We start from the raw sequence: 101,296 nt of genomic DNA, 5'->3' as shown, positions 1-101,296 counted from the left end.
AGCAGTCCGCTTGGCCTGCCGGTACCTGTCAGCTGCCTCAGGAGTCCCACAAGCCAACCAGGCCCGGTAAGACTCCTTCTTCAGCTTGACGGTTTCCCTTACTTCCGTGTCCAGGGATCGGGCTGTCGAGGCACTCTCCTCCGACTGCCGCCCGATCCACTACGCACCGACCCCCTATGGTCCCTCCCGCACGTGGTGAGCCCACGGGAAGGCGGCCCCACGTCACTCCTTCGGGTTGAGCCCGACCGGACCCCGTGGGGAAAGGCCCGGCCACCTGGCGCTTGCATGCGAGCACCGACCCCGGGCCTGGCTCCAGGGTGGTGCCCCAGTTGCGCCATACCGGGCGACGTCACGGTCTTTGTTATTTTGAACATCATAAGGGGTTTTTGAACAAATAAGAGCCATGTAAGCATTAATATTTGACATTTGACATTTTATATAATTTATTATTTATTGTTCTTATGATTATAACTGCAAAATCCTAAAAACTGTAAGATCAGCCCCCTTGACACAATTACATTTTTGGGGTCATATGCCAAGCAAGTCTGTGTGAAGATATATTCATTTGAAAATGTTGACAAACCTAAAGATCACAAATATCATAATAGTCTTTAATAATTATCAAAAAGATCATAATTTGCTCTCAGAAGTGATCTCAAAGTCGTACTGTATTGTAATTTTTTATTAAAAAAACAGGTACTTACAAATCTTAAACCACCTTCCAGACAGGCAGATGATGTTTATGCTGTCGACTGTAGGTTTTAAAGCAATTAGCCTACTATTTTTGTCCCTTAATAGGTTTACTGATGGCAAATACTTAAACCTACACTGTTACTTTGTGCCTTTCCCTTCCCTTCTCTTCCCTACGTGAGTTTCCACCTCCTCTCAACTTAATAAGCTTTATAAAAAGCAAATGTTTTCTGACTACACCTGAAGTGCAGCACCTGCTCTGCTCTTCTTGTGTTATTAGTTAATTATGTTCATGAAGAAATACTACAACGGTTTCACAGGAAGCCTTATTCCCTCAACTGTCATCTTTTTATTCTACTGTATGACTGATCTCTGAGAACACCTGGACTTTTGACAGCCGGACCAATGTGTTATCGCTGTTGCTGGGCCCAAGTAAGCAATCCTGAGTATGAGGATATGCTCTTTGTTGTTTGGAAATTTATTATTTTGTATTATTTGTATTTTTTTGTTAAATTATTATGCGACTCACGCCATTTGAAATAGTAAATTAACTGCTTTAAGCTTTACATGCTGTCTTCCCCAAGCCTTAAATAAAAACCCTATTGAATATAAATATAAATATATATAATTCCCAACTGATCACATTCTAAAAGCATAGCGATAGTTGCCAAGTTCTTCCTCCAAGAAAGCTTTATAGACAGTTTAATCTTAATTTCATAAACAAATATTACTGCGCACGCACACTTTTGTGACCCCCAATTTAACTTCCGTTATACATTCACAAACAATAGAGTGGCAGATTATTTCTGATAACATTGAATTTAGACTACGGCAGCAACCACAACCGCTGGATGGCAATGTAGTATACGTCTTTTTTAAAGGGAATGTGCAACCGTGTTTTATGCATTCTGACTTCTTTACAATGTTAAAAGTGCTGTCTTCTCATGCTTGACGTTTCTTAACAACTTTTCCTAGTCCCTTATTGGGCTGTTCTCCTTGAAAAGCATGCCCATGGCAAGGCGAAAGAAATATACCGCCCACACGTCAACCAATAGCAATTGGAAGACCTGTTTACCATCAAGATTGCCTGCTTTGGGCCTGCAGCTGGTTACTCTTGCGATAGTGATAGAAGTTGATGTGTGTTTGTTTGTTCAAGTCATTTCAATGTTATATAATCAGTGCATATAAAGCTAAATTTGGAGATCGTTTGAAAAAAATGCCGGACATGAACCGAATGCGTTAAAGCGAAACTGAGTCATATGTCTGTGTTTTGTTGGTAATGTGTGCAAACATGCTTTAGTTCCGTTCGTTATGTGGCCCAAACCTAACTTTCGGTATAACTTAATTGTTTTCTTTGTTTTGTTTTGTTATTATTTATTTATTTATTTACTTACTTACTTACTTACTTACTTACTTTTTATTTTATTTTATTTTATTTTATTTTATTTTATTTTATTTTATTTTATTTTATTTTATTTTATTTTATTTTATTTTATTTTATTTTATTTTATTATTTTATTTTATTTTATTTTATTTTATTAATACAGAATAAAATATTACATATTATGTTATAGAATCTATAGCTGAGGAGTTGTTTAAATTTAATACAATTAAAATATACAAAAATATTAATTATTAGGTTAATATTAATATAATATTGTCAACAAATCACATATTGTAGCCAAACACAGACCGGAAGTTAACTTTGGAGCACAGCACAGGCGTCTGAGGAAACTTTTTATAGGTGAGTTAGCAGTTCTTCTTAAGCAGTAAAAATGTGTGTTTAAAAAAGCATATAATAAATGTTTCCCATGAGTTATTTCCACTGTTTGGTATTTGTTCTAACAGTGTGACATTTGACTAGCATTGTTTCTTGACTAGAAAATGGCTTACATTATTCCAAATATATTTCTTTGTGTTCAGCAGAACTAAGTAATTTATACAGGGTTGGAACAATTTGAGGATGAGTAAATGCTAAAATAATTTCCATTGGGTGAACTATCAATTTATAGGTTGAGCAAATATTTGTGACCTTGGACAACAAAACCGGTCTTGGAGGCGATTGCCATGTAGTGTCTAAAACCGTGCGGCACTCTGTAAACTTGAACTATTTCCATATCGATGTGGTGGCACCCTGCCACAACCGTGTCGCTCTCTATTTGTGCAAGTTTGCTGCGCGTACATAATTTTTTTTTATTTATGCACACAAAAGACGGCAATTGTGAATCGCCCCTAACGTGTCAGTTTTTTAAATAGAAGTTGAGATTTTTACATTATCTGAAAGCTGAATAATTAGGGTTTCTATTGATTTATGGGTTGCTAGGACAGGACAATCGATACAACCGTTTAAAACTCTAGAATCTGAGGGTGCACAAAAATAAAATTATTGAGTCAGAGGCACTGTAGCAGGCCATCCACTAACAAAAATGAAGTTTTTATATATTTGCATTTTGAAATTTACAAAAGATCTTCATGGAACATGATCTTTACTTAATATTTTGGTGATAATCGATCATTTTGACCCATGTATTTTTGGCTTTTACTAAAATGTTCCCGTGCTACTTAAGACATTTGATGGGCAAATGAAGAGTATATCTGCAAAAACTTTATTGTGTTATCATGTTTTTGTTGTGTTTTATTGTGTTAGTTATAATTACTTAATCAAAACAACCCAATTGCAGTTTGACTGATAGTAATTGGAATGCTCAATAAAAAAACGTGATTGATATGTCTTTGTAAATGAAATCTCTTCAAATGTATTCCACATCATTCTGTGTAGTCTATTGCAACATGAGTGATCATTTTTAACTGAAGATGGCAGTGCTCAAGTGGGTCGTGTTGGCCAGACCCTGCTGTCTGGATTAACGTGTCACACTACCGTAGAGAAGGTCACCCAGGCTGAGACGAGGACTAAAAACTCCAGGATAATCCCGGCACGCATCCACACATACACACTGACCCAAATTTAGATTTACTGAGTACTCTGCATGCTCACACAGCTTTTGATGTTACAGAGACATCATACATTATCAATAATATGATGCTGATCCACTTCACAGTTTTTACTGTCCAATTCACTCAACATATTATTATTGAGTCCATTTGTGCAGAATTACTACATCCAGTCTGCCATATTTAACAGTTTTTATTTAAAGTGTACCACTATTGCTTGCAAAGTTTGTGGGCAATGCAAAAGAATGTGGGTTCTGCGTGTACATTCCTCCAAACAGCCCATTCATTTGCCTCTCTACCCTGTTTCTGGGTTATGGCATTAATGACTGGATTACACGCATGGCCTCTTTAAAGTCAGGCCAGTGGGCGGTTCCTAAGGTGCCCCTTAGCCAAAAATGGGGGAATTTAAAAATATTTCTTCCTTGCCAGAGAAATCACAATATCGCAAGTAATTACATTATTTTGCAGTAAACCGATTAGGACCCTAGTGCAATCCTATCGAATATGCAAGGCTGTACGCTCCAGTGGCTTTCACTGGTACAGAAAAGAGAGCGTCTGGGGGAAGGGAGGGACAGATGGGCTAACACATGCAACCTGTCTCCCCTCCCTTCTCCATTGCCTAATCTGCCTGGTTGAGTAGAGGCGACTGTAGGGAGGGCAACTGGGCATCCACCCTCGCTCACACGCTCTGCTGGCACCCTTCAATGGCCTCAGGGAGTACATAGTAAATGGAAAGACAGTTAGAAAGTGTATGGAACATGAGAGTGTGCGGTTGGGGTTGCGTAGGACAAGGCTCACCGTTGGCTTATGGGAGAAACTTGATGAGGATTATTTAATATAAACCTTAGCGACCTCCTACTGTTCTTGCAGCACCCTGACTCACTGCTAACACCATATATTTTGTAAGATAATATAATTTTTGCTGGAGTTCTTTAATGACTAAGCTTACTTGATAATGTAAGCCAAATAAGAAGCTATGTCGACTGCTCAAGCTTCACAGCACAGCGGTGCCTACAACTATTTCCTGAACATGATGGCTTATCAGGTGAGAGCAAATTCATTTTATAGTGATGACAGACGTGAGAATATTATGGCAATCTTTATTTTACATTATACTTATTTGTTTTAGACCCGATTGTCACCTTCACACTATTTCTTTAGATTGTGACATAAATTGCTTCATCAACCTTCTTTTTTATAGAACTTAGTGTTCAGTTTTGTCAGATGGCCATAGACTACTTTATAATGTACATGCAAACATGCTTTTTGGGAGCCCCTTTATTCATTAAACTCCATAATTTCAAGAACTAAGGTCTCATAAAATATTGGCTATTAAATTATGAAAATGACGGTGTTGTTGTTTTGTATGAGAAGGTAAAACAGACATCAAGGAAAATGCGTGCTGTCAAATAGTATTAAGAGGATGAATGACTCAGTCTACCATCATCAGCTTTGGGAGTTGTTTGTCAGTGTAAATTCACTCTGTCCTTCATTAGCTACAAAAATACTTGGATAAATGTAAACTTTTTCGAGGATGATTTATACCAAAGTAACTTTAACTTGTCTCGAGTCCACACAAAGTGAAAGTGATTTTATAAAGATCAACAAATGGTAAAACATTAAAGGAGGTTTTAATGTTATTTAAGACAATTTGTTTTAGCAAATCTTTACAAATTGATCAGGTGTATTTATGTTTTCTTATCAGAGTAAGAAGTCAAAGACATAAATAATTTTATGGTTCATAATTTAAAAAGGTTCATTAAAGATGAGCTAACACACGCTGTTTCTGCCAATTTCATATTTATCTTGAGTACCTATACAGTAGTATTGCATAAGTTCCTGTTGTTTACATTATGCACATACATGCCAATTGCCAACAACACACAGACATATGACTTAGTTTGACATACCGTGTGCGGTTCATGTCCGGCATCTTTTAGCGCTGGGTCGGTGCCATCCTACAGTTTCAAACGATGTCCAGTCCTGTTTATATAACATTGGTCACTGATGTGCAGTGAGCAAACAAACACAGCAAAAGTTCCGTCAGTTGGCTGGTTGACATGTGGGCGTGCTCTTTCTCTCACGCTCGCATGTGCTTTTTCGCTTGCTGGATGACGTGTGGGTGAGCTTTTCCGGGAGATTTGTCCAATAAGGGACTGAGAACCCTTGTTACGAAATGGGAATCCATGCTCGGAAAAAACTTTCCCTAACCTGTACGAACCCTGGCGGATATGTTCAACTAGTTTTTTAACAAGTTACCCATGTTAAGCTTGAGAAGCCAGCACGTTTAACAGTAATGTAAATAATGAGTTTGCTATTTAAATGTTAAGGCATTAAAGGTTTGGACATCTTGCTATTTATGGTGCTCTCATCTTTGGCTATACAGTAAATACTTTGTTTTTTACTTTCTTATTAAAAACATATTTTGTATCTTCCAGATCTATACTTTCATACGATTTGTTAATCTGTGGAACTCAGTGGGAAATTGTTTTATAGCTATATTTCTGGGTTTAGCTAAGGATAAAAGATGCTTGGACCTCATCTAGACCAGGGGTACCAAACTTTTCAGCCCGCTACCGCCAAAGTAACAGTGCCAGTGACAGAGGTGGTTAAAGTATACAAATGGTACAAACCTATTCTACCCAAATGCGCATAATGACAGCACAAAAGAGCACAGTTTAACATATTATTATTTTATATTTATTTACTCATTACTTTACTTGTTATACATAAACTACGAACTAGTACTACAGATGCTCGAATTTCATCAAACCGATTCGAGATCTGATGGATGTGCCTCTTTTCGAACCTGAAGATATGGCCCCTCTGACTGCCCTCCTTCGCTAGCTTCCCTGCGTTGTCTTAGGTCAATATCAACGTTTCATTTCGACAAATAAGAATAAACTTAAAGCCTTAAAAATAATCTGCATGCACCTGGAACTGTTAATGGGCTTGCTGCACCTAACCAAATGCGGTTGCTAATGTCGTTATTGTGACGTAATCACCTCACCTAAGGCTTAAGGCTTTTTATTTGCCTGGTTTTATTTTTAACTTTTTGATTACATATGGTATTTCTCTAATAATAAAAAAAAGATTACTGGAAATCTTCTTGCGACCCCACCCTCACTTTGGGAACCCCTGATCAAGACCACAAGCCCTGATCCATCAGACAAATCCGGATGCTCTAAGTGATCTATATTATTCTCAAACCCTCCTCCACGCTATCCCTGAAACTTAGATGGAGACCTGGTACCCTGTCATTCAATCAACTTGTCTTTATTTTTCGGACAGATATGCTGTTGCTGTGGCCCAGCACCCTGTTCACTGTGCTGTTCCTTCTGTCCACCTATCAAATCATCCTCCAGTACACGGGTCATGTACACTTTATTCCACATCCTGGCCTGTACTGTCTCTTGTCTCATGCTGTCTAAGACTGTATCAGAGGCAGTGAGAGAAAATGTACGTATGATATATCTTTCTGTTTTACATCCTACATTTATTGCTGTAAAACTGTTGATGTAGGCAGCCAAAACCATGCCTCATTTATAGGAAGTCAAATCTTGAGACCACACTTTTCCTCAGGTGCCTTTCTTTAATGTGGTTTGTGATGAGGCTCATGGTGGAGGGGACTGTCAGATGTTGGTGGGGTACTCTGCTGTCTACAGAGTGTGCTTTGGCACCGCTTGTTTCTACTTGACGATGGCCATCTTTCTGATTGATGTCAAATCCAGTCAGGATTTTAGAGCCCTCATCCACAACGGGTCAGTGACTCTCTATCATCATTATCAATCTGTGCATCTTTATGAAGATTAGTGACATTACTATGTGTTCTGCAATACAATGTTTAAGATTTAAAAAAAATATTATTTATTCACCCTCATGACTTATGCAATTGAAGAATTTGAGAAATGTCTCAGTGGTTTTGTGTTCATAGAATGGAAGTCAAAGGGAGCCACGCTCTTAAAAATAAAGGTGCTTAAAAAAGGGTTTACACAGCTATGCCATAGAAGAACTATTTTTGAACCAGAAGAACCGGTAACACTTTACAATAATTTGTTAACAATTAGTTAATGCATAGTTCATTTTTTCATTTATAGCAAAAAATAATTAGGATATTATGTCAAATTAACCTTAATATATCAAAACTTCATTTTTGTGAGTCGATGCAGCATAATCACAAACAAAAATGTCCAGAAACACTCATACAAACGCTCGCTGCTGCCCGCTCTTATGGAATTACCCACTTAATTTCGGTATCTATGTAAAGCTTAGAATTTCTGCATTCGGGTTCCTCTACTCTTCACAACGCCATTACAGGGATAAGCCAATAGAGAGCGTTAAAACAAACCTGTTTCTTCTTAACAACAGCCTGCTACAGTGCCTCTCATGGACAACCTTAATAAGCGATTTTCTCAACATTTAGAAATAGTTGTAACTCGGCCAAATACCTACAAACCATACAACAAATGACAGCTTATTTATTCAGCTTTCACGTGATGAATAAGTCTCAATGTTAAGAAAGTGACCCTTTGTGGTCCAGGGTCACATATTTTGTGTTCTGCAGAAGAAAAAAGTCATAGAGGTTTGAAATGACATGTCAACGAATTAACGGGCGGGTTAACGAATAAACAATGTTATTTTTGGGGTGAATTATCCCTTAATCTCTCTAGATCATACACATACATTTAATGGGTAATTACATTTTTTATAACTTTATATAGAAACATTTACGCTTACATTTTCTCCTGATCCTTACTTAGGTTCTGGTTTCTGAAGTTCATCACCCTGCTTGGAATGATTGCTGCTGCCTTCTTTATTCCCACAGAATCCTTTTTGCATGGTGAGAAAACAGTCTATCTAAAGGGATTATGATAAAATGTTGATGATGGTTCTGGGTCATATGAGCACTTATTATACACGTCCTACAGGGGGCACTATAAACACATCAAACTGCAGTTGCTTTAATTTGATAAGTCAAAAAATAACCCCCAAAATATACAGCTAACTAATAGAACAAAATAAAACATGATAAAATAATAATAAACATTTTGATATTATGGTTCATAATTATGACATTGGAGTTACTCTTCAGATGTACTGTATATCCTTTAAATCTCATCATGGCTGGATTTCACTTGTTTCAAATATGGTGAATCTTGTTCTTGCACTCTGCTTTGAGGTCATTTCATTCTTATATTTTACTAACATAAAATGCAGTTGTTTGACTAAATTTTCTCGCTTTGTAGCCTGGCATTACGTTGGAGTGGTGGGAGGCTTTGCTTTCATTCTCATTCAGCTCATTCTCATCACTGCTTTCGCACACACCTGGAATAAAAACTGGTAAGTGAGAGGACCAGGCTCAAGGGTATGTAATACATAATAACTACTATGAGAAAGAACTCTTTGCTAGACAACGAAACACTAAGACCACATCTGGTTGATGTCTAAATCATATCTCACTCTGGAATGATAAGACTTCACCGAGATTCAGATAATCTTGCCTCTGACTCCCTTCCTGTTTGTCTCTCTGGTATCTCACGTATTCACACACAAACATTGAAACTCATCCTCCTGCTCGCCTTCTGACATCCATCATTCTTCCAGATGTTTTCAGAAACTACTTTGAGCCATTTCATCACTTAATGCACTGAACAAAATAGGATTTCCTGGGCAGCACATAACTAGCTCTTTCAGAGTATGGAAACACACAGTAGTGTGAATGCTTGTTTTAGATTTACACTTGAGGCAACAAATGATCTCACACTGTCTCTCATCCACAGGTTAACCGGTGCAGCTGAGAATAAGAGGTGGTATGTGGCAGTCATGTGTGCTACGCTCTTTTTCTACACAATCGCAACAATGGCCTTCACTTTCATGTACAAATACTACACTCACCCAGCTGGATGCCACCTCAATAAAGGCCTGCTATGGACAAACTTGGCCCTATGCACTATCATGTCTTTCATTGCATTAACACCCTGCGTTCAGCAAAGTTAGTGATGTATTCTTCGTCTGTATATGTTTTTAAAACGAAGTTTGCTTAGACAGACAACAAATTAAGCAAAAATGTTATTATAAGGCAGAAAGTTTATACGTATAATGTATAATAGCAAACTGACAGTCGGTTTTGTTCTGCTTCTTAGAGCAGCCCCGCTCGGGACTTCTGCAAGCATCCATCATTTGCTGTTATGTCATGTACCTGACATTCTCCGCCCTTTCCAGCCGCCCACCTGAGAAAGGTAACTAGGATTCTTTAATGTTATAACGTGATTCTTGCTGTTGTTAAGAGGATTTGTATGAAGATGATTTGTTCACGATAACCCTATTTTAAGGTCCTGTATTATAATAGATAACCAAATGAATGCAATTTTCGTTATAAAGGGTATCTGGGAAGCAAAATCATGGCATAGTCATTTATATATGACTGTGTTTGATCACCCTGTCTTGGAATGACTAGCAATTATTTTTCTTAAGTTAAATTATTTATTATTAGTGTCCATTAAATCTGGGACTTGATTAACAAAGTGCTGTCTTGTCTGTCCCGTCCACTGTTTTTACGTGGCTGGAATGACAAAACTAAACTTAACTTCTTATATAAAGTCATATTTTTTGTCTACTTTGTTAAGCGCTTAGCTGCGGCGCGCATGCGCATGTCTTAAAGTAGTGATTTGGCCAATCACCGTTCACTCGTTTATGTATAACCCACCTCGACTGATAAATCGAGTAACTTTCTCACCAAATAACGAGAGTTCATTTATAATACATACACAACCGGTCGTATAAAATAAGTAGGTTATAGTCCATATACCTATACATGCTTCAAGTGCGATTCTTTCCTCTAACCATAATGGTAAAGCGTTGTGAAACAGGGAGGGTATAAATCCACTCATTGGGCGAAGTAGTATCAGGAGCGGGAGTAAGCTCACTGTAGAGGTCACGTGCAGAGTGCATCGTCACTTAAACCAATCACCTCGGGGAAGGTCTGAGACATGAGCCAATCGCTGTCCTCACAGGACATCATCTGACTAGATGAGCGAGTGCACAGAGAACGTGAGTCATAGCGCGGTGATCTCGCACGAGACGTTGATCGTTGAGAGCTCAACGTCAACTGATGCGATCCACGCTGACTTGGAAACGCTCGCGGCTGGCGCTGTGAGTTCGATGTGTGAGCTAGTGCAGAGTACTAGAACCCAATTCAGACTACTCTCCCTCCGCTCTTTTGCTTTTGCCTATCATAACGTATGCAAGCATATGCATCACCAACTTGCATTTTACGTTAATTCAATATTAACATAAGTACATAAGAATAGGAATCACCAATTTGCATTGCACGTTAATGCAATATTAACATATGGTGGGTTTCTTTCTGTTAAGTATTTTCTTAGTCCATGCCCACTGTATAGAATTTTTCTAATACTGCATTCTGTATTTATGCACACTATATATCCTGCACTTGCTAATTGCACTTCTGGTTAGACCTAAACTACATTTCTTACACTGTACTTGTATATGTGTAATGACAATAAAGTTGAATCTAATCTAATCATCTAATCTAATGTAAGGACATAAGAATATGAATAACCAACTTGCATTGCACGTTAATGCAAAATTAACATAAGGACATAAGAATATGAATCACCAACTTGCATTGCACGTTAATGAAATATTAATATAAGGACATAAGAATATGAATCACCAACTTTTATTTTATATAATATTTTTTCCACCAAATATTAACATTTTTGTCAGCTTTGCTGTTCATTTTTTGGATTTATATCACAAGTTGTTTGTAAATTCATTGTGTAACAAAACACATTCTGTAGTTTGCATGTGTATTGAAGAGACTAAACTAACAATCACATCAGTGTGATAAGATAAATCTGATTTATAACATCCATTTGTCCAGTTTGCAAAACTATTACCCCTGGCAGCATATAAGCTCAGAGTGTCACTGTGGCAAACATGACTAAACACTGAAGTAGTTGAGTTAATCAAACCTGTTGTAATCACAAAGTAATTAACCAAAAAAGACATCAATGAAGCCTGCAAAATCCTCCGAACTGGCTTTCACTGGCGTGGCCTACTATGAAGGTAATGAATGGTACATGCTCAGCATATGACAAAGATGAATGAGATTTCCAGGCAGAAACGCTCTGTTGACTGAGGTCATAGAACAGCTCTCAAGCATGCAACGCAGATGTAGTCGAGAGCGTTTCTTTTGACCATTTGAAATGCAGATGTGATACTGGTGGTACACGCCAGAGAGAGGAAGAATCACAGCCCCTGTTGAGTGTCAAGACTGTAAAAATAATTATTTCAATTTGCCACAGAGTTTTGATTTTAGCGTGGTAATGAAGAGCTTGAAATGTTACATGTGGCGAGACTAATAATGCAGGATTGCTTTTGTGAGACTTTTTATGGGAAGAATTTTTTGCACATTTTTTTAGTATTTGTAGTATCATGTAACGTTCCTTAACTTCATCATAAAAGACTGCAGGGCACTCTGAGGCATGCTGGGAGTTTAATCCCATCTCAGAGAAACTCCTTCAAACGCTCAACACACAATATCCACAGTAATGGGTCACCGGCTCGGTTCAGATGGAATTCCTAAACTGAGTGTGTAAATGTGACACTCTTATCCCGCATAATTAACCATTGTCTTTAAACAGCAGAGCGTTTGCTTTTAATGCAAACCCCTCATTCCAGGAATGTGGAGGAGAACTATAAATCCTGAAGGATGTTTGTGTGTCCTGAGCCTAAGGAAAAAACATGCAAACTTAATCTATATGTGTGTCAAAATGATATCAACTCATTCTGTTTTTCTGTGTGCTTTCAGTGGAGTATCAGGGGGTCAATATTACAGTGTGCTACCCCAAAGTCAGCCGGGATGAAATTCAAAATGAAGGCAATGCTGTGGCCATTATTGGTGCTGCGATCATGTACTGCTGCGTTCTCTTTGCATGGTGGGCATCGTACATCTTTTCAGACAGACAAAGTATTGATTCGGGATGTTAATAATCATACTAAATCCTTTTCTGTTCTAGTAATGAGGCTTCATACTTAGCGGAGGTCTTTGGTCCTTTCTGGATGATAAAGGTCTACCGCTATGAGTTCCAGGTATGCTTCTTTCAGTCTTGAAGTATTTTTAGCAGTGGCGGCTGGTGAAAAATATTCTCGGTGGGGCTGTGCCATACTTTTTTGTTTCCGTAACCATCGCAATAAAATTTAACACAAACTGCAGGACAGCAGTGCTCAGTGAAATAGTCAGTAATTATTTAATGCCAATATTAAAAAGTTGAGGCATTCGTACACAAAAACATAAACATCATGATGCACAAACACAAGCCTTTTATTTGCATTTAAACTGAACTTGTAAACAATTGACTATTTCTACATATAAGTAACATCTTTTGGAAAGGCTGTTGGTGCCATTGGTAGTAAATAGGCAACACAATATGCATGCTGTCAGAACAGAGTGGAAAGTGGACAATAACATTAAATTATTATAAAGTTTATAGGAATTCTTACACTGTATAAAGGATGTATAATATAGAAATGGATATGAAGTGGCTGAACTCAAACCTTTGACTGGAAGAATAGCATAAAGTATTTTATGATCAAACTAAATGTAACTAATTGTTAATGTGCTCCAGAACTGCAACAATTAATTGATACAAAACATATATACAGTAATATTAGCAAACACACTATTAACATTTTTTAGAGTACCATATATAACTGAATAATTTTTATGCTAAGGTCAACTATATACAAAGAAACGTGTGTGTGTGTGTGTGAAGCTACGGGAGAAGCCGCGCATATACTGCTTCCCTTTTTCGCTAGCCTGCTGTTTGATTGAGAGGTCAGGTTGATCTGGGCCCAGCTCTTTCACCCGAACTTTCTCCGACAAAGTTCTCCTCTCAAACGGATCTTGGAGGAGAGATTTCACCGAGTTAGGGTTGGATCTTGGAGGAGTAACGTCCGCGCTCGCCATTGTCGTTTAGTAAAAATGGCGCCCCTAGAGCCCAGTCCTTATTTTATCAGGGCTTGGGGCGATAAAATGATCGCCCTTCTTGGATTCTATTTAAGAACGCTGATTGGCTAAATTTTATGTCATACATTCATATCTTAAATTAGCAATTGGCTTAACTGCTACATAGACCCGCCTCCTTGGGGCGCTTTCTCTATCGCCCCAGAGCTGATGAAGCGGTCAGACAGGCAGAGGAAAGGTTGCAAATATGATTTTGTATCATATTTTACATGTATTACTGGGTGCATTCCATATTTAAAACACACAAATATTGACATACTGATGTTTTTCTCATTATTATTACTATTTTTGTTTTAATTTTTTTTTTTTTGTGGCTTAAGGGGGGCGGCGCCCTAGCGCCCTCTATTGGCCGGCCGCCACTGATTTTTAGTGAGATGAACTTTGAGACCCGAAGAAAACATGAATGAGCTTAAATTCTAGAAACACTGCCAAGATGTACTTAAATATTTTGACATCATCTTTATCTGGCATTCCCTCGCTCTATGTCCCTGAACAGAAAGCCAGCTGTTGGTTCTGCTGCCCAGAGGAAGAAGACGGTAAAACAATCTTGCTTACTTACAATCTTACTTAATCTAAGTTCTGATTGATATGAATTTCACAAACATAAAATAGTATGTCATAAAATTGACCAGACATGTTAGAAACTGCTTCGTTTCTCTTCTGGCAGAGGAGGAGTTTGTCATCGATGAGAACAAAGGCTGTCAGAAGGTCATCCACAATGAGACCCATCGTGTTGCCTACAGCTACTTCTTCTTTCATTTCGTCTTCTTTCTAGCCTCCCTCTACGTAATGATGACCCTCACTAATTGGTTTAGGTGAGTCGTTAAAGAGCTCGCTGGATTAGGGAGGTCACGGTAGAACGCACTGGAATGACAGTAAACAGTACTACATTGTTTTTGTAAGTGTTTTAGCCTATTTAGTGTGGTCAGCAATAATTCCTTACACATACGTACATGTCTACGAATGGCCATCTAAATAGACTTATAGGCTTATTACTTATCATACACGCAACATTTCCTGACAAATAACTCTGACAAATACATTCTATGTCCTCTAGTTACGAGACTGCTGTCCTGGAGACCACCTTCACCCATGGGAGTTACTCCACGTTCTGGGTCAAGCTGTCCTCTTGCTGGGCATGTGTGGTTCTTTATCTGTGGCTTCTGCTGGGTCCCCTGTGCCACTGCCATTCTGATCACAAACGCCCTCGTCGCGCCCGGATCAAGAGACGGACCAACACCCAACGCCACGTTAGCGTTAGCGTGTGAATCGTACTAACTGGACAGTTGAAGTGTCAAAGACAGTGGGTATGGAAGTAGGTAACTGGGATTTTCACCTGGAGGGAATGGGACACTCTGAAGACTCTATTAACTGAGCATCGATGCTCCTGTTAATCCTGTTAGGATTAAAACGACCAGCACAGCAAATGCAATTTCACATGGAAGATGTTAACCATGTTTTGGACGGTATGAGCATACCTTTGGGGATGTTATTAAATTGCCAAAAGGAATATAAAATTAGCAAAAAAGTGAAATGTCATTTACTAAGAATGTAGAAGCGTTAGATAAATCATTTTATAGATTATGTGAGCAATGCTTTATTTCAGTGATCTGTGGTTTATATATGTGCTGTAATAGCCATATGCTCCAAATACGAGCCCCTCCCACCATCTAAGCCAATCAGAGGCCACGGGGAGAAAAAAGCTGTTATCTACGATATAATGACTTTAATAACCCAGCGACAACCAGCCTGTTTAGCTCCAATTGCATGTTTATGTTAGTTTTGTGGTTTATGTCATCGCCATGTAAGTTATTTTTGTAAATATATTTTTAACAAAACACGTTGTATAGTTTATGTGTGTTTTGTAGAGAGGCTGGGCTATAATTTGACAACCACATGAAGGTAATAAGATAATCTTAGTCTGCTAATGGTTGAAGGGAAGAAATGTTCAAAACACCAAAAATAAAGAGCAAAATAAATGTTAATTGGCAAAATTGTACTACTCCACAGACAAGCTTATCATAGATGTGTACATTGTGATGAAGTAGAACTTGTCTCAAACACACTCATTATCATTTAACAGTCAGACTTCATAGCAAATATATTGATGGTAAAACCTTTAAAATGATTATATTAAAACAATATATAAATCAAGGTTTACGTTACAAATATTGTTAATATATAAATACATATATTTATAACACAACAAAATGCACAAAATATATGATAAAGATATACATATACATACTGTATTTCGCGATGAACAAACATGTGTTGCTAAAAGCCTCATAAATTCTGTGTATATTATTTGATTTGGTGTATATGTTTTAAAGAAAGGTAAAATAGTCCTCTTAAAGTGCTTCATTTAGTTATTCGCTGTTCTTTGGTTGCCCTCATGGACATCATTTATTATTTAACTGTTCCCTTTGTCCTTTTCCGGAATGCAAATTGCTTCAGTAAAGTCACATCACTGATTTAATATCAATGTCAGAGAGGGGTTGCTGTCTGTGCTTTGTTTTTTATTGGGAAGAACTTCAAAAAAAGTGTGTTAGGAAAGTGTGTCCGTGTGTTTACCACATGAGCTAAGTTCTGATTCCTCTGTTACCACAGAGCTCCTCTAGGGGGCGAAGCAGGCTGTCCTCACGTGCTCGATAAGGCTGAGCGTAGCTGTCCTCTTCCAAGAGAATGCGATTAAGAGTGTGTTCGTAATTGATATGACGTCGCAACATTAATATGTACTGGTGGCCCACCTCCAGAAATGGACAGTCACATTTGTTGGGTGCCCACAGGAACTCACGGTGCTCCATGCGGTAACGGTTCCGGTACGTGTGGATGATTTGGATATCGTAGCGGGTCTCCTGACCGTAATACACTTTTTCTAGTACCTTTGCTCTAAACACTGTTTCAACAGAACAATACTGTGTGTTAAACCACAATGTTAAAGATAAGAATAAGTGAGAACATGATTGAACTTACCAAAATCTTTTTGGCAATACTGTCTCTGGCGCTCCCCTTTTCCCCGTACCCTTCTGCATTTCCCACAGTGGCCTTCAAAAGAGATAGAAACATGTATGCATTTATAAAATAATGTTTTACATAAAATGTACAATTTAAAAAAGAGGCTTCTTAAGTTTATAGTGGGTGTTAAAATGAGGTATATGGCATTATATGTAAAGATTGATTACATGTGCTGACCTTTACGATGTATCTCAGGCAAGCGGTTCCTGCGGTTTTCTTCTCTTTCCAGCCGAGAAACTGGTTGCTGTTGATATGGATGTTGAAAGGGCCAGCTACCAGCAGGACCTAAGAGCGTGACCTCGTAAATCAAAGTTGTATTTACAAAAGACTTCAAACATTCAAATTTTGATGAAAGAGGCACTTTGAGCAAACATTTACCATCAAATGTACTTTGAATGACCTTTTTCATTGATATTAAATCCTCGCCTTTATCTTAAACATGTTACAGTCATACCACAAATAACACTTTTAAGCAATATAGTATAATAGTATACAGAGCTTTGGAAAACTAAAAGACCATTTCAAAATTTCAATTATCTTTCTGAATTTACTGTTAACTGTTTAAAAGAATCATTTTTGTTTAATTCTGTGACCTACAAAACAATATTTCCCCCAAATACATTTTAATTTTTTATTTTTGCATTTATTTGCATAAAATGAAATCTGGAGAAACAGAATAACAGAAAAGATGCCCTGTATTTTTTCAGACCTTTTCAGACTAGAACAGAAGGTTATAGTCACTTTTAAGCAATAATACAAAAGTAATGTTTATACAGTAATGTTCTTTTTTATGTGTTAACCTCGATTTCTATCACAGTTGTCTTCAACTCTTTCACATTACTTTTGATGACCTTTGAGGTTTGATTTTGTAAGAAATCAACAGACGCTGGATGGCCACATCTAGAAATGCTGATTTAGTTCAAATTTGCAGTGGTATTTTATTTTTCCCATGGCTGTATATGCTTACATAGTAGAGATAATAATGGGGACATAATAGATTTTTGTTTTTACATTTCAGGAAATAAAGCTGCTTACCCCAGAAAGGAGGTTTCACGGCTGGCTGGAGTGTTGTAGTTGTTGTTGTGGTGGTGCTAATGGTTGGAGGTTCAAAGGGCAGATAGTTGTCTGTGTGTTGAGGCTGTCTAAGTTGACTTCTCCCATGATACAATGCATAGCGGTCTGGAGGAAGCCAGTACTCGTATTCAATCCCAGAGTTTTTATCAGTGGACAAGACCTACAAACAGATCAGTATTTAGATTCATAAAAATGAAACAGCTGGTAGACTTATAAACATGCTTGCTTAAACATAAGCTTGAGGGTTTTTATTGTGTCATCTTAAGGCTAACCATAATGTGCACATCCTCCTGAGTAGGACCTGGAACTTCAAAACTCTCCCAGGTATCAGCCGAGCGGCGATAAAGCAGTTTGGTACCTGCCACGCTATATTCTCCTGGAACACTAATCTTCCAATTCCCATTGATCACAAACTGAGAGCGGCCATTTTGAAGCGCTTAAAAAAATGAGCAAAATAAAAAAATTAATCATCAAAACAAATTTATGCTATCTCACACTGTGCACCTTGCCTCTTTTGCGTTGAAAAACACATCCAGCGGAGAGATCACACAGAGCCGTGCACTAACCTAGATAGTTTCTGCTGTTATCAGTTACTCTGATGTGTGTGGCTCCGGCAGGGATCATAGTGACCTCGTTGTACCCAAACAGTCCTGCTGGATAACACAGATGAAAGCATAATGTATCTCAGCCCACAAAAAACACACTCGGCTCCAACAGGTGCACACTCCTGCATGGAAAAAAGTTATATGCGTGTGTTTTAATGATTCATATTCCCACAACTGCCACATGCAGTTGCTTTGCGCTCTGAGCGGCAGAATTTGACTTTTGACCCTTTTTACAGAGCACTGCCCCGGCATTCTCCAATCTGTTCTACTCTCAGAAATCCAGATGCAAGAGAGTGGGAAACCGAGTACTTTTCGCATGGCCAAACAAAGCCAGTTTTATCGCCATGTTGTCCCTGATGTAAATACTCTGTATTTTCAGTTTGGCAGAACGAGGGAAGCTTTTAAAAGAGGTTCTGTTTCGAGCGGAGAAGTTCAAAGTCAGAGGTGTAAGTGTTCTAAGTGTCTAGATTATGTGTTTGCGTGTAAGTGGACAGGGAGATACTGAGAAAGAGTGTGTGTGTCACTGTCCCGCAGAAATCACTTAGGTTAGTTAAGAATTCCATGGCTAAGAGCCAATGTTCTTCATAGAAAGTTTTAAAGACTGTTTCCTTTTGTTCACACCCTCTCACATTAATCTGTAAATAGAACTTTTGATTCCACCGTTGTGGAGTTCTTTGACAGTGTTCAAAAACATTTCAGCCAACAAAAAGTAAGACTAAATAAGTATACTGGAGAATTCAGTAATGATTGAATTGTTGAGAGTGCTGGTAGTTTCTTAGCTGACCATTATTCTGCCCGTTTGACTGGTAGACATTTCGGTGATGAAGGCAGGTTGAGTTGTGGCCTCCGCACACCATGCAGGCATCCTCCCGCTGCTGTGATCCAAAGATCAAATCACATCCTGGCTTCTGCACACACACACACACACACACACAAGGTTTCTATAGACACAATGACTTATATGAAACCAAAATATAATGCAATATTTTCAATAAAAGAAATTCCATAATGGAACCAACTGCTTATATTTTTCAATACATGCGAATTCTTTATGTATAATTAAATGTAATTTTTTATATTTAATGTAATATTTAGCAAAATCGAGAATAGAAATGGCCAGAAACACGCCTATAAACTTCACTCGCTGCTATTGCTCTTTGGGAATAACCCACTCAGTTACCCATGTCATTACAGCAGTAACCCAATAGAGAGCGTTAAAACAAACCTGTAGCAACAGCCTGCTTCAGCGCCTCTGATGGACAACTTTAAAGGCAATTTTCTCAATATTTTGATATTTTTGCACCCTCAAGAGTTTTAAATACTTGTCTCTCTGCAAAATATTGTCCTATCCTTACAAACCATTGAATAGAAAAATAAACCCTTATGACGGGTTTTGGGATCCAGGTTCACAAATATGCTATATTTTAGAAATTCTAGACAAAAATATCTAGATGGTGTATTCAAGCACTCCGGGCACGTAGACGTGTCCGCCAAATGGTCCAGTGACCTCACTCACAGTTGACTAGAATGCCCCAAGACTCCGCTGCCATGGCTGTGAAAACCACGGGAATTGAAATTCCTGACTTTGGTTGCTGTCATGTGTAAGTGTAGCAGATATAATGTTTGAGTTTACACATTAATAAATATCTTCACAATCAGCGTAATTTTGAGTGTTAACAGACCGGCTCGCACCGTTCCAATATGGTGGTCGACCTACGTATAGCGGCCAATAGCTCTCCTGTAGCTCAGTGGTAAGAGCATTGCGTTAACACCGCAAGGTTGTGGGTTCTATCCCAGGGGATTGCAGATACCTATGGATAAATGTATAGGATAATGAAATGTAAGTCGGTTTGGATAAAAGCGACTGCCAAATGCGTAAATGTAAATTAAATAGAAACAGATACCAATGCAGCATCTTGTTATTTATATCTATGATTGAAAATGCTTACAACAAGGCTTTGAAAGCAACATATTAAGTAACATTTAGCTACTTTCTGATCAACAATACAACAATAAATGATTCAAAGTAATTTTTTCTTGACAGCACACAGCTTAGGTAATTCATGAAACCACCTAATTGGTGTACAGTTCCCAGAACAACTGGATGTGGGTTTCATTGGTTTTACAGTACACTGCACCTGTGTTTACATTCTTAAAATATCTTAAAAGAAAAGGGGTCAAATCAGTCTCACACCATCAGTGTGAACAAAACAAGATGTTACAACCCACAATAAAGTAAACTGTAGCATGCAATGAAGTTTATGTTTAGGCTCATGGGTACAAACAGGCAGGTAAAAACAGATGGACAGCCGATCGACAGCGATCCTTCTCTGAACCACCGCAAGATCATGAGGGCCGGCCAGGGATCAGGTTTACTCGGCAGAAGTTTGGCTTAAGCTACAGAGACCAGGAGAAAAAGGGAGGTGTAGAGGAGTAAACTGTGCTAAGCAATTTGTGTAGCATTTAATTAACCCTTTCTCTCAGGTGTGACCCTCCTACTCATTTATTACTTTCTGTTACCTCCCATCCCATTATCGCTGTCTTCTATTGCTCTGCCTCTCACTGGTTAATCTCAGCGGTGTGTGAAATAAAATAATGATCAATGACACAATCCCATGATGCAGGAGGCCACATAAAAGTGCGACCAAAGACATAAAGTGTGCTTCACACTTATGGATTCTTATGGATTCAATCTGTCACATGCTGGTATTGGGTCTTGATATGCATGTGCTTCTTCTTTCCAGTCTGCATGTTATGGAAACCTAATTCACACCCACATGACTGCAGGGCAAGACATAAAAATGCAAACATGCAAATAAAAACTAATAGCAAGAATTTGCCTACAAGTGTTACAACTACTGTTGTGATGATTTTTGATCTGACATTGCCTTTATATTAAGGTAGTAAATAGACACTGTGTATTAAAGAACAACTACTCACCAGACATTTTCCATTCACACAGGCAGTCCCCTGGTCTGATTGGCAAGGAGTGCCATCAAGGACCCGCCCAAAGTTGTAGTAGAAGTTGTGTCCAATGGCCAGGCAGCTGAGCTCACAGGGGTCAGAACCTAAAGTCGGCAGAAGCAGAGGTGAGAGGACATCATTACAGTCAGTAATCATCAAATATTGTCAGAGAAAGGAAACAAACAAGTTACACGGCACGTTTCACTGACCTCCATGAAAGGTCATCCAGTGGTACCTGTTGCCAGCAACCAGCGGTCTGTCATTAAAAGCTTTACACTGTAGTTCTCTAAAGTCCACAGAGCCAATGGCACACTCCTGATGTTATAGATGCAAAACTCAGAAGAGAACACACGCAAAGACAACCTGACTAAACCTGCTAGAGGGTTTCATTAACACTTTTGAGTCATCAGAACAGTCCCAGCGGCATCACTGATACACTTTTCAGATAGGCTCAACACATTAATTCGCCAAATGATACTTGGAGGTAAAGTGGATACAAAACAAGTTGTTAACTGTCAGTGTGAACCCTCGTTTTTCTAGCATTGGCAATGGCACTGGTGATTTGGATGACACTAAAAACACTGTATAATTTAATAACCAAATAACTTAAAACCATGTTCACACCAAATTAAAGAGAGGTAAAAAAAGACTTAAATTACTATTACATTTTTCATAAACTGTTAGAAATTGACTCCACCTTTGTGTTGCAAATCTTGTATTGCCGTGTATCTCCTGGGCACGGCCCTCCAACCAGATTTCTAGAGGGAAAACATAATATATCCATATATCACAGACCAAACCACAAAATAAGTACATTTGTTATCCATTACAATAAGGGGTGTCATGATGATAATAAAGACCATGATTATCAATAACTGTTATTTGATAATAACTGTTATTTGATAACAGCCCTAGTTTTAAGATTGCATCAATATTAGCAATAGTCATATCTGGACCACACAAGATATAAAATATGAATATCAGTTTCAAATAAATCCCACTAGATTTCAAATGTAAGAATCGACGCAACATCTGCATGTGTAATTTATGGAAAAGTAGCAAGTACAACGTGTTCACCTACAAATCCAAATAGACCTTAAACTATTAACCACCACTGAAAATCAGCAGAAACAAAGACAGTCCTGAACAAATGATTGCGTTACCTGGTGATGCAAGTGCGTGTACGGACAGAGGCTCCGCCCCCGCAGGACCGTGAACACACGGACCAGCCGCCCCATGAGGCCCATTCATTTATGAAGTGCAGTTGGCTTTGCATCTGTGTTCCTTCACCTCCCACCTCTGCTTTCCTGGATGACTGGAACTATGTAAACAACAAAGGGCATGAGGGTTACAGAACAGCAACAAAGAGATTGGACCCTGTCAACGAAAGGAGAAAATAGCAAATTCCGAAATTTGTGTACATTTTGTGTGTGATTAAAAACATGTATGTTAAGTAGTGAACTAAACTAGGCATCTCGATTGTATACTTCAGCTCAAAACACATGATATGAGAGACCACCGAAACACTTCCTGCTCATCGGACACGCTAGACTGGACTTGACATTTGTGGAAGTGTAGGACAGAGGATGCCAACATCAGCTCTATTACACGCAGCCTCCGTTACATTAGCAGACCACCACTAATCGTCCTCAAGGATAACATTACTCGCTCATTCCTAGATGTGTTTCTGGCTTTGATCCGAGACAGACAGGCAGTAACAGACAGCGAAGAGACAGCAGGTTCCCTGCTTGATTCCCTCCAGGTGTGTCTGTCAGTGTGTATGTGTGTGTATTCATACAAATGTGAGCCCCCCTCTCTACCTCTATATCATTATACCACCTCGCAGAGAGCAGCTGTTTTTCTTCCTAAAATAATTTTCATCTGTGGTATCACATAAATCTAATTTGAGCAACTCAGAGAGTCACGAGTCGCAAGATTATGAAACAATTTAGGGATACAAATAGAGCAATGAGGTTGCATTCCAACTTTGATCCCTCAAGGTGCGTTTACTGGCACATATCTGACTTTGGTTCTGTGCCGAGCATCCTAAAGATTAACCCTTTAAACAATACAAAGAAAAGGAATTTTGCTCAGTTCGACGGAAGGTTATCATGGCAGGATGAAATGGAATGTCTTCTGACCTTATTTGGCCTGGATTTCTCTGGTGAATAGAGGTCCTGTAATAATTCAGGATGTCTAACTGCGAGAGTTAAAACGAAAGATGACTGCACTTACACTGACACAATAGTTCTTTATGGCTGGCGTCTATCATCTTCAATACTGGAATGACCTGGAACTACCTCATTATGGGAGCAAAGACTCAAATTAGTGTTGATGACAGTCCGCCGTGGGGCCCGTGGGCAAGGCGCATTATTGAAACCGACCTTTCACCTCCAGAACACCAGCTTCCCCCCTAAGGCAACATTTTAAAAAAAATGTTGAGTTTGGAATATATTTCTTGGAAGAAGATTTGGGAACGCTGGGTTAAGCGTTAAGAATTGGGTTTTGATCTTGTGGCGAACTGCATATGAAGGTAAATCAGTAGCAAAACTTGAGAGCATGTGGATTTTAATTTGTAAACTTGTAAAGTAAGTATTTGTAGCTGTGCACTAAAATGTACATTCACAGCCCCAATGTGAAAACTTGTAAAATAAAAAACTGAAGTTGAATGTTTAGATTTGCACTCGTGGACGAAACTCACAAATCTATCTTCTGAATTTAAATTTGCAGAAAAATTTTAACAAATGTGTAAACTAATGCATAGCACACATTTACACGTTGTCCTAGATTCAGATTTGATAAACACGTAACAAAACTACTTTAAATAATGTTCAAATAATAATTTATACATCACACTCATCCAATTCAAGATTTTAGTGCACAGGTAAAAATACTTACTTTACAAGTTCACAAATTATAATCTACATGCTCTCAAGCTTTGCTACTGATTTACCTTCATAACTGAACGTGTTGGTATCCTGTGTGTGTGTGTTGCTGTAATAGAGTGTGAAAGCCATTCCAGTGGAATGACGGTGATAATGACTGCTGGACAAGACCTAGCTTGGATCACACGTGAAAGAAAACTGGGAGAATGACTGGGTGAGGTCCATAGCAATACAAACAAACTTTTACCCAGTTGCCAGTGAAACTTAAAGGTTAAAGAGAGAGCAAGTACCAAACGTCATATTCTTCTTAAGTGCTCATATGTGCAATATGTGTAAAAACTTGGTTTTCTCAACACAAGTTCTGCTTTTTCACCTGAAATGAGGAAAAACCTATGTCCTGATAAAACATCCTCAATGTTGTGCTACACTAACTGTTCTGATTATACAAGCTTGTCCGTACAAATAGTCTTAGCAAAACAGCCAGCATGTAGTGTTGCTAATAGACAGGGACCACCTTACATGATTAGATGACAGGCAACCTGGACACAGAAGCACTGCTATGAAGATGAGGGTCTGGCACAGAGACAGCTTCCTACAAACATATAAACAATAAAACAACACATTTATCAACAAACCCACTGACTAGACAACCTTCAAATAGAAAGGAATATACGTAAAGTATTAACGATACAAAAACTCACTGGCACTGGTAAAACATGTTTACACACATAATTGAAAGTATGAGTTGGAGTCTCTTGGCAGTGAGGTCAAAAAGACAATATTTGATTCATCCGAGGAGTGGTTTATCAGAAACTCTTTCCAGCTTTGCTACCAAACTATCTTCCTTGCATTTTTGTAATAAGTGTGAAATACATGAAATGTAAATAGGGGAAACATTCCAATTGATTCCTACTCCAATCAATTATGTATAAATGCACATTGGCAAGAGATACAGGTTTAGGTTAATGTGTTGCGTTTAACAACATAAACAAACTGTACAACCTGAGCAGTCCAGAACATGGTGCTTAGTTGTTTCACTAAGGGTTACTTTCCGGCGAAGCATGGAGGAAATCTACTACTCGGACACTTTAGAGGAATGGCTTGAAGAGAATGTCAACAAACACATAGGAAAAACTCCATAATATGCTGGTCGACGTAGAGCGGATCATTAAACTCAACATTTCTTGCAAGCCACAAAGTTCTTCATTTTGTTTATGGATCAAGCCAAAAGCACCTCAAGTTTATGTGAACAGTTAACTATTTTGCTCTTGAAAATAAGATTAAAAAGCTGTCTCCTGGATGTGAAACTATAGTCCATACTCGAGAGAGGGACGGAGAGAGAGAGAGAGAGCGAGCGAGCGAGAGAGAGAGAGAGAGAGAGAGAGAGAGCGAGGGAGGGAGGCAGAGGGAGGGAGGGAGAGAGAGAGAGAGAGAGAGAGAGAGAGAGGGAGAGAGAGAGAGAGAGGGAGGAGAAGAGAGAGAGAGGGAGAGAGAGAGAGAGAGAGAGAGAGAGAGGAGAAGAGAGAGAGGAGAAGAGAGAAAGAGAGAGAGAGGGACGGAGGGAGAGAGAGAGAGAGAGAGAGAGAGAGAGAGGGAGAGAGAGAGAGAGAGAGAGAGGGAGGAGAAGAGAGAGGAGAAGAGAGAGAGAGAGAGAGAGAGGGGGAGAGAGAGAGGAGAAGAGAGAGAGAGAGAGAGAGAGAGAGAGAGAGGGGGACGGAGGGAGGGAGAGAGAGAGAGAGAGAGAGAGAGAGAGAGAGAGAGGAGAAGAGAGAGAGGAGAAGAGAGAGAGGAGAAGAGAGAAAGAGAGAGAGAGGGACGGAGGGAGAGAGAGAGAGAGAGAGAGAGAGAGAGAGGGAGGAGAAGAGAGAGGAGAAGAGAGAGAGAGAGAGGGGGAGAGAGAGAGGAGAAGAGAGAGAGAGAGAGAGGGGGACGGAGGGAGGGAGAGAGAGAGAGAGAGAGAGGGGGAGAGGGAGAGAGAGAGAATTACTCCACAACCAAAACAGTCAAGAAAATACAGCAACCTAAAACGCATCTCATAATGGTATTTTAATAAAAGTTTTTATCTGTGCATTTTATGGTATGATTTAAGTAGTTTAAAATATTGTTAGAGCAAGTTGAACATCTGTATGAAGCATTTGGGGAACATTTGATAAGAGCTTCTTTAATAAGCACAACGTTTATACCACTGAAATAAAATGTGGTATTTTCATGACATACCTGTTGTTTGACTTCTGCATTATAGTTCTTCTTCAAGTCTCACAAAACAATAAAAAATGTTAAGGTCTAAAACAGGCCTCTTCTGTTAAAGTAAACACCACGAGACGTGTGATCCCTATGGTTTTCATCATCAAAAAGTCGGGAAACCCAATCGTGTCCATGCTTTATAAGTGTTTCCTCTGTTGACTGTACATCTCAGAATCTTTATCTCAGAAGACAGCAATACTGAGCTGTCCATAGACTTGAGGGCTGATGAAGAGAACCAACAAAAGTTACAACAAATGCCTTTTCTTCCATTTGGACCGTTGGATCATTTCCAGTAAATATATCACTCTTCCAGGATTGCAAGGTGCCATTTTATATCATTCTTCTGGCTTTCAGTTTCAGTGGTCCAGTGTCCGATCTCTCAAAGATATTTAAGGCGTTATACCAGTTTGAGCTCCGATGATTTGTTTTTTGAGATTGCTTTCTGTAAAGTCCACCTGAGGCTCACAGTCACACACATGTAAGAAATCATCGGACCCGTTGCGCTCGAGCGATTATAACGGCCTTTGAAATCGGGCAGGTTTTTCTAATAAGGACCGAAATCCGCAGAGATCACCTGCGAAGAGATGAACACGATATTAAACTTGAGCTTATTCGTGATATAATATATTTACAACGTATATCCAAAATTGATTAATAGTTATGCATACAATAAATGTATTGTCATCTATTCAGGTATGTTGGTCGCGGGGCATCCTCAAAGTAAAAATGAAACGTGACCGTTTTTTAAAAAACAGAGAACTACACACAAAGCACGTCAGACACTTACCCTTCAAGAACCGGTGTCCGGTTGTGTGAATGCAGAAAGCTCCAGTACTGATGTCAAACAGAAATCATCAGACTTCAGCGCAGCAGCATTGCGTGCAGCCGCTTTCACCTGAAGCTCAGACCCGTGTGACTGCATTCTAGTAAACACGCCCCTTAAACGCAATGTTGCCCAATCCACATAGTAAATGCTTCCACTAGCGCGTGAACGCGTTAATGTTTCATTGAATAAAGAGTTTTGAACTACTTTGATAAAAGAGTTGGGAGCACGTGCCATGACAAAAAGCTGGTGTGATAGCTGGAAAAGATAATAAAATAAATAAAACGTTTATAGGATTCTATAATTTATATTTGATAGGGTTTTCAATCACTGCAGTGTGTGTGTGTGGGGGGGGGGGGGTGTAGAAATGTTAAAACAACAGGTTACAGCTTAACAAACAGTTATATTGAGCTCTCCTGCAGACCTCATCCATGATCCATGGAAACAGTGCCTAAAATAACTCCCATCAACTGGACATCATACACAGACATTGTGTCTCTTGTCTCGGCGCACTTTGATTAAGAAAGAAAGCAAAGCTAACTCTACTGCGCACTTTACTGGTGCGTGATGTGTTAAAGTGCCCCAGAGCCTCAAATGACATGTTGCAGCATGCAGAGACATTTAGTTAGCAAGTGTACCACATCTTCATGCTCCTCAATGAACACTGTCAACCTACTTAATCTGTCCCGATGCACAAGAGGTAAAGGGGCCTTCATCATGTTACACTGGGAACTATTCACGGTTTTTAATAATAGAGAATGAAAAAAGTAGACAGAGACGAAGTTTGTGCTATTCCACAATAAAGTACTTTACAAAACCGAATGTAGAGATTTTTTTAATAATATTTATAATGGCCGTAATGATGTGGGATCTGTATAAAAACTAATTAATAGCTTTTTCCTTAAATACCTCACCAACAAGCAATTTATAACATTTATAAACATGCGACGGTGTTTCCGATTATCATGCCTGTGAGTCTAACAGGCAGAAAATGAACATGCATATGCCTTTAATCTCTTTAAACCTGAAACTGACAGCTGTACTTAGTATCTGGGAAACTAAATCCCACCTTGTGCATCAATATCTCTCTCTTTCTATTTCGCACGCTTTGAAGAGGGTGTGTTTGCATGATCAGCCTCAGATAGACATTCACATAGTGGCTATGTTTCACCCAGTTTCCGTAACTGTATACTTAAATTTCTTTCACTCGAGGTCCACATTCTCTGCTACACGAATCCCAATCTACAGCCTCCTACTTATTTCTGACTTTGAGGGCAACCGAGTTTAAAGGTCTAACAAGGAGACATAAACACATACATCACTCCTAAAGAATCATTTGGAAAGATGACGCTGTGCATCATATACAAATGGTCTTCAAGTTTATAAACTTTTTCAGAACGATGTTTGTACACATTCTGCATGCAGTAAGTGAACCGTGTATTAGTTTCCATGGCAATCTGACAACCCTTCAACTCAGACTCTTTTGTACTGTGACTTCACTCTAACACTTGCTGTTTATTAGTGGCAGAAGTGATGTATCCCACAGTGCTGATGAATCTGCTCCCTGTTTGCAGTTACTAGGTATGCAAGAGAGGAATGAGCGCATTGTGAGTGTTCAGGCCCTTCGTGTTAGAAAGCAACAAGTCTGATGAAACACACTAATTTCAGTAAATTATATTCATTTTTGGCTCACATTTTAATACGAATATTCAAACAACTTAAAACTTCATTTGATATAATAGCAAAGATAAAGAATGATGGTCAGAAAGTCTATTTCTGAGTTGGTTGTAACAAACGAAAACAGAATGTTATGCTAGAATACTTTTTGTGCTTACAAGCTGTTTTCTTCACTACTGTCCTTCTGAAAGCATGTTTATATATTTCTGGATTTTCATATTTTTTCCATGAAATATTTTAATGGATCACCCTTTATGTTTGTCACTGGTTTTTGCAAAAATCTAACTGTGACAACTTTGACAACATGGCATTTAATCATTCAAAAAGCGTCTTTATAAATTTCCTGAAAACAGCGAATTTGGACATCTGAGGTTTTGGAAGGGCAGCAGAGCAAAGTAACAAATCCAAATAATGATTTAAAAGAAATTTACCATTTTCAAATGTATATTTTCTATTGGCTCTAGCAATGTTTTTCTATGCAGTTTTTTGTTTTTTGCGAGCCAAATAACACAAATGTTTCAGAAAAGACAAAAACTCCCCAATGGAGCAATTCCCTTCACTTGTCTTATCACAGCTGGACAGTTCTCCACAAAAAAAAATTTGTCATCATTCACTCACCCAGAGTTGTTCCAAATCTGTTAATGTTTTGATTGTTCTGATGAACCTGGATAAATATATTTTGAAGTTCTTGACCACCATTGATACCATACGAAAAATTATAACAGTAGTCAAAAGTGTCCAGAACTGGTTGCTCTCCTACATTCTTAAAAATATATTTTTTTGTGTTCAACAGAACAAAGAAATTAACAAAGATTTTTTTCCTACAATGGTAGTCATAAAGAGGAAAGAAAGAACCAGCAATTTCGTGTTGACAGATGACTATGACCTCCTCATGCTCATAGAGCACCTACCCCAAAATGTCCTTCCTTAAATTGAGTTTAATAAGACGATTAACAAGCACGCCAACTATTTTGACCTGGGAGGCATTTCATACGAGACTCTGCTCATCAAGACATAAAATAACGGATTGATGTGGAATGAAATCTCCGGGGATCGTCAGCTAAAGGTTAAAACGCAGAACAGCTGCCTGGTAGCTGTAATAATCTCACAGTGTGAACGCCCAGAGGGAAGCAGATGTGTGTGAGTTCCCCCTCATCCTGACCAGAAATATTCACATAAACATTGTGATAAAAACAGTGGGGCCGAACAAGGAAAATAAATATTTGAAGAAACAAACAAATTATTTTCAATTATCATTCACAAAAACTACAAAGAGGGGGAATTTCCCTCTCAGTCATACAAAAACGGCAACATTCTCCCAAAAGTACACAGAGACCACGATCTCGGACCATCTGTAAACATCTTAATGTGCAAACCATGAACTTATGTTTCATTTTGTGGGGAATAAATAAACCACGCAGATCCACTCCCTGATTCTATCACTGCTGTGCAGAGATTTACTCATAGTACACTTGAACAAATAAATGTTATTCCCCTGCAGGGCTCTGTGTCCTGGAAGGGAACAAACAGTAGTGTGACATAGGAGATTTGGGTGAATAAACTACTTCCGAGTATAAAAAACAGTCCTTGTAAGATTTTAAACACAGCTGGGCTCTGACTCAACACAAGAGTATGTCCCAGATTATCATTATATAGTGTCAATGTTTGTGTCTATAGACATGTTGGCATCTTAAAGTGATAGTTCACCCAAAAATGAAAATTGTGTTATCATTTACTCACCCTCTTCTCATTTCAAACCTGTATGACTTTCTTTTTTCGGCAGAATTTAAAAAAACAAAACCAATGCAAGTGAATGGGGGCCAGTTAACAACATTCTTCAAAATATCTTCTTTTATGAAAGTCATACAGGTTTGAAATGACAATGGGTGAGTAAATGATGAAAGAACTTACATTTTTGGGTAAATCATCACTAGTAATAAATGTGGACAGGAAAGTGTAAACCAAAATTTTGCAAACAACAACAACTCTAAAAGTCAAGATAACACAGTATCTTGTACAATACAGTTCAATGCTAAACATGTAATTTAGGAACTAAAACAGATGGGAGAAACTACTAGACAAAAATTACATATTGGTATACAAGTGCTAGTGTATTTACGGTGTTATTTTTGTGTTGGTTTGCTGATTCAACGTGTGTGTTAGCTATTTCTCAATATATTGTAATCCAATAACCCAAGAGCACTTAGAGTTTTGATGACTATGTGCTAAATATAGGCCACTGGGCGTCTGAGATAAATCCTGATAGCACTAGTGTGAGTTATTGATGGATTCGTTGTTGTCAATGTTCAGCTAACAGACACAAAACACATCAGGGAGTATGAAAAAGTCCAAAACGTGGCAAATAAATGACAAAATCAAAGGAAACAGACATAAATCAGGTCTTGCCATACCTATCTCCCAGACTTTGAAAGAAGACAACGAAAATATGCAACAGGTTTACAATGAAGCCTATTGGGCTGAATGATTAGAAATGCTCAAACTTCCTGAAGTCGGCAATGCAGTGAAGCCACTTTGAAGCTGGGAAATAAATCCATGCAAAATCAATGTAATACTAAGACTGGAATCTGACAGTGCAAACAAGACAGGTGGACATAAGAAATAAACAGCTTAAAGAAATACAAACAATCCTGACACGCTGTTGGTGGAAGTCATATTCTGAGCGTTTCCTTTGCTGTGGGTATTAATCACTTGACCTTTGACCCAATAGAAGGGTAAGGAGGAAACCATGGCAGCACATAAATACATCACAAATGATCATGCATGTGCACACAGGAAACACAGGGACTTGAGCAGATAGAGGGGCTGTTTGGGGGAAAAGGAGAATGAGTAATTAGGTGGAGAACACAGTCTGCCCTAATGTCTGGTATGCATTAGTGAGAATCAAACAAATAAGCCTGAGGGCAAAAAAGAGGGAAAACCAATTAGCAAGGCTCAAGTAAGTGAAGATACGAAATTTAGAAAGATTTATATAGTGCCGCATTGACTCGAAGGACAAGTGTTTGAAAATGTCCTCACATAGTGACACATTTAGAGAAGCTTTATGGGAAGGGTACAGGAAATAGAAGTATTTTAGCATTAAAACCATAACTACACCAATGCAGCACACAGCACATAGAACTGACAAATCCCAGAGTTCACCTGAGTGGTTTGAAATGTCAAAAAAGGATAGGAACATAAAGCATGATATGTTACCAGGAAAGAAAAGAACCTCATAACTTTGAATTCAAAGCAGTCGCTCTTTACAGATTACAGCATTGAGAACATGACGTCCCCCCACATTAAAGCTCTAAGCCGATGTCTGGGATCATCACGTTCAGCTTCAGGGACAGGTCACAGGTCTCCTCTCCAGGGGGCTGCTGGTGTTCTTCTACATGATAACAAAATAGCTTAATTGAATCCTTTCATTAAACTAAGAAGGTTATTTAGGGTCATTAAAAAAGTCAGTTTGCCTAATTTTGTCATTTGTCAAGGCATTACAGCTTGACATCTTTACAAACACAAGACCACTTACAGACCTCTTACATCAATTAAGGGGTACGTAAAGAAGGGTTACACCCGCACTTTTCCAATAAATACTTTATTTCTGATTCACGATTAATGTAAAAATGGCTCCTTAACATTGGCACAATGCAATTCAACAGAGGACCTCAAGAGCTATTCCTTCAAGGTAAAAAAACAAATGCGTTTGAACATAATTTTCCAGAAAATATTTTGTATTAGATAGGAAAATCTGATAGATGATAGATGTACAAATATCATTACAAAATATATAAAAAAATTATATTGAAAATCTAAATACATATGCAGGCTATTGACCGTGAAAGTTTAAGGACTGTCACATTAAAGGTAAGTTTTAACAAAACATTTCATTGATATGAACATTTATAAAATAAAATAAAAATATAGTATCTGCTTGCATAACTAAAATAAGAAATCTGTTTCTTAAGTAGAACTTTGGTAAAAATGTACTCATCCATGTTGTCCCAAACTCATTGATCTCCCCCCCCCCCAAAGGATTGCAGCAACCATAGGTTGTCAAGGTCCAAAAAGGAAAGCAAAACGGCATACAAATACCATTTAAAGTACTTCTTTCTTTTTGTGTGCTATGTACATTTTTAAAGATATACAACAGTTTTGTATAAAGAACAAACGGAAATTTAAGTTTTTATTCAATTACCTCTTCAGTACCACTCGCCTGTGACATCATCGCTCGAGAACCTGTTAAAGTACAGCTTCAATACCTTAATCTCAGCTCAAAGCCACTTCAGATCTTGAACACAGTACTGAAGTCACATGCTATAACATTCTTGCTAATCCAGTCACACACACACAAAATCACTAGGGAAAATAAATAGTAACCTTGCCAGTGGATTGAAAAAATGTAATAAAATTTACTTCTTTCTGGTTACCGAAACTAAAAAGGAACATTTTTCCAAAATGAATGGGGATCCAATTTACAGTTCTTACAGTAAACACAAATTGTCTTGGCATGCAACCAACAGCCTCATAAACAAAACATAACAAGCCCCTCTGGTAAGCGTTACTTCTTCCTTTTAATTTGGATTAATAGAAAGTTATAGTCTTGGCCGAAGTGCATGGGGTGGAGGAAGAGAAAAGCTGTTTTTAGATGGGCCTTTGAGGGTTTACGGGAATTCCAAAGGTGAAGGAGATTAACACGCTCTTATCATGTTCTTCCTCTCACTGCTATCCAACATGTTATTACTAGGCTACCTGTTTTTTTAAATCCATTATCACAAGTTCTGTATCACACGTGTAATGAAAGGCTTGCCAGGGCATCGCTCCACATATTTGAGGTACATTACATGCTTTGCTGCATTTGAACCAGACGTGTTGTTCACACCTCAGAAAAGCATTTGCATGAACAGCTCACGTTGGTTTGGACTGCACAATATCTAAAGGCGTAATCATTTAGTTTCCACAACACCGGACAGATCAAATATATCAAAGCAGATGTTATCTAAAATGTTACCTTGGAGTACATGACTGTTTTTAAATAAACCAAAACAAGTGGTCTTTTGAATAACTTTTTAACAAATGTTAAAGTGTATTTACTGCCTCCATCTAGTGGTTTAATCTGAAAACAACAGCGTGCACAAGAGAAAATGGCTGACAGGATGCTCAAACAACAGATAAAACTCTCATATCTGATAGACTGTAAATAGTTTTATTTGTTTATATTAAATCAAAGGAAATGCACTATAACATACTTCACAACCAAACGCCTTGTGGTGTATTAAAATCGTAATAGCTGAAAAAGAAAGATTTCTACGACATTATAAAAAAGTAACACTAGTGGACAAGAAAATATTCTTTAAATAATATAACTGTACATTTTTTGTTGTCAAAAAAATTAAAATAAAACTATAAACAGAAGAAAAATAACTAGTATCTGTTATGAAGAGCACAGGGCCTGGAAATGGGAAATTACAAAAACCCAAAATATCACAGTACAGTAAGGGGGAGGAACAGCTAGTGGTCACAGATTAACAGGAATAAGGCAGAGGACAAGAATACCTTCCAAAGGAGGAGGGCAAGTGACTGAGCAATGGGAACACCTAAAACAAATCAACTAAAGATAATTTTACTCGCGCCCTGGACATGTACTGCAACTGTTACTTTCGACAATAAACTACAAAGTTAATTGTGTAGGTGACAGACTAAAAGACACTAACAGTTTGTTAGCAATAAAGAGATGCACACTTCAGCAGGGACCTTATGCAGTGAAACATGCTCTACAACCCAAAGGTGCGTCAGCCTTTAATATGACGTTATTGTTATAATTGATTGCTCATAATACATCTAAAAAACAGCGTTACAAAAGAAAACATAATAAATGCAGATACAGGGGTGAAGGACAAATCTCTTTCTGTAGAGATAATTCAGCAGAATCATCTTTTGTACACTTTTGTACGCAAGATTAACCAAAGCTTAAATCAAGGTTTTTGTAAATCTGGCCTCGTGTCTGCTTCTGTTAATAGTCCCATCTTCTTGCCTCCCAAGACCACATCAAATAACATGCACTCGCAAGAATAAAAAAGAACATTCCTTAAACGTTCATCATTGGTTTATCTATTCATTTTGATGAAACCATCAACAAGCCTGTCATGATGCTTTTGCCCAATATACTATGATAACCTGGATGAATGTACAAAAAAAGGAAAAACAAAACAAAATAACGTGGACATGGCACACAGATAGCGTTGCTATTGCTTTCTACTAAAAACTACTTTGGAAATCAGGAATCAAATATTAACACGGATAAAATCATCAGATCACCACTATAACCGGTTTGGGAATCAGATACAGTCTGGATCTGGTAGACAGGAGGCAGAAGACAGGTACTCAGTCCTGGAAACACAGCATTGAACCACTTATGATATGGCGAAAATATTCCTGAGCTATATTTAAACATCTTTCTTCATCTTAAAATATTTGGTCATTTAAATTCAGCAATTCACAAAATGCACTGCAATTCAAACTCAGGCTTCATTCAAATAACAAAAATGAATTTATTCCTAATGCCAAAGATCCAATTTTGTTCAGTGCAAATCTCAACACGAGCAATAACAATGATACATGTGTTCCACGTCCACATATTAATCATTCTGAACTGCGTTTTTAAAACCCCTAAAACATTTCAGAGCTGCAGAGCGAGGGCCCATGCTGAACATCACCGAAAAACACCAACCACAACAAACGTTCACAAAAGCAGACGTACACCACGAAAGTCCAAAGGTAAAAACAGATTTACAAATACACATATTACAAGCTGCATTAGAAGTATAAAATCTCAAATGAGCACAAAGATATAGTAAATATACAAGTAAAATAGTTCCTTTTTATGATTGTTCCAGCCTTCCTGTGCTTAAGTTCTGCATAGCCAAAGCTTCTATTTGCTTACTATAGACTGGATCAACATCAGCAAGATACAAAGGTTTTCTTTTAGACGTATAGCGAAATCAAAAAAATGTCAGCGCTTACTCACATATGTCATTTGTAGTTTTCAAACGTTATCTTTGTAAACAGTTTGCCCTTTTTCTGTTTCGAAAATACATTCTAGTCAGAGAAAATTGTGAGGCATATATAAGTGGCAAAGTTCTCTTTTTATACAAAAAATATGTAAAGAATTTTCAAAATAATGCTCTGTACACATTTGTTAGATTACTCATCTCCATAATGCACATGACTGTGCTGAAGAGACATTCATTCGATTCTCATCTTTTGAATGAAGGGACTGGCCCCATTCTGAGCATCTGAAGGACGGACTGATTCACAGCTCACTGACAGGCCAGCAAGGTGACCACAGACTGTTCAGAAAACCAGTTACACGCATTTAATGAAATAAGCTTGGCACATGCTATAAACAACATGCACTGCAGGCTGAGAAGCCCGAGCCAGTTCACTGGAGGGGTTGTTCTGATACTGAAACGGGGGTCGTGGGGTGATGATGAGAAGGCTTAACACACCCGCGTCTCGTATCACAGCATTTGGTGCATCAATATGGGCTGGTATTAGGCCGCCTGTTGACTCCTTCTGCCATAACACGTAATATTGTCGTCTTCTCACAGTCTCCACATTCACAGCCTAAACACAGGACTGATCTGGTAGGCGTCCCATCCTTTTGCTTCCGTCAAAAATGCCACAAAGCTGACCTGATGATATCCAAAAAGCGCTGATATATCTTGTAAAACAAGCACATTCATTTTGTTTGGTTACGAGGCTTTAAGTTAGACCAGCCATCTGTGTGTCGTGTTGCTGTTAGAACGGTTTGGCATTTTAATGGCTTAGGTGTCCTGATTGTCACAATAATAAGTAGCTACTCGGCAGGTTCATATATGTGGGTTGCTTGATTCTTTTTCTTTACAGATCGTGGCACACGTCAAGCGTCCAGATTAGTTTCACGCGTACAATGACAAGAGGAAGATGAAGCATGCCGGACGAACACGGCCACTGACAGACACTGTCTGGGCGACACATGCAAGACTGATGATTCACCTAATATCAACACGTAGTGTTTATACATGCGCTTGGGAAAACAGAAGAGACAGAACATCTGAGTGCTGTAGGTTGTGTGCTTTAGTCTTCACGTTCATGTGTGGATGTAGCTCTTTAAAGTCTGTCGCTGCGGAAGCTATCCTCCACTGAGGGGTCAGGGAGGACCATATCCGGGTCACTGAGCATGCTCAGTCCATCCAGGCTGAGTGGCTCGATACGAAGTTCATCCTCCAGTGGGAAAACTCCCTCCGAATCCAAACACTCAGGCACAGCAGACAACACGCTGCTGATGTCCTTAGACAGGTTGGGATTTGAGTCATCTGAGAGAAAGAATGACAAAAGCAGAGCGAGTGAGTGGAAGACATTGCAAAGGCAAGGTGCTCTTCCTTGTTATTGCCCTTTCCTAGTTACTGGTGGTTACGCCACACTAGACGAATAAGACCTATTAAAGGAAAGTAGAGCCGCTCTGTCTGATGGAAACACATTATAAGAGAGAAAGATCTGTACCTGTAAGAATAATGTTGGGCACCCCTCCTCCACAATTAGAGTAGAGCATGTTATGCCTCATCTGAAGGTGGTCTTGCAGGTTGCCATGGCTTCCGCCCAAGCCCATGAGAGCAGCCTGGGAGCAGTAGAGGTTGGAGGAAGGGTCAAATCCACCTGACACCGAACTCATGACGTTCTCTAACATATTATACTGATCCTGCTGTTGAAACACACAGTTTATTTAATACAGCATATACAAGACAGTATATTATAGTTTTAAATATTAAGACTAGAACTGGGCGAATTTATCGATTGTTTCGGATTTACGTTTTGATGAGATTTTCATTTATACCAAGGAAACAAGGTTTTGAATAAAAACACATCAAAGTCATCATCTCTGGCCTATTGCACAAAGTGCAAGTTTCAGGTTGATTAAACCAGAAGAAAACAACCTGGTTTAGATCAGGTTCAGCAGTTGCACAACACTTGGTATAAACTTTCTATCAACTCAGGTTTGATCCAGAGATCCTGAGGCACGTCTTGAAATCACAAAGCATCATCAGTTTGATTGACATTTCGCGAGTATCAGAGCAATTCACTTTTTTGTTTAAGATAAAGAAATCTCTTGAATTAAAACACATTTACCAGGCAGGAATCAACACTGCTGCAGTGGAAGTTTTAGACGACAACTACTGACTATATCCCATCAGCTCTATGTTCACAGATGAAAAAATTTAGTTTTCAAAGAAGTGAACACCATACCATAGGGCTGATTTCCTGCATCTGGGACAGGGTGCCTTGAATATGTGCAGGGCACAATGAAATACTATCAAGGCATTCTGGAGCAAAACGTACTGCCCAGTGTCAGAAAGCTCTGTCCCAGTCGCAGGTCATGGGTCCTCCAAAAGGATAATGACCCAAAACACACAGCTAAAATCACCCAAGAATGGATAAGAACAAAACATTGGACTATTCTGAAGTGGCCTTCTATGAGTCCTGATCTGAATCCTATCGAACATCTATGGAAGGAGCTGAAACTTTCAGACTGGAGAAGGCACACATTCAGGAAGAGTGGGCCAAACTACCTGTTAACAGGTGCAGAAGTCTCATTGGGAGCTACAGAAAACATTTGCATGCCATGATTGCCTCTAAAGGTTATACATATTAGGTAGGAGTCCCATTATTTTTGTCCATGACATTTTCTTTCGTTTTATTATTTACAATATTATGTTGAATAAAAAAAATCCAAAGCAAAGTCGGATTTCAATCATATATGGAATAAACAAATGGCTGCCAATTAATTTTGTCAGTTTCAAGTTATTTTAGAGAAAATTGTGCATTCTTCGTTTTTTGTGGAGGGGTACCAACCAATTTGAGCACGTCTGTATAGGGTTACAAAAAGATCAAATGAAAACACGTTTGCTTCATTAATTTAAAAAGCTTTATATACACTGAAGTTTGTATTTATACGTACAGTATATACGTAGTTATATTAATTTAAATGCTTTGTTTATTATTAATTGATTAATATTTATCAACACATGGAATAATTATGAGTTATATGAATTATACATAATTATAATCAATAAAAAATAAATATAATAAGATTTTCCCTCCAACATGTTATCACTTGTTTATTTGGATTTCCAAATCAAGTTTTCATTATTTTATGAGCTTTTGATCTGTGTATCCTTGGGAAAAGTAACTGCAAGGCTGCTGGCACACTCTCTTGCTGCCACAACCACAATATGTCTCTGTCAACCACGCGCATGCCCTAAGAGGCAGAAAGATGGTCCAAGCACAAGGGATGTAACGATATTATAGATATGGTGTTATCACACATGACTTCATGAAACGATAAGTCTTCCGGGTAATAATATATAATAATAGATGTAACCTTTGGCAAGGTTTTATAAAAGGGATTTTTAGGTCATTTGACCTGTCTCATACTATAAATCATACCTCTAAGCAACAGTTATGATTAGAGGATAAAAACAAGAGGATGCTTATGGCAAGTTTCCAAGTCATCATGTTTCATTTTAAATATAGCAATTAATATCGTACTGTGGACTCTATACAGAGGTATTATCGTGAGATTTTGATATATTTACATCCCTAATAGATTATATACAACAGAATATATAAAAGGTTCGCTATATCCTCGTGGACAAGGTGAACACAAGTGACTAATAAAGTACTATTCGCAAACCAATGACTTTCATAATTCATGCACTTCTGCACAGACATTTTAAAGTCAATTAATTTTACATTTATACCATGTTGATAACTGCGTGCTCCGTTCATGTGCAGTGCACTTCGACTAGAACTGTGATATTATTAGTTATCCAGATGTTCTTGCTCGTTTCAAATAAAGAGAGAATGTTACTTTAAGATGTTGTCACGTTTTAAAGTTGACTGCAGTTTAAAGTTCAATTGAAAATTGTGAATCGTTAACATTTTGGGGCGGAAAGAAATCAAGATTTTGATATCGCCCAGCCCTAATTATGACTTTATAAGATAAAACAGAATCTTAACCTGATAGGATGAACATTTGGTATGGCGTCCAGAGAACTGCGGTTCCATAAACGGATCATTGAAAAAAGCTCCCATGCTGCTGTGCTGTGGGGTGAAAAAAGGGAGTTAAATATGGTTTTATTTAGCATTAATTACATAGCATGTAGAAACCTAAAAGAAAAAAGATATGACACTTCTGGTACTTATGGGTCAAAGGATAATTTAGCCAAAATTGAAAATTCTGTCATGAATTACTCACTCTCCAGTTGTTCCAAATCTAAAGAAATGTATTTGTTAGGTTGAACACAGAGAAAGCTATATGGATGAATGCTTGTAAGGAAACCGTCCTTGGACCCCATTGACTACGATAGTAGGAAAATTTTAACTGGTAATCAAAATTGCCCCAGAACTGTTTATTGTAATACATTCTTCAAAATATCTTCCTTTGTGTTTAACAGTTTACTATGGTAGTCAATGGGGTCCCAGAACTGTTGGGTTATAAGCATTCTTCCAAATATCTTTGTGTTTATCGGAACAAAGTAATGCATAAAGATTTGGACCAATTTGAGTAAATGATGAGAATTTTTTTATTTTTGGGTGAACTATGCTATTAAACGGAACTGAAAATACGTATGGGTACATTTTAGTCTTTTATTAGCCAGTGAGAGCATTTCTGGTGAACTTATAGCTATAAGATGTCACACTACATTAGCTGCCTTCAAAACGTGTGAAATCTGAAGGTTGCTCTGGTAAAACAGATATTGCTGCCCTCCTCATGCTGCTAAAATGTAATGTTCTGTTTAAATAATTACAAATATGTTTAAATGAATAAGTAAAGCAATATCTGACTAGATTTTGATTATAAACTAAGTATTACACTATTGATGCTGTCAGAGCTACTTCCAAAATTTGAAGATTCCCCACACCAATGAGTGACTTTTCACCTGAAGTTTTCCTGCTGGCTTATATCATTGCGGATGTTCTTGAGAACGTTCCGTGCATTTGGTCAATTAGTGTTGCCATGTTCAGCTAAGAATAACCTCCCTCTCAAATAGCCATTTGGCACAAGCTGCTCTCAATGTTATGATGTATCATCAACAGCAAGCAAACATTAGCCTTCCCTCTTTCAGCACCGTCTCCATTAATAGAAAATTATAAGGACTCACAGCACTGGAATTAAAGTCAAGCGGGACGTTCTGAAGAGGGGACATAGGCTGGTGCTGTTGATGGTGCTGCTGGTGGTTGCTCTGGTGCTGTCGCTGCTGCGGATGCTGGGTGCTCTGCTGAATAGATGTATGGGACTGCTGGGATTGCTGGTAAAGGGGATACGGAGGGGGCGGCTCCATTGGCAAGTTGCTGGTGTCCAAGGCAACCCCCTGGAGAGAGCAGAAAAGTTAGAAAATCTCTATAGTGCAAGTCGGAAAACACTCTGTCCCTGGCGTGACTTTCAGAACAATGAAGCAGGTGGTACATTTCAACCGAGCGGTTTTCATGACCTTTCTGAGAAGCAATCGTTTTCAGGCTTCAAGCCTGTGAAAAGAGTAAAGGACAGACTTAAGAGTTTAACAAGCACCTTCCTACCTGTGTAATTGGAGATAGCGAGGGTGACATGGTGGGTGAGAGCTGCTTGCTGAGGCTTCGCCGTTGATCACCCCCCGGAGAGAGCGTCAGAGGGCTGATCGGGGCCGGCCGCCTCCTGGGGGAACTAGCCATGCCCGTCGGAGAAGGGTTGGAGAGCGAGGAGAGACGCAGGGACGTGTGGATGGATGGATTGCTGAGAGACGAGTGCAGTTGAGAGTTGGTGAGGGACGCCTGGATGGAAGGGTTGCTCAGAGAGGATGACAGCCCTGAGAGAAAAACAAACGAGGTGATCAGTGGTTAGATATTCTTATTGGACTGTTCTTATTGCACGACACCAAGATAAAACAACAGTGGTGTTCAGGCCTGATGTCAGCTCCTCAGAAAAGACACTGAGCGATTGTTCGCAGGTTACTGGAAGAGTGACAGTGAGAGAGAAAAGAGCTGTTTATGAGCAGCCAATTCAGGGGTTAAAGATCATCTGTGTCTCCTAGGATCAGCCAATCAGCAAGCAGCACAGCTGAAACGGGCAGCAGAAACATCTCAGCACACACTGTTCCCAGACATGAGAGCGAATGGAAAGAATAAAGCTCAAGAGAATGGAAGCGATCAGATGGCGGATGGATTTAAAAGGAGGGGAAGAGGAGGAGAGCTCTGGTCTTATGCATGGACGTGACCCTTTAGAAAACACATGGCATTCATTCCACAGAAAGCGCCTACAGTGCAAGCCTACAGTTGCCATTAAACAAAGAGGAGAGTGTTCAGCCCAGAGACGCTTTACACAGACCAGAAAACCAGCCTCCTCGACTAATGATTTAGTACCAGGTTTTTTAGCTTAAGATCATACACATTTTCAAAACAGTCCCATTAATGTGTATGATGTATTTGACTGACCTTGCGAGTTTCCGATGCCAAGGTGCATCATGGCTGCGGGCAGGTTGCCCGTGCTGCTGCCTCCACTCAGGTGGGGATATCCAGACTCATCGGGGTCAAGTGGAGTTGGTAGAGGAGATGGGAAGTGTAGGTTACTTAGATCAGGCAGAGAACCGCCGGTGTTTAACGTGCCCTGGTAGTGAGACAGACCCACATTCTGCTCTGGTGAGGGAAATATACTGTAAAGAAAGACAATTTCAGTACACTGAAATATACAGAAATCTTCAAACGTGTCATGACTATTTTTCAGAAGGTAGCCTCTTTATCACATCATCCTCCTAACTCGACTTACTTGATTCCAGGCACTTCACAAGACTTTGGCCGGGAGGACAGAGACTGCACCTGCAACCAAAGAAAATATGAAATATCTGTAATGGCCACAATAACAGAAGATGCATTTTTGATTTACTATAAATAATATATCAGTGAAGTTTTACCTAATCAAATAAAGCCGCATTCTACATAAATCAATTGAAACTTTTCTGCAATGCAAATATACACAAGGACACAAGATTCTGCTACTTCAGTGAATTATATGCAGCTATTTTATGATCATATCTGAAGAATCAGGGCATCGTTTCCCAAAAGCATCGTAACCTTAAGTTGATCTTAGAACCATTTTCACCAATGGGCTTATGATACTTTTGGGAAATGCAGCCCCGACCAGTAGCTAGCAAATGAAAAACTGATGTAAAACAAATAAGTTAAGTGTAAAAAAGTCGTCTCTGTCCTCACCTTTTTGGCCTCCCATAACTGTTTGGGCAGTGGCTTATTCACACCAAGTAGATTCTCCTCATTATGGACAGAAGGAAATGAGAAAACTGCGGAGAAAAACTAACGGTTACCCCTTTATTACAGATATTTTGGATTGGATTGGATTCAATTTATTGTCATTACACACATACAAGTACAGTGCAACAAAATGTATTTTTAGAAGAAGATAAAGCATAACATGGGGGAGGTGAGGAGAAAAACATGTACACAATACACCATAGACAAGACTTGCAACAGGGATAAGTAATCCAGTTCCGACAAGCAGCCATCTGATCCTGCTGCCATGGTGGCGGCGTATACAGACCCGCTTGTCAGGCTGGCGGGTCAAAGCGACGGAGGCAATGGATCTGGGAATGGGTGACCGCCCTCGAGTGCGGCCTATGTTTGCAGGTGTTTCAGTAGAATGGGGGAGGGACGCAAGAGCGTCTCTCCGTACTGCTCCACTCAGGGTTGAATTCCAGCACCAGCCTTGGCCAAGGTTGATACGGGGGAGTCGATCTGATCCATTATTTCAGTTGTAGAGCAGTGCAGAGAGAATCTCTCAATAGATGATACGAGACAAGACACGAGATCAGCAGGAAAAAAAGGGGAGGACGGGAGCAAGAAAAATTCTTCCACACACACCTAGAGGTCATCACAGACAGAACCCATTTGTTTAATGCTATCACTATCTGTGAAAATCACCAGCAGGGGACACCAACTATTAAAAATGTTCATCACCCCACTAAACCCTCACATCATAGAACAGAGGAAGACAAATGTGGGACATTAAACTCTTATAAAGCCCATAGTTGTCAATTACTACACCTTTGGAATGACATGACCTACATATAATTTCATTGTATATCAAGAGTTCGGGATGCTAAAAAAAAACACACACACACACACTTACCATCTCCAGTACCGTCCACCTCTGCCTCGTTCATGATAGCTGGATGAGCCCAAACACAGAAAAAGAAATGACAATTAGATCAAAGATTAATAATATCACATTTACAAAATATATATATTTTTTCAAATTATGTGTTGTTTGCCTTTAAAGAGATATGAAACAATACATATCTGTCAGCATTATTGTAGCATTAAAGGGATAGTTCACCCAAAAATGAAAATTCTGCAAAGTTGTTTCAAACCTGTATACATTTCTTTGTTGTGTTGAACACAAAGAAAGATATTCGGAAGAATGTTAGCAACTGAAATATCTGGAGCACCAGACTTGTCAAAGGTGCCTCAGAACGGTTTGCTTTTCTAAATACTTCAAAATATTTTCTCTTGTGTTCAACATAACAAAAAATATTTGTAGACACAATAATTCTTACAAAAGCTTTCCTGTAGCTCAGTGGTTAGAGCATGGTGCTAGCAATGACAAGGTCATGGGTTCGATCGGGATTGCATGTTCTCCGATACTAATGTATAATATAACGCAACGCAAGTCAAATGCATAAATGTAGATGTAATTCGTTCTTCTACGGTAGTCAATAGTGCAATCTCAGAAAATCTCAGTTGGAACAACTTGAGGGTAAGTAATTCATTACAGAATTGTCATTTAGAATTTTAACCCTTTAATATAGTTTGTGATACTACTGCTCACTCACAAAACAAACAAAATAGTAGCAAAGGTCGACCTCACACTTCAGACAAATCAAATCTTCGGCTATGATTTTGGGAACATTAGCTACATTTTTTTTTTAAAACCAACACACCAATGGTGAGGGATTTATAGAATTTGAGTGATGAACCTTCCATCCTGTAGACCATTGTGAGGCTTTCTGCAGAACTCCATCAGTGCATATTGACTGCAAGCTTTCACATACACCAGAAACTAAATCCGCTTTTCAAATAAATATCAGATTCTCGTTTTTTAACTAATAAATTATTCATTGATCTTGTAGTCAAAGCCTTTAAAGAAGCTTCTCTCTCCTCCAAAAACTGAGAGAAAAAGGCCTCTGGCAGGGTCTCTTTCCTTCTTTATTCATATTTCTCTTCAAGACACTCTTAACGCCTTAAAGCTCCAGAGTTGGCAGTTCAATTGCCTAAACATAAATATTTGATTCATTGAAATGAGTCACTTGAAGCTCACACTTACTCCACCCATCAAAAACTCCTACAGGGGAGTAGAAAATAGATGTGCACTGTCTCTTTAACAAGCCCTCCATGATAGGGGCTGTTTCAGGAATGAAAATAATGGAGAGAAATCTGTGACCACAAGCGCAAAGTGAATCAATAGCGGGCCATTGTTTTGCGCGGACCACAGAGATCCTGTGGAGAACAAACCTCCTTTTCTGCTTCCTTTGGCAATGCTGGCCAAGCACAGATGCAACGTGGGCTCAAAGCCAGATCAACCGGCCCCGGCAGCCAGCACTTTAGCCTGTCTCATACGCCCAACAGCGATGCACAATGACACAAAGAAAAAGTACGGAGACTTTCATTTCCTCTCACAGAGACCAGCTGAGAGAAACGCCACAACAGAGACGTAAAAAGACAACCAGCACAAACAACACATGGTTGGCCCGAGTCCAGTGTAAGTGTAAAAAATAGAAACTCTGCATTGAACTTTACATCTGCATGTCTTTAGCTTACTGGATTTAAAATAGATCATCAGAAATGTTATTATTATACAGTAGCTGTGGTTAAGTCACAAAGCCATGAGGGTCAGAATCAAGCGGTTAAACATTACATGCAGTGTAATTCAGGAGCTTCATGCATGACCGGCACGGTTGCATCACACAGCCAACTTGGCTGGCAGGTTTGGGATGACACAACAATGAAAGTAAAAGCAGGACAACTATCTGTCCCATGCGAGAGGCTGGTTTGTACTTGTTTGAATTACGTGAGCTTGACGGCACACCGACGAATACAGACGAGGTACTAGACGGATATTAAATCCATGATGCCTGTCATGCCCTTCAATGCAGCGGTTTCTTCCCAGTTTGAAATGTCTTTGCTTTTGTGATGTTTACTTCCGTTATCATAGTTTCACTACATCTTTACCTACTATCCTCAGATAAACCTATTGACCAAACAGAGTGATCGGGCACACAACGGAGCTTTAATCTCGACACATGTGGTTGACTATCGAGGCAGTGGTGCTCACTCAGCCTGTCTGAGAATCAATTCACCTGAAAGTCAGTGATAAACAGAAGGAATGTATAACAAGCAAAACAAATGTGACAAAAGATGTGCTGTGCGAACGTGTTTAAAGGAACGTTGCGGCTCTAATAAACATTGTATTAACTGCATTTAACGTCACTGACATGACGTTGACTACCCCTAAAAATAACTTTTTTGAAGCCATGACTCCACCCAAAAGAATTATGCTGGTTATGCATAACCCCAAGCTCATCCACCTGGTATTTCCACCTCACCTTGAGTCATAATTAGAAAAGTGTAATTTTACAGTAGCTGCCTTAAATAGTTAAACTTAAAGGTGCGGTTCGTAAAATTTAGCAGGAACTATTGAAAGTTATGTATATTACACATAGTCCAATTTCTATGTGTTCAGAGGTTTATAAGGGCATTACATAATGAAGCGTTACATAATGAAGCGTTATTACCTTAGAATTATGGGATCAGAATTGTTGCAATATTCTGAAGAAATTAACTGTAATCCGCAAATAAATACAGAGAAATTCACAAACATTTTTTAAATCCTCATATGCTCAAAAAACGAACCATAAATATATGTTAGATGTTCCACAGAAAATATTTATCAATTAATTTTAATGGCATTTATTTGTAGATCACTTTCTTTACATTTGTGGATCGCTTTCTGACCATTTGTGGATCGCTGCACACATTTGGGGATGGCTCTCTGTGCATTTGTGGATTTTGAAACATTTGTAATGTCAAGGCGTGTGCACAATCCACAAATAGGTGGACTCTGTCCACTATCTATGCAAGCCAATCGGGTAACTTCTGCCTTCGTTGACTAAAAGGGCACTAAGATTCAGGGAGCAAACATTGCGGCTAGTGGCGGTCTAAAATGTCTTGGTTAATCCCATTCCGGAATAAGGGCTATGGCATTGCTCTCAGTATAGCGTGTTATAAATCTAAATTTTTCCTGGTGCTAAATAAATCAATATTGTTGGGTTATAATTATGTAGCATATATTCCTGACTTTTTATTGACACACACAACAGCTTTAGAATACTTTATTTCATTTATTTATTTGCAAATAAAAAACAACGGGGGCAATAAACAAAAAGCAAGGGAGGCAACACAACTTTTCTCTTTTATGAAAAAAGTATGAAGCAAAATATAAACGTGCCAAATAAAAATGAATTGAAGATAATTGTACAAATTAATGGATTCTCCATAAAAATGCACAAAAGGCACTGGATATTATAGGGCTTTCCAGTAAAGCCCTTTTCATACAGAGATCCTGGAAAATATGCGAAAGATGTGTCCCATGATGACGAGATTCGAATTTTTCTTGCAGTGATTTTGTCTTTTTTATAGTTTTTAATCACCGAGATTGTACAACCCAGTCCGTGGATGCTTTTATCAAGTCATAAACGCTTCAGTTGTTTGTTACTAACATATGGACAATGCATATAAACACAACCAATCATTACTGAGTAGTATAAAGAAGAGGCAATTCTCATTTCTTAGGTATTCACGCATTGTAGACCGCCACTAGCCGCCATGTTTGCTCCCTGAATCTTAGTGCAGAGCAAAACATGATTGGCTGAAGTTAGAACGTGCCCTATTGGTAAACGAAAGCGGAAGTTACCAGATTGGCTTGCGTAGATAGTGGGCAGAGTCCACCTATTTGTGGATTGTGCACACGCCTTGACGTTAGAAATGTTTCAAAATCCACAAATGCACAGAGAGCCATCCCCAGATGCAGCGTTTCACAAAAGCACAGAAAGCGATCCACAAACGCCTGCTCTGATCCACAAATGCGTGCAGCGATTCACAAATGCACAGAAAGCGATCCATAAATGCGTGCACGGTTCAAAGACATTTAATTGGATTTTTCTTGAGATCATCATTGCATGTCCGTTCGTACCTTCTCCCCACCTCACTAACTTGCCGGATCTGCCACGCCAACTAATTCCGGCACCTTGTCATTTACAAATTAAGCACTGCCGACTGGTAAGCAGTTACTTGAAAAAAAATTACAGTGCTACGAAAAACTCTGTATGTGCCATGGATAATAAGAATATGTGCATTTGTGTTCTGCGTGAATGAGGTGACAGATTAACATACTACACGAGTGATGGTCAAGGATTTGTCTGCATCTGCACTGTATGAGGATCGGCTAAACACATGAACTTCATCTCCAGAGTTGCTCTGTGAGTTTATTTTACGAGTGTTTTACAGTTTGAGGGAAGCTATCGTCAAACACTCAAGCGTCTACCCAACGACCCATCAAAATAAAAGTCCTGTTAACTTGAACACTCAGACAAAGAAATTCAGTAGTATTTGATAAAGAAAATTGTGGTACCCTTGCAGTAAATTGATAACGCTGTAATTTTACTATAGTAAGGTTAAAAACTCTATAGTATCTAGGAATATTACTCCAGTTTACTATAGTAAATAACACTATATTTTACTACGGTAATTTATGTGGACAAATATACCTCCACTGTAAAGTTAGCAAATGAAATACACAGAACTTAAAAATTTTTTTTATTTAAATAAACAAAATAATGAAATGGCCCTAATTTATCCATATGTCTGACATTTGTCCATATGTATCCAACATTAAGGCCATTTGTCAGTTGTGTCTATTTATGTGATTAACTGCACTTGCATATTTTTTTTAACAATGAATGTTTTTTTCTCTTTAGCAACAGTACTATGTGCAAAAAAAAGTTAATATAAAGCCCTGACACTAATAATAATTACTGCTTTGTTCTATAGCAAACATGGAGAACGTTTTCAAATGTAGGTGGCCGCAGCAGACACTAAACGCTTATAAGCAAACTTGATCAGTCAGGATCCGAAACAATTATATTGATACTTAAAATTAAATATTATTTTTTATCTTCAGACAAGTAATATTTGTACTCGTAGTGAATGACAAATTGACAACCACATGACATTTCTCCTTGGAAAAAGAAGCAAATGATAACATCTTTGTCTCGTGTCAGCCACCATTGTGCTCCGAAAGGGAGTGGCAAGCCGTGTAGTGAGCCGTTGGTTGCAATTCACAACCTCACCACTGGATGTCGCTAAAATGTCCACGTTGCTCCTTTAAACATCACCACAATAATATCCTCCAATTTTATGTCTGAGATGGCAATAAGAAAACAAAAGTTACAAACTGCAGCTTTAACATTGAAAATGAAACTGCGATATGATAACATGCATTAAAATTTCAGCGTATTTTTTAACCATCGTCAACACAAGCTAAGAAATCGAAAGATGGGTTTACAAGTTATGTGAATACATGACGTGCTATTCAATGCCATATATCTCAACTGGAAGATCACATCCCATCCCATGACAATGTAAAAACATTATCACCGCAGCAAATGTATGTGAATATTCTGGTGGCACAAGGACAAACAGGAATTCTGGTTCTTCCGGGCTCGAAAACAACATCTGTAGTGTTTACATGACATCCCTTCTGTACATTAACTAGTCACGTAGAGCGATAGCATCTATACAAGAGCGCTGCAAAAATCACAGAATATACAAGGTAGAGGGAGCATCGCATCCTTAAACAAACAGCACTTTGGGTGGGATGACTGTCAACCATTTTCAGCGGGCCATCTGAATGCCTATGTTTGTAACCAAGACAACTAGACAAACAAAGTGACAGTGAGTCCCAGCTGTGTCGTGCAAACATGCTGCACTAGGGGTGGGATTGCATGATATATGCCGTACAATACAGTGGTTTATATTATCGATTATTATACCTCATGCAAAATCACAATCTAATTATGATACTGATCCTTAAAAGGAATAGTTAACCCAGAAATAAAAATTCATCATTATTTACTCACCCTCATGTTATTTCAAACCTGGATGACTTTCGTTTGCAGAAAACAAAAGAAAGTAATTTATTTTATATAATGTTGGTAACCGAACAACAGAGGTACCCATTGACCTGAAGTGAATGAGAAGTGCCGTTGTTCAGTAACCAACATTCTTCAAAATATCTTCTTTTGTGTTCTGCAGAAGAAAGAAAGTCCTACAGATTTGAAATGACAAGAGGGTGAGTAAATAATGAAAGAATTTTCATTTTTACGTGAACTGCATTGCATAAAACTGTATTGCATAAAAATACACATCAAAAAGGGAGGGAGACTGTCTAATTTAAGTTACAGGCTTTCAGCTGCAGACAAGTGGACTTTGCTGGCTCAAACTCAATATAACGTAGCCATAAAGACCTGGTCAATAAACAGCCTGGAGGAATATGGAAGAAAGGCAACTCACCGTTCCGCTGGGGGGGCCCTCTGCCCATCTGCTGGTTCATGCCAAAAGGATCCTGTGGGTTTGGACTCATGGCGCTGGTGTGCAGAGCTGAGTCAGAGTTCGTTCTGTGGGTCAAAGACAGGGAATAAAGGAGATCACAGCTTGGTCAGTGGCCCATCGTTTCCAAAGCTGCTGAGGCCAGCCACACCCACACAGCTTGCTGTGGTCACTTGAACCTTCGGCCTAACTCACTGTCTTTAATAACCAACTACACATGACAGCACTGTAAAAAGCCTTTCATTGTGCACCGGTCCCTCTGCTTAACATCTTTAATCAACATTGACCTTCAACCATTTCATGTGGAGGAAAAAAAATTGTTGTGTTTTTTCCAATCAGAGCGACGTGTCTCTTTACATCACAATGAGTGTGGTGTTGGTGAAAAAAAATAAGATTAGTAAAGAAATGATCCCTGGGTTGGATTAGTTTAGTGTAAGCGTACAACATGAACAGGACAGGAGTAGAGAAAAGACATTCCTGATTGGTCTGAAATAATTCAGTTTGTATGAGTTCTTGATGGTGAAAGTGTAAACAAGTCCGATTTATTTGAATCTAACCAGATGAGGGGAAACCAATGAGATCTGCAAAGGATGACAAGATGACAAAAAACAGAGCAAGAGAGATCCTCAAGAAATGATCTGTAAGAGAAGAGTTTGAAAGTCAAAGGTCACCTGTTAAGTTGTGATATTAATCTAAATCCAGGTCGTTTCTCTTCGGTCCATGGCTGTTGCTCCCTTTAGAAATGGAAACAGTCACGTGTTACTCACTACTGTTTTGAGCCCGTAGCCCTGGCTCAGGGGTTAGTACGGGAGGGATAAGCAAGCCTCAGTCAAAGAGAGAGAGAGCGTACAGAATGAGCAGGGTGAGAACTCCTCTGAGACCCCTTGAGGAAAACATAAACAGAGCTGTCGAAGTCAGAGCCTATTCCCTCGTGTTAGTCTAATACTGTGCACGGCACTGATTCCCTGCTTCAATTAGATCACAGGGACTGGCACGTTTGAGAGCTCATCAGAACGCAAACAAAAGTGCAATAGTATCTTCAATAGTTAATGAAGCAAACGCAACACACAGGCAACACCAACAACACCGGCCAATGAGGATACGGACAGATATTTCTTACTGTTGATGAGCAAAATCGACACGCATAACAGATGCTTCGGTCAGAGATGAAAAACAAAGCTTTCTGACCTTTGAGAGGTCACTCTTGGAGCTTATGTTTATGCAAGTAGTGTTTACCCACGCAAAACTAGCAGCCAGGATGTTAGGTGTTGTCACACTGGCGCAAGTGGTGGAGCATTGTGCTAGCAGCGCAAAGGTTATAGCTTTGAATCACAGGGAACATACTAAACCATTTGAAAACAGATTTCATTAAAAAATGCTCTACGACACTACTTAGGTTTTCTAAAATGTTGCTTAACCACACTGAGACATCTGAAATGATGTACTGTGCATGAATAAAATGAGTCAACATGCCTCATTGACGTCAGGCGTTTATTTATTTTCCCCTGTAATGAAATGCAATTTGAAATATGTACAAACTGACGTTACTATTCAACATTGCTATCAAACTGGAGAGCAGCCAAAACAACTACTAAAAAACAATCCACAATCAATTTCTTGGTATTTTGTCTCATTTTACATAAGACATATTTAAAAACACCATAAATCAAGATACGTATCATGTATTTGGTCTTGATTTCTGAAAAAAAAACATGTTCTGTATATAAACTTTTTTTTCTAACTTTTAGATCATCTTCAAAAAAGATGTTCTTGAGTATTGGAAGCGGACTTAGACAGTTGATGATGACTTGGAGCGAGAACACGAGGATACAAGATAGCTGAAGAATACATATTGAGAAACGGCCACTTTCTCAGGGCAGAAGGCCGAAACGGAGAGAAAACTAGGTCTGTTAAAGTTGCCATTAAACAGAAGTAGCTATTGTCTTTTTTTCCATATCGTGACATGAAACGACTTCTGAAGTGAGAACATTTTCTAGGGTGGGGCTTGATTTCATCTACCGACAACTGATTCGATTGTTAAAATGCTAAATATTTGATCGTCAGGTGTAAGATTTGAAAGCCCAGCCCTCGCACCATTCCTAGTGGTCCACATAAAGTCCAGGCTTGGTCTTCTCTCCCCTTCCCTGTTGTCGCTCCTCTCTTATGCTTCCGGAACTCCTCCGGCCACGTGCAGGGCGGGACGAGAGCCGTGAGGGGGAAATGCACGAGGCCGGTGACGCGAGTGATAATGAGCCCTGCTCACCCCAATGCACTTTTAAAATAAATTTATTAGTGTGGACAATGCCTAAAAAAGTCTATCTTGAATGAAATGTAAACTCAAATGTAAATGTAAACCAAAAGACCCCGGCATTTCTATGATATTCTGGTCCCTAGATATTAATTTATGGAATTTATATTTGTACATTTACACATTTGGAAAAATCCTTTTCTTCATAACTTACAGTGCATTTAAAGTCCCAGTGAAATAAAAAATGACAATTCCTATTTTTCATGAAATATTGCAGCATAAATAGTTTATCAATGTGGGTCATTGTCTTTTCAGATTTTAATTAAAGATTATGAGGGCACATGGATTTTGAAAATGCACTTCCTGTAATGACTATCCATTAACTCCTCCCCTTTAACTGTCAGTCTGCTGCCAGTTCCATTTCAAAATGCAACTTCACGGGGGCCTCTTAGCTGTAGGATTCTTTTATCAGTACGTGCGTTCCCTGAGATCAAAACCATGACCTTTTCAGCCCAACTGAGCTACAAGAACACTTGGGGATTCATCAGCCATGTGATAAAAAAAGACAATTCTGATTGTTTATAGCACAAACAGCACACATCTTAACCCCTCTTAACAAGCCACATGATCTCAACAGATACCATTCAAGTGCAGAGCGGGGATACGGGGCAAGTTACACATACAGTTATAAAATGTGTTCTGATCTTCATCTAAGTCACAACAATAGAGAAACACAGTCTGCTTAAACTAATACTGCACAAGCATTATACGTTTTCATGTTTTTATTGAACACAACATGTAAACATTCATAGTGCAGGGTGAAAAAAGTATGTGAACCTTTGGGTTTAATAACTGGTTGACCCTCCTTTGGCAGCAATAACCTCAACCAAACGTTTCCTATAGTTGCAGATCAGACCTGCACAATGGTCAGGAGAAATTTTGGACCATTCCTCTTTACAAAAGTGTTTCAGTTCAGCAATATTCTTGGGATGTCTGGTGTGAATCGCTCTCTTGAGGTCATGCCACAGCATCTCAATCGGGTTGAGGTCAGGACTCTGACTGGGCCACTCCAGAAGGCGTATTCTCTTCTGTTGAAGCCATTCTGTTGTTGATTTACTTCTATGCTTTGGGTCGTTGTCTTGTTGCATCGTCCATCCTCTGGTAAGCTTCAGTTGGCGGACAGATGGTCTTAAGTTTTCCTGCAAAATGTCTTGATAAACTTTGGAATTCATTTTTCCATCGATGACAGTAATCCGTCCAGGGCCTGAGGCAGCAAAGCAGCCCCAAACCATGACGTCCCCTCCACCATATTTCACAGTTGGGATGAGGTTTTGATGTTGGTGTGCTGTGCCTTTTGTTCTCCACACATAGCGTTGTGTGTTCTTTCCAAACAACTCAATTTTGGTTTCATCTGTCCACAGAATGTTTTGCCAGTAGTGCTGTGGAACATCCAGGTGCTCTTTTGCAAACTTCAAACGTGCTGCAATGTTTTTTTTGGACAGCAGTGGCTTCCTCAGTGTTTATTGGACAGGGCAGCTTTAATGAACACATCCAATCTCATCACATTGATTGGACCCCAGGTTGGCTGACTCCTGGCTCCAATTAGCTCTTGGAGAAGTCATTAGCCTAGGGTTTCACATACTTTTTCCAACCTGCACTATGAATGTTTACATGTTGTGTTCAATAAAAACATGCAAACGTATAATGTTTGTGCGGTATTAGTTTAAGCAGACTGTGTTTCTCTATTGTTGTGACTTGGATGAAGATCAGAACACATTTTATGACCAATTTATGAAAAAATCCAAGTAAGCCCAAAGGGTTCACATACTTTTTCTTTCAACTGTATGCTTAATTTTTAGATTTGGGGGGGTTCTTAAAAACAGATGGTCCTTAGCAAGCACCACTAATCAGGCATTGAAAACAAACAGAAAATATATCTTCTACATCACTAGCAGCTTAGCAATGCAACCACTAACATTCAAACTCAGCAGCCCCTGAACTCGCTGTATATAAAACCACATGGCATGCGTGTCAGAGGGCACAAAAAAGCAATGTTTGCCTGTGCAGATGCACAAGCAGGCCAGCAGATGAAGCCTGTACATGTTGCTGTCTGCCAGAACAGGCAAGCTGGTATCCACGAAGCGGGTTGGCATATTCCTATCACCAAAACAATAAAGAGAAATAATAAACAGATTGCCAGCAGCCTGATCTGCTGGGAAGGAAAGGCTACAATGTGACAGACCACACTAGGGTGATATAATACTCCACCAATACACTGAAAAGATACTCTCTGTGACCTGTTAAGGTGGTGGAGATTTGCCCTCCTTCACATTTCATGTAAAGCTGTACTGTGCCCTGGCGTTGAAGTATACATATGCACACGCCATATGGAGCACTAAAGTCAGCTGTGCCGACCACCCATGCTGTACAGACCTCTGCACAACACTTAAAACAGAATTTAAAGGCCATGCAGTACGTAGAGTAAACACAGAAACGCATCAGGAAGTGAACAAACACAAGCACTTATGGTACAAAGATTCTTAGAACAAGGACTTTGTAAACAGCTATTTAAAGCTGACCCATGCAACATTAATCAAAACAAAAAATGAATACAGATGTTTTAAAGATGGCATCAACCAGACCACCAAAAACGGAGAGATTCTTCAATGAGTGCATATCACTGTCGGATCGCACTTGAGTCATGACCAATGAATTTACAGCCAACCTCCCAGAGGAAGTTTTGTCTGGGAAGAGCAGAGTCTCAACACCAGGATGGGAGAGCGTGGGACTAAGACAGCGCTGACCCGTGTTCCTGACCCAGTCCAGCTGAGCTCCACAGGGACAACATATGGACACTGCCTAGGATTCAGAACAAGTCCCGTTTGCCCACACACTGGTGGGACAGATACCCCAGGGAGAGCTATGCCTGAAAGTACCATAGTAGCATTGTCCTCCCTACAGACACAACCGAGCTTTGGGACGCAGTAAAACACAGCGATTGAGATGATGCAGTCTATTCATATTTGTACAGTGACACACATCATAGGGCCTTGAACCAAATGTGAGAATGTGCAAAAAATAGCCACTGAAAGAATAAAAAAAGTCAGATAAAATCTGTGGGCAACACTTTATATTAGTATAACAGTAAAAAAAACTGCTCTCTCTATCGCTCTCAAAGCCAACAAAATATTTTTATTGGCAACGCGCACCATTTGCAACATTTCCTTTTCTGGTCGGAGATGAAAATGTACCACCACCCACTCCTCAGGTTATCGCGTGAACAAGCAAGTGGAATCATCACTGGTCACACTACCTCGTGTGGTGCTGGGAAGGAAAGGGTTAATGAGCAGAGTTGACGCCCTTTTCAGCTCATTAACCCTTACCCAGTATGTGTGGTGATAGGTAATGCATCACAGATGTCTGCAGAGAGCTGTAAACAGTTCCTCAAGGGCATACGGGCATTAAGGACGAGTCTTCTGGAGAACTTCAACTGCTGCCCAGTTACTAGTCTTTACAGTCTGCCACACCCACCCTTGGAGGACCACCATGGGTCATACACAAACTAATCCCTGCAAACTACTCTAACTACCATTAGCAGTAAACATTATAGACAACACAAATATCAATTAGATTCTTTAATGTATTTATCACCCTCACTCTGTTAAAAAATCTGTATATGACTCTCACTTCAGTGGAACACAAAACAAGAAATTTTGGTCTCAGTGCTTTTCTGTCCATACAATACAAGTCAATGTTGTTTGGTTACCGATGTTCTTGTGGTCTGATAAAGGTTTGGAATGACCTGAAGGGCAAATCAACTATTAAACAATCTTAATTTGGGGTAAAATATCACATGAACAATGTAGCTGAAATTTGTAAGTGACCTTGTATAATGTGGTAAAGTGATAGTTCACCTAAAAAATTAACTGTCATCATGTATTAGCCCTCTTGTCATTTCAAACCTCTATGAGACAAAAGAAAATCATTTGAAGGTGTTGTTAACTGGCCCTCATTCACTCGCATTGGTTTTGTGTCCATCCAATAGAAGTGAATAGGGGCTACAGCTGTTTGGTTACCAAACAAAATATCTTCTTTTGTGTTCTGCGGATGAAAGAAAGTGAGGGTCAGTAAATAATGACAGAACTTTCACCAAATTTGTTCATCAAGCTGTCTTTCCTATTTTGCATGGGTTTAAACATTCAAGCATACCACAAGCCCTATTACGACAACACAAAACCAAACGCTTGTAAAACTGCGGATCCTCTGTGACACATCGTGTTGTCACATGACAAACAGCAGACCCCTGTGTCGATGAAAACACCAAAAACCATTTGCAATCGCTCTCTGACTCATCCTAAATCTAGCTTAAGCTCTAATGTCCACGCAGAGAGAAAACATCTGTTTGGCCATCCTTTCATCATAGGTGGTGATATTAGAGAGCAAGATCCCAAAAGAGAAAAAAAACATTACATGAACACACCCACTATTCAATCTCAAAAACTATTGCAAGTTTGAATGAGCAAAAAGCTGCGAAAGGAATAAAGCAAAATCGAAACATGAAGAGTGAGAATACGGCTGTTAGATGATGCTGGACTAGCAGCCCAGAGCGAGGGGAGGGGGCGTATAAACACGTTGAGCTCACGATCTGCTCTGAGGGACAGTGAGCCAAAGATCTGGCAGGTTTTAGTTAGTGCTGTTTACATTGAGGAATAGCTGAACATTCATCCTTGAGGAAGAAAAGAGACGGTTAGAGTAAGTGAGAAATGCTTTGGTTAGTATTGGGACTTTTCCAGGACATACCAAAACATTTGAAACACAATAACACATCTGAAAAGTGATTATAAGAAAATTAATTATATTCTGGATATGATTATAAGAGAGATTAAGAAAATATTGATTTAGGTTTAAGATGATGCATTGTGGCGTTTCAGATCTAACTGCGCTTGATCCGCCGAATCCTATGTTTCATAATTTATCGCATGCCTCGGAGACATCCATTGATGTGGAGCGAACTGCTCGCTGTTCATGCATTTATAATGACCCTCTAAAAGTTTGCCTAAAACCATATACTGTACATGGCTAAAGTCCACATGAGAGTTTATCCTGTGCTCACCCCATCTCTGCTTCTTCATACAACAACTACGTACATCTGCAATACAACCCAATTCACTGTTTGTGCATCTAACCGTGGTATTATTGCGGTTTTAGACTCAACCATCTAAAAGCAATACCTAAGTAAGTAAGATAAAGCTTTCGATCTGGTGTTCCCGATGGCCGTGTTCGCCGGTATCCGAGCTGCGCTATGGCATATGGTTCTCACAGCAGTTTTCTGGCGCAGTGGGAACAGAAGGCATCGCTAAAGCTGATCAGACCAACCCGTTTTCAGGTGTAAACAATGACAAAGGGCGTGGTAAGTTTTATATGTCACAGTGTCAACGTGGAGGCCGATGCGGCACGCAGGGAAGGCGCGCTGGCCGTTGGCCAAGCCTACATTCAATACTTGACTGTGATGTAGAGAGGCTTCCTTAAGGCTTTTATTACCGGCTGCAATTTACTGTCCAATAGAAATACTGTCCAAACTGTCCAACAGTTACATTTGGCTGAATCTGAGAAGAGCGACATTTGTGCAGAGCAAACTGACGAGTGTTTGGATTTATCCATTTTTTAATCATGTAAAACATACGTAGTCTCTCAATGTCTGTTATCTAACCTTTCGATAAAGTGTTATCTGTTTAGGTCATCCATGCAGATGTGGATTTTCTCGAGGCTAAAACAAACTCGTTACTGTTGTCTTTTCAGGCATCTGTGGGGATAGTCCATGCACATGCAAAACAAACATTGACACTACCTCTAATGTGACATGATCTAACTTCCTATGCTGTTTGATGTCACCATGATGGCTTCATTTCAAGATAACATGTCGCACTCTTCCCTACAGCTGCCAGCAGATCACACTCTACATGAATACATGGGGACTACACGTAACTGCCTGCAGACACAAATTTGTGGTTAATGTATAGGACTACAGATGCTTTAGGCGGGGTTCTCACCTTCTCCAGTTGTTGTCAGGGGGAGGAGAAAGGTACATCGTTCCATATGGAGAGGTCTCAGGGTGCTTCTGTCAAGGAACCTTTCACAGATATGTGCAATTCAAACCTTGTATATCGACAGTCTCAAAAGCACAGACACAGAAATATTGTCCGATATTAATAATATGTATCATTTAATGGATTACATTATATAGTACCTATTAATATTATACACTGTTTAACACGCTTTTGATCCAAAAGGATTCAATACATTAGGTCAGTAATAATCAAAATGTTTTGTACAGTATTTACCAAAAACTACAGCTTTTTTTTAAAACCTGGCTACATTTTTATTTATAAAATAGATAAGCTCTGATATTGTTAAATTTAGCATATTAGAAACACAAAACATCAGGGCTATTTAATATATGTATTTAAAGCGATAGATCACAGAAGAAGAACTGGTAACAGAGGTACCCTTTGACTTGCATGGGATTTGTTTCCATACAACAGAAGTGAATCTGTACCACCACTGAATTTTCATTTTTGGGTGAGCTATCACTTTAAGAATAAAAACCATATCTAAAACCTACATGTTAACCGAGAATTTATTCAAAATTCACAAATTAATTAAACTTTCCAAGTACCAAAGAAAAGTTCCAGGAACTTCGAAAGAGTGAGGTAAGCTTTCTACGAGAACACAGAGCTGAAGAACTCCTTGAGTAAATATTGCTTCTTCAAATCAAACCAACAATGCTGCTTGGTCATGTTTGTCGATGCCAAGACTCGCATCTAAACAGGGGGAGGGGTGGATTTATGAGGGAGAAAGCAGGACAGAGTACGTCTCTCTTCAACATCTGGTTAGGCCTGAAAAACCCAGTCATCAGTTTTTATTAAGATGAGAGGCCGAGCACTCCATGCCAACCCTTTTTTTTGCCACCCCATGATATTAACCGTCACCACACGGCACAACCAAACAAGTGGCACTGAGGCACTCTAATCAAACCGAGATCTTATGAAAAAATGTACATTCTTGACGCTGAATTAAATGACACCGCTGCTGTGACACAGGTGTGTTGATGTTGTTGTTAATTTGTAAGGAAGATGATGACATAAGCCAGAAGGCTTGGATTATGAGGGATCCCTTCTAAAACCTAATTAGCCTATAGCTGTCGGAGCAACGTGGAGAGACTGTGACCGTACCTTGGTCTCAGAGGCTTGAGGAAGGTGTGGGTGGGGTAACGTTTCTCCTTAACATCTCATACTCAACCCACACCACCCAAGGGGACATCATTCCAGATAGAGACAAAGCGAAACCAAGGCACGCTGAATCAGTCAGTGATGATAGATATATATACTGTATATATGTGACCCTGGACAACAAAACCAGTCTTACGGGTCAATTTTTTTTCGAAATGGAAATTTTAACATCAACTGAAAGCTGAATAGTGAAGCTTTTTTTGATATATGGGTTGTTAAGATGGGACATGTGTAAAACTCTGGAAGTAAAGTGTGCAAAAAATCTAAATATTGAGAAAATCGCCCTGTAGCAGGCCATCCACTCACAAAAATAAAGTTTTTATATATTTTGGTTTGAAAATTTACAAAATATCTATATGGCACATGATCTTTACTTAATATCCTAATGACTTTTGGCATAAAAGAAAAATCTATAATTTTGACCCACACAATGTATTTTTGGCTTTTACTAAAAATGTTTCCGTGCTACTTAAGACTGGTTTTGTGATCCAGGGTCACATATGTAGATATATGAAGGGGACTGTACGATTTTGTGTTAGAAGCGGTTGGCTAGCAAGCCCGTGAGAGAGAGACAGTCTGTCTAATCTTGGCAGACATTGTTGAATCGATAGAGGCAAAACAAGCCAACACTGTGAGGGACATCTGGTACTAAAGAGAGAGGAAAAAAGACAGTGAAGGCATATTTGGGATTCTAATGATCTCCATCATATTCTCTCTCTCAGATATTAAGGCATTTTCTACATGTCAGCCATTAAAGCATTTGGATACCTGTGAATGGTGGGATCTTAAAAGGGGGTGGTCTAAGTCATCAGATAGTGTTTTGGAAACAAGTGGGTAAATGATTTGTTAGGAGCCTAAACAGTAAGTCAAGCTGGTTTTGAACAACAACATTTTTCAGTTACAAAAATGTAAAAAAGAAAATACCTTTCCAAAGCGCCAACAACCCAGCCAGTCCATTACAACAGATCACTATTTCCTGTTTCACAATAGTGAATAAACCATAAAACAACTGTCAACAATACAATGCAAAAAATGTATAGTGGGGTAGGTAAAAAAAGCAGGCGTGATTCTAAAAAAACACGAGAGAATACGCTTGAGTATCTTCGTCTCTAGGGGAGGGAGCGGCTCAATTGACAGAGCAGCCTGCCAGAATTCTGACAAACAGGTCTTGCAGTTTTTCAGCCTGACTGCGGTCACCATCACAAAAGCCTTTTCCCTCTCACAGAAACAGGATGGCTGCGGTTCAACATTTGGAATTACTTTGAACTCTTCGACTGTCACACTTTTTTGGTCTCCTTCATGCTCTCTTTTGTTTCAATGGCATGGCATCACCACAATATTAACAACTGTGCTGAGGTGCCCGCTCTGGATATAGATAATTCAAGCCCAAAACCTTCCGTCTGGCTTCAAAAGCATAAAGATTAATCAAGTCTCAATCAACTTTCATGACATTTATATCTTACAGCAGGTCTTTGGGAACTCCAGAGGCATTAGGACTTTTTATATTTATTTAATCTTTGGCATTAAGCTAAATCTGCCAAAGACTTAAGCTTACAGACAATCGTTGATAAATTAATGAAAGAACTCCATCAATTCACAAGTTCAGAAGATAAAACAAAAACCGCAACCGGCATAGCCAGCATAACAACTTGCTGAATGAAACCACCTGATATTCTGATGTCTAAACAGAAAAAAAAATGAGCGGGAGAAAGCGGCAGTTACCCACTCATTCACACCCACAGTTGAGCAATGGGAATTTCACTACATTAAGACAAGGCCTCGAGAAAAAAACACTGCCCACATGAGCAAAGGTCAACATCCATGACCACACACACACAATCATCCCCTCACAATTATGACATTTCACCCGCGTACTCACAGCGAGTACAAAACCTCACAGATTTCCGTTTGTGACAAGGTAACAAAACTCTCTACAAAAGCTGAAGCTTTACACAGGTGAATGTAAAGGATATCTGCCGTCCATGCTTGTCAATGGGTCTGCGGTGCGGCGAGTTGATCCGATTGCGGTCTCGATGGACTCTCTCCACCAGACCGTGATGTCTGGTCCCTCTGACCGAGTCCAATCCGGAGGGAAATGTAGCCTGTGGAGAAACACCTTGTTGGTTAAAATCTGTGAATCTGAAATCATACATCGACTGAAAAAAGACATCAGAGAATCCATGTTTCAAGAATGAAAAGCATGCGCGCAAACACAAATACAGTATTTAAAGTGCAACCATTAAGCCGTGCCCCAGGTGAATTCAGTCTAGAACGCAGACTGATTTTACCTTTCCAGGTTTGGTTTCTCATGATGGACAAATGTAAGGTATCACTGCTCCTTGCCTCAAAGAAGCCTTATTCACGGCAACAGGAGCACTTTCACCTGGAGGTACACACCACTATTCTCCATAGGGGATTGAAACAGAAACAGTTCTTTGGCTCACCGCTATATCAAGTTTACCAGAGGGGATCACTATGACCTTAAGGAATAGAGAAAGTAAAGGCAGACTATTAAGAGAAGGTTTATAATCACCATCTCTTGGCATCTGCTAATCTGAAGTTAGAAAAGCACAGTGTATGGCTAGGTTTAGCTTCTAAATGAACATGGCTAGGGGGCTGATTTAGTACACGTCGTAGGTAAGTGATTAAGGGCATTCCATGTACCTGGAAATCATTGCTGGTATTGCCTATCTGGTTGACGTTGGGTAAAGAGCCACCATAGTATTGGGCCCGGTTCTGAGACAGACGGAGCTGCTGGATCTTCTGAAACTGCACCTTTAAAGAGGAGAAAAACAAAACGAATGCATTTGCTAGAAAAAAGGCTGCTTAAGGGTTGTAGAAGGGTTGATGGACACTTATGAAAGTCTTGAACATAGTTTTTGTAAATTTGTAAAAAGTGGTGTATTCGCCATGGGGCGATAACCGGTTCCACGGCGTACCATGGTTTTGAAAAGCCGCTGTTTCAAAACCACTTAAATCCTCTGTTATACCGTCCCTGCAGTATGCACAGTTTTTTACTCGTCCTCAAAGACGGAAAGTGCAGGAATCCCTCAGGTTGTGTGCAGGTTTAAGGCTCACTTAACTGACTGCATTTATTTTAATTGAATTAAGAAGAACTTAAATACTTATTTTAATTATTTAACCTGACATGTTTACGTTTTCAAAATGTTCTATATGTTTCTTAAAAATAAAATATATTGAGTTCAGTGGGGAAAAAAGTAAATAACACATTTAAAAAAAAAATTAAGAGATGTAAATAGTAATTCTGTGATACTGTCAAACAGTGACAGGTTTGCTCAAGGTTATCATACCGTCAGAATCTCATACCAGCCAATGCCTATGGTGTATAGATGTTCTTAGAAATGCGTTTGATTTTAGATGTTATGTGCTTCTAATGTTAATCTTGAGGACAGTGTGGATTTTGTTGACCAAAAGTAAACTATGAGAATTATCAATTCTGATCAGGCATAAGCAAATCAGCAGGCGTTCCTTCCTCTCACTAACCAAAGGACAACATTTGAATCTCAAAGACTAACCTCATTTAGTGATATCAATGGGTTTCTACACATAAGCTTGAGAGCTTTTTAATTCCGACACACAAACATTTTATGAAGTCCAAGCACAAATATAAGGTTATAAATTGCTTTGTAAAAACACTTCATCCACTATGCAGTGGAACGCTATGCACATTTAGACTGTATGAATTTGTGTCCAAAAAAATGTGTGAATCCTCATCATCATCTTCTTAACACCAAAAAGCTGAGACTTTAAATCTGACGTTGTCGTAGACTGTTCCAGGCAGACGGCTCAGGAACACACAGCTCTTAATAAAAACACACAGATCAGCACACATTCTGGGGTCATGGAGGCTCGCATCAAGGCTTTCAACATCCGCCATTATCAAAACAATGACACCCCAGCTGTGGAGAAGGACCAAGCTGCTTAGTAAAGCAGAGGATTTCCCTAGGGCAGCTTGCTTAAGCTTACGCTATCTCCCTCAACACTGAATATTGCAGAAGGATGTTTATTATTGCAAAAGGATGTTTATTATTAAATAACTTAAATGTTTTGAATATTTCCTATTAAAAATAATTATTTTTGTATAAAAAAATAATTTCTTACATTTTTGGGGGAATTAAATTTACAGTTTTCATTTTTTACTTTTAGTAATACATTTGTAAAAGCTTATGAATCATGTGGCGAGACTTGAACTGAGCCAACTTGCAGGTTTGTAGGGTGCTTAAAGCTGATAATGCCAGGGAACAGTAATGCACACTTGCATGTCTCCTGGCTTGCCAACATATAGTGGATGACTAGCACACAACCTCAGTCATGTCATTACATTAATGCATTTGGCAGATGCTTTTAGCCAAAGCGACTTACATGGCATGATAGTATACATGGGTATTCGAGTATGTTGGCATTGCTAGCACCATGCTCTGACCACTGAGCTACAGGAAAGCTAATCGAAGAAGTAGTAGAATTAGCTATTTGTATTTCTCTTCATAACATACTTTTGAAATTGTTAAATTTACTACTGCTCTAGAAGCCTTCCTCTAAATTCCATACACAGTGTCTATGTAAACGGTCCCACTCGCTCCGCTCTGAGCGTGCTTCGAACCGACGTCAGTCCGAATGGGAGACGGGCGCTCTAACCAGGAGGCTAAAGACGGCAGTCCCTTGCGTCTGTCGCTAGAACGTCTCTGTTGGTCGGGGAGTGAGGTTTACACACTGCAAAGCTCTTCACTAGCTTGCACCCATTACACTTACACTGGTCGCAGCGTGATGCGAAAGCCTCAACGTGCTATCGCATGCAGTGTCTGTAATTACAGATGCTGCTAGCTAGGAGCTGGCAGACAAAAACTGATTATTTTGCATTTTCCAGAAAAAACTACTTTGGATGATTCTGTATTGTTAAAAAAAAGGACCCAATGATGAACAAAGGAACTGAATGTTTACCCTTCACTTTGTGGCATTTATCACAATGAAAGCTGCTCAATTTGTAAAAGATAACCCTTTACAGTACAAATACTTAAACCACTAAAACCAACAATACAGAACCGCAGTGGTTACTGATTCAGGGAAGGGGCTTACTAACATGTACAATCACTGCACATAACATTGGCATTAGAGAAGGTTACAGTTTTTTATTACACACTGCCACTTTTTCTCTCAATTCATTTATTATTCACTCAAACCGCTTGAAAGGTCTCTTTCCGAGTAAATTCTTGTCCTTGAGCTTATGCTGGAACTAACACTGTTTCTACACCGGACACGACCGGCACAACATGACAATAGTGTGTTGCACTGCGCCGCATCCAGTGTGGGCAAAAATTATAAATGATAATGGGTTCTATTGTCTTTTATCAGGTCTCGTGTTTTAGTATTGTTCGGTTTGCAACATCGTGTGATGTTTTAAAAATTAACCGAATGTGTGAAATGCAAATTGCAAATATGCAAATTCTTTCGACCACTAACCTTCGGTTTGTAAAAGCTTATTCCTCCAGGCCTCATTCCCGTGACTGATGTGGTAAAGTCAGCATTAGACAAATCCTTCGTGGAGAGGCATGACTTTAAACTATGACACAACCACATGTTCTTGTGCCCTATAAGAGCCAGCCAAATCAGTTGGCAGATAATTCATTCATTCATTCATTCATTCACGCCTACAGAGACAGTTCTAGACACAACTTTCTGATATAAAAAATAGGAGTTAACCAATGCACATGAGCAATATTTCTAAGACATACGTGAAAAGATAAAAAGCTCAATCGCAGACACTAACAAAAACTAAAATATAGCTCAAACTCGTAACCCAGCAATGCCAAAAGCGATCTCCCGCACAGCACAAAACCAGTGGATGGTGTTCTCAATACAGATGTGGTCATGATATATCAGCACCTCTAAAATGTTAACATGCAGTTTATGTAAATGTAAACGAAAATGCAAAGCAGCTCGCCGCAGTTTTACACAGTTAACATTTTTATAGTGTCAATGACTGTAGTGAATGACATTTTCGCGTATCCTGTGGTTGCCATGGTGACCGTGTAGTGGGGTAACTAACAACTACAGTAAAAAACAAACTACCATTGATAGCCAGTATTAAAAACATTCGTGTGATTCATTTTCAAGTGTCAAGTGTTCACTGGCAGATGTTGAATACACAATCATTTAATGAAAAGTAACATTTTATTTCCACAAGCATTTCTACAATGTAAATGACAGCACGCAGCTCACCTATGACAGGCAGTGAGGTGACTCACTCATCCCTCCACACACACAATGATTCAACCGCGTAGAGTACAAACTTGAGCATTTGCTTAATGAAATCTAGGAAACTACATAATATCTCAATGTGGCTGAGCTTACCCTTGAGACGGTGAGGTCTGTCATGAGCTGCTCGAAGGCCAGCGTCTCCTCCGCCTGTTTCTGGTTGTGAAGCGCGATCTTCTCGCTGAACTTCCGCGGGTTGGAAGCACTCGAGCCCGGGGATCCTGACATGGTTGGGCCGCAGAGTTTCGAGATCAACTTCGCAGACAAATGGTCGTTGATTGTTTTCGATATCGAAGTCAAATGCGTTTATGCTGTCCCTTCATGTCTGCAAAGGGTGTCCAAGTTCTGTCCAGAAGCTTTAGGGGGGTTTGATGGAGTCAGTTTAACGACAAGAGCTTTGCCACCATTAATGAGCTGAAAAACGCGGCGAAACAGTTATATTAACAACTTGACTGACTGACGTTATTAGCTAGCATAACAAACTGTAAAATGTATAACAATGTCTTATATGTAAATGGCTTAGCATCCGTGTACGGCCGAAGATGTGATTTTTTTGTTTGCTTAAAGTTTGTCAGGAAACTGGACGTCGCTAAATACACAAGCGTTTAGACTTGTTTGGCATCGACAAACTAACGTAGTTTCTTTACTTAACGATACTTTGATATTGTGGAAAGATGATGAGATGTTAAACACTGCTTTGACAAACAAACAAAAAAACACAAACATTTTACTTGAACGCACAAAACGTCAACTTTGACAACGACGCCAGCTAGCGAGCTAAATACTTCATATTCTGAGGAAAACCGTTTCAATTTATGTCTATGAATAAAACTATCTGACGAGTCTAACGTCACCCTTTTTATGAATAAACGTCAGAACTCGGTGTTCTTAAATTCATTTACGCGATTAATATCACTGGATGTACGTTATGTGGTAAAGTAAAGTGAGCCGTGACAGCTAACCAGCTAATGAGCGATATGACACAATACCCATATTAAAATGAAACAAATAAAATGCAGAAATAGCGATAAACACCCGTTCGATTCATTAAAAAAGTCCACTAACGTGATAAATTACAAACACTCGTAATGACCACAACACTAAACTTAGTTTAGTAACATTTCAACAAGTGGTCTCGCCAAAGTAAACCTCATTACGCATTCAAAACGGACAGAAACAGGTAAGAGAAACACGAACACGAACTTCACAGTAAGGTAGCAAATGAAACTCACTGTCCTGCGGCGGGACATTCAGGGGCCACTGATCGACCGCTGTTGTCATACGAGTCTGAGAAAATGTTTAGATGTTACTGATTCGTGAAATGCAGCGGTGAAATCTGATCGCGTAGTCCGCATGTAAGTTATTCCCTTGAACTCTATTCTCCGTGCCCATGGTCTAGATCCACCTGAACTGTAATACACCAATTCTTGACTTGGCTGCACACGTTTGTTTTGTCAACTCCGATCCCTCACTCCGAGTAAAAACAAGCCGAGGAAAAAAAATACACAAGCCTGCCCCAAAAACTGTACGCCAATTTTTTAAAGTTGTGTCCACAAGGCGGCAGTGGGGTTCGCTTAAAGAGACCGTCTTGTTTATTTTAAAGGGGTCTTAGAATAATTATATTCATGATTTGTTTTCAGTAATATTGTTAAATGCACAATGAACTTCTTGCCTGTCAACATGTGCAAGTAGTCATTTGGGCTATTTAACAAAAGCTAAACAAAAACAGGCCTGGTCTAATTGGGATAATTATGTAATAAGGGTGAATTATTCAGTTGTAATGGCTTTCATGTCGTGTTTCAATTATAAACATGATCAGACATTCCAATTTTACATTTATTCAAATATGTTATGTTACGAATTTGATAATGGTCCGTATGATGTATAATGAGGTTAGGTGTTCATTTCTAGTCAAAACTGCAATGTCACAAATTTATTATGTTGGATTAAAATTATGATGAAATGAAATACAAAATGATTTCGATAGCACACTGAGTGGATTTTTTTCTACAGACCCCTTGTTTGCATGTCAGCATAGACAGTATAGTTTGTTTTTACATCTTAGTTTGTTATAACAATGCAAATCAAGGATTCATCACTAACACTCATGGCAAACGTGCAGATAATCGTATATTTTGTACATTGTACATTTTATATACTTTTCCCTTAAATATTTAGTAGTAATTCTATGTAATTCTATACAGACAACAAAATCTGCATAACATTTTCACTTGAGAATGTGGTATCTTTACTTGTAAGAGCAGAATTTTAAATATACAAGTATGACATATAGATCCATAAAAATATAGGTAAATTGGCATGCCCTAGATTGTCCGGTGCTCACTACTATACTTATTTTAAATGTTCATTCAAGTATATGCTAGATGATCTGAAAGCAAATCTTGTATACCCAATGCATGTTAAGAACTGCAACATGTTGGCGTGTAGTAACATGACTCGATTTAACCCTAGGCTTTCTGCTTCATGTTGGACTCTGGGATGTTCATCATAGCAGGTGAATAAAAATAGTACACATTACATTTATTATGATGCCCCTGGAAAGTAAAAAAAACATGTATCGCTTACAAGAGTGAATGCTGTCTATACTGTCTATGTACTGTAATTATTGACATATAATAATTCAACTCAAGTATAACATCTGCTGTACTATATTATAATTGATTATTTGTTTTGTATAGTTTACTATAAACTACATGGCTAGTTAAATGGATAATATTGGTCACCGTTATTGCCTAATCTAAACAAAAAAGAAAAAAATGCTTTTACCCTAGCTCAGTAAAAGTCCAAATGGAAATTCTTTCATTATTTATTCACCCGCATGGCATTAAAAACCTGTTATGATACAAAAGAAAATATTTTGAGGAATATTTCAGTGGTTTTGTGTCCATACAATGGAAGTCAACGAGAGTGTGTATATAATGAAATAATTTTCATTTTGGGGTGAACTTTCCCTTTAAATTGAAATGTAAGGTATAGTGTATTATCCCGTAGGAGAAAGTATTTTTCTATGCACTGTAATTGTTGCAGGTAATATGTTCACTCTCTGCCCGTACCTTCAGTGAGTTTACAAAATCTGTTTACTTAGTGGTGTGGCATTTGTTTACTCTACAGATAGATTTGCATTTCTTTAAAACAAATGCAAATTGGTCATGTAGCTGTTTTTCCCTTATCCTAATATTAAAGGTTGCTAGGGGAACAAGATTTCGATATCACACTTTGACAAAAAATGTTTCCTGACTTCTAAACAAATGCATGCGTCATTTTCTTCATGATGTGGTGTTCTTTTTATTTGTAATAATTTTAGAGGTGCAACAGCCAACCTCCGACTAGAGCAATTATGAAGAAATGTTACATTGAATAGGTATTGAAGCATTCGCCTTGAAAAACACACAAGATCAAACATTTTCAGATTTCATTGAAATTGTTGCATACGAAACATTGAACAGTGAATAATCCTTTGTCATTAATCTGATCAGCATTTTTGTTAACCATTTTAAAGTTTTGCCAAAGTGTCATTCGGCAACCACTTTACAGTTTATATATTCCAAACAGCTACCAATCTGGCATTCCAGTATCAGATGCATATATGTAAATATACATAATACAGCTTCGTGAAACATTCAAACAGAAAGAAGTATAGTATTTTGTTCAAGGGTACAAAACTGAAAACACCCAGTAAGACATCTGTTCATTTACACCAGAAATTAAATTAAATAGCTTTATGGTTTCCCCACCACTTGACATGTTTTTATTTTCAGATGTCTGTCTGTCTATTTGTTGATAATATTTTGTGTAGGAGGACAATATTGATATATTAATACAATTAATATTGTATAAAGAGCCATGTGTAAAAAAAAGATGATGACATTCTAATCATTATTTGTCTCTGGAATTTATGAGCCACGATAAGGCTTCTCCACATTTTCGCAACAGTTTATTCAAGTTAAGGCACCATAAAACAAACAAAAAAACTGAAAAAACAGAGGAAACAAGGCTACAAACATTAGCGGGACGTAAACTTAAAAATCTTCTAGCATGCGGTGTCTGAATGCTCTAGAAAATATATATATTTTTAACCAACCAATATTCATCGGTCAAACCACGAAAAAAAATCTCTGATAAATATACTTTGATAACATGTAAAGGAATTAGGCTATAACACTCAGTTTTCACCGTTTCCATTTTCCTATAAGATTGGAAGACTATTTCTCTTCTCTTCTCCAAAAGAATATAATGTAATAAAAATGTTCATTTTACATATAACAAGCTCATGCAACTACAGTTTGCTGAAAATCAAAGCAAACTACTGACACTCGTTTGGAGACTGAAAATCGCAATAAAAAACGGGCAACAGTGAATCATTACACATCCCAAATATAAACGTCTGTGATCAACGATGCTCCTAGTAATGTACATTCAAATACACCTATCCTCTGAGAAAAGCAAAAAGGTACGCGGGCATATTTAGGGTTGTGACGGAAAGACATTTAAACTGTAAAAATGATCGTGGTCTGGGCTTCACTGTGCGTGCAACAGTCTATGAAGTTCCTTTCTGGGGGTCTATTTTCCATAAAACTTCTTGTTGAGCAGGAAAACGAGAAGATTAACGTTTACAGTAGCTCGTTCAAACAGCTTCATCACAGCCACCCCCTCGTACTGTAACTGAAGAAGGTCCTGTAATTAAAAAGTAACAAAAAATTACATACACAGCAGGTCCTTACTACAGATAAATGTATCCTCTAACTATATGATATGGTTTTTGAGATTTTGAATCAAAAGAATACTTAAGGAAGAACAGTCACACCTGGTATTCCAACATTAATGTCTCCAAATGAACTCCCATAAGCTTAGCTTTTACTTCGAACACGCCAACAATCTCAGATGGGGAGATCTCAAAAATCACATTCTTATACCTGAAAAAGTACACCATACCGAAATATTAGTACATCGCTATTATTCAACTTTATAATAAGAATGGCTGAAATTATGTAAACACTCATTTCTGCAACTTCTATTTTCAAAGGCATTAATATGACGGTTTTGCACAGGTGTAGATACACTGAAGTAAAAGGCTGGAAGCATTCTCTAGATCTTTGTCAAAAAAAAAAAGATTAACCCAAAAAATAGCATTTTAAATATAGATGTCAACGCACTGATTTTTCTGCAAATCCTCAATATCAATGAGCACTCCCTTCTCATGCAGACGGGCTGCCGTGTACTTCTGTGACACCTGCTTACTCTTCTTGGCCTTATTGTCTCCAGGTTTCTTAGATACTCTAAGGGCGAAAAAGTTTAGACCTTAGCACCAAATATCTATAACAACAGCTAAAACAACAAATAAACTATAAATAAAACGCTGTAAAATGTGTCACTCACTTGCCCTTACTGGCTAAATTGTCCATGCAGGTCTTGATGTATTGATTGTAGTAGTCAATCTGCACATTGTAGAAAGTGGTCTTGGAGTTCAGTCCAGCATTGGTCTGCTGGAGCTTCACCAACTCAGCCTTCCGTCTCTGACGGTATCGTCTCTGGTTTCGGATATCCTACACAAATAATAACAAACTAAAAGTAGGCCCTATTGCACATACTACATAAATTAAATCAAAAGGGTTGCATGTATGGTTAAAAAAAGTAGGAACAGTACCTTGGCGATATCATTGATAAGATCCTGGTATTTCTTCTCCGGATGAACTTTTCCCAGCTCTCCTAGTCTTTGCAGGTTGCTCTTGATCTTCTCCTTTTTGCCTTGCAAGGTGAGGCTGTCGTCCACAACCGGTTTGGCTTGCTTCATCTTCTCGGGCGTCTTAGCATCGCGAATGGCTCGTCTCTGCATGGCACGCTGGTACTCCGCTTCCTATTCCACAGTAAAATTGTGTCATGCGTAAGTGTACAGTTTTCCATTTCCTTTTTATTCTAAAAACTGCTGTTAAAATACTGTACCTGCTCTGGTGAAGCGACAGTCTCAAGTATCTCAGTGAGTGTCTCTCCTGGCTGAAACCGGATCACATCTACTATAAGCCTTTTGGTGCTAGAAAAATAAAACGGTCAAATATTCAAGTTACATGGTCAGAAAATTGTCAAGTGAAACTAGTTAAAAAAAAAAGGTTTGGAACAGAGCAATTGAGTGAAGTATTATTCTTACTTAAGGAGGAGAGTCTTGGCATCCATTTCAATATTGGCTTCATCAGGAACATCAAACTTGTTGGTGAGGGTGAGAGACACTTCTGTCTTTCCCATCATTTCTTTATTAGGGTCATCGGAGGGAAGTGGACTCTCACCTGCGAGAGAATAACACTTTATCAGTCTGACGCTGGTGAATCTCAGCATCCCGAGATATCAGAGCACTGACTCACCTATTAATGACTCTATGGTGGGCACCTCGCCAAGATCATCCAGCAACTCATGGATGGGATCATTGTGGTCGGGTGCAATGGCATCCTGATGATCCAGTAAGAGCTAAAGACAAAACACATAATCTTTATATGTTTGCATTGGGTGTGATGATCTTGTGAATATCACAAGCTTCAGATAGTTACCGTGTGAGTGTTGATCATCTCCCCAATGGAAATGTAGATTACAGGTTTGGTCAAAGTGACCAAGTCAGAGTACTGATCCACATTGAACTTGTCTTCCAAAGAAGGGACGTCACAAGCGGCCAAAAAGAAACGTCTTTGGGACAAATTAAGATACTGTGTTAGTCCCGAGTGTATGTGAGTATTTAAACAGTTGTAGGTAATAAAACGAACACCACAGGCAGTTCAATATCACTTGTACCTAAATTTCTGGTAGGAGATGGAGAGGTATTCATTGATGGGGTTGAGATGGGCATTGTCTCCAAGGAACATCTTGTTGGAGGCGGCGTGCTGAAGCATTTTGGCGATGGATCCCAGGTTTCTCCTCTGCTCGGTGGTCAGCTGACCTCCAGCTGACATGTCGATGATGTCAAAGGCATCAGGGGCAACAATGGCAGGATTCATGTATCGGTAATACAGCAGGTTTCCCACAATCTTAAAAGATAATCAGAATGTTACAACAATCCGAAAAAAACAGCCTTGTGTTAGATGCTCTGCTTCTACAAGTGTGTGTGAGGGATTTGAGGTAAAGAAAATTACTGAGAGATGGGGAGAAAGGGGCGAGTGAAAAAAGCATGGCTCACCTGGGCTGGTGCTCATCAGAAATCAGAAACCTCTTGAAAGGGGCATAAGCAAGGGCCAAGAGAAGAGCTGGAGCCAGAGCATCAAAAAAAGAGAGAAAGTGAGGAATAAAAGAAAACGAGACAAAAGAAGGATCTCTTTCCTGGAGATGGATACCGCATTTATTGCACAGAGTGAGTAACTGAAGTATGACAATAAAACAGAAACAAAAGATATGATCAGAATTCAGAACAACCAATAACAGAGCACAGCGGTGCCAGAACTGAGCTTTGGGGAAACAGCGGGGACCAGCTGACAGATGTGAAAAAGGGAAAGTGTGTAAAACATCTAGATATGTTTCAACTTAGTCTGAAGAATAACAGATGCAAACACCTCAGCCAACCGTCAGAACAATGTTCGTGATTTTTAGAAGCTGTGACCTGACAAACCTTCAAAAGCTCGTCCTCGGTGGCATCAGGGAACCTTTCGTGAAGTGTGTCCTTTAGCGTCTTTGCAATGAAACGCATGCCATATCTACATATGAGTGAAACGTACAGACGCACACACAAGAACAAGGAAGCGGGTCATGGAGCAGACATTTATTTGAATATTCAAATATGGGCATGCCAAGTCATTTTCATATATTAAAGAATGATTAACCATGCATAAAATACATAAAATGTGGCATTCACTAATAAGGACATTCAAGTGAAGAAATGTTTCGTACCAAGAGCATCAAAGTTGTTGAATTCAGATTATTTAAAATGTGGACCTACATGTACAAATATGTGTGCGAATGGAATGAGAATGAAATCAAAATACTTCCTTGAAGGGAGATTCAGCAGTGGCAGGTGCTTAAACTTACGGTATTTTATCCACAGAAACAACTATGGCCGAAAGAAATTTGTCGGTGACGGTTCTCATATTCTTGATGGAGGCTTCCAGGCGTGTTCGAACATCCTCGTGACTCATTGCTTGCTCTGGAGTCACCTCATACGGTAATTTGCTGCAAAATACAATCTCAGTTATTCAAGGTTAGGTAGGTTATGTTACTTTAAAAAAAAATGAAAGTCAATTGTAGTCTTTCATCTGCTTGCACTTAAATAAATTATTACACAGCACTTTGAAATACTTGATTCTGATTGGCTAGCCATGACATTCCAAGGTCTATTATTCCCCGAAACAACCCCTCAAAACTAATACCACATAGTTATCTGGGTATTGCCAGTAATCTTGGCCGGTGCAGTTTAATATTACAAATGAATTAAATATAAATATGCTAAATCAATAACAGACATGAGAGTATATTTACAAACCCAATTGCATGTTCTAGTTTAAACTTGGTCTTTTTCCTTAAAATCGATAGGAAAGGTTTCTCACAAATGGTCTGCATTCATTACAAATAATCTAATGAAATGTTTTGAACCAATATTACTGGTCCAATAATTTACTCATAAAATAAATGGGAGATTATTCTGTGATAACAACCAATTGGATGTCCATTATCCCTCAATATTGAGCATTAGAAATTCCATTAGAAAAACACTGTTGTGTGAACATCTTAAAATTCTCACCTGGCTTCTCCTGTTTGACTCTCCATCTGGTTCACCCAGCTCTTGTATATGTCCACAGGATCGGTTCTAATGTTGAGCGTTTTGTCATCCATGATTTCCTTCACGACAGAAGACAGGATCTGTCTTAGGGCATTCTGACCTCTGGCCCCCCTGTTAAAGCTCACCACCATCTTAATGACCGTTGGATTTCCTGTTACGATTTCCTGGATCTGGTCCACTTTGGATCTGTATTTCCAGGAGAGATTTGCAAAGTTTCTTATCTTGAGAAGTGTGGTTTCTATAAACAAACCAAACATTTAAGCGTATTGAACGAATAAAGTAGGCCTATACAGAGGAGTTTCAGTTCCTACTTGATTTCCTCTTGCAGGGCCGTTTTGAAGAGATTGAGCAAGAGATATTCTTCACGTTGGTTGGAAGCATAATTGTACAATGTGAAAATCACAGAGTCCATGAACTTGGTTGACTTGTTCTGTGGCATCTGAAAGATCAGCTTGGCCAGATAGGTGGGATTGGTCTAAGGAACACACGAAATACAATAAATATACAAAAATGACTGTTTAAAAAGATGAGCATCAGTGAAGGCCTAAGGTTAAAGAAGATTACCTGTAACAGGTAGAAGAGAAACTGATATGCCTCCAGCTTGTCCCTCTTCTCTTTACTGAGAGCCTTCAATCCACCTCTCTGCTTATTCATCATCATGAGGTTGGACAGCTCTCCCTTGTTCTTCTTGGTGAGCTTCTTACTGTGAGAAACCACTTCCTGAAGGGTGATCTTGTTTTTTACCAGCAAGCCAATCTTGATGTCCATCAGATTGAGATCGTTCTCCAGCTGCTGGTTGGAGCGGATGTTGGTGATCACCTCCTCTCTTAACCGCATCAGTTCCAGCTCCTCCTGGAAGTCCTGGTCACTGTGATCCAGCAGGTGGACAAACTTACGGACAACTGCCATGGGAGGCTCATCTGCGTTGACTTAAAAAAGAGAATTATATTTTATTCAGGCAGGTACGGTAAAGAGCAGAATAACAAGGTCCCCATAAAGACCCTTCGACTGCATATATGATGAGTCATATTGCCTAAAATTGTTGTAAGTTCATAGTCAGTTCATGTAAAACGCATTTGTGACCCTGGACCACAAAACCTCTTAAGTCTTAAGTAGCATGGGAAGATTTGTATTAAGCCAAAAATGATTAGGATATTAAGTAAAGATCATGTTCCATGAAGATATTTTGTCATTTTCCTACCATAAATATAGAGAAACTAAATTTTTGTGAGCAGATGCTGCAAAATTGCTAACATAAATGGCCAAAAACACACAAAAAAAAAGAAATCGCTCGATGAGAATTATCCACTCAACTTTGGTATTATGTAAAGCTTAGAATAGAACTTTTTGGTCCATCTATACTCCACAACGTCATTACAGAGGTAAGCCAATAAACAATGTTAAAACAAACCTGTTTCTTCTAAGCAACGGCCTTTAACGGTGCCTCGGATTAAAAACTTCAAAAGGAGATTTTCTCAATATTTAGATTTTTTTGGACCCTCAGATTCCTCAGTTTAAAAAGTTGTATCTCGGTCAGATATTGTCCTATCCTAACAAACCATTCATCAATATAAAGCTTATATATTCAGCTATATTAAATTGGGTTAAGACTGGTTTTGTTGTCCACGGTCCCGTTTGAGAAAGAAATGCTTACTGAGTGTTTTGTAGTCATCTCTCGCTTTGTTGGCTCGAATGAACGCCTGAATTTTGACTATATCGTCTATCTGAAATGAGAAAATAAAAAATAAACATTTCAGACCTTCTGCCCAAACACTGTGTAGTGAGAGGTAGAAATAAAATCTTTACTGTCCTATTCAAACAATACTTACATGGTCTTTGAAGTACTTCAGACGATCTCTGTATTTTTTACGAGCTTGGTGCATCCTGACCATTGACTGAATCTACACATAAAACATTCATATATTTACCCGCATGTACAGTACTGCATCCAGTATAAACATGTCAAATCATGTCAGCGTTATACAATTTTAAAGATAGTATGTAATAGGTAGAGCTTCTTCTCACCTTAACAGCATCATCAGCGTGATTATTTAGGTACTGCTTCCTATCATTGTACTTCTTTCTGTCCTTAAAGCCTCTCCAGTGAGCCTAAAGTAAACAGATCCAGACAGTTATGAATGTCTTTTTGCCATTTATTTTTGTCTTTAGTTGACTAAAGTTTTATCTAATGAAGCAAGCCAGAGGAGAAAGACCTGTATGCATTTAACCGATGGATCCTGAGACTTCAAGAATTGGAGACGTTCTTGCATTCCACGCCGGACTAGGAAACCACGGCAACGGGCTTGCAGTTTGGCAATCAGACTCTCGTTGGCCAACCACAGCTGCTCTCGGTTATACGCTGTTGTTACTCCCGAGACAACGGACTATGCAAAAACGCAGTCAAGAAAACAAGAAAAGTAAAAATCTATGAAGTAATAGAAATGCAATAGACACTTAAAACGTAACTGCATTATTATTGACAGACTTATGAGATACTATGAGAAAACGTTGCTGACATATAGAGAACATATAAACGCCTCTAATGAGCACATTCCTAGTTTCAGGTTTCTAGCTTCAACTATTTTCTTACTCATAAAAAAGATGTGTATTGTTGGCTTCAAAAATGTTGAATGCACTCTCATTTGTAAGTCACTTCGGTATAAATCGCCTGCTAAATGGATAAATATAAATATGCATTAAAGTCTACCTGTATTTCCTCCTTGTTCAGTTGAGTGTTGTTTGAGACCAAGTCTGAAGGCTCATCCCAGGTCCCCTGTCCGGTGTTCAGATTATAGTAGTAGTTGTGTCCTCCCTTCACCCAGTGCTTCATCCATTCACTGCCATTATCCCCTACAAACATCAACAACACACTATTAATCTTACCCTTCATGCCAGAACATCTACATCCAGACTGTTCAAAATTGTAAAGTGAAAAGAAAATTTAGAGAAATATATTATTTTCCCATAAATTACATATACAGAATCCAAAAGCCCCTTTATCTCACCTTCCTTTTTCTTGTCCTCTTTAATGTTGTACAAGTCATCCTGGTATGTCTGAGCACATTCAGGTGTGACTCCGTACACACCGGCGGCAGGTGAGCGCAGGGCTGTCATCGTCTGAGAAGCATCTCTGTTATCCACGGCCTCATTAATGGCCTGAATTGCCTGAGAGACTGAAGACAAGGAAGATGATACTTTAGAGAAACTGAGATGATTTATTGAAAAGATTAAATTTTAAAGTCTTCATTAAAGTCAAGAGAGAGATAAACTGAATTAATAAACAGAAAAGTGACTGGCACTGTAAGTCTGCAGTGACATAAAAGAGCATTCTTACAGTGCAGCGCTTCCTCTGAGTCTTTGTTGGATCTCAGGATGGCGCCCTGGATCTCGTCTAACCAAAGGACTGCAGAAGGATCTCCACACTCCTGAAAATATATTTAGATAAAAAAGAACCACTCACAATAACAAAACCTCCTCACGTATTCTGATGGGTCTAATAAATAAAAACAACTGTGTCTAATTTCAGGCCCACTAAAACAACATAGTGGCCGTTATTATTGACACTGACAATAGGTGTCAGTCAGCTGCACCTCCTGTGAGACATGATTCCATTAATGAACGTGTGTTTACTGTCAACAAATATGACCTGGATGACACCACATTGAAGTCATATGTTGCCAACGGATATTATACTATTTTGTAACGAGTGAGTAAGATAGAGAACTGCAATACTCAAAAAAAGAATGTAATAAGACTTAATAAATAACTACATTGTGTATTTATGAAAAGAAAACGAATTTCCTCTGGACCAGAGATATTATAGTTTTTTGTATTTTATTAATATTTTTAAGTTTTATTTTTATATTTTATTTTAATGTTGTATAATTTTCCTACATTTTATATTTACTCCTTTATTTTATTTTATTTTATGTCGATTAACATAAATGTTTTAAGGGTAATTTCAGATATGTGATTATCTGCATGAATCTAGATTTTTGTAGCAGGGGTATAAAAATATGGGTTTTTTTTCCTTTGGATTCAATTGAATTGTCATTTGTATATAGTTTCAGGTGACAAAATGAGCAAAGCAAACACGAATTACTACCACCACCAGGTGGTGCAGTTGTTCTATCACATTCGCCTTAACCACATGCTGAGCTCAGTTTCCGGAGCACAATCTGCGGCACTGCGATTTGCCGAGCACACATGCCCCTCTGCAGTCTGCCCGCCTTACTGGCAAAGCAGAAGCACACCAAACCTGATGGGTGTGGCAAGTTGTGCAACAGAGGAGAAAGCTGTTCCTTCAGAGTAGATCAGACTCCGCTTCACTGAGTAACGATTTAATCGAAGTATGAAAAATGATGTGTGTTGGAATCGAGTGTAAATAGAGTCCCAGTGGGGTGGAGTGGAAATGAACAGAACTTCCGAATAAAGTCTTTCAACTTTCTGAGAGTAACTTAAAGGGGTGCGGTGCAATGTCTGAGATTACATTACAGGCTCTACTACGGTTTATAATACTGTACGATAAGAGAAAGCATGTCTACTCCAATCTAACTTGAAGATAATCTTCAAATGTAAACACAAAGTGCTTGACAACTAAAACTAATTTCAAACAGGATGTTTAAAACGCATATAATTCAATTTGTATGTTTACCACCAGGGAAAAGATTGACAAAGTAAATTGGAGTTGTTAACAGTCTATCCGGTCACTTCGCTCCATCTTTCTGTCTATTCCTTTACATCTTTAAAATTGTAGAAGTAAAAAAATCCTAAACCATAATTTCTGACCACTTCCTGTGTCAGTTGAACTGATTTGGTTTTATCTGAGCTTCACACTTGAGTGACCCTGTGGAGGAGTGACCCTGTGGAGGAGTGACGTCAGACCCAAAACCCGTTACTGACTTACACCAGCATCACAAAGCACCAGAATGTTGCCCTTTTAAGGCAAAGGAAAAAAATCACTGTCTTTGTTATTTCCAACTCTTATGAAAATCATGGGGAAAGGACACTTTTGCATGGTACTTAACAGAGTTTGGCAGCTAATAGTCACCATGTTAGTTGAAGACCAAAAAAGTAGTTTCATATTACATTACATTACATAAGTTGTAAGTTACATGAAGGTTACACTGCTACAGATATTCAGATGAGCGCATTAGTGTTGAAACCTAACATTTAGCATTACAGTCACTTTAAACGGACGCTTTTTCTCTCAAAAAACGCAGTACAGCTATGAACCACAGTGGCACGCTCTGCTGTGGTAAACCATTGGCCTCCAATGTGCCCTTCAACATTCACCTGTGTACTAGAGGTTTCAGTTTTAGGCCCACAGGAAACAAGTGGGCGTGGCGTACAAACAGTGACTGTGCCAAACTGACATGTGGTTAGCTACTAGATATGAACCTATTTCTGTTCTTACTGGTGAAGCGCCATTTCTGTTACGCACAGCAAAATGATTCTTCAAAAGTCAGTTGTGGTGCTTTGATGTAACTGTGTGTTTACCATTTAACTTGTTAAGGGAACTGTTGAATAAAAGCAACATGGGGTGAGATGGTATGAGCACACAATGTCATCAGACTTGTGTCAGCTCAGCGCATTGACTCACATGATGCGTTTGCGACCTACAGACTTTCTAATACTCAACACATTTTTATACGAGTGTTTTGATGTGCTTTGATTGACCGATTCAGATATGAGTGTTTTTGTTGTTTTTCGTTTACATACATGGGCCTTTTCTCTCCTCGCCTCCTGCAGTATATCATAATAATGCTTGGCCAGAGATGGATCTATATCTGTTAGCTTGGCGGCTGGGTGCTGTAAAGCATCCATGGTCTTCTGTAAGTCTCCCTCTGCCAGAGCTTCATTGATCAGTCCAATAGCAGCAATCCCTAAAGACGTGAGAGCATAAAGATTAAAGGAATAGTTTACCCCAAAAATGAAAATTCTGTTCATCATTTACTGTCCCTTAAGTTTTATTAAACCTATATTTTAAAGAATGTGGGAAACTAACCAGTTCTGGGGCACCACTGACTACCATGGTAGATTTGTGTCCTACTATAGTAGTCAATAGTGCCCCAGAACTGTTTTGATTACAAACATTCTTCCGAATATATTTTTTGTGTTCAGCAGTACAAATAAATGTATACAGGTTAAAACCAACTTGAGGGCGACTAAATTATAACAGCATTTTGTTTTTTTTGGGTGAACTTTTCCTTTAAGCACGGTCATACAGTAGAGGCTGAATTTTCATCAAATTCATAGAATCTCTTGACTCACTTTCATGTTCCTCTTGAATAGTATTGTTGACTTGGTCTACGCAGGCCTGAATGTCATTCCAGGTGAGATAGTCGGCACCGTCTTCCCTCGCAGCTGTCTTTAGACGAATCAGCTCATCTATATACCTTCAGGGATACAACAAATATAACTTAATACAAACACAAGTGTCATCACATAAAGACGTTATATTTCTGGGTGAATCTTTGTAATGGTCATAAGGAAAAAAATAGGATCCTTTCAGATTTTATGTTGACTTGAACCGTTCATGTCTCTGACCACGTCCCTCATTCTGGGACTCACCTCTGGGAGTATTCATCCTCTACGTTGCCGAGGCCGGTGACTGGGCTGCTTAGCTGTTTCCACACAGCTGCCCGGTCCCTGACATTAAGCGCCTCGTTTATCAGGACCACAGAGGACAGCATCTCCACGGCAACCATCAGCTCCGGGTGTGACAAAGAGCCCTGTGCAGTCACGTAGAGCATGAAAAGAACTTTGACTAGACTGTAAAGTTACAGCTCATTAACTTATGTAAAGTTCATGTAAATAATGTATTATAAGATGTTTCTGGTTACAGCAAAGTAACATGCAGGGTGAGTTATGTGCAGGTGGATTTATTTGACATTTTCTGAATATGGAAACCCGGGCCAAATGGATTTTTACAAAAACATGGGTTATTTGATCTAGTGTGGATCCGAATGGGAGTGTATTTGTGGGTGTGTTCTGACCTCTGGGCTCTGCTGCTGTAGACTGGCCAGTTCTCTCTGGTACAGATCTGCAGCAATGGGGTAAACCTGTGGTAGCTGGGCGTCTGGATTCATCAGCTCGTTCACGGTTTCCTCTCCTACACCCTTTCTGATGGCAGCATTGATCCTTTCCACGGCCCGGAGCACTGAATCATGCACAAACACACACTTAACTCATTGTCCTATACACAGAATGACAGCTGTGAGATGACATGACCACATAAATAAGAGTCAACGGACAACATAGGCATTTTTCTGACGTCTGCCTCTTTAAGCTACATACTGGATCAGGATTTTGTAAATTCAGAAAAATATAGTAACACAGAAGGGAGTACGCACATCTCTGATAGTCTACAGCGAGCTCATTGGCTGCCACGACTCCGCTCTGTAACTCCTCTTTGATCAGCGGTTCTCCAGGGGCATTCTAGGAATGGGGTGGAAACACAGAAAGTTTAATTGAAAAGTGAATTCGAGAGGAAAAGTACGATGAGATGTTACAATCTAGGAGTTTAATGGATAAAACTGGTCGCAGTTTGGTTGGATTTTACACCGTGTCTACACAGGATGCGACACGATGCGATAAAATACAATAGAACACATTGGAACCCATTGTAATTTAACATTTTGTCCACACTGGATGCGGCGGTCTCGTCCTGTGACAAATTTATGAGTGAAGCTAAAGGAAGAAATTTATGGCCAGTATAAACAAAGTGCAACTTTGTTTGACGTACTGAAGGAGCATGTTATGGCAGGAAATATTGACTCCCCCTTTTAAAATGTTGGTCATCGAACAACGGAGGTACCCATTCACTTTGTTCTGCAGAAAAAAAGAAAGTCATACAGGTTTGCAATGACAAGAGGGTGAGTAAATGATGACAGTTTTTCCATTTTTGGGTGAACTATCCACTTTAGGGTACTACATTATCAATTGAAAATAAAACTAAACAACAACTAAAACTGAAATAAAGGGGTAGTTCACCTTTAAAATGATTTTTTTAAACCTGTATGACTTTCTTTCTTCTGCAGAACACAAAAGAAGATATTTTGAAAAATGTCGGTAACAGCAGCACAGCCACCCTTTCACTTCTCTTGTAGCCAATGCAAGTGAATGGGGAGCTATTAAAAGTAGCTTTAATTGTAACGTGACAAACTGTACGATTAATCCTTTTAAGTGACCTCTTCAATGCCTAGTAGAGTTTCCGATTTTTCATGCAAATCTTTGAGTAGCAACACCCTGTTACCTGTTCTTTCTGCTCACGGTCCGCCAGCAGCTGTTTGAGATACCATCCCTTGTTTTGAGCCTGTAAAGAATGCAGGCCTAATGCTGGAGAACGGAGAGAGTTATACAGCTTGTCTTCATCTTCACCGAGCAGGGCCTGTTCTGTTGAATTCAAGGCTTTGGACACTAAGACAAAGCACGAACACAAAGATATCAGATCGTATTCTGCAGAGGAACACAAAAAAGACCAGGGATGAGAAAGGGTCCGTACGTACAGTTTACTTTGTTGGCGTTGCCCTGGATTTCAGCATGTGTGAGGAGCTCATCATAAACATCCCGTTCAGCCTCCGAGTTCTCTCCAATCTAAACAAATTTTAGTTGACTATATAACCTTTATTGATTAAATGCTGTTTATGTGATTCATTGTGATGTATTCAAGTTGGCTATACCAAGCCCTTAGAATGTATCATTACTTATTCAAACTAAACACATTTAATATTTGGAACTGGTTGTGGAGTGCAGTTCGTACTCTTTTTCTAGAGTTGGCCACTTTCTCAGACTTGGCCTGGAACAGTGTGTCCTGGTATTCCTGGGCAGCGCTTTCATCCAGCTGCAGTAACATGGCGTTTGGGTTTCTCATGGCAGCTAGAGTGCCTTCTGGGACTCCATGGTCAATGGCTTCATTGATGGCGATTACAGCAGCATGTACTGAATCATCACAGAAGATAATGTTAAACACAGCGTCATTTAAACGCACTGTTAGACTCTTGGCTGTAAGTAAGGGCTAGTTTATGTTTATGGGTTAAGAATCGTGCCAAATCACCCAGGAGAAAGGAACAGTTCTACCAAACATGAAAATTATGTTTAATTTACTCACCCTACAAAGTTGTTCCAAATCTGTATAAATGCTTTGTTTTGATGAACACAGAGAAAAATATTTGGTAGAATGCTTGTTACCCGTTCTTGTTCTTATTGTGAAGAATGCAGGAAAGTAAACAGTGGGGCACTTTTGACTACCATTGTATTTTGATGATAAATAACGGGATCCAATAAATGTTGGAACAACTCGAGGGTGAGTAAATGATGAAAGAATTTTATTTTTGGTGAACTGTCCCTTTCTGAGTCATTAGATGCTGAAACATTGCTTACGGGCTGCTTCGTCCACTGACATCTCATTGGCTAAAATCCCTCCGATTTTGCTGAACGCTGGCATTTGAATGTTGTATTTCTCTAATTCACTCTTCATGTTGTTTATTTCCTCCTCTGGGAAGACAAAAAGCCAATCAACATGGAAGCAATAGTAAAAAACAAGTATCTCTGTTTATCATTTATTCATGCATGTTTCTCAGAATAAATATGGTCATGTCATGCTTTAGTGAGCATGTTAACCTTTTGAAAGGTAATCTCGGTTGTGCATTTTTCCTCTACTGGATTTGACTGGCTGCTCATTGTTTCAAAAAGTCTGGTAAATAATGCTTCCCAGCTAGGAATAATGCTTCCCAGCCAAAATGACAGGAAACTCTCAAACAATCGGTAATGGCTTTCACATTTGACTACAGCTCCCGGGAATGCGGGCTTTCACAACATTCCCTCTGTTATGGTATAAACTAGCTTAGTTTGATAGCACACAGAAACTGACTCACCTGTGAATGCAACCTTGCCATACAGGTCTGCAATCTGGGGCGCCAGGCCAAGTTTGAACAGGTAGAGGCTGTAGAGAAAACAGACACGATTGTGGAAAATGAAACGCCCATAGGAGAACCATCCCTATAGGACAACTATAGCTACAGTATGTGTGAGAATGGGCTCCAACAAAATGATGTCAGATGTTATCTGTGCGACATTCAAGTTTAACACATATTCTAAACAAGCTCACAGCATGAATACTAACTAGAAAAGATTCCCAATGATTCAGTACCCCTCACCCAGCGCCAGGCCTCTGCCAAATTTCTCGCCCCTAGTGTGCTGTGTTATTTCCTGTTTCCGAAGGCCAGATTTATGGCCTATGGGTCGAGTGTCAATGTTGCATTTAGCAGGAATGCATGACGGAAGCTTCTACAGATACCAGAACAGGTTTCTTTCTTAATTCCGATTCATTAATTCCTAAATGAGGAAGTGCCGATACAGATAGAAGGCACAAATAATTACATTACCAACATATTAAACCGTTTGTTTACATTTTCCAAAACCCCTGATGATAGTCCAGACATCAGAAAATATCAGTCTCTACACAAGTTTTCTCTTCTAAAAAAGGGGAAATAAACATGTGTTATGGATATGATAGAGTACACAGAGATACTATGTACCTGAGGGCATGTATGCAGTAGATGCAACGAGGCATGTTCTTCCTATCGTAGATGTCAGTTGTCTCAGGATAAAAAATCTGTCAGGGAAAGACAAGCATATGTACTTTAATGAGGTTAAATGCTGCATTTCTGCCAAATATGGGAGAGGAGCTCAGAGACAAGCTCTGTCATGCTGGTGACTCAATAAAGAAGAAAACATTGTTAAGGAAGAACATGTTTACTATATGTCTCTATTTCTGAATATCATCGGTTCAACACGACTCACCTTAGGAAGGCCTTTATCTGTCATTGCATTCAGCCACTGGATGATATTATCTGTGTGTCTGAAATGGAGTCCAGTGGCCTACAAAATAGTAGCAAATGAGTTGTAACCTATCCATAGTAAAGTCTGTTTGAGTGTGTTTAAACGTTAACGTTACCTTGTAACGTGTTTGTTCGCGGTCATAGATCCTTTTGAGAGAGACCACATCAGGAGCAAAAAAGTTTCCTAGCTTGGCCAGGTACACACCATTTCTCAGGCCCTCCTCCAGCTCCGTGGTGGGCGGAAGCTCTTCATTTAAACACGCTTCAATCCATCTAAAAACAAAAATGAGATTGACTTTTTGAGCAAGGGAAATAATCATACTGACATAATGAAGAAAGGCACTAGGATAAAGTGGCACGCTAGTAAGAAAGTCAGCATGTTACAACATGCTACAACCAGACATGATGCAGAACATTTTAGTGACAAATGAAAAAAACTCGGATTAACATAGAAGAGATATTCCGTTTTTTTTATGCATGCTTTGTCGCAACATGCCTGAACAAAGACAAAGCATTGACACTCAAGGATCAATTCATTGTGATGCATCTATAAAGTTTTGCACAGTTTGCAAACACATTTGAATCCCTTTATAAAGATTAAATCCTTCAGGCATTAATAAAATGCAAATGGTACCCGTCCACAATATGACATGCTTTGAACGGGCACTTATAGCATGCCCTGTTGTGTTTTACATCAAAGGAATCATTTATTACGAGTCTTTATTCAGAAGGGTGTTATACAATAATAACACAATCCGGTCACATACCATATACCATGTATATGTCGTCATAACATTCTCCTCCTGTACATTTCAAGCCACTGAACTCATGCACGCAAACACATTCCATAAAGGCCAACAAACGCACAGGTAACAAAGCGGTTACATTAATGTACTGTCAAAGAAATGCATTTCTTACTCAAGCTTCAGGTAAAACTGTCATGTTTTTTGAGGCCCCGGTGAGCGGACAATAAATAACACAATGTAAAACCGTACTGACAGCAGGCAGCATAGCCAAAGGATGGGAACAGCGTTCATGAATTTAAAGCATCTGGATAAGGTGCAAAATAGAAGACAGCTTTTTCTTATTTTTGGTTTGCCATCTCGATGGTAGCGTGGGCATATGCAACACATGAACACTATTTGTTACAGACAATTTGGCCAATGAGTAGTTTATATTAATAATATGGAATGGAAATAAAACATAGTTGCTTTAGAAGTCAAGATGTTGTTTAAATTGTGTTATTAAATTATACATTTAATCCAGATTATAGACACATCCACCTAGCCAGAAATTAAATTCCACTCTATGTATGGTTTTATATAACCATTTATTTTATTTTAATTTATGGAAATATTATATTGATTTTGTATCAATTTACATTAAAACTACTCAACAGTTATTGCTTCTTTGCGGAGGTCTACGCTTGTTTATGTGGTTGCTGCTAAAATCGTCTATACTGAAAGAATTTGTGGACTCTTCTCAGCAAATCATTATATACGGATTAAATTGTAATTGTCCATGTACTTCTAATTTTGCATATCTAATGAAATTACACATTTTATTTGAGTGACGCACTGACAACACAATCTAATGTTTAGTCACCAGGATACTTCAAATATTGGAAATTTGGAAAACATACAATCAAAACACAAAAAACAGATCAAGTCAAATGTTTTCCTCTAAGCTAGTGTGGCCGTCTACTGAGAAGTCAACAAAAAAGAGTGATGATGCAAAGTACACACTTCAATTATCATGACATTTCCATATGATTTACATAAAGTGCTGTGAAAGCGTCTCCCTTATGCGATTCTTTATTACTGCCTATTAAGAAAACCAAACAGTCAACATAGATTTATTTTAGCCATGTGAAAAAGTAAACATCTAATATCAACCAGCCGTGAATGCAACTAAATCTATAATTTGATAAAAGCAGATACCTTTGCTTATCCGTACATAGAATATAATTTCACAATTCGCGCTTTTTGGAAACACGTGAGCTTTGGTGTTCGTCCTGTAAAGCAGTCCTATCCACCATACACATTTTTTTGTCTCTTTCTTTTTGTTGTGTCATCAATGCTGATGTAACTGAGGCTTGATTAGTCTACAGTTCTTTTGAACTGCCCCGCCTCCCGCCCAAACCGAAACTAGAGAAACCAGAATAAATACAAATTTTGTGTGAACTACTTTTTTTAAACAGAAGTTAGTGGGTTCAGTTACAAGAAAGCCGATCTGGCCACTGATAGTTTTACCGGCTGTGACAGTTTTCCAAGCTCTCTCTCTAGGCTCTCTACCAGGAGCCTCTGTGAGCACAGGGTACTCTTTCATTGCTGTTAGGTAATAACCTTTCTTTCCTTCTCTCTCTATAAACCCCTTTAATGGCTCTTTGTGAGCGAGATGCCAGCATGCATACGCATGCCGAACAGACACTCCCATAAATGTGTCACTGCTATAAATAGGCTCTGAGAAATGGTCTACAAAAGCTGAATTCCATCACTAACAGAAATAAAAGAACGAAGAATTCCTTCGTAAAATCTGGAGACTAGTATCTGCAGCTACGGACTTCCTTTCAGCATGACACAGGAAGAATACAGTGGTCCAGTTCAGAGGTCATTTCAATAGGAAGAGAGGATAGTTCTTACAAGGAAGACACACAAAGGCATCCTGCTTCTTTTATTTTAGGCTAGAGGGGGTCATGTCATGAGAATATTTGACATTTGTCTTGATTTTTTACAATAATGGGGTGTTTGATGTATTCTGGTCATGCTGCTTACATGTAACCTATACTAGTTCACAGCAGCATTGTGTATATGAAGTGACACTTAACTCTGATGTCTTATGAAAGACTTGTGCAAATGGCATTTAATAATTAAAGTTTAAATATTGTTTATACTGTTAAAATGTTTTATAAAATGCATTGATTTAAACAATTGAAGTTTGATCTATCGGATTTCTTTTCAAACATTTGATAAAACTAAAACATTTTATTAAATGTGGTTTCATACTTTTTCTTCAAAGATAAAAACAAAACGTGTTTGCAGTAGTTGAAGTGAAATTTTACAAAAGTCCATGTACAAAATACCATACATTATTGATAGATCACACTTGTTACTTACCACATTAAAAATATATCTCAATCTAAAACATTATCTTTTAAAATGACATTTTCCTTAAATGTTTTACTTTCGTCCCTGCTCTCCCCTATCAACTGAATGTCACTCAACAAGTCATTGTAGTCCATTTTTTCCCAGATTGGTTCTGGAGCCTTGAGGCGTCTCGCAGCTGCAGACCACAAACAGCCACTTCCTCACTCAAACAACTTCAAAGGCCAAGTACTGTACGGTTAGTCAACCAATCAAAGGGTAAAGGGGTGGAGAGTTTGCAGTGAGTCTATAATGTATCACCAGCATGTGCACGTCTACCTCTAAGAGCAGCAGTTATGATGGAGAGGTGTATGTGGTCGACGCTACAGAGCACCGAGCACTAAAACATCCAGACACAGGAAGAGCTTCTTTCCTCAAGCCATCTACCTCATGAACAGTTAAATGTTCACCTTTTGCAATAAATGTGTGCAATATTTTCGTGCCAGATTTTTCGTATATAGCACCTTAAAATGTGTATATTTTAAACACCTGTAGATATCTCATAGAATCTGTATATACATATCATATACCCTACAGTGCAATAAATGTGTGCAATACTTTCCCTCAGACATTTCACATATATAAACTCATAACTTGTATATTTTTAAAATGTCACACTGCACTTTCACCTTTGTGTGCTTAACTTTTATTTTTATTCTGTACTTTCGTTGCCTTTGTTGATTGTTACTTGTCTTGTAACCTTACTTGTGTACTGGAAGCTTCTGTAACCAAGACAAATTCCTCGTGTGTGTAAGCACACCTGGCAATAAAGCTTGTTCTGATTCTGATTCTGATGTATGACATAACATTTCTTTGTTCTGATGAACACAGAGAAAGAAATTTGGAAGAATGCTTATAACCAGACAGATTTGGCCCCCATTGACTAACATGGTTGGAAAAATTACAATGGTAGTCAAAAGTGCCCAAGAACGGTTTGCTGTCCTACATTCTTCAAAATATCTTCTTTGTGTTCCACAGAACAAAAAAATGATAAGAGTATTTTGGTAGTATTGTACTATAGTACTATGCTAGGTGTCTGGTTATAAGCATTCTTCCAAATATATTTCTCTGTGTTATTCAGAACCAAGAAAAAGGTGAATAAATAATGACAGAATTTTCATTTTTGGGTGAAGTTTTCCTTTAGGGCTAGGCGATACAGCCATTATGTTGAAGTCAATCAATTTGTATCAAAATAATTAAGTTAATTATTTGATTGGCCCCAGTTAAAAAAGGCTTGATTTGGATAGAGCATTCAAATGTATTTTTATTAAATGAAATACAAATGCACGTTCATTAAACGAACACACCCTTCTCGATTTGTGTCCCCTGTTGCCGTTTTGATGAAGTGACGATTTACGCTTGCTGATGCTTGTAATGCGTAAATGAGTGAAATTGTTTGGCATTAAACTTAATTTGAACAAAATTCTATATTTCTGATATTCATTATTCAGCGCAAATATTAAAAAAATATCTAATATTCCATATATTCCCCAGCCCTCAATTTAAACATTTCATGAAAGCAACAGAGTTTAAAATACTGTTGATGTCCCTCAAACCACATAGTCTTGAAAAAGTGACAATAACAGTATGAGATAGGTGCAAGCGCTGGCAAAAGCGACAGCGAGAAAAAGTGTTTTACAGTGCGGACTGGCCAAATGTTCCATTACACGCTTAACTGCAGCACTGGAATTCAATGCATCATGACCTCTGGCATCAGGTGGCTCAAACTCTCACAGACTTAACAGGAAGCTTCTGTCTAAAACCCACTCACCCTAAAACACCCTTATAAATGCTTTTAGTTCTGCCACTTTGTGGGCTTGCATCTTTTTATCTAGTTGGCTGCTTTAACTGTTGACACCATGCTTATCTAACTAATCATGCTTGATCATTTTGACACCGATCAAACAGATAACCATGACCCCAAACAGTGTTTAGATTCTTACTCTACACTTCAGCTATGACTAGGGATGTCCCGCGCCGATCGCCAAGATCGGGGGCCATCAAGGCATATTTAAGGTGATCGGATTCGGCTATATTTTGCCCGATCATTTCCGATCACCTCTGCCATCGTAAAACGAGAGCATGAGCTGTGACTGCTGTGTCTGCAGTGTGGAAATGTGCGGCCCGAGCATTCTGCAAGGCTTCATTCAATATTAACAATTTAATACCAAACCGTCAAAAAAGTGGACGGATTACAGCGAGTTCGCTCAGCTCTGTGATGCTGTGATAAAAAACACAGGTAAGCTTTACAACAAACTTAATGACACAGATGAGAGGCATAAGCCGCCTTCTGCTTACCCGACAGAGATGCTGTTTTCCCTTAATTTCAAAGATATGCATGCGAGTACCACAGAGTGAACTTGCAGTATTGTGTTGAGTGTTTTAGTTTGGAGGCAGTGTCAAATGAAGCTCTGTTATTCTGTCTCATGAGGACAAACTCCTGTGCAGCTGCAATAAAAGCATTTAAACTATTATTCTTCATTGATAAAGAAGGCCGTTTTAGTATTGAATCCAATCCTGCTATTTGAAAAGACTGTCATTATGTTTTGTACAATGTGTTAGGCTATCATTTATAGTATGCTGAACTGTTATAAACTGTTATATTTTAATAACCTTTATATACCTGGAGCGTGCACCTAGCACTAGGAAAATAACAGTATCGGATCGGGACTCGGATCAACAGATACTCAAAATAAAGTAACTCTGATGGGGAACACAAAAAGTGTGTGATCGAGACAACCCTAGCTATGACATTACTTTAATGTCATCTGCAAACAAACAATGCGAGGATGTTTTCTCAGACCTTTTTCAATTACTTTTATTAAACTGGTTCAAAGAACTTTTTACAAAATCGCATTGCGTTAACAAATATGTTAGTTCACATTCAATAGTAAGGAACAATATTTCAACAGCATTAAGTAATCATAGTTCATGCTACATTTAAACATTTTTTTACAGTTCTTATTAACTAACATTAACTTAAATTAAAAAAATATGTAAAATATATTGCTCAGTTTTAGTAATAGGTTCTCCTCAATGTCACACATTTGCTTATTTGATTAAATGAATCTTCTTAATTTCTTATTCATTTTATGCCACAACCTTTCTTCGATTTTCATTTTTCAAAATCCTATAACATAATAACAATTTACAGTGGGGTACATTAAATTGTGATTGCAGTGAACATAAGTGTGCATTACAGTAAATGCCCTAAAAGCTCCCTTTCTGAGGCCGCTGTAAGCATTTAGGCTAGAGGAAATGGTCCTTGTAACATCTCTAATTTCTCAAACGTGGCAGAGGGGCCATTACATTTGAATGGGTTCTAGTTTTAAAAAGGTTACACCAGCAGTGTACCTTCAGCTTTCCACTTTAGCGTGTGACAATGGACTTAGTGTGCGCTTGTTTCATTGGTATCACAGGGGCCAAGAGACCCCGCACAGTGTTCCTGTGATTCAAGAGAAAAATCAACAAATGCATAGTTCATTGATTCATTTCACTCACTCCCACATATTCCTAAAGAAATCCTTGGATGAAGCTACAACTAGCCCTTAGATGTCCAAACCAAACATGTATCAAAGAAACAAATAAAGACTGACTGGTCAACCAGGTATACATAAAAATGCTGACTAAGGGCCTGATCAGACAGAACGCTGGTAGACACGCCTCGTTTGAATTGTGGATCAGATGGCAGGGAGCATTTTGCATGCTGCTTATGTACGCCGGCACCTCGTGTTTTTGTCGCCTGTTGCACCTCGCATTTTTGGCAGAGCGCTCGGAGCACCTATAGTTGAAAAAAACTCAACTCTGAGCAGAAAAGTGCTTGACATCATGCCCCATTCTGCCCATTGTCCAATGGAATGAAAGGAGTGGTGGGCCTTCCGATGTGGTGACAGAACTTTACAGTTGCTAAACGTCCGTAGACTGCAAAGATGAAGGAGAAACTTGTGTTGGCTGACGCGGGTTAACCAAGGAAGGTCAGCGCAATCACCCTTTCCTTTTTAAAGTTTCTGATAATAATACAGTTAACAGCAACTAAAGCGCTATAATCTTTGACTGACAAAACAGCTGTTTCGGTGGTTATCTAGCTAGCAACATAAAAAAATTTTTTTTCAAAGAGTCAACCAAAAGAGTCACAAAACGCCTTGCATTTTCGAACAGAAAAGGCACGTTCTGTGTGATCACCTGCTTAGACATTTTCAAGCCAATTAATTGGAGGCTTCCATCTTTCTTGGAAAAGCATCTGTGAAGGGTACGAGGGAGGAAAAGTGTGGGTAATGAAGGGCGGGGTGGACAAACACAGGGGAGCGAGTTCTTTCCTGTCCAAACAAGGGAGAGGTTATATAGTGTGAGAGTTTATGAAAGTTGCAGTAGAGCAGATCTTATGATAAGCAATGACATCATCTTACTGTCTAATTATTCCTTCTCTTACCAGAAGCGAGTAAAGTGTTGTTTGTCGGGCGATTGATTCAGATGCCGCTCCCTCCCTGACTCTAAAGGCATCTTTCCGTGCCCTTTTGGTCATACAGTGGGAGGCAATTCAGAACATCAAGATAAGATTACTAGATAAATCTAAGGTTCATAGTTGGGGAACATGAAAATTGACAAAATGATGGCTGTGTATGAAACTGCTCCCCATCTACTATATAGTGCACTGTATTGGGTGTCCGAACCCTGAGTGAACTACTTTATTCCCTACATTCGTTCACTCTTTTTTACGAACGCTTGATTTGAATCAGCTGGAGGAGAGTGATCATTAATGCCACGAATGCACGTTTATACACTTGTGTTTGTTCTTTTTGACAGCTATTTTCTTGTTTTTGAGAATAAACTGAAATGAATGTTATAGACAGTGGTGCTTTATTTTAAATATATTAAATCATTTAATAAAAAGTTAAAGTAAATACACAAGTGTGGAGCTTCGGGAGCTACAAGAGGGTACGACAAGATCGTATCTTGTCATACCCTCGTGGAGCTTCGGGAGCTACAAGAGGGTACGACAAGATCGTATCTTGTCATACCCTCGTGGAGCTTCGGGAGCTACAAGAGGGTACGACAAGATCGTATCTTGTCATACCCTCGTGTCGCTCGTCCTTTTATGCTCCTGAAGCTCCTCCGTGAGAGATGCAAGACCGGTGCAACGCGCAGCTGACACTCATTTTCACTCGCGTTACTGAACCAAGGCCGTTCCCTCACAGTTCTCGTCCCGCCTTGCTTGTTACAGGCGGAAAAGTGGTTCTCAAACTGATAGGAAGAACTCTGTGTGTCTTTAGATAATTATACCTCTACCCCTTTAATAGTGAAGACAGGTGTTCCCCAAGGATCAATCTTGGGATCTATTTTATTTTCTATCTATATAAATGAACTTGGTAAAGTAATAGATTCAGCAAAGGTGCACTTTTATGCAGATGATACTTTTATTTATACTATGGCTTCAACTTTAAAAGGTGGTAAATATTGAGACCAAGGATAGGTTTTTATTTTCGTTTAAAAAAAGAATCTCCTTTGTTGTTCCGAAGAGTTTGGTAGAAAACACTTTTATGTCAGTCCTGGACTATGGTGATATAATCTATATGAATGCACCCCTGAATATTTTGAAAAAGATGGATGTAGTTCATCATGCTGCTTTTTTTATGATTTGTTACTGGTGTAAGTGTGCACCAATTATACAACATGACAGAATGGACTTCATTGTGCTTAAGAAGGAAAAAACATATGTTGATTTTAATTTTAAAAGCGTTGTTGGTTAAATTACCAGATTATATATCCAATTTGTTGACATATTGTACAAAATTGCATAATACTAGGTCAACAGACAAATTTGGACTTTTGCCAGATGCCATGTGATTTTGTATGTCCTTTGCTGCTTATCTTGACCAGGACCTCTCAATGGGACCTTCCTGGTTAAATAAAATAAATGTAATACACCGCGAGCTTGAGGGAAACAGAATTGATATCCTCTCAATGTACTTTAAATATAGTAGGTTGGACAATAAAAAACGAAATATGCTGAGTTAATGAACAGTGTGCTTAAACTGTGCAAACAAACAATGCCTCCAATAGCCTTTAGATACTGTATTTTTGACATTCAAAGAAAATGTCTGCACTAGCTTTATTTTTCGTTCTAAAACATCCAATAAAGATTCACCATTATGGCCTCGACATTTAATTTAACTAAATGAACTGAAACGGTTAAAAATATATTTTTGAAACGTTTTGAAATTATAAGACTAGAGATTTTATTCATAGAAGTTATGTTATGTTCAACTCAAAATATCTTCTGAAAATTATGTTAGACTTGGGCAGTATAATGCATCCTCTGTTTTATTACCATTAAGTTTAATTCATCGTACAGATGGCCACACACACTCACACTCACAGACTAGGGTCTCTCTACCTCACTTCAACAACATATTTAAGACACAGCACAACAGGAAATTGCATGAAAGCGTTTTTTGTAATAAGAGGAACCATTTACTGCTTTTATTAAAATTTCACAAAAAGCATTTGCACAGAAAGCGTCACCACAACTGATATTTCTCAGTCTAACTTGGATATTTCTCAGCCAAACTTTGTTAAGCCCTTCAGAACTGGTCTGCCCACTGTCATAACCGTGTTAGTTGTAGATTGTAGCCAAAAACACCTGGCAGTAGTTTGTATTGAGTGCGGTGCTGTTGTATTTCGCCTCACATATCAGATTTTTTTGCTCTTGGTCTTGGAGGAGCATTTTGCGGTGCTGTTGTATTTTGTAACACAGTCTACAACAATCCTCAGTTTATTCAGTTGAGCCAAAAAAGGTCTTCTCTAAATATGTAATCAAAATATTAATGCATCTGATCTTAATACGATTCATAAGGAAAACTGAAAGTGACATGAAACTGAAATATTTTATGTACACATTGTATTTGTTTCCCCGTCAATACAATCAACTGCCATGTGGTGTTGGCAACAAACTTACACTGTTATGACTCTAGTTTGAAATGGACCAATTTTGAAGGACAACAAAGTTCTCACGTCCAGCCAGTGTGAACACTATTTATAGCAGCGCTGAACCCTAACATCCCATAGAAAACTGAGGTGAGATATACACACACACACACACACCATTGCCTATCTTTGCACGATCCTCTCTTACAGATCTTCCTCACATTACAGTAAGCCTAAAATAAACAGCAGACAAAACGAAAAAGATCCTGGCCATAACACTTCAATAAGGATTTTGAATGACTAGTTTTGGAGACCTCATGATATGAGAAGATTTACGGAGGAATGCTGACTTGAGTCTTTGAGAAGACCCCAAAAGCCAAGCATTCTCAGTTCCATCGTTTTCAACTCTTCAACATCATTTCACACGCTAGCTTGCAGGAGAAATTGGATTGGTTCATAAAGGACTTAAAATACCTCTAGAGAGTGAAACGTCAGCATACCAGAGACAAGCTGGACCACATTCTCCAACAGTGCCCCATTAAACAGAATTATAAAAGTGGTGAAACCAAAGATGAGTGACCCACCAAAAAGTCTGCTAAATTAAAAAATGTAAACGTGAATGCAAGACTGTGACATTGTTCTTCAACCAACCAAATAAAACTTTGAAACCAAAAACAACAAAAATATTTTAAAAGTATCTCCGCAGTGGTATTCTTACAAAAAAAACGGTCATGCCATCATTTGACTTAAGACGCTGAATGAAAACCTGTAAAATGTCCTTCATTGCGAAGTCTCTTACGCTTCAATAACAACGCATGCTCCATGCATTCCAGCTTTACTGAGTCAAGCCTGAGGGTAAACTCTGTCCAAAAAGACATGAGAATAAAACTTTCGTCCTCAAGGCAAAGGCCTGATGGATGACGTTAAGCATAGCGATGATGCTGAGGATTTAACCTTCAGATGACATACCAGAACAAATGAGGACAGAGACAGACTTGAGAAAGTCCTGTGAAAACATAATGCATAGTGTAGATTTCGTTTTTACTTTATCAGCACACTATATATACAGTACTGTTTCTCTCTCTCCCACTAAGTCACGCATTCAATCCCTCAAACACGCAGACACCGGAACCAGTCTCTATGACAACACCATGTTGCCACAGCTACAGAGTGAGATACTGAAATCAACAGGGACTGACTCACTTCCTCCTGCACTACTTTTGTGTCTGTGTGTGCATGTAATGAGTGTACCGGCAGAACACAAACTTCATATTCTCAAGAAGACCAGAAAAAAAACCAAGTTAGGGGAAAGCCCTGCACAAACTAATAATGGCAAAGGATAGATTATTAATGGAAGAGCTAAGCACACATTAAGTACTTTTAGAAGTCATTTCCTCAATTACAAAGGCAAGCCTTGCTAAGACAAAAACACTATTACTTCTGATTGTGGTTAGGAATTTCGACACACCCCTAAATGACTCTTTTGCAAACTCAAATCATGCGGCTTGTTGAGGAGGGGTGTGCCGTCACTTCTCTAAATGTTTGGACTAATGATGTTAAAAGGTAAAAAATATTTAGAAAATCACTCTAGTGGGCCTTGCCGGGACATGCAAGAAGACATCAATCACCCACCATCACGTGAAAACTAATCCTGTCAGAGACACTAAACAGAGACCTGAAGCTGCGGTAAGCTGCTATTTTGACAGAACCACTCTGAAGTAGCAGCATCATAAACTAAAATAGTTGTCTCCTGCACAGCAGAAAACGTAAGAATTTACCTAATTTGCATTATAACTGATCCATTCTGAACAGTTAAAACAAATTTCTTAACTGTTGAGACAAACCTAGAGAAAAGACATGTGGTATTTCCCATTGAGGCCCAAACAGTATGTGTGATCTATACAGTTTGAAAAAAGAGATCTGACCTTTTAGCCTCCTCCAGGTGGCAAAGGTATTCATAAGCCATGTTCTGCTGTCTGCGCTCATCCATCTCCTCGGCCGTGAGCCGCTCCACGCCATCCAGAACAGCTTAAATAAAAAAGGCAGGCATCTTAAAAATGGGAAAACAAACCAAGGAGCCCTCAACGACCTTTAGCGTCCTTAAGATTTGCGATTATTCCACATACTGAAATCAATTATGGCGCTGCTTAGTGTCATGGAAAAAGAGAAAAACTCTATTTATTACTGCGAATAGCCGCACATATTCCAGACAGAAGAAGAAAAAGCAAGAACACTTTGGAAAAACACATTCGTCTGACAGCTCTGGGATGATCTATAGCAGAGATAATTTATCAAACAGATCTAATCTGAGACAATCTCTACAGTTATGCAGTAACATTTCAATGTAATCTAAATTATAGTAATCCTCCTTGTGTGGCTCAAGACAATTTCAAGTCAAGTCAGCTTTATTTATATAGTGCTTTTTACACTTTTAATTGTTACAAAGCAGCTGTACAAGAAAACATTGACTATAAACAGAACATATAAGGTTATACAGGTCAAAACACAGTTCAAATATCAGACGGACTATAAATTCCAATATGCAGTGTTAATGATATAAAACAATACAATTCTAGCAGCCAGTGCAAAACAGTATGCAAACGGTGGCGAGGAACCCAAAACTTCATTGGAGGAGAAAATGTGGGACTGTTTAACACATAGTTGGACACCCAACATTAAGTAAATGAATTCGCCTGCAAATCCAGTCTCATTGACAGGTTTTATGCGCGTCCTTTACTCTTAAAATGCATTGTTATTAAACACAGATGTAATGGAAAAAACACTTTTCTTTGAAGAATCACAGGTCTATTTAAAGAGCGGACAAATTAATATTGTTTTAATTTATAATTATTGTTATAAAGTCATATTATTGTTCAAATTAAATTATGCTGCCATAAATAATGCATTTCGACCTTTGAATTAATTGTATGTTATTGTCATCATTTATTCACCAAACCTGTATATGACACAAAAGACAATATGCTTTAAGCAATGAGGGCCAATGCTGTTCAGTTACTAACAATCTTCAAAATATCTTCTTTTGTGCAACGTGTACTGCAGAAGTCTTACTGACATGAGGTTAAGTAACCGATGAAGGAATTTAAATTTTGGTGTGAATTTTTCTTTAAAATTATACGAGCCTGAACGCTGTAAGACTCTTCACCCCTCCAACCAACTCCCAGAGAAAAACAGCTGACGTTGGGGTTTTCAGACATACAGTACAAGTAGAAAAGCGAAATGTTTCTAGAAAAGCGAAATTTTTTTGTGACAAAACAAGCTGACTGAAGGCCTTTTTCCATTGCATTTACAGAAAATTGAATAGAAAACGTAAGTCTGGAAAGCTTCAGCCAGTGAAGCATGCACTTTCTATTAGGACCAGAAACAGTTAACAGTCTTCCCGCTTGGAAAAGTCCCTCCAGAAATAACACTTCACTCGGAATATGGGGATTCACGTACATTGGGTCAAAATGAAAGAAGTTTAGGATGCTCTTTTTGCCCTTGAATTGAAATGTACCTTTGCCCTTGAATTCAAATTTACGTTTGCCCTTCTTTGGGGCGTTTATAATCATGATGGGCGTTGTGCTTGAAATGTTGCCTGTTCATGGACATTATGTGCATACATTAATAATATATAGAGAGCATTCAGTTTATTTATTTATTTAATGACTCTATATTTAATAACTGTAATATCCGGCTCTCATTTACATCAGCTTGCCAGCTGTTTCGTGCTTAGATTCTAATCTAAATTGATCACAGTGAAAAAACAGAGCATTTGTGTACAATTACAACAGAAATGATGTGTGTTACGTTTCTCGCTCGGTTCTATGCCACATACATCAGATTTATAATGCGGAAGTTGTTAACCATGCCGATTACATGCATGCAGGAAACTAAACTTATAAAACTGATCACCAACTGCTTTATAAATCCACTGAATGGCACTGACTTGAAATGAAGCACTCGATTAAATGAAACGAAGAGTCTTCTCGCACAACACACGGAGAAACTTTCTAAGAAGGTGAACGGCAAGGTAACGTTAGATCAACCCAGAGAAAACGTATAAAGATAAACACTTACAGCCATATCGAGGTCTGAAACCATCTGCCTCGTCAGAAGTTGACATGTTCTCAAAAAGTTATGGCGCTTAATATCCCTTTTAGTTTTCGATGCTGATTTGTGTGCTTTATTTTTAGATTTTGAGAAGGCACATCGGGCCGCCTTCTTTCTCCGTTTCCGTCTCGGCGACTTTTTTTCTTGAAAACCCACTGATGTCATGGGCGTGTTCCTTCCTAAATCCTGAAGTATGCGTTTCAGGAAACACCCATTTCACAAGTATCACTTCAAAACACTGACTGCGACTAGAGCGCCCTCTGCTGTGCACAGCCTGACAAAGCGCAACAGGTGTCCTGAAATGTCATCCTACCAGGCATGCGCGCATCAATGTTACGTCATTTCTTTTGCGCTATAAAATCATCCTACCTGTTTAATTTATACCGCTAGGGGGATTTTATAGTGTTTTCTCGTTGTTAAATCCTTTTACACATTTCTTTAATACTGGTAGCTCAATTTGACGGGGTTTTTGCGCTGTGAATTTATTTTATGTGGTTATTTAAAGATGGTAGGACTATCTGACAGGGTGTTTTGCATTGTATAATCCTACCTGTTTATTTTGTCGATGTGGATTAAATTATATAAAACTTTGCCCTGCGGTAGGAAAATCTGACAGGGTAGGAGCAGGACAATACTACAGAACACCAGCACCAAACGTCTTTATAGGAAATTTAAGGTAGTTTATTAGGGTAGTTTACTGTTAATGTGGTTTTTTATTTGTGTTGCCTTATTTTTGTATTTTAAGAGAGGCCATGTTTGTATAAATATGGATCAGGCACACACAAAAATCTTTGCTGAAAAAAAAACAGGATAGTGTGTGTATATGCTGTCAAAACTATAAGAATATTGTCCATATGGGGGCTGTTTTAACTTATTCTAAGGTACATTTTACTACATCTAACGGCAATAGATTTGTGTAGCAAATGGGGAGGTAGTAATTATCCAACATTAATTATTGAAGGTGCTCA

At 38.8% G+C, this 101,296-nt stretch overlaps 4 protein-coding genes across 13 annotated transcripts; 1 reads left to right on the top strand and 3 right to left on the bottom strand.

Moving 5' to 3' along the window:
- The first annotated feature begins 4,211 nt into the window (after window positions 1-4,211).
- serinc4 (serine incorporator 4) lies at window positions 4,212-16,182 on the top strand. Its single transcript, XM_079454144.1, has 12 exons — window positions 4,212-4,687; window positions 6,934-7,101; window positions 7,225-7,403; window positions 8,403-8,482; window positions 8,889-8,982; window positions 9,423-9,634; window positions 9,786-9,881; window positions 12,479-12,605; window positions 12,687-12,759; window positions 14,190-14,229; window positions 14,361-14,508; window positions 14,751-16,182. The coding sequence occupies exons 1-12, from the start codon at window positions 4,619-4,621 to the stop codon at window positions 14,959-14,961; spliced, it is 1,497 nt and encodes a 498-aa protein (XP_079310270.1). The 5' UTR covers window positions 4,212-4,618; the 3' UTR covers window positions 14,962-16,182.
- adamtsl5 (ADAMTS like 5) lies at window positions 15,270-27,564 on the bottom strand. 2 transcript variants are annotated; one of them, XM_079453938.1, is made up of 14 exons: window positions 27,271-27,564; window positions 26,457-27,057; window positions 24,759-24,831; window positions 22,518-22,675; window positions 22,052-22,112; window positions 21,564-21,669; window positions 21,331-21,458; window positions 19,175-19,298; window positions 18,352-18,438; window positions 18,058-18,221; window positions 17,747-17,945; window positions 16,889-16,996; window positions 16,670-16,741; window positions 15,270-16,592 (listed from the first exon to the last, which is right to left on the bottom strand). In XM_079453938.1, exons 2-14 carry the CDS (start codon window positions 26,474-26,476, stop codon window positions 16,276-16,278), a joined length of 1,617 nt encoding a protein of 538 aa, XP_079310064.1. In that variant the 5' UTR covers window positions 26,477-27,057; window positions 27,271-27,564; the 3' UTR covers window positions 15,270-16,275. The 2 variants fall into 2 exon arrangements, with proteins under 2 accessions (XP_079310064.1, XP_079310065.1); XM_079453939.1 differs by having other exon boundaries at window positions 18,352-18,435.
- Window positions 27,565-33,452: 5,888 nt separating this feature from the next.
- crtc3 (CREB regulated transcription coactivator 3) lies at window positions 33,453-68,220 on the bottom strand. 9 transcript variants are annotated; one of them, XM_079452260.1, is made up of 17 exons: window positions 67,773-68,035; window positions 66,637-66,954; window positions 65,746-65,820; window positions 62,932-63,042; window positions 62,241-62,369; window positions 59,029-59,090; window positions 51,402-51,464; window positions 50,695-50,798; window positions 44,198-44,236; window positions 43,267-43,352; window positions 42,824-42,873; window positions 42,493-42,710; window positions 41,602-41,867; window positions 41,187-41,396; window positions 40,042-40,125; window positions 37,528-37,723; window positions 33,453-37,340 (listed from the first exon to the last, which is right to left on the bottom strand). In XM_079452260.1, exons 2-17 carry the CDS (start codon window positions 66,766-66,768, stop codon window positions 37,135-37,137), a joined length of 2,031 nt encoding a protein of 676 aa, XP_079308386.1. In that variant the 5' UTR covers window positions 66,769-66,954; window positions 67,773-68,035; the 3' UTR covers window positions 33,453-37,134. The 9 variants fall into 9 exon arrangements, with proteins under 9 accessions (XP_079308386.1, XP_079308388.1, XP_079308384.1 ...); XM_079452258.1 differs by having other exon boundaries at window positions 33,454-37,340; window positions 37,528-37,726; window positions 67,773-68,034; XM_079452259.1 differs by having other exon boundaries at window positions 33,454-37,340; window positions 37,528-37,726; window positions 66,637-66,896; window positions 67,773-68,034.
- Window positions 68,221-69,825: 1,605 nt separating this feature from the next.
- On the bottom strand, window positions 69,826-100,493 carry iqgap1 (IQ motif containing GTPase activating protein 1). Its single transcript, XM_079468426.1, has 37 exons — window positions 100,296-100,493; window positions 98,144-98,246; window positions 86,268-86,424; window positions 86,114-86,191; window positions 85,849-85,925; window positions 85,186-85,253; window positions 84,692-84,805; window positions 84,072-84,250; window positions 83,818-83,905; window positions 83,565-83,728; window positions 82,663-82,747; window positions 82,306-82,469; window positions 81,881-82,041; window positions 81,581-81,705; window positions 81,029-81,192; window positions 78,642-78,732; window positions 78,313-78,480; window positions 78,015-78,157; window positions 77,521-77,691; window positions 77,333-77,416; window positions 77,137-77,208; window positions 76,962-77,031; window positions 75,872-76,236; window positions 75,619-75,782; window positions 75,269-75,493; window positions 74,560-74,700; window positions 74,144-74,228; window positions 73,336-73,568; window positions 73,098-73,230; window positions 72,915-73,017; window positions 72,704-72,839; window positions 72,502-72,589; window positions 72,206-72,415; window positions 71,938-72,104; window positions 71,715-71,837; window positions 71,366-71,474; window positions 69,826-71,235 (listed from the first exon to the last, which is right to left on the bottom strand). Exons 1-37 carry the CDS (start codon window positions 100,339-100,341, stop codon window positions 71,122-71,124), a joined length of 4,968 nt encoding a protein of 1,655 aa, XP_079324552.1. The 5' UTR covers window positions 100,342-100,493; the 3' UTR covers window positions 69,826-71,121.
- Between the last annotated feature and the right edge of the window lie 803 nt (window positions 100,494-101,296).

Source organism: Barbatula barbatula (genome assembly GCF_947034865.1).
Source record: "Barbatula barbatula genome assembly, chromosome: 1".
Classification (NCBI taxonomy): Eukaryota; Metazoa; Chordata; class Actinopteri; order Cypriniformes; family Nemacheilidae; genus Barbatula; species Barbatula barbatula.
This window is presented reverse-complemented; position numbering and strand designations above follow the sequence as displayed.

What these genes read in the sequence shown, in the direction of transcription:
- serinc4 (XM_079454144.1), top strand. Translation starts at nt 4,619, where the DNA reads ATGTCGACTGCTCAAGCTTCACAGCACAGCGGTGCCTACAACTATTTC. An exon ending in TGAACATGATGGCTTATCAG is followed by an intron (nt 4,688 to 6,933) that starts GTGAGAGCAAAT and finishes TTTTTCGGACAG; the next exon opens with ATATGCTGTTGCTGTGGCCC. An exon ending in TCTACCGCTATGAGTTCCAG is followed by an intron (nt 12,760 to 14,189) that starts GTATGCTTCTTT and finishes GTCCCTGAACAG; the next exon opens with AAAGCCAGCTGTTGGTTCTG.
- adamtsl5 (XM_079453938.1), bottom strand. Translation starts at nt 26,476, where the DNA reads ATGCAGAAGTCAAACAACAG. An exon ending in GTCAAACGGGCAGAATAATG is followed by an intron (nt 18,439 to 19,174) that starts GTCAGCTAAGAA and finishes TGTGTTATCCAG; the next exon opens with CAGGACTGTTTGGGTACAAC. An exon ending in GCCTGAGATACATCGTAAAG is followed by an intron (nt 16,742 to 16,888) that starts GTCAGCACATGT and finishes TCTCTTTTGAAG; the next exon opens with GCCACTGTGGGAAATGCAGA.
- crtc3 (XM_079452258.1), bottom strand. Translation starts at nt 66,768, where the DNA reads ATGTCAGGATCCCCGGGCTCGAGTGCTTCCAACCCGCGGAAGTTCAGC. An exon ending in ATACCAGCAATGATTTCCAG is followed by an intron (nt 62,370 to 62,931) that starts GTACATGGAATG and finishes GTTTCTCCACAG; the next exon opens with GCTACATTTCCCTCCGGATT. An exon ending in CGCTATCTCCAATTACACAG is followed by an intron (nt 41,397 to 41,601) that starts GTAGGAAGGTGC and finishes TGCTCTCTCCAG; the next exon opens with GGGGTTGCCTTGGACACCAG.
- iqgap1 (XM_079468426.1), bottom strand. Translation starts at nt 100,341, where the DNA reads ATGTCAACTTCTGACGAGGCAGATGGTTTCAGACCTCGATATGGCT. An exon ending in GTTTCTGTGGATAAAATACC is followed by an intron (nt 74,229 to 74,559) that starts GTAAGTTTAAGC and finishes ACTCATATGTAG; the next exon opens with ATATGGCATGCGTTTCATTG. An exon ending in AATTTAGCCAGTAAGGGCAA is followed by an intron (nt 71,838 to 71,937) that starts GTGAGTGACACA and finishes TTTCGCCCTTAG; the next exon opens with AGTATCTAAGAAACCTGGAG.